General features: G+C 42.0%; 2 protein-coding genes across 2 annotated transcripts; one reads left to right on the forward strand and one right to left on the reverse strand.

Moving 5' to 3' along the window:
* The first annotated feature begins 32,635 nt into the window (after positions 1-32,635).
* Positions 32,636-77,712, forward strand: cfap46 (cilia and flagella associated protein 46). Its single transcript, XM_084561200.1, has 59 exons — positions 32,636-33,009; positions 33,086-33,210; positions 34,555-34,686; positions 35,025-35,089; positions 35,924-36,124; positions 36,671-36,794; positions 37,188-37,282; positions 38,140-38,295; positions 38,482-38,581; positions 38,898-38,996; positions 39,457-39,647; positions 40,337-40,562; positions 40,841-40,958; positions 42,782-42,911; positions 43,443-43,567; positions 43,892-44,004; positions 45,419-45,531; positions 46,844-47,056; positions 47,693-47,894; positions 49,993-50,145; positions 51,689-51,793; positions 52,576-52,757; positions 53,060-53,191; positions 53,341-53,503; positions 54,389-54,452; positions 54,656-54,791; positions 54,927-55,110; positions 55,481-55,634; positions 56,236-56,405; positions 56,527-56,649; positions 56,791-56,952; positions 57,372-57,520; positions 58,290-58,388; positions 58,464-58,524; positions 59,356-59,505; positions 59,717-59,917; positions 60,014-60,120; positions 60,941-61,123; positions 61,359-61,497; positions 62,433-62,630; positions 63,861-64,049; positions 64,440-64,550; positions 65,639-65,875; positions 66,111-66,284; positions 67,047-67,144; positions 67,477-67,553; positions 68,084-68,250; positions 68,499-68,605; positions 69,105-69,175; positions 69,648-69,806; positions 72,107-72,186; positions 72,644-72,704; positions 72,809-72,841; positions 73,589-73,691; positions 73,825-73,937; positions 76,600-76,681; positions 76,905-77,041; positions 77,170-77,268; positions 77,531-77,712. Exons 1-59 carry the CDS (start codon positions 32,961-32,963, stop codon positions 77,644-77,646), a joined length of 7,806 nt encoding a protein of 2,601 aa, XP_084417326.1. The 5' UTR covers positions 32,636-32,960; the 3' UTR covers positions 77,647-77,712.
* A 51,148-nt stretch (positions 77,713-128,860) lies between these two features.
* On the reverse strand, positions 128,861-142,626 carry valopa (vertebrate ancient long opsin a; the record flags this gene model as incomplete). Its single annotated transcript, XM_084562514.1, has 5 exons — positions 128,861-129,460; positions 133,932-134,165; positions 135,043-135,160; positions 139,807-140,017; positions 142,263-142,626. The coding sequence occupies 5 exons, from the start codon at positions 142,624-142,626 to the stop codon at positions 129,224-129,226; spliced, it is 1,164 nt and encodes a 387-aa protein (XP_084418640.1). The 3' UTR covers positions 128,861-129,223.
* Positions 142,627-144,179: the final 1,553 nt, after the last annotated feature.

Here is a 144,179-nt window from a genome sequence, read left to right on the forward strand (position 1 = left end):
TAACATTATGACATTTAGAGGCACAGGGAGACCTACATTGTGTAGGTCTCCCTGTGCCTCCAAAACAGTTCATCAGAGAATGGACATGGGCCTTCTGAAGGTGTCCTGTGGTGTCTGGCAACAGAATGTTGTTAGTGGGGGGGCTTTGAGGGGAGGGGCCTCTGTGGATCATCCCACAGATACTTGATCAGTTTAGGATTTAGTGAATTTAGAGGCCAGGTCAACACCTTGTGCTGTTCTTCAATGTCATTGCTATGGGGTGGGGGTGCCTGGTCTGGTGTAGGTGGGTGCTACATGTCTAAGTAACAAAGGTTTTTGTCACATCCATAAATGGTCTACAGAAAAGTGGACAGTACAGTAATTATACTTGTTTATAAATGTGGACAAATCCTTGCAGTTTAATACAGAGCAATCATGTGTAAAAAGTGCTCACAGCAGCCTTTATTTACAATTAAATGCTTACAGTAGTGTTGTGTGATGTAATGTATCATAATAATACAATTTATAAAATTAATTTTCACTGGTTTCAAAGCCTTCATAGTTAATAATAAAAAAATAGACTACATTTAAACGTAAAAGGAACATTTATAACCTGGGAGAAGAAATATTGTGCACCAACTAGAAACAAATATTTGACATGCATTTTATTTTATTTTTTTAAATATATATATAAAACAAAGTTATTTTCACAGTTTATTCTCTTCATGTGGTTTTTGCCTTTTTTCAAGAAAGGGTTGACGAGCTCAGTGGGAGATGAAAAACCTTTTCCAACAAAGTTCTGTTTCAACTTCTGGCTTCAATAATAAGAGGACGCACTCCCATTTATCCAAAGGTTCTCACATATATCAGTGTCCTCATGCACACGCTCTCATTGTTGTTGCTCGCAGGCAACTCAAATCATTTGCATGGCCCTAAAACTTTATTATGACTACTTGTACTCAGATCCTGAGCACAGACTGTATATTAAAGATGGACGAAGGGCCAAAACAAGTAGAGCTCCCCCTTGTGGCTGGCTGCAGTACAGATCATAAGCTCCACCCCCTCCATGTTAGTGGACGGGACTTGGGCCAAACTAACACTCAAGTACACGCAAAATAATTTTTCTTTTTTCAAAGATGGTTTCTGTCATTTTAGGTAGTTAATAAAATGCTGATGCATTTTCAAGTGTCCACTTTTCTTATAAGTTCTGTGTTAGTTAGTTATTTGAGAAACGTGTCATGACATCATGATGACTACCAGTTGCCATGACAACTGATCTGTGAAGCGGCCCCTCTAGGACTGTGAGAGTAGGAAAGAAACAGATAAAAATATAAGTACAGTGAATAATCCAACATTTCCTTGTAACTGGTGGAGGTAGAGCAGAGTGTAGTATTAATTAAACATGAAACGTGAGTGAGTCTAGAAGAAGTGTGGTCCCACTCTCGGACAGTACTGATCAGACCCTGGCTCCAAACTCTCAAGACGACGCTGCCTGTATCCCTGGAATTCTAGCATCAGTTTGACCAATGGAAGGAAGCGGGGTCGTGTTGTCCATATTCTGTACAGTCTATGCTGGTGAGTGATCTGATCACAGGTGGGCAGCTAAGTACAGATGTGAACACAAAATGCATTAAGATGCACTGATGCACAATCACTCAGACCCCATTTGGAGGTGGTCTAGGCCGTATTTGACCACATTCTTTCACAGTGTCGACACACAATGCATTCTAACGGACCGCCTACTCAGCTGACATCCTCTGCATCCATCTTACATACATACACACAAGAAACAACACTGTTTACCAGTGGTTCTACAACAGAGGTAGCCATTATGATGGATGGTTTTAAGACTGTGTGTCTGGAGACGCATGTTGAGGGGCATTTTAATGACACATACTATGAGCAGACCACTTTTGATTGGATCAAGACACACGTTAATGGGTCAACCACATCTGAAAAGGGTCCATGGAACAGAACCTATCAACACATGGCGGAATTTCAATCCATCTGTCAATGCAACCTTGCAGTCCTCAAGGGTCGTGTGCCCATTGGTTCTCTGCAGGCAGGGAGGCCAGTTAAAGCTGAATGAATCGGCTAAGTAACTCAGCAGCCTTCAAAATGTAAGGACGGGGTGGTGTTCCATCTTAATATCCAAAATCCACCTGTACATTAAGGCAGAGTTGGACTGGACAGTTTCATCTTATATTTGCTAGCCACTCCCACTGAAAAATAAAGAATAATACATACACTTTGGCATCTTAAAAATATTAATGTTGTCCGCCATGGCTTTGTAACCGTGTCTGATGTGTCTGGTTGCTCAAGGTGGCTAGTGTTCACATGCTAATGTTAACTTTAGGTAAGTACTACAGGTTACGCAGAAGGTTTGCTTACTTTAATAAGTAATGATTTCTCATTATCCCATAAATGTCACTTTAAGCCAGTGTGATTAATAAAATTAGGTCTTTACCCATGAGTCGAGCGAGGCGAAGACTAAATTTTCATGAATGCTAATATAAGTGATCGTCTATCTACATTAGCACTGCAATGGACCAATGAGGTCTCCAGGGCTCCCGGAGAAGTTCTGGGACTGGGGAACCTTAAAGGAAATAAGTCACTAAAGAGAAAAAGTAGATGACTCAGACGCTGAGAAAATTAAAGAGCTTAATAGTATTGATACAAGAGCAATTAAAAGGACCGGAGTGTAACGGATGAGTACTTTGGCATTGACTGATGGGTGATAGATAATGATGGATGATGTTGCCGCTAAACTAGAAGTATTTACACGGCTCTCCGCAGTCTGCTTCATCCGCGTTAGGGGACTTTCTGCTCCATATTTTTCATGGCCCGTAATTAGGGCATGCTTTTGCATAAAGTGTCACCATGAGGGAGAATCCATCATACTGTCTATGTCGCTGCTGTCAACACAAACACATCATGTCACGGACGGGAAAGCTGAGAAACACACAAACTGTACTGTTTATAGTGCTGTCGCTGTCATATTCACATGCAGATAAAGCCATGTACTGTACTGAGGTGTACACATATGTCATATTTACTAAATATAGTCCAGTAATGCGTCTTAAACATAGATTTTGATCTGTGAATTGCATATGGGCTGACGCATATGTCAATAATGACTCACAAGCTTGCCTAGCACACGACGACAAATAAATAGCTGATAACCTCAAGGCTATCAGAATGTACTCCTTCTCCATAGTGCACCAAATAAAGCCTATTTGTAGTTGCCTTTCAAAGCGGCTAAAAATGTTCAAAGTTACCTAAAAATAGGTTGTGAAAAAGATAAATATGCTCAAAGCAAATGTGAACAATTAAAGTCTCGTCGAGCCTCTTGGCTTTAATAAGGGAGGCGTCAACTCCGTGCATGTATGTGTGTCTCTCTGTGTAGGCGAGGAAAGGAAGGGAAGATTTACAGGGACACGATTCTAGGAAGGCAATTGTCTATATGTCTGTGAAGGATGATTAATAGCCCACAGGTTTATGGAATGAGCGGAAGAGAGTCTTTGTCGAGCGTATCTCTGTGGCCTCGGAGGTAATTACGGAACACGTACAACAGGCATCAATAGACTCCCCGTCAGCTCCTCATAATATAAAACAATATAGTATTTTATTTGCAAATGAGAATTCCACACTAGACCGGGAATCAGTTATATGTAGATTAAAGTGATCCATGACCACTGACAATTACAGACTTTTATTTCTTGCAGACAATAGCCGTTCAGTGTAGGTTTATATATAAAGACTTCAGCCCATTGTCTTAAAATAATGCCTGTCGGACTTCTCAGCTAAACACGTAAAGACTCCTAAAATGTGAAGAAGATAAATGAATCAGTTTCGCAGCAAAGCCTACTCAGTGGATTTCCCACCTTTTGTCTCCTTTTTATACGACAGTTCCAATTACGAAGATGATGAATTTAACTAACTGCTTATTTACGTTGTCGTAATGATTTTTAAGTCAGCAGATTTACGAGAAAACTGAAAAACTCAGTCAAGTGATTTGAAAAATTCCAGTTCTGTATCTGCTTAGAGAGACAAACATATTGTTTTTCTAAATTTGACAGACATAGCCTCTGCAGCACCTTTCCCTGTAATACAATGGGAAGGGATTAAGGAGGTGATCCTGTTTAGAGCACTGCAAACTCAACAGCTCATCCCAAATTGTAAGCCTGGAGACAGAGTAGTAGTAGTGTATTTGCAGAGCAACAAAAGAAATATAAAAAATAAAAGCAATAAAAAGGAAGTCAAATGCTGGCTGCATGCATGCCCTCAGTTGCATGGGTGTAGACCCATAAACCTAGGTTCTTAGGTAACCCTAGGGTTACGAGTCTACAACCATACTACCAAAGAACCGTAGACCCGTAACCCTAGGGTTACCTAAGAACCTAGGATTACAGGTCTACAGGGGAGCTTGGGGGAGCTGTGGAGTAGAGGTTAGTGTCCATGGCTGCGGTGCCTTGAGCAAGCACTTGGGCCTTGGGCGCAGTCTGCCTAGAGGCTGCAGCCCACTGCTCCAACTGTACACACTACTGTGTGAACGAATGGATGGGTCAAACAGCAGGAACATAATTTCCCCTTGGGTATCAATACAGTATAAATTATATATTATTATTTTTATTATACTACTGTGGACCTAGGTTAACCCTAGGGTTACAGGTCTGCAGCCATACTACCAAAGAACCGTAGACCCGTAACCCTAGGGTTACCTAAGAACCTAGGGTTACAAGTCTACAGGGGAGCTTGGGGGAGCTGTGGAGTAGAGGTTAGTGTCCATGGCTGCGGTGCCTTGAGCAAGCACCTAACCCCCAACTTTCTCCCCGGGCGCAGTCTGCCTAGAGGCTGCAGCCCACTGCTCCAACTGTACACACTACTGTGTGAACGAATGGATGGGTCAAACAACAGGAACATAATTTCCCCTTGGGTATCAATACAGTATAAATTATTATTATTATTATACTACTGTGGACCTAGGTTAACCCTAGGGTTACAGATCTACAGCCATACTACCAAAGAACCGTAGATCCATAACCCTCTGTACAAGCCATTTTCTCACTGTCCCAGTTCTAGCTTGTTTAAAATTTTAGGTCACACAGTAGCTTCTTGCTTTGACTTCAGACCTTACCACCCTTCTATGGATACCAAAGGTACCAGGTAAGCTAAGCAGAATACAAGTCACAGCAGGCCATAGATATATTTGTGTATACTTAAACTAGCACCTTTTACCTAATCAGTTATCCGAATAGCAAAATTTGTGACTCATTCAGAGGTGAAGGCTATGCTGATTGATAGTCAGCTTTCCTTAACATCACATTGAAATTTTATCATCAAGAAACCCAAGAGCTCACGAACAAAAGAGAACAAAACCTACAGCTGACTACAATCAAACACTGTGTAGATCTAGTGAGCAGCGCTCTTATCGCCTAGGGTCATCTACAAGGGTCTTCTGAGATGAAGAAACACTCTGTATTCTATACCGCCAGCTTCAGAGACTGTCTTTATGAACCAAAGAGCATGCAATAGGCAAAAAGATCTGTAAGCAAGTGAATTCTAAAGGAGGTTGGAGCCGTACGTGGCCTCATGCTGACCTACGCTATATTATGCACCTCGAGCGCGTTTAATAACAGCCTGCACGCTGCGCATAACATCTTAATCGGAGAAAGCAGAGCAAACCAGCAAATAGGCAGATTTGTAAAACAGCTTACCATAGCAGTATAGTATTAATGTATCAAGTACGGTATTTTCATACTTCAAAAACCATTTTGTCCTCTAAATTTACCTCTTAATTACACGTTCAGGGGATTCAAGGCCAAGTTTAGAAACATGCTTAAGGATAGGGTAAATTATCATCAGATCATCCGAGTGCTACGATGTCAGGTGGTAATTTTGTGTTGGGTGACAGTACTTTCTGCGTCCGTACCGCTGCTGAGCGAGTACCGTTTGCTGCAGGATTACAGCTAATGTTAAGCTGAGTGACAGAGTAACTAATTAGTTCTTTGCCCCGTGGCTTCACGAGGGATTTTTTTTTGCCTGTCTGCTGTCCAGAAATAAATAATTTCATCAAACCTGAAACTTGCTGCTCACATTTCAGTAGCAATGATAATCAATGTGATATAAATATAACTAACTCCTAGGCTGGTAAAATAACTTCCAGTTGATTTAACTATTTCCTGACCAGTAAAGATTGAGCAAAATCTGCTAAAATGAAGGCTGTAACTAAAATGACGTCAGGCTTGTCCGGAGTGTCTTCATAATATAAGCCACATGAATCCTCCGTTGACGCACTGAATGGAAACCTTGATCAGCATTTGCTATGGCTGTGTTCAATGCTGCCTTCAAGTCCTTCCAAGTCCATATTCGGACCCTCTTGTTCTATTCACAATCTCACAATTTTTGTTAAGGTCCACATTCACGAGTTGTGATGCTTTTACTGACTTTTTGTCAAATGGCAAAAAATAAACAAACTGGAGCGTTTAGTTACGTAGACTTTTCTTTGTAATTTGATCATGTGTCTGAGAAAAATGTTGTTATCCCCAACTGCCTCCTTCTCTAATTCTACTGTTGCATTTCCTACCTACATTAAGTTTCTCAGTCATTAGCTTGCTAAACGTTAGCCTTGGTGGCTTCTAGACACCAACACTTGCTTAACAGAGGTGTTCTGATAGCTTAAGACTGATACCACTTAAATGCCAATTTGTGTACATGACTTCCCATGTTCTAACCACAACCTCACGATCCCATTTGAAGGCAGCACAAGACAGCTAAGGCTATGAGCCATGTAGCCATGATTACTGTGTTTTTGCAGACATGCAGGTGTAGTGAACTGACAATACTTGGGTTGGCTGGGCACTGTGCTCAAGTTATTCCACATATAAGTCCTGTGTTATGAAGAGAAGTCCCAGTCACTGCTACAGACTTATGGTGCTTTCACACTATGAGCGACAAAAGGTACAACTCGGTCAGCGCTGCCAGCGACAGAATCGCCATTGAGTGTCACTCAAGAACTCATCAACGAAGGTGGTCTGGGATGGGCATTGACTGTCCATACAACATGGGAACAGGTGAAGCAAACGCAAATGATTGGTTGTCCCGTAACTTTGGAGTGGCAAAAGGAGTTGAAGCCAGCTCACCTGTCAAGTCACGGGTCTCGCACAACACTTAGTGTCAGACTAGTGTCGGACATCAGCTAGCTTCCACTGAAAACGTGCTACAGCTTGTCGCTCACTTGCTGCTAGTGTGACATAACATTAGGCGCAGCAATATTAATCTAAACAGCCAAACTACCACCACAAGCAACAGTTGCTACAGCCAAAATCACAACCCTTATTGTCGCAGCCATAGCTACAACCACAGCTGAGGCCATGGGTCCATTCTTTCAGCAGCCATCCCAGCATCCAAGCCAGGCCAGGTGTGACTCACAGCTGTGGTCACACCTGTCACTACTTGGCTTTCCGGAAAATATGGATCAGAAAGATGGACTACGTAGGAGAAATGTAAGGTGCACTCAACACAAAAGCAAAGCTTGGAAAAAGAAACAAAACAATGAGCTGTCAGGGAAACTAACAGAGAACTCAACAGTGAGGTTTTCAGTTTTTTGAGGAACAAATACAATTTTGATGCATCACTATTTGTAGCTATTGTGATCGATCCTGCATCCCGGAGACAGGTCGGAACTTGACTTTGTCTACTGTAGGGTGCATCATTTCATAGCTCCTGTGTATAAAGTTTAGGAGGTTTTGTAACTGGAGTTAAACACATGGATTACCACTCCAAATGCAATGGGTGAGTTTAAGTCTGTGTAAGCCTGCACCGAGTGCAAAATTCATTGCCTAGCATCCCTCATCTATCATGCATGCACCATCTGTGTGGGGATTCATTCCATTTTTTTTTTTTCGCACTCCCCCTGCAAGTGCATTGTCTCTCTCTTTTGCCGTCTGTCTCCCTCACGACGGGGTGCTGTCTTTTTAATATCAGGGCTCTGCTAGTGATCAGGTGACAGGGGTGTACACCATGTCAGATTAGCAAGTCTGCCATATTATCCAGAAATGTGTGGGAGACTACAAAGCCATGTCAAGTGCCAGAGAGGCGCACTGTATAATCTCTCAGTACAAACTCTGCCGCAGGACACAGCAGCTGTTTTTTCTTTTTCTCATTTTTTTGTAACGTCACAAAAAGGAGAATAGCCCCAGTCAAGTTTATCTGCTTTCATACATGTAAAGGACTATATGCAACTGCAATCGTGAGCCGAGTGATAACAAAGGATTTGTCATTAGAAGGAAAAGGGAACATCGTGAGGAGGCGACAAACACTAGAGTCAGATGTCTCTCAGCATCATCTAGCTGGTGCAGCTGCTTAGACAAATCCTTCCTGTGGGAGGAGAGGACAGATTTAGTTTAAACTGCTGCAGCATTGCATAATTTTTTTTTTTCCCAGCCAGACATGTCGGCAAATTGTTGCTGCTAATGGACTACTCCGCGCTAAAGACGGCAACACCGTCTCCTCACAACATTTTTAAAGCATGCATGCACCCTTCTTGCTGGGAGTCCATTTCCAGAGAGATTTCTGCACTTGATGTTTCTTCAACGCCGTGAACGCCACTGAACACTTTCTCCTTTCAAATCATGGCCCCATCAAAGCCAAAGAGGCAACGGGAGAACATATAGAAAGTTCACGTTGAAGAGACTCACACAGCTCCAAAAAGCACCATAAATTGACTCTTCATAGCTCAATGGGTGACCTAGTTTTGTGCAGCCAATTATATTATGTCTCCCTCTTGCATCTTTTTTAAAGTGGGTCAAGAAATACGAGAAATCTGAAAATAACCGAACAGAGTTTGGGCGTTTGTACGCAGAAGGTGCGGTATTTGTTCTTCTTTTCTGACGGATGATTAATAAAAGTCTTTGGTTGTTAGCATGAATTAAACATTCGACGAGCAGAAAGCCTTTGAGATAAATGGAAAATGAGAAAATAAAGACGTCCCGATAACTTTGACGCTTTTGTGATACACAGGGCTTACTTTTGTGCGTCGCTGCTTGTCTGCAAAATCAGATATCCACTTTTAATTACTTACTTACTAAGCAGCATTAGTAGTGTGAGCACGTTAGACAGAAAGACTGTGACTGATTACCTCTCTGGATCATGAACGTGCATGATAGCAGGAAAACTGGCAACCCTCGGGAAAATCTGCTACTAAACAGTTGCCTGGACTTGATGGCGAGCAGCTGACAACAGTCGACCATCTCATTTCGTCCTGAGTCATGATGTCAGAAACATCAAATCTGGCTTTCTTTTGGTGAAGTTTGAGTTTTAAGTTAAAACTACTTTACATGATAACATTTTCTCTTTTAAATGAGATATACCGATAATCAATCACACACTGTAGATCTTGTGACAATTCAGTGTTCTGCTGGGAAACTTTTGGACCTGGCATTTGTGTGGATGTTACTAAGGGCCCGTCCACACGTACGAAAACGATCTTTTCCCTCTCCGTTTTCGATCATCGTTTCAAGAAATATCCGCGTCCACACAGGTCCGTTTCAGCACGACCGAAAACGCTACTTCCTATTCCAGGCCTATAAGTGGCGCTGTTTCGGTTTCAGAAATTCACCAAAAATGGAGAGGAAGATGCGGAGCATGCGCATAAAGCTTGAGCGCTGTTTACAAATCACCTTTTTTGCTCAGCGTGGTGGCACAGGAGCATGATATTTTGCCATAGTAACCCTAATAGGCTCAATATCTTCTCCAGCATGAAAACTAGCATGTAGTCCGCCATTGTTGTTGATGTTGTTACGAGACGTCTCGCGGGAGGTGGAAGGCTGCTCGGGAGTGTGGCGATGACGTCATCGTTTTCCCTGTATTCGCCGTCCACATGAAAACGCAAGAGCTGCGTTTGCGAATTTCTCCACCCTGGGACCCGTTTTCAGAAAAGTGCGTTTTAGGGCAATGCGTTTACAGGATACGTGTGGACGATCGGCCAAAACGATGAAAAACTTTTGCGTTTCGGCGTTTTTGCGTTTCCGTGTGGACGGGCCCTAAGACATGTAGCACCCACCTAGACCAGACCAGGCAGCCCCACCCCATTGCAATGACACTCCACTGCAAGATGCATGACACGACTGCTATAAATACACAAAAACTGAAAAACAACTCGAAAAAACATGAAGAACAGCACAAGGTGTTGACCTGGGCTCCAAATTCACTAGATCCCAAACTGATCAAGTATCTGTGGGATGACCCACAGAGGCCCCTGCCCTCAACCAGTAAGACCCAAAGCCCCCCCACTAACAACATCCTGTTGTTAGAGTCACAACTGTTTTGGAGATCTACACAATATTAGGAAGGTGGTCATAATGTTATGCCTGATGGGTGTATATGAAACAGTGCAGATGTCCAAATCATATACACACAATTTCTTCTGTTTTAATCTTTTATTCAGTTCAACAAACTAGGCGTGAAAAGTTTTGCCTCCCAATTTATTGCACAATTACAGCCGTGGAATTAGAGAGTGACTATTAAGCTCCAGACTAACTGTGTCTCTTCTTATTACTATTAATTGCCACATGCATCACCAAGACGGAGAGGTGTGTCTGTATTACACAAGTGGTATAAGTGTCTTTCTAGCACACGCACAACACAACACAGTACTGCCAATTTCTCCGTCTTGCTGTCTTTCTCAGTCTAATTACACATTAGGATTTAACACAGAACTCCTGAGTCCAAATCCACTGAAAAAGAAAAAAGATAAAAGCCTGACAGCAGAGCACTCAAGTTATTTTGAAAACTCAATTACTGTCCAGGGCCTCAGCAAGACACAAACAAAGGTCTGAGAGGAATTTCAAATGCTGAGGTGAGGTGTTAACAGGAGTTAAAGCTGCTTAACAGCATGTTTGGGTTTCCTTTTTTGAAAGGAATCCAAAAAACTTACACCTCCACCACAACAAACGGGCTCTCCGAGATAACAAGGCATGAAGTCTCCGTTTCAGCAGATATTTTACCTTCCACCCTGTGATCTCTGTCCTCTCTGACCGGATTTCCAACTTTGCTCTTCTGAGACACCGTACTGGGTTGAAGGATAATGGGTTTTAAAGGCTGAACGTTTCTCGACCGAAGCTGCAGAGAGCCATTTCATGCCGACATTTTTTTTTTTTAAAAAAAGGGAGAAAAAACCCGCAAGAAATCACCTTTATCCATTTACGTGTTTCCTGAAAAAATAGAGAAAAAAAAAAAGAGGTGTGTGTGTTTGTGAATCATATTTGAGACAGCACTTCATTGGATGCAAGTTTAGTGCACGCCCCCAAGTGCAGGGTGAGTCGTCAACATTTTTAACATGTTTTTCGAGACAAGAAAAACTGTCAAAATGCCACAAAATTTTGATAGGACTTTATTTATCCCTGTGGAGAAATTAAGGTGCTTGACGCCATAGCTACAGCGACGGCTCCGGATCCAGGCCGACTGGTGCCTTTCTGTGTAGAGTTTGCATGTTCTCCATGGGTTCTCTCCAGGTACTCCAGCTTCCTCCCACCATCCAAAGACATGCTGGTTAGGTTCATCTGTGATTCTAATTTGGCCGTAGGTGTGAGTGTGAATGGTTGTCTGTCTCTCTGTGTTAGCCCTGTGATAGACTGGAGACCTCTCCAGGGTGTACCCCACCTCTCGCCCAATGACAGCTGGGATAGGCTCCAGCCCACGCGCGTCCCTTCACAGGACAAGCGGTTACAGAAGATGAATGAATAAATGTATCAGGTTTAAAGTAGCTACCCAACTATTACTACTAATACTAATAACTATAGTTGGTGAAAAAACAATTAATGTAAATGGAAGTGGTAAGAAGGCTGAATATACATAATGGTATTTATGAATATCTTGAAAAAAGACCATATCCAATAGGAGGAATTGCTCTTGAGAACCAAGTCTTCCACCAACATAACATGAGTGTGGGTATCGCACTTGCAAAAGAAAAAAAAAACAAGACAGAATTAGGATTATTATATTAATTCTAATATAATTTATTATAATAAAACATATAAATGTCAAGTTTAATTTAACAGGGACTTTAACACTGATTCGTCATTAAATCCAACATGGTAAAAATAATAATGATAATCATCATATTATAGGACTATTTTATTTTTTTTTTTTAAAGAAATGTAAACCAATGTTTCAGCCAAGCCCTAGACTAGTGTTGATGTTAACATGTTAAGAGAATCAGTCTGGAGTGTGGATTTGTGTGTGTGTGTGTGTGTGTAACACAAAAGCATGCCCATAAGTGCAGATTGCCTCCAGCATTAAACAGGCAGTGCGAGCCATTTGGCAAGCAGGACTGCAGTCTCTGTCACCAGGAGGAATACACAGCGGAGCCCCGAGGAGGGGAAAGAAGTGGAGGAAGGCAAAACGCCAGCGGACACTCAGAAATAATCACTCTCTCCCCCGTCACCCACACGCTGAGTTCTGTCAGCACGAATACAGCCACCCACATTTGCTCCGTGTCGAGTTCCTGCAAACACAGTCGAGCCGAACTGACACGGTTCAGCAGGTTTTTTTGGAGAAAGCATATGCCTCGTAATCACAGTCAGATCCAGACAATAGCCAAGTTCTGTGTAGCCCCAACGTGGCACAGATTTCTTTCTGAAAGAGTGAACAGCTCCTGCTCTCAAATGTTTAATGAGAATGCAAAAGTTACAGCCCGGAGAAATGGCAGTTGCAGAGCTTATTTATTAATGAAGATTTTTTTTTTTTTAAAGTTTGTTATGAATACACATATAAAACTCTGGTAACCTCAAGTTTCTTGTGCAAACATTCTTTTTTTTTGTGAGCAAATAATAAAATTCTCATTAAAAAGGAAAACATAGTTATACATTTGAAGTTGTCTCTCTGGCAAAAAAGTAAAACCCAACAACTCTCATCCAGTTTGGAATTTGGTACTGCAAAATTGCTGGTAAGAAAATATTGTGTGCTATCTGCTTTTTCCAGTAATCACCTTGAACTATACAATCACATAAGGATGTCGGGTAAACTTGACTATTTAAGGTTGACCTTTCTCCAATATCTATATGTATCTATGCCAGATCATTCATTCATTCATTTTCTGTAACCGTTTGTCCTCTGGAGGGTGGCGGGGGGGCAGAGGCCTATCCCAGCTGTCACTGGGCGAGAGGTGGGGTACACCCTGGACAGGTCTCCAGTCTATCTCAGGGCTGACACAGAGAGACAGACAACCATTCACACGCACACCTACGGCCAATTTAGAATCACCAATGAACCTAACCAGCATGTCTTTGGACGGTGGGAGGAAGCTGGAGTACCTGGAGAGAACCCACACAGACACAGGGAGGACATGCAAACTCCACACAGAAAGGAACCAGGTGCAATCAAACCCAGAACCTCGTTGCTGTGAGGCATCATAAATGCAGCAGTGTGTTTATGGCCAAAATAAAGAAGCAAAAAGACTAAGGCAAAACTCAACCATGTGGCGAGGCAGTGGCACATCATCTGTAAATTAGCTAAACATCCAAGACTCCAGGAAGTCAATAACCTTGCATAGCCAGACTCATTTCAAATCAAAATATGAGTCTGGACTTCATTGTTTGCAATTCCATCTTTGCACAGCCATGTTCAGGCATGAAAATGAACAGTTTTTTTTATTTGAGCAAGGGAGAACAGTATTTGTTTGCAACTCAGTTTTGAACAATTTTATGTCTGAACACTGAAAAACAATGTTTATTTGCAATTCTGCTTTTGCACAGACACGTTCAGGCATGAAAATGAACAGTTTTATATGTAAGCAAGAGAGAATAGCGTTTGTTTGCAATTCTGTTTTTGCACAGCAATGTTCAGGTGTGTTAAAATAATAATGTTAAAATAAACAGTTTTACATTTTGTTACACTCTGGTGACTTTATTGTAATATACAGTGAAAAAATCCCCATGTCCACATATGAGGACAACGTTTTTTCAAAAACTACTTCCTGTTCAGAGATGATGCTTAGCTTTTATACGTCTTAGGTCCTACTAATCCCAAATACCTTGGAGAAATTAAAAATGCATACCAAACAAAAGTTCAGGTCTCATGAGGTTAAGGCATTTATAGAGAAGGTAAACTCTAAACAGCTCGGTTATGTAATGGCAGCCATTTTTATCTCCATGGTGCTCAGAGGGCTTGTATGACAAGGTCAATTTTACTCTTCTGTCCATCACAGATCAGTCCAGTTCTTTGGCAGAGCATCATCATATCCCATTGGAGCAGTTCAGCCACAATAAATGTGCGGGTAGGAAAGTTGGTCTGACCTTCTGCACCCAGCCAAAGAATATAAATTGTAAAGCCACATTTTGCGATTAATATTTTCTGAAATTAAGCAAACAAGATAAAACTATTTAATATAAAGGAGCTGGTATATACCATGGAGTGAGTATAGCTTTTTCTTTTGTTTCAAGCACAAGGATCAGTGCTATTTTTCAAAAGGTGCAGTGCAACAATTTTGGTTCATAGAAAAATAAAAACAAAGATGGTTAGAGTTTTTAACACTTTGGCAACAATTAGTATGACTTAGGGTAGGGTTCATTCAATGGCACGATTCAGTAAGAGTTATGTTCTATCATATATTCTCTAACATTCAGTTTAGCACAAAGATAACTCGTTAATATTTCCATAGTTATCAGATATGGTATTTCTGTGGCTGTAATGGCCTAACAATGAATTGTCATACACTCTCACATCATTCTCGCTCATTGTTGAGCTTTCCCTGCTAAAAGCAACCGATTCAGTCAGTGACAATGGTGAGTCAGTGGAGTCATTTCAGTTTAATGATTAGTTAGTGAAGATTTGCCAGTGCGTGTGCCGCTGCACAGTCACATTCACCATACAGGTTTGACAGTGGAGTTAAACTTCTCACGTAACTGTCAGCTATGAGGCATTTCCAATTTTCCCCGTAATAAAAAACCTGAAGTTGCAAGCATATAGCTGAGCACAAAGTTTGATGAGCTCCATTCCGTCCGTCACTTATATGCAGTAAAGAGCATGCTGTTTCCTCCTATAGTGAGATTAAATGTTGGCAAAGGATGTCAGTCTTTTCCAGGAATACTGACAGTGATTTATGTGGGGGAAAAAAATAAGTGCCGGTACTCTCCATATTCACCTGTTGGCTGGTGCATCGGGCTGTCGGTATCGGAAAATAATTACATATCACATTCTGAATTGCCACAGTGATTAGAATATACTAAAAGACAATGCGGATTTTCACAACAACGCAAATTATGAAGATGGGTAAAGTGGTTTAAATCCAAAAAAGCGTTTAAAAAAAGCAACTGGACTTGTAGAGCTTTTTTGAGAAGACATTTCGCCACTCATCCGAGACGTTTCTTCAGTTCTATGGCACTGGAAGGTGAGGCTAAATAGGAACATCTGTGGGTATAACCACTCAGAAACTTGCTTTCCTTGTTTCTGTTAACGACCAGAAACTGGCACAACTAGTGTCCATTAACCAGTCTCAAGGTGTGAATGGGGTTGAACCTTGTTGGGGACAGAAGTTAGGACTGCATTGTAAATTGATGGCAGATTATATCTCAGTCCACCTGTCCATCTGTTTAGAGAAGGTTTTCCCAATCCCACATAGATGGCTTCCTTTACTCCTTTTTCCAACCATGTGTCTTCTCTGGCTAACATTTGGACATTGTTATCTTCAAAAGAGCGTCCTCGTTCTACGGCACTTACACCCTAAAGTAGTTTAAGTGCCATAATGAATCCACTGGAGAGAGTACAGACTGCTTACGAGAACTCCCGGTACAACGGGAAAGGTCCTGGTACGCCGGAAGTTGGAATTACAAGTGGTGGCCCACTGAAAGCTGTGTGTGTTAAAAGGACACACGAGTGAAATTTCCTATACCACCTAAGATAAAATATGTTTTTAACATCTTAAAAATGCAAAAGGCAACTTTTTTTAAGCAGCGCTTTGCAGTGCACTTGGTCCAAAATGCTTCAAAGCGATGGCACCAACAGAACAAAATGCCCAAAAATCACTGAGTGAAGTCTTCCTTGAAATTACATGCCACCCCTCGTAGGGGAAATGTTCCAATTAAAACAGTGACAGGGTCTGATATGCAATATTTTTTTGAAGGACTGTTTTATTTTCCATCTCCTCCAGTGCGGTTCGGGTGATTGACAGAAAAACAGAGCGCAGAGTACTGTTGTGCAGATATGAGAACGCTCAACTGAGGGACGCTGAAATGAGATCATAACAGGAAAGCTGACCAAATCAAATAAAAAGTTGATTTTAGGGTTGGAATCTTGCCGTTGTCAGATTGCAGGAGGAAAACAGGACCACAGAGGAAGGAGAAACAAGAAGTTGCAATATCTGTTTTGGTTTGATTTAATGGCTAAATTTAATTTGTAAAAATGCATCGAATGCACGAGTAGAAAATAATCTCGCACTACAAACTGCCCAATACCAGTTCATATTAATAACATCCAGCCTACTGCTTTCTCACTTCTTAATAAGCATACAACCACTGTGTTATGGAGTAGCATTGTGTGTGTTGTTTTTGTGTGTGTGTGTGTGTGTGTGTGTGTGTGAAGGGCAACACAGATTCACTAATCATTTAGGGAAGCATGCGGTGGGAGGACAGAGGGTGTGGGTGGAGAGAAGTGTAGAGACCGAGAGCGAGAAATTCTAATTTGCTCAGGGTTGCATACAGGATGGTACAGAATACTTGTGCATCCTAAATGTACAATGTGTCACAGTTCAAAATGCTGCAATAGTTACTATGGGTTAGGCAATCTTTCAGTCATCAACACACAATTATATCCAAAAAAACATTGAGTTTTGAGCAATGTTAATTTGCTTTTTCCTTTGTTTCTAGCTGGCGGTTGACACTGGAGAGGGGCGCAGAACGTCTCACTGTTTGTCCCTTCGTAGCTACGTAACTTTGGCACGAGAGCTGATGCATCACTTGTGTTGAGGTTTATGTCAGACATCATCATCATGTCCCACTATGCTGTGAATGACTCAAAGAAGTGCAGCACTTTAGGAGCAACACTCATTTGTGCCAGTGCATCACGGCAGATGCTACCAAGACGGAGAGAGAGAGAGAAAAAGAGGTGAAGGGGCATGTTAGTGGAGTGTCATCCTCTGGAAAATGAGGACAATGAAGTGCAGAAAAATCACAGGAGGACCACTTGAGGCTGGCTCTGAAAGCGGATCAGTCAGTCCCCTTAGTCACCCATGTTAAAATCCTCAACTTTACACAAGAAATACACCGATCAGCCACAACATTATAACCACTGAAAGGAGAAGTAAATAACATTGGCCATCTTGAGACAATTCAGCGTTCTTCTGGGAAACTCTTGGATTCATTCGTGTGGAAGTTACTTAGACATGTACAATGCCTATAAAACAGTATCCACCTCCTTGGAAGGTTTCCCCATTTGTTGCTTTTATAAATGAAATCATGGTCAACTGGCTTTTTTGACAAATATTTGCAAAAAAGCCTTCACTCATGTCAAAGTGAAAACATTTTTTTTTTTTACAAACTAATGTAAATTAATTAAAAATATATAGTGTAAAATATGTGTTTACATGATTATTCACATCCTTTAATGTGACTGACCTAATTCAACAAAATGGCAACCAGTGGATGCCAGGAGTGTGTCAGTATTGTGTAGGTCTCCCTTAAGGGAGTGGTCATAATGTTATTCCTGATCGGTGTATACTTCATTTACAAGATAACAGCACACTACAGAAGTTGCATATTTTCACCATATTTTGGCAGAAAAAAAAGAAAAGAATATATGACTGTTTGGAGCACACTGTGCAAATAGATGGACAGTGGAGCAGTAATTATGCTGCAGACACATTGCCACCACAAAATCTTGACACTGTCGGAGTATATTGTGACTGAATTCAGCTGTGAAACCTTAAAAGACACTTACGAGAAAGATGCCAGCGTATCATAGAATTTGAATTAGGATTCTAGTCTTACTGAACATCTGGCTGCACATGGTCATAGGGATTGGAGTGATGGAGGTGGCTACATCTACAGGTCGCCGACATGACAATATCCATCCATCTATCCATTGATCTTTATGCTCCCTAACAAACTGAAGCCTTTTTTTTCTGTATCCAACAAAGGTTCAAAAAAGGAAACTGGACTTGTAGAGTTTTAGAGAAGAGTAGAGTTTTTTTTTTTTTTCTGGTTAGCCTCACTGCTTAGTGGTTTTCTTAAGTCTACACAGCTGTTCAGTCCCAATCTCTTGAGTTCCCTTCACACTGTATGTGTGGAAATGCTCTTACTTTCACTATTAAACAAAGCCCTGAGTTCTACTGTTGTTTTTCTTCCATTTGATTTCACCAAACGTTAAAGTGAACGCCGATCACGATCAATCAGGATTTTTGTCCGACCACATTTCTGCCTCAAAGACGATGGTTCCCCACTATCCTTCCAGTTTCTAATAAAGCGTTGGACAGTTCTTAACCCAGTTTTAGTAGTTTCTACAATCTCCTTAGATGTTTTCTCTGCTTGATGCATGCCAGTGATTTGACCCTTCTCAAACAGACTAACATCTTCTCCATGACCACAGGATGTGTCTTTAGACATGGTTGTTTAAGAAATGAGAAGCTACTCATTGCATCAGTTGGGATTAAATAACTTGTTGCCAGCTGAATGATAATCACCCATGCAGTAATTATCCAATAGGAGGCTCCTACCTATTTGCTTAGTTAAATCCAGGTGGCGACTTTTTTTTTGGCAGTGTCTAAACCGAATTTTATTATGAAATACTCACAGCAAATGCAATATGTTCTTTAGCACTTATAGCTATCGTCTACAAAACAAGACAACAGCCAAATCTGGCTATTTTTTGACAATGGATGGGTTTAAACTGCAGTCAGCGGTGGTCGAACTGTTAGGTGAAGAGCTGCAGATGACACTGCCAGCACCAACTTCTCAGAGGTAACTGACTCCTTTCACTGTTCCCTGATGTTCACTGACCCATGCAGCATAAAATCACATCACGGTTGGTCACAGAAATATGGAAAAAGGTCAGTCATAGCCTGGGTATATTAAATCAACAGCAGCTTGTTTTGCTGCTTGCAAAATTTTGTTAGCTGAGGGATTAAACCCACCAAATAAACCGGAGAGAGAAATCTTCTTCAACCTTGTTCCTGATTTGTGTTAAACTACACTGTATGCACCACGGCGTTTAGATTCAAATAACAACAAGCTTCCCGACAATCTTCCACAACAACTCTGTCATCTGCGTAGAGTCATGCTTGCAGAGGGCAACAAACACATTGTTATTCCAGATAGTACTGCAAATGTTCGCGGAAGCGACAAAGTTCTTACGTTTATTGATGTAAACGCAAGGTGATGGTTGTCCTTGGTTGTCTGCTTGAAGTGCTGGATCATATCTGATAAAACGTCGACATCTACATCAGGCATCCAAGGACAAACACTGACTGTGGACACGGTTTAACTGAATGTTTAGGAAGTGCACATACATATACAGAGCCATTTTAAAACTGGTTCACTTTAACTACATATTGGTTGCTCCTCTATTTTGTGCACAAAAGCATCCCTTTCCCGGTGTTTGAAATTGAGAACATCTGTGATGGCAGAGAGTACACAATGTAAGTTTATTAGACTATAGCCAGCAGTGTTTTCAGTTTGATGTCTTTGGATCTGCTATAAGCAGCAGAGAGGCTGTCTGTACACAGGAGGTGTCTGCAATAGCTTTCAACAACATCATACGTGTCAAGCTGGGCTCTTAGCCCCGGGATCTGTGGGGTTTCGATGCATGTTTCACATTCTGGAAGGGATGTGAACCAAATCTTAACAGGAAGGAAAAAGACTTAATCAGTCTAAATAGGTTCTCAGCAATGTCTCATGTCAGCATAATTTATTCAAAACACAAACTAGACAATTCTTCTATACTCTGGGTTACGTTCTTTATATGAGCCTTACTTTGAGCCTTACTGTGCGTATGTCAGGCTGTCAACCCTGTGTGTGCTCTGTCTAAAGACTGAAAAGACACAGTTGGAAGCCAGACTCATGACTGGACTCCCCTGGCTGCGTGACAGGACCCTGACAGCGCGGCTAGGGTAACACTGACCCAAGCAAGCACCGAAATGAAGAAGCAACGGAGTGACAGCACGACCTTTAAGACGCAGAACGGGTTGAGGGTTACTGGATGAAGCAGGAGTCAGCGCTCGGCGAGCAAGGTCAGTGTGTCGCAGGGTGAGGACGGACAGGGTGCGAGGCAGCAGTCAGCCGCGCAAAGCTCAGAATTCTCACACCCCGCGGGCCCGACGGAATTACGAAGGATGTGGACGTGAAAGTGATAGCCTGGACAGGGTTGAACTTGATGTCTTGGCTCACAGGGGATGAATAACAGCCCATCTGTGCTCTTACATAAAGTGTTTCCCTGTTGAGTGTTGAGAGGGAAATGCCCTAATCTGGGCCACTCACTCTGGTGAAAGACAAGTCATTCTCAACTGGAATGGAACCATCCCAAAGGCTACATGATGACAGAGAGGCATTAGGCCTCCCTGCTTCCCACTGTACCGTTCTCTTTTTGATCTCACACCGTTTCATACAGCACTGACTGAACTGACAATTTCCTAAATCCCTCCCCTGAACAGTACTCGCCTATTCACGCAGTAGGTCAATCAATTCTTGCATTTCTTGTGTTGGAGTTGCATGCATTGCGTCTGCGGCCCAGAACACATTAAAGCGAGACTTAGGCACTAGAGTTAGGTAGTGTGTTGAAATGATCCGGTTTATTTGGCCTTTTCAACCATTGACAGTGGAGCATTGTTATTCTCTGTTCATCAGTCTTTATTTAGACCAACGGCTTGCTGCTTACAACTATTTAATCTGCTTGAATAGATTTACGTTGAACTTCTGACATCTACAGTCTTGACTAATGTGAAAATCTAATCTTACTGACACATTATAGGCTACTCTTTTTCAATTAAACGTAGTGAATTACCCAGAGATCTTTGATAAGCAGCAAGCTGTAAAGACGGGCTGAACAGTTGCCCAACGCTACTTGAAAAGGAGTGCGATGGCGTCAGCTTGCAGCCTCTAAGGTGTTCATTTAGAGCCTGCATGCTGCTAAATGATCAGTGTGCACAACCGCACATACAGTTTTTGGTCTAGTTTCCATATACGATCTATGGATTGCTTTTAGCATCAATCAGCTCTTTTAAGTCTTAGAGAAGTGAGTGTATTGAACGCAATATGGAAATTAGTGAAACAAAAACACGCCTAATATGGTCCAACACCTGCTGCTAGTTCCTCCCGGGGCACACTTACTCTGATCAGGCATAACATTATGACCACCTTCCTAATATTGTGAAGGTCTTGCTTGTGCCCCCCTTCTGAGGGTTTCCTGGCAACAGAATGTTGTTAGTGGGGGGCCTTTGAGGGGAGAGGCCTCTGTGGATCATCCCACAGACACTTGATCAGTTTGGAATCTAGTGAATTTGGAGGCCAGGTCAACACCTTGTGCTGTTCTTCATGTTTTTTTTTTTTTTAGTTGTTCCTAAATCGTTTTTGTGTGTGTGCCTGTGTCAGGCTGCATCCTGCTGGGGATGGCTGCTGCCATCAAGGAGTGTCATTGCTATGGGGTGGGGGTGCCTGGTCTGGTCTAGGTGGGTGCTACATGTCTAAGTAACATCCACACCAATGAATGCCAGGTCCAAAAGTTTCCCAGCAGAACACTGAACTGTCACAAGATGGTCAATGTTATTTACTTCTCTTGTCAGTGGTCATAGTGTTATGCCTGGTGCTTCGGTGTACTAGTGTACAATTGCTCTTTACAGGTTAATTATCAAGTTGAATTCTCAGAAATGGCTGGTAAAAAACATCCGGAGATGGGCAATACATTCATTTATCTGTCTAGTTTCCCAACCCTCTTGTGTACAGTGTTTTTTCCTCTCCAGAACAGAGAGTTAAACTGTAAATGGCTCAATTAAATAGTGTGTTTTGCTCAAACACACACATTGCATGTGAAAGCAGCAACCTATTGTGCATTGCCTTTCAAAAAGAAAGCAGTCTACCACGTGCATAGTGTGGTACTTGTCCAATATGCCATTATCTCTCTTGTTATTTAAGTTACTTTTTGGGACATAGTGCATACTGATCTTGTCAGGTCGAGCTTAATCCATTTTAGAGACAGTGCACAATAGTTAGAGACAAATATTTAAAAATAACTACAATGTATTGGATTGGCCCAATGGTATCTGGCACGGATCCGCAGCGAAAGTTTTGCCAGCATTGTTTTGCCAGAGCCCGCTGTGCCTGGAAGCGTCTCCAGAAGTCATTATAGAGACCTCACGAAGCCAATGGTAGGTAGATCAGCGTTTCCAAGACATTGTGTTCTCTTCCTTTTAAGAATAAAAAGGCAATTTGAAAAACAGTGGGACGGAGGAGGCTTAAGTTTATTAGGATTTACTTCGCCTTATTACATTTTGAGTTGCTCCATTCCGAATGATCCATGTAGCGAAGGCCAGTGGGAGGCTTTTATTTTGGCGCGTGTCCTGGGGCCAGAACCAATCTGTTGGGCAAGCAGCCAAGGAGCAACTGAGAAAAGACAGAGCTCCAGGCTGTATTACGAAACATAATACCCGTAAAAATACCCCCAAAGACTTTATCAAAACATTGGTTTTGTTTCTGACCCAATTTAGCTTTGATTAAAGGCATTTTTTGACACTTTAAGTTCGTTTCTGTTGTCAAACCTGTCCTGACAGCACATCATTATATATTTCTATTGGCGCTTTAACTTATCATCAAAGAAAAAGGGAGAAAGAGTGACGAGTGAGAGAGGGAGGGGGAGAACTGCTTCCTCACAAATTGCTTTCATAATGTGACCGTGGTGTGAACTTTGTCATCAGTATAGCATGTCAGCAGCTCCCTGGCAAATATGTGTGTTGTAAAAATCAACCCGATACAGAATGATGACCAGTCGCTCACTGCTAGACCGCTGATATCTTTCTTCAGACTGCTTTAAAGTGCAGGAAAAGGAAAAAATTAGGTAAGGGAGATAAACGGGGAACGAGAAGGGAAGGAGAATCTGGCTGGTTACCATGGTACCTCAGCTCGGCGATGTTGCAGAAGTATTAAATATCACTGAGGGTCCTTTTGCTTTTGATCCAGCTCTTCCAGACGCAGTCTGCTCCTCCTCCACAGTCTGGCATGAAGGCACCTGGCTGGAGAGACACACCAGCCGCATGAGAGGAGAGATGCATCTGTATACGCAGTAACATATACACGCATTCACAAATGGATGCAGCCGCTGATGTACAGCATGATGAAATATGCACTCTTATTAGCCAGGTGCACACCTCTGTGGATGACAAGTTCCTCCTGAAATATTCATAAACTGTCAGATTTTTTTGTCAGGGTTCAAAAAGTCAAGGCGGATATCTATAGATTTGGGAAATGTCGTTTTCATGACACTGTATAGAAAACCATATTTTTGTTGGCGCTGCTTACAATTTTTAGAACATTACCTTCCCTAGTTCTAAAAAAAAAAAGGCCAAGAATTGCGTCTGACGTTTCCAGCTGTGAGGGAATTTGCATGCAAGAGGAACCCGCTGTTCTCAGCGCGCCGGGATAAATGACGCCAGTGGATGTAGAAAGGTGACATGAAAAGCATCCGATTCGCTCCTGTCGTCATCTTGCGTATTTTCCCGTTTGGAAGTACAGTTCTCATACCTGCGTGTCAGGCAGAAGTCAGTGAGCCAGGGGAAACGACACACTGACATGAAACAACGTGATCTATAATTTCATGTATTGTTCGGGTAGCCATTGATAACAATGGTCCTTTTTTTTAATTAACTGGGCTACGGCACAAGCAAGTAATGTTTCTGTGGATATTGGATAAGAGCAAAGTCATCAAACCATATATTTTGATTAGTCCACCTGCATAAATCACAAGCAGCCATGCATGGGGACGTTCTATTAGCGGGCAACAAATATAACTGGTACAATGAGCAAGCCATTTCCTCAGTGTACTAGCATGTCAAACTACAATTGAATATGGATATAGAGTGTGTCTGCAAACACGTTACACGTAATCGCTGAAAAGCCAATTCTGTAAGGTACTAGACCTGGGGTGTCAAACATACGGCCCGGGGGCCAAAACCGGCCCGCCAGAGGGTCCAATCTGGCCCTACGGGATGAATTTGCAAGTAAAATTGAAGAGATAAGCTGCAATTTTTTAACTACTGTTAACTACTGTCCACTAGGATGAACTGTTCTAGTAAAAGTTGTGGACATAACACGACGCTGAGACCCAAAACTAAACTAAATTGCAGGTTGCAATTGCATTTGTAGGTTATTATGTACTCATGTCACTGGACCGGCCCCCTTAAGATCAAATTGGGCTGTATGTGGCCTAGAGTTTAGACATAGCCCTCATCACCAGTTTGTCCATCTGTATAGTCCTGGTGGGGGTGACTAACTATGTCTTAAGGTCAGTCCTCAGTACCTTACAAGGGTTAATGTACATCCTATTAGCTGCATGTACAGCTTCATGTACAGTTTGGGGTCAAGACCTTTTACCTTATTCATTTACAGTTACAGCACTATTTAATATTGAGATCAAATACTACCAATCAAGTGTCTTCAACAGGTCTTACCCCACCATCGAGAAGGCATTAGGTTGAGAAGCAAAACTCCTGAGAAATACCAAATCGTGATGAGGAGCGGCCCTTTTCCAAGCGATTCATAAAATGTATGTGAATAATAATCCTCTGTGGGAACTGACTCAAGGTGAGGTTCTGCATATGATTATGAGATATGCTCAGTTCAAGCTTTCTTGAAGTACTCTCAGGCAGCAGACCATGAGACGTAGGAGTGCTGCCAGTTCGTGTCCTCAATTGCTTTATTGATGCATGTCAACGGGGAGCCAGACTGTGGCTAAGCACGGCTTAAAACCCTTCCTATGGTTGAACGATGTCTATAAGATGAAGGTGTTGGAACTCATTAACAAGGATCAATCTAGCCGGTCTACCCCCAGACTCGAAATGTATAGGCATGCTGCAGCCCTGTCAGGCTACGGTGATCGATACAAGCATCAGAAAAACTGTATGGACAAAAATGCCACGCCAGATGGAAGTTGGAGATCTTGCTTTGATATTTTTAGTTTGTTAGAGGAGGGGAAAAAAGTTAAAAATCAAAAGGTTTTACTTGTTTCCATGGATACCAGCAGCTCCAAAATATCTCCATAGCTAATTTTAACCAACATTTCCAAGAAAATCAATGAAAGAAAAATCCAGATGAGGGCATGTGTCCAAACAGTAGAGGCAGTGACTTCAGAGTTTAGTTAACAAAAATTAAAATGAGGTATACTGTGCCTCAGGTGTCGCCATTTCCCACCACTTGTTGATGGAGCCGCCTTGTAGCATGAAAACAAGCCCAGTGAAACGGTACGGTAAGAAATTTCTGATCCCTGCTGTACCTTGTTCCGTCCACATTGGTGCAGTTTATCCGTCTATCCATTTTCCTGGCTCTGATTGCCTTCATCAAGACTGTTGATGATTGGGTTTGGAAAGGGCTTGAGTGTGATGGACATTGATTTATAATTAAAAAGTCTCACACTCTGGCTTTAATGCCGAAAAACTTAACACCCGCTTCTGAATGGCTCTGGTTCTGATGAGTAAGGTGGCAGGATTATAGCTCAGTAATACAAGCAGCATTCTCAATTTCAAACAATCCTCACTCTCATGTTGGAGAACATTAACATCTACTGTCTGATTTACAGAATTAGCCTAAACTGGAGACCGTGTTGTCATTAATGTCACTACACGTAGAAATGTGCAGATTCAACACTTTTCGTGGCAACGTTCTGTCTTTTTACTCTGGTTTGACCACATACAGTTGACATCCTCCTTTCAGTCCTACCTACAAAGTTGTCCCAGTCTTTTCAACTAGAGAATCAGATGTCAACGGGGCAGCAGTCTTCAAGTGTGGACGTATGGACTTTTAGGTTTAGCTCTACAGCGACAGACTTGACTCAGCTGTCATGATAGTAGGCTTAACACCGTCCATGGGCTCGTCTGTCTTGAATATAGTATCATAGAGGTGCTTGACCCTTTGCAAGGTGCTAAATATACCAAATTTAATAGCAGTTCACTCCATAACTTTTATAGATTACTAATTCATTGAGCTGGCTGACAGACAGACCAAATAAATTTGCAATCCTAAGAGTCACATCTGTACTAAAAATACATCTGATGCACGAACAGTACAATTTATCTTCCGTGCACTTCCGACTGATTAATCGCTTCTCAACAGATCTTCAGCCCATGTCAGATACATTAGTGCTTTTTAATCAGTCCGTTGAGCAATTGCAGTAAAATTAAACACTTAACCTGCCCGGGGATGATTTAAGAGTTTGAGGGGAAGACCATGTCAAAGACGACAGATTCATTTTTGCACCGGCTACTATTTAATCACGCAATCAACAACAAGATAACCACCCATAATTCTTATATGGGACTTGATGTGGTGATGTGCATGGGAAATATGGGATGCAGTGATCTCATGCATATTAGTGGGGTTTATAAATGCAGGTACTTCATGATTCATGATTCCATACATTCAGTCTGCTTTAAGATACAACTTACAGCATACAGTACATGTAAAATATATGCAGCGGGGTAATGCCTTGCATCCGTTCAGCTTGATAAAATGACTAATCTCTATGGAGTGCAACCAAATCAGCAAATACACGCCGTGAAGGATTGGGCATCGTGTCAGTTATTGCTAAGCATGCATCCGGGGTGCCACAAAATCCAATCCCCACGCTGGTGATGTTTAGACAAATCAGTGACATCCGTCATCTCCAAAGAGAGTGCGGACAGTGAGTCAATACCCTCATTAGCCGTTTGAACACATGGTTGTGCAGATAAGGAACTGTATGCGTGACGGTCCAGCTCTGAAAGGCTAGATTATTTTCAAATGTCAAACTGTTTAAAGTAACAGATTGGGAAACCGAGCCTTCCTAAAAGTGCTCATGCCTGTTATGCAGAAAGTAGGACACTTTAGGAAGTACAAATTAACTGCTGGCTATACAATTAGAAATGGATGATCAACGCTTTCACTGTAACAGTTTAGAGCAATCTTGAGATTATCAAGTGTCCAAACAAAGAACCCTTAAATGATTTATTTCTAATTATAAATGATTCATTTTTAGGGTAGGCTGGTAGTCTAAGCCAAAACTCTCATGAGGAGTAACAAATGCGTGAAAATTCTCCCATGGCATGATTCACACCACTAATTAGCCCTGTCTAATAGAATACCTCTTTTCAAAAGGGAAATTAACATAAATACACACTGACGTATGAGAGAACAGAGACATCACGAGAACATTATAGTTAATTTTTGTTTGGAAAGTCACTTGATTTCACACTAATAACCAATTCATTTACTGCCTGAGAGGATTGGAAATGGGCTCTTGGGAAGGGGCTTAGCATTTAGCCAGGGGCTTATTATCCAATCAATGATTGTTCTTACTGTATGTCTTCTTTTTTTTTTCTAAAATAAGAGGGCTTAGGTTCATAAGAAAGTAATTATACCCAGCTGAGTGTGGGCCTTCTCAGCAAATTCACAGTGAATTTCTGAGGCATTTATTTAAACGACACCTACGGCTGTTTAAAATTCTTTGCTGACTGAGTTATATCTCACATGTAGGTGGTCTTGGTGATTATTTGCAGAAAACACATGTTACCACTCTGTGGATATCTGCGTGTGGTGCGTAGGCGTGTGCTGTTAGTGATGCTAGCAGCATAGCTGGGGCAGCAATCTTGGTGTACTGATTATGTCTGTGAAGGTTCTCAGCCATCCAGGACATGGTATATGCAAAAAAAAGCATTTAAAAAAAAAAAAGTCACCATTTCCCACCATCACCTATTAAATATATTGTCATTGAATTTGGTTCAGATGGTCGTTGACTCTAGAGGATTAAGACTGCTGAATTTGAATTCTCCGACTTTACCTGCAGTACCGTCCTAGTTGAAGACGTCTACTGGTTCTCCATCGTCACAAACATGTAATGTGAATAAAAAACAACTAGTTGGGAGAATCAGCACAGATTACCTGACCAATGACCTTCCATCACCCTCTCATTTTGACTTTTATCTGTACTAATAATCGGTACTAATCGGTATACAAATAATTGCTCGCGGCCATTCATTGCTGCAAAGTGGCTTCTAATGCCAGAATATCTATGAAGAGAAGAGGTCTACACAACTATAACCTGCAGAATTATCAACTAATTTTACAACTGTTTGGTTTGAAAATAAAAAAAGTCAAAATCTGCTGTAGACAGTAACAGTAAAATTCATGTTATGCATGAGACGCACTTACACTTCACAATTAATTTCTAGACACAAGCTTCGTCATGCTTTGCAAACTGACTGTGATTACATAATTTACTTTATATGTTAAAAAATACAGGCTATTTTAATTCATAATCATTTAATAATGGAAAAGACCCAATTAGCAAACACTAAGGTTCAGTGATCACATGCCCCCGTGTCCAAATTCAAGTGTTTACATGTAATTAAATTTTTGTTTCTCACTCTCAGTTCAAGAAACACATTATTCACAAAACTAAATTTAAATATACGACCGACTGACCCACGGTATTAGCAGGAGAGCTGAAAGTATAAGCGCCAGGCAAATGAAATGGTATGTTAATGAATAAATGCGCTTTGTTCCACCTACATCTTTTCGATCAAACTCAACAAATTCAGAAGTGTAAAACATTTTTAGATCATTTCTGTGATACTATTGCATAGCACAAAACTCTGGCTTTTTCAGCTTTCCAGAACACTACACCACTGTGGCAGAGATGTATCTCACAAGCCTCATAATCTATGAACCCGTATATATATCTATGGCTGTTAAATAGTAAATGTTTGCATGCTGATAAACATTGCACCTGCACCAGCATGTCAGCATGAGCATGGGAGTTGCATTTAGGTCAAATCACTGCAAGAATTATTTTAATTCAGGCTAATGTAGACCTTTGCCCAAGCTGCAGATACTTTTAATGAGTATTTTAACGAGTTAAACGCACAGCCCACCTAACCAATAAAAAAATGTGCTTATATTTGAATAAAAGCCTATTTTATAAGTATTGCTCTCCATTGCAGGACTCTCTGCTAGACTGAGGTGTTTCTTTAACACACACAAATAGAAATCCATCTTCTCAACCGCAGATGAGCCGTTCGGACTGACTCCAAGACATTTTGTACTTCTCTGCTGCATGCATCCAAACAGTACGGCGCATTAAGACTTGCGTGTATGCAGAGAAACAACAAGTCTGTACAATTTGGACTGATGTAATTGCTGTTTAGCTGCTACCACCCTCGTGTACGCGGGTTTCACATGTGCAAAGCGTTCAATTATTGATGACAGTTTGAGAGCCGATTCATTTTTTATGGAGCCTGTTGATTTAACATTGCGCTGATATGCCGGCGCTGTGGGGATTTTCAGATATGTTCGGAGTTGCCCCATCAGGAGGCCAGATAATGCAAAGAGTTTACAGCGCATAGTGGCTTTGATTCATTATGAATGAGGCGTGCACTGATGCAAACAAACATGTTTATGGAAGATTTGACAAGTAAATGCTTCTTACCCAGACCACACCCACACACAGCGGGTACACATTTAATTAACTGCAGTGCAATATATCGTAACCTCAGCGTGCATAGCTTTTCAGATGTTTGCCAGGTCATATTCTCTTAAAACTATATATATTTTTCTTTCTATGCATGTCAATTCAACACAATGTGAGATAACAGCTAGCTGCTGTAAACCTAGGCTTGTTAGGGATTACTTATTTTTTTTAAAATGACATTTTAAATGCCATTTTTCTCATTATAACTTCTAAGCAGTCGAAATAAAAATCATTTCACCATAAAATCGGTTCTGACTCGTCTTGTTTATCTGTTTGTGCATGTTAACAATGAGCCTCCCAGCGCGATACACGGGAGATGGAGCCTTTTGGGGTTTTGTGTCCATTCATCTCCGGAGAACGCTGGTGATTAATGTAATTTCACTGCTGGTGGTGCTTTGTTTATCTCTGTTCCCCACCTTGGTGTGCATCGGCGCTGCTGACAAGATCGCGTCGCGCGGCTGTATCCTCATTAAGCGATGCCAAACTTGTGTGCGCTGGTCCTCAGATATCTCGCAGACACAGCTCGTGGATCATCACTTAACAGCATTTCTTATTTCCTTTCTCAGTTTACTAGAGGCCCCGACCTAAACATGCCACTTTTCAGGAAAATACAATTTATTGTGAGCTGAATGGAACTCAAATCTGCTACTGAGCCCTAGCTGGAGCTTAGCACTTATTCATTGGATTGAACTTCAACTCACTCTTCCGTTCCTTAAATTAAATTCTGAAAAGAGGCCAGGCTTGTTGTTCATGTAATCTAAGTCAGTTAAGTCTTTCTTTGTGCATATGAGACATTCATGGAGCAGCTCCAGTGACAGTAAATTCATTCATTCATTCAATCATCTTCTGTAACCGCTTGTCCTATGAAGGGTTGCGGGAGGAGGGCTGGAGCCTATCACAGGGCTAACACAGAGAGACAGGCAACCATTCACACTCACACCTACGGCCAATTTAGAATCACCGATGAACCTAACCAGCATGTCTTTGGACGGTGGGAGGAAGCCGGAGTACCTGGAGAGAGTAACATTAAGACTAAATTAAAGTCAGATATTTTGTAAACGAAAATCCCCTCGTTGTTTTTTCCCCATCTGGAATATTGGCCCTATTTCTTTTATTTGCTTTAAATACTCTTGTGGGTATTCATTTCCACTGCCTGCCTTGACATTAAACACTGAAGCTTTCTTCAAACTTTCTAGTATCTTATTAATATCAACAGATATTGGTTGAATTTAATGAGATTACAGCAATGCAATATATCGTATCCACGAATTAAACAGTAGTAAATATGTGCATGTGTGCAACAGGGCAGTTGTATGGCGACAGCTTACTGGATGACAGTCTGCACAAACACATATTGCGCTGCGGGAGCCTGTTCATCATCATATCGCACCGTCTGTGTTGGCCAGATTGCCTGGCTACTGCCTTTGTGAAAACCAGCCACACCATCTTGAGCAAGGGATAAATCGTAACACAACATTTACTGGAGTCAGTTCACGAAGTTACGCGAGCACTTCCAGCATAGATGCCACGAGGAAACGGTCACCCATATTTGGAATTGGTGCATACGAAGATCTTAAACCTGAACACCGAATAACTTTTAGTGGCCCAGTCGCAGAGATTTTGTTCATACCTCCTCTGCAATGTCCAATGTTCTGCATGTAGATGCTTCTCTCCCAGGAGCACAACAACTGAGCGTACAGTAAAAACCCAATCGTAAGCAAAACAACTGTATGCCATGACAATTGTGAAATTTACACATAAAAGCACCAACTCAAACCATTAAGTGGGTCAAGCGACACATCTCTGCCAGAAAATAATCAAATAATTCACGCTTCAAATTCTTAAGGCAAAATGTTCTCTTTGTGTATAATTCTAGACAGATCCCACGATGAACTGCTTTAATAATATTTGCTTGAGGGCCACCCAGGAGCTGGGAGCGCAGCTTTGAAAATACAGACAGGAGGTAACACATGATTCTGTCAAACCTCAAACTAAGAATCCCAAGTTTGTTAAAAGGAGAGCGGAAGCAGGTTGGCTCGCTTCTCTACTTTGTCCCCTGTCACATCAGCTGCAGCATTTGGCTTGACCAAGGAAATTATATTTGCACACTGAGTGGCCTGATTTCTAATGATGCACTTTGAAGTTAAGAAGCGTTGGGACCACAAGCTTGAAGAGGTGCTTTCGGTAGGGGTGTGTGTGTGTGAGTGGAGAGAGAGAAAAGAAACAGAGAGATTCATCGTGTTTTCATGTTGTATTCATATGTTTTTGAAATAAAAAAAAAAGAGAATTGCGAAAGAATAGCTCCTCCAACATCAACTTTTTCATATAATTTTTTTTTTTTTAGGAGGTTACGGTGTGTCCTTGAACTCACTGAAACTGGACCGATCATAAACAACAGACACACTCACTCACTCACAGCCACATATTATCATAACCTATACTCATAACCTGTCAGCCCACGCATCTTTGCATCCCTTGCACACAGCAGCTTATTAGTCTGCTTTCTTTTCTCTCCTTTCTATGTAAAGTCTTTTTATGGTTGCATTGTCTCCCAAGTCTTATCCAGCACTGTCTGCATTGTATTGTTTGTCTTTGCACTGTTTCTCTGCACTATTTGCACTGTTTTGTATTGTCTGCATAAATTTGCACAAGCGTCCACTTTATGCTCAGTCCCTTGTATTAGATTAGATTAGATGCTTTATTTATCCCGTGGGAAATTCGGTGTCCAGTTGCTTTATCACATAGAAACAGATATAAAGACATTTAAGTAATATAATAATAATATGACTATATAATGCTGTGTAAAAAATATGGCTTCATGTAGCTCCATGGTCCTGGAGGAACGCCCCGTCACTAAAAACCTCATTGACTTTCTTTGACTTATTTAACTAGCAGTTTTCTGACTTTAAACCTTTTTGTCCAATTCGCTTACCGTAGTTCCAAACTCGACTCCCGGTCGCTTAGCAACGCTCCCTAACTACAGACTAACGAATAGTTTGATATTTCAGGTCTGGCTAGTGTTTTCATTGACAGTTTGTTCGTTGTTTGTTAAAGAAATTAATCGTTAAATGGGCTAATATTAACACCAATTTAACGAACGGCATTACTGTGTTGCACATGTTATTATTAATTTATGTAGAACAGCCGGTTACACGCACCTGGTCGGTTTTAACGGGGTAGCACTAGCATTAGCATTAAAAAGAACGTTGTTAGTTTGACGCTAGCATGCTAACGTTTGCCAGCAGACACGAATACTAACCGTAAAAAAAGTCAGTTCACCTCAAGCAGACATGGAGCTGGATATTCGTCAGTATCTAGCCAAGGCAAAGGAGCACCAAGGTTGGTTATGTAACCAGCTAGAGATGTGAAGAGTTGTGAAACTGTGCTCACCGTGTTTATTTCATACGCTCCGCAGACTGTGGGGCTCTGCAGTCAGCCTACCAGTTAATGAAGCACACTGGTACAGCAGCTGGAACCAGCGGACGAACTCAACGCATTGCCTCAGAGTTGTACGTTGTTTGTGCGGAAACAGCTCTACAGGTGAGTCATTGGACCCCTGGATGAAAGGTTCAGGATCTGTTAAGGGGGCAGCAGTGTCAACTTTAAGATGAAACTCTTAATCACAAAACTGTCAGTTTACTTCATAAAAGCAAGCAGGTGTCTTCTCACCGACCTACAGTATATAGTTTTACAGTACAGTTAAGAGAAATCAAATCACTGTACTGTACATCATACAGCATAAATAAAAAAAAAAAAAAAAATCATGTGAATGTGTGTAGACATACACTCTGGACGGCCAGTGTGCTAGGTTTTAATACACAGTGGCCTACAGCCAGAATTAGACTCTGATGCTGAAATCTTTTTGAAGTGAGGAAACAGCACATGCTCTGAATGTGCCTGCAACCTCCTTCCTCCAAGTGCTATGAGGAGTGTTGTTGTGTTGCAAGGAGCTGATAACTGCTGAGATGTCACATAAGACATGGTGCTTCAAGCGTCCTCCGAGAATGAAAGATTTGCATCCGATTGTGAAAGATGCGGAGCTCATTTCTGTAAGCAAATGTCTGCTTCTGTGATGATACATGTCTTTTTTTCCGTGGGAGTTCCTGCAAGATTACAGACTCGCTTGCTTTTACTAAATAAAGGAGGACATACAGTACATCCTTTTGGGTTTGTTAGTTGATTAACTCCAACACTGTTTCTGATCTGATCTGTAGGTACTTAGATAGAGAGTCATTGGAATAAAAACCTGTGCCAGGCTTCTCTTTATATAAATTTCCTAATGTCACTGTTTTCTTTTACTTAGTTGCTTGTCTAACTATTCTCTGGGTATGGATATAGTGATGAATATTTACTGATGTTGACTGAACTGTCCTATGGCAAGGGAAACATATTTGAATAATGAAACACAGGGATATTCAGTAATGTGATTTGCTCTCTCTTCTTTAAATCACATGGCAAATTTCTCTGAAAATGCAGCTTGTCTTGAAGTCTCAGGCTAATGGGAACACTAAACTAGTTCTTATCCACAGCATAAAGGCATTGTGGTGTACTTCAATAATCGAGAGAAGCATGAATAGTCCTATAAGACACATACATTTTCCCTAACACACTGATCTGTTCTTAATTATTGTCAATGTTCACTTATTTTGTCATTAACTTGCATGAAAAAATAAATATTTGATCACAACACGAGCATTACAGTATGGTCGTTACATGACTATTTCTCTTCATTTGAGAATTAACAGGATATGTAACACAACATTGAAGGGGTTGAATGTGTGTCTTGCATACATTTGTCCATTTCAGACTCAAAAAATGCAGGTCACATGATCTGACTGCTGTTTAAATGTTTATTTGCCCTTGTGCCTTTCTCTGTGTTTTCAGCTGGGTTGTTTGGAGATAAGCACAGCGTGTCTAAAGATGTACTTTGAAGGGAATCCGCCGGCTAATCAATTTTTGTGTCGAGCTTACCTCTGCCAGGGCCAGCTGAAGTCTCTGCCGGCCACTGGGAGTGTGGTGAGGACAGTAAATTGGACACATTTCCTCAAGGGTGTTTTGTGTGTTTGTGTTTCTGCGCAGCGAGGTGCATACACACAATTACTGTAGAGATTCAGTATATGTGCACTAAAAATGCAGCACGTCTCCTAGCTTTGTAAACAAGCACTAGTCGTTTTACCATTTTAATCCAGTGTCAAAGAAATACTGTCTTTTAACACTTTATTGCATTTAAAATTTACATTAAAAAGTAAATTGAATTCAAACTGTGGCTTACATTGGATAATCTTTCTGTCTGCTCCTTGTTTTTTTGACGTGACACATTTTTATTTCTCCTTTTGCATTATTTTCTACTTTAGGAAGACTTTGAAGAGGCTGCGACGTATTTTCTGAAAGCAATTGAAATTTCAAAGCACGACCCAAGGTACACAACCCCTAAGAAATGTGCTTGGCTTTGTTGTTACAGTGTCAAGAAAGTTGATCGATTTATGTTGTGTACAGTTGATCTTCTCTTGATACTTTTTGGCAGTTGTCGCTACAGTGCAAAGGTGTCCCTGTAAAACACGTTTCTCAACAGGGAATGTGTCTTTTAGATGTGATAGTTACGTAGAAGCATTCAAAGAAGTGAAAGTTTGATTTGTAAACAACATTTGACATACTGTTCAACAGTATTCTCCCTGACCCCTTATTCACAGGCCAGTCATATTTAGCATGTATTCCCAAATTTACCAACTCACGGAGAGTATCTGAGAGCAGGATGAAAGAAGTGAAAGATAGACACCTAATAATAGACGCTATAAAAGGCGTTATTTTCCTTGAGAGATGTGCTTGGAGATAATGGCTTAGCCTTTGTGTACAATCAGCACTGGATTTCTTTGCTAATGAACTCATAACCTGTCAATAAAGGGCTGAATAAGCAATCCCAATTAACACCAAAGGGACTACATATCTAACACATCCAGCCCAGACTAATGCCCAACACACTCTCTGGTGAATAAATTAGCAGCGCTCAGTCTGTTCACGCTGTTTTCACTGAAGCAGCACCATGAATTCATAAATTTCACTAATTTCACATAGAAAACCTTGTACAGGCTGCTCTCTCCCATGGCTCACTGTACAATGGTTAATTCTCTCACATTTGTAATTCACAGGACGTCTGCATACTGAGTTGACACTTTTCTGAACTGACTTGCTTGCATGTGTATCACATAAATAATTCAGTGTTCTGTGTTTACTTTTTTTCCTGCATGTCTTACAGATACCACTTTATGGTGTTTAATGCCTCAGTACTGTACTTCCAGACAGTACATCCTCTCCTCCAGCCAGGGCGGTGCCTCCACCTCATCCCCTCCCTCAAACAGGTGCTGCGAAGTCTGGAGGAGGTGGAGGACGAAGACCACAGCTGGAGGGCTGAACTCATGATGCAAGTGATCCTGCAGGGCTCTCTTACTAACCTCTTGTGTTCAGTTCTGATTCTGTCCATTCTTTATGATGAACTCATAATGATAACACACAGAGCCAATTAACTGGCACTTCATTTATGCCTGTATGTTTGCAGCTCCCCAGTTAACTGGTTGCCCTTTTCCCTCCTATAGAGCGATACTGTTGCAATGCAATGTTTAATCATGTTCTCCCTTGACACCTCAGGTCAAGATGTTGGTTTTATCTGTGCTCGGAAGACAAAATGTAACATTTATGATCTCGTTATCAGTAGGAGGATTGATTAAGCTTCATCTGAATACGATATTCACTCTGCTCCTCCAATACTGCAGTCCACGTCCTGGGATGAACAAAACATGAGAAACATCATTCAGTCTGTAGCTCTGCAACACAAACAGTGTCAGCAAAATTGAACATTACACGCTTCATAAAGAAATGGCTGTTATATATGAATGTATTGGCATATTGATTTCTGGCAGCTCGGTGCATGTACAGTAACAGACTTGGAAGTTGACTTATTATCATACCATGATCAATGCCATGTGATTGCTCTTTTTCTATTCAGGCACCTGGTGAAATGCTTTGTGGACTCTGGGAAGGCTGAGGATGCTGAAAGTTTTGCCAAAGTTGCTGAGGACTTCATCAAGTCGCACACTCCACATCTTTATCCAACACTCTATACCCTACTGGTAAACAACATGTTTTATGCATTGCAGTTATTTTAGTAGTTTGTCTTAAGTATTTAAAATATCAAAAAATGAAATATGGATATACACCATTTCCACGGTTCATTGTAAATATAATTATAACAGCCTTTGGGAAAGTTGGCCAAAAGTGATACTTAATGGCCAGGTTACAGAAAAAAGAAAAAAGTGAGGATATTTCACTAACTTCACTAACATTTTACTCTAGTTTTACTGATCCCAAATCTGATCCTATTGATAGAACTCCTGTCCTATACTGAACTTGACACTAGTCTGCGCACTGCTGTCCATGCCTTTAATTTAAATCAAATATGAAATACAGTAAAACGTTTAGTGAAACATTTCCAGCTGGGTAATTTCTATCTGTTCTTCCCTTAGGTACGACACAAGCTGTCAGAGAGTGATGTCCTCCTTGAAACAAGCAGACAGTGTGCTGCCTTGGCAGTCATTTACAAAACACAGGAATTTAAAAAGTAAGGAAAGTTGCTGTGTGATGGGGTATTTGTTCGTGGGTTTATTTGTTTCTGCTTTGACATGCTGCATCATTTATTTGGCAAAAGGTATTGTTTTTAGTGCTGTCATGATAAAAGATCTTTCCATTTATCTGCAGTACAGACAAACAACTTACACTGTAGCAGGAGCTCGCTGTGAAAAACACAGCCCTTGATCTGCTTTAATAATGTTTGATTTTTTTGTGGAGGCAAGAAAGTGTCTGAAAGTGTTTTTGTTTTAAATGCACAGTCCCTGTTTTTAGAACGCTTTGCTAACAATAGAGGCATAAACAATCTTATTAAAACTTACACCGAGGTCATGGTTTGTGCCATTTTGTGACATCTGCTCTTTTGCGTGTAACCTGCCGAAGATTACATTTTAGATTTTCCATGTCTTCTTACTCTTAGGTGTAAGTTTTTGAGCATAAACCTTTCGTTCCTTCAGCTCACTTGGAACTGCAAACGGTAATCTAGGTTAGTGGTGGCTGCTCAGCCTGTGGCATCCCTTAGTCGGCAGGTTTATCCGGCTGCCCTCATACATTGATACTATACTGTAGTACCGTGTCTTCTAATGTGGCATACTGTAGCACAAACCCGAGCCCTTTCTGCAGGCATGTGCTCGCCATGTCAGATCTCCTTATGGCTCTTCATTTCAGCTATAAACATTGACAGCATGACTCAGTCTGACCCAGCAATCGTCAGCAAACATATAGGTTATTTTGCCTAAGGTTTATGCACTGTTTGGTGTGACTTTATTATAGAGGGATGAAAATACATATGCATGTGTGGTCTTGGATGTGCTTGCATGTGCTTACGTTAATGTACACGGATTTTTGTAGCAGGTTGGAAGAAATAAATGAGAACAAGCTGACAGAAGAGGATTCTGCCAAGCTTGAGGAGATTTTCAATCTGCTTGTGGATTGTACCAAATCACGCACTACCCCAGTGAACTCTAGCCCTCTACAGAGCCCAGCGCCCATCCAGCCTTCTGACAGGTCCGTGACTCAAAATGTCCTGATCAAATCTCCTATGAGATTACCTTCTTTAACTCCCTGTCCTCTTCCTAAACCTTCCACTACCATAAACCCGCATATGGTTTTCCCGAGGGCAGTGCATAGCTCAGATTACTATACTGTAAGTGTTGTGAATTGTATAAATTATGTTTTATCTGGGATTTGCAGAGTTGCCTTCCTCCTGGAGTTGGCTCTGCTGGCCTTGCAAGTGAAGCATCAGAAAATAGCTGCGGACTGTTTGAAAGAGCTAAAGTCGTCAGGAGAGGCTGTGAGTGTCCGATATTCTCTTAAAACCTCAGGCAGTAGAGGCAGTAGCTGTAACTATATTATAGAAACATGCAAATTTATTCATGGTATTTGACATTCTCCCTTAAGTAGACACTTAACAATAGAGAAGATTAATTAGGTTAGCCCGTGATCAAGAGCTAAAGCCTTTTTTTCTTGAGTGATAACATAATTAGCAACAGTGCATGTGCAATATAAAAAAAGAAAGAATTTGGTCATAGTAATTTTGTAGATTTGTCCTTCGACCTTGGACTGCCGAAAGCTGACTCTAGATGTCACATGCGTATTTGTCTTTTCAGAGTATGGGGCAACGGATAATAATGGAATGTGTCAACTGTGAAATTAACCTCCTGAAGAAAGAGGCCAAGATGAATGACTACTCCAAAGCCACTGTGGAGGTGCTTGATCATATGCGTGAAGTATCAGCCATGATTTTCCACCACACATCAGTAACACAAGCAGTGGATCCATTGGCAGGAACTTAGTTATCTGTTCACCAATATCAATCTGTGATGATGTTCTCTATTTATAGGCAGTAAATCCAGAAAAAATGGGTGTCTCTGTGTTTAGGAAGTCCATTTAGAAGCACTACATCAGTGAGAGTATTAGTGAAGAATTGTAATTATAATATAATCAACCTAATTCATTTTCTGGAGTTTTTCCCTCTCTAACAAGAAATTCATTGTCATGTAATCCTATTTCCTACCGTAAAGTGGAAACTGTCGCATTTGAGAATTGGCACGTTTCACACGCTCGGCCCATTTTAATCCAAGTAGACTTGCCAAGTGTTAGAGGTGTTGTGCTGTTACTGCTACATGCTACAGGAGAAATCCTCAGTTTGTCGCTGATATCCCACAGGCCCGCCTGAAGGAGATAAGCAGGTTAGATCAGTGGCTGCAAACAGCGGTGAAAGAAGGGGGGCCCCAGGCTGTGCAGGCAGTGTGTGCCACCCTGTGGAGCGTCTGCCTGCCCCTCTTGCAACACAACTTGAGGAAACGCATCAGGACACCTCTTCTCAGGATGGCCCAAGTACTGGAAGACATGCGAAGGTTATCAGCTTCTTCAAACTCATTATGGTTTACAGCTCAATTTTGTGCTATTGCATAGAAAAATTGTTTTTGCGTGGATTGCATATAGGCTTATCTCACCATGAAAATATATTCTTAGTATTCCTTCCTTCGGGTAACATACAGAGTGGGGTCCAAAAATGTGAGACCACTGATAAATATTAAGTCAGGACTTCTGGCTTGGGTTGTCTTAAATGTTTAATGGGGTTGAGGTGGATCACTATAGAGAAATGTCCCAAACAGTCCACACTCCTTGGTCTTTTTTCAGGCTTCCAGTACCCCATGCAAAGAATGTTTTTTGGTGTGTTTGTGTTATCTCTGCTACAGCTCAAATCTCACAACCGTTATTACAGGTCAATAATAGCTACGAGTCTTACCTGAACATAGTAGAATTAAACCTTGAGCCAGTAGCTTCAGTTTGATTGTTGATATAGAAATACTGCATCATTTTACATTTCAGAACCTCTTAAATTTTTAAATGTATATCCTCAAACTTTAATTCCAAGCTGTCAGATATTATAGATTTGTACATTTCATAATGATTACTTCCAAACTTTGAAGAAAATACTTTTTAAAACGGCACTTGTAGTTTCTGTACAGTATGCATTTTAAACCTGGGTCAAGCTGCCAATTATGATTACAAACTGTGTGAACCACATGTACTTTTACAGTATGTTCCTAGAGATGCGCTGTCATATCCACTCAGAACTGGCAGCGATTGAAGAAGAGGAGGGTCACCTTGAGGCTTCTTTGACTCATCTTCAGAAAGCCATGCAGCTGGATAACGGGATGCAAAGAGAACGTCTGTCGTCAGCTTTCCACCTGCTGCAGCTCAGACGAGCCCGCTACCAAGTGCCTTCCCGGAACGAGGATAAAGCTGCCGTGCTTATGCAGAAGGTTTTCTGTCCATCGATGTCAGACTGTCTAAAATTATACAAAAACTCTTGGCTTATCAATAGCAATGACAGACAGGAACAGTGAATGAAAGGGGGGCTTTATCTCCCAAAATGGAATCATGGCACGGTTTGGGGGAGTTAATTTAATTACAGTGTGGAGATTTAATGGGGACAGGAATAAATGTAAATTATAATGCCGTGCTTTACATAGCTGCTTTGAGGAGAACTCACTAACTATAAGTAAATGCTGACATCAGTTCTTTTCTTTGTCTTTCACAGGCCAGGGACATGCAGCCCCAGGAGAAGACGGACAGCCGTCCCATTCTGGTTACTGTGGGTCTACTTTTGGGTCCCGATGACTTTCAGATGGTACTGGATGCAGACGACACCTCGAAAAGTACAGATTTCTCTTCCCTGCTTTTTACTAATACACATTGACTGACAGTGTCTGATTATCTTAAGGTATTCTCTTGAAAGATACAACCAGATTATTTGAGGAATCAGGAATCATGCGTCTCTTTAAACCTTCATCAGTAGACAGTTTACTGATCTTGAAGGCTGGTATAGCGCACGTTTCTTATTTATTTATTACACACATAACGGAGGAACAAGAAAACAATATAAGGATATGACTATTTTGAAGAATCAAACAATGCAGGGACAAAGACTGGTGGTTTTGTAGGCATTGTACTCAAAGTTGAATTTAATGTTGTGTCCTTCTGGTTTGTAGTTTTGATGTTTTGATATGGCATTTACAGTGATGTAAACATCTACTTTTGTACACATTTATTTGTACTGTGGCATGCATAATGTTTTAATACAGCATGACTGTCATGAGTTTGGTGATGTCGGACAAAACCCAGTGATCTGTGCTGACTGGGCCCTCATTCACTTATAGAATGCACCAATCCCATGCAGTAATTGCACAACTTGGTGATGCCTCAGTAAAGCAGATCCTCATTATAAACAGATTAAGTGCCACGTTGCAGAAAAAATAAATTGGTGTGCACTGTGTTGTATGTAAATGTATCCATCCATCTTCAGATTTGGACAGAAAGACCTTTTTGTGGCAGCATTAAACTTTGTTGCTAGCTGTCTGCAATTTCCCGCACGAAGTGTGTTTGAGTGTGCTTCAAGTTGTCGCGTTTTAGTGCCCAACATATTCCAGTTTTTGCCGTAGACAGTATTTCTGCCTAACTGTTAACATGTCTAATGAGAGGAAATATTCCCCTCATATTCTTATTGACATGCAGTAACGTCCATTACTTCACGTCTTAGTGCAGATTTGTATTGGAATATAAGCATATTATCCAAAAAGCTGTTGATTCTTGACTCAACATTCAGTGAATGTTCCTAAACCGGACTTATATTGGTATTCCAAAAGGTCTTTAGCAGCAAATCCTACACTCAACATTTAGCCTAATTTGGAATCTAAATTTGTTTACGTGATCTTCAGCAATTTTGGATTATTGTTATATTCTGAATTATACTGGTACATTTGCATGAGTGCTGCTCACGGTGAAGTTCCATTCACTGTGTGCAGTGTCCCGTGGAGCAGAGGGCCTGAGCTTGGGGAGCTCCATTGATCTCTGACTTATTCCAGGCTCCTTCTTCCACAGCATCAAATGAGACTTCAGCAGTCCTAATGATCCAGGGAAGAACTTGCTTCTGACAGCAAGGAAAAAGGTTCCTGCCGAAGGCATGGGTTAAAAGCTTTCCTCCCTAGAGTCACCTCTTGTTTCTGTCCGTGAACCCCTACTTCCCTAGACAAAGACTCTTAATCATTGTGATGTGAGCTTCAAAGCCTGCACACAAAACAACCCGGGAGTTTCGAAGATTTAATTAATTGCAGCATGTAATGTTACCACAATTGGCAGTTGTGCCTCAGATGTTCATCAAGGAGAGGTGTGTAGGTGAGTGTGTGGATTTTGTCACTCCTCTCACAGTCACAGCCTTCATAATTCAGGTCCATGCAATGTCTGCCACTGCAGATGGTCCTCAATAAGAACTGCAATACTCTCTCTCTTCCGTGTCCCATTAGTTGTGTTTCATTTGGATACATGGATATAGCATAATGAGGATGATTGTGTATCCTCTTCAAAAACTACACTGCTATAACTAGGCATTTTTTCAAACTTTATTTAGTATTTATAGAAAAGGAAAAGCTTTCAGTATTAATTATATTTAACTTGTCCATACAATACTTCAACAATTGTCTAGTTCCCGTAGGCAGTCTTGGACCTGGACCAGCGGCACAGCTTGCTGCTAAGGCGCATCATCACTCTACATCTGTACAGAGGGTGGACGAACACCTGGCTAGACAAAGCAGTGACACAGACAGCATAGAGAGGTGTGTGTTTCCACATTTGCATGTATTGATTATTACTGTGCACGTATATCCAGTACGTATGTGTATCAATGTGCATAAATGCCTTTGTTCTCTATATTCTTGCCAGTTTCTGCCAGGACTTCCCAGCAACCCAGCTGGAAAATTGCCCATATAATCAGACTTTTATGGCTTGTTGAATTTATCACCCCTTGCTTTTACTGAACATTAGATACTGATGAATGTTTGATCTATTGTTCCTCTCTGCAGTTAAAGTTGTGTGACTGCAGGAGTAGGCATCCTCCCGTTACATCTGCTTATTCACAACATGGGGTTGATATCCCCATGTGTGCCCCTATCATTACTGTTACAACTGTGCACATCAGAATGGCAGGCTAGGTAGTTAGGAGAGTTCAGCACCACCAGGACCCGAGAGCAATTATTTATTATTCACAACCCTGCAACAATTTTAGATCACATACAATGTGCGACTGTGGCCTTTTTCTGACCCCGGCTTTCTGAACATCAATCTTTCCTTATTTTTGGCTGCTTCAGGATGAAGTTGTGGGCAACACTAGCAAAGACAGCCAGGAAACGGGAAGTTTGGGATGTGTGCCGAGCTGCATGTCGATTTTGTTTGCTTTATGATGATGGGAGATGGAAGATTTCCAAGACTGACAGTAAGATGATGAATAATCCTAAAACGGACAGTAAAATAACAGAAATATTCATAACAGAGTTATAAATCAGGTTAAACAACTTTTAGGAGAAGCCACAGTCTTAAATATATAAATGTTATGATTATGAAATAAAAATGAAAGTAATATGATTTAATCATGAGGTCTAATCTGGTTATAATTATTGATAATTAGAGAAAAATGGTTGACAGGTAGCAGCATAAGAATAGATGTAGTAATCGTAGTTGTCACACTGCTAAATACAAAGAAGGAAGATTGCAGTGACTGATACAATTCACATCACTGATTGTTTTCAATTCTCTCCAGAATGTAGCTGCTCGGAGGAAGAAAGCTGTGCAGAGTGTCGTGGTTGCCCTGGAGGACAAACCCATGCCCACCTGCTCCGCCTTTTAGCTGAAATTCACTTCATCAATGCTGAGGTGTGTTCACACACGCCCACTTTCCAACTGGTTTTACAGTTCTGTATTTTTAAATATTGCTAGTTTTGATTATTTTTTGCATACTAAAATAGTAACGCTGTAAGAATATGGAGCAAAGACTCTGGTTTCCAATCTAATGGCATCTTGAGAGAGCTGGCTGCTGGCGTTGGCAGTGTGAGCTGGTGCTACAGCCAATAGGGCACTGAAGAGCTGCACAGTGGCTGATAGAGTGTGAGCAAGAAAGGCATAAATGCAAGAGTTGTTCTCTTCAGTATGTCTATATATATTTTTTACTTTGTGCATATTTAGATACTGCTGCAATCAGTAGTTGGTTCAGTCAGTAGTGGTCCATCAGCAGCTAAGTGTTTGTGTTCAACATTATTCAAAAGTAATTGATGTTCACACTAGATGACACAGGTCAACTTTATACAGTGAGGGATCTTTTGTTTAGTGTCTGACTTTCTTTTTTTGTGCTGCCAAATATTAAAGCTTTTTTTCTCCAGTTAATTTAAGTTAAATTATATCATGTCCATGTGATTATTACAAGGAGCTCTCAGTATTTGTCAGTGAACACGTGGCTTTCAGCGTAATATCTGTGATTACATTACTAAACTCATGTCTATACACCCTCATAGCTAAATGCAACTTTTTTAATCCTAGTTCTGTCCTTTTGTTTACGTCACACACAGACAGTACTGCTTTGAAACGCAGTTCTAGCAGCATCTGCCCCTGAAAGTACTTTTGGATTCCCTATATTAAAAGTTTTATATTCTTGATGTGCATACACTGTAATGACTGGTTGTTGCAGTTGGCACTGTCTGCCTTTCGTTGTGACACCTCCATTATTGATAGATTTAGTGTACATCATTTACCAAGCACAGCAGAAAGCCTACCAGGTTTTTACACGAGTAGATGTTAATTGGTTGGAGTCAGAGATTGTTGTACTGGTCTTATGAGCTTGTCTTATTGTGTAATTTCACTTTCCATCAAGCCTGCAGCTCCCCATCTTCATTAAGTCTGTACAGATGTTAACTTGACAGCACTTTGAAGAAAATGGAGACAACTATCCATAGCAACGACACGACCTTGCCAAAACCTCTGCTGTTGTTCCTTTCATGTGTCTCTCTCTTTGTTCTATGACACCAAGATATATGTATGTTTGAGAATCGGGTTATAATTCATTAATTTAAAAGATACATTTCTTTCAATCTGATGATGAAAACCAGTTCCTGCTCACCGGCCACTTATTTTACCTTTGATCTGCACGGTTGAGGTTTAATTACCACAGAGAAGCTGCCATACCCAAAAGATGGAGGTCTTCTCTTCTGCTTTAATTATGAAGTCGTCAAAACAAGAAGTCACCTGTGATATTATCCTTTGAGGGTGATAAATGAATGTATTCTGTCTTGCTCAGGCCACCGTCCAAAAGCTGTTAACAGAAGGATTGCAGCTCAACAGCCCTGCTGTTCCCCCACAGGAGAGAAGGGTTTGTGTGTCTGAAGACGATCCACACTGGGTTGTTTACAGGTGAAAAGACAATATGCAAACGCACATTCCAGCATGTTGAAACTAAAATAACTTTGCCCTGTATATTTCTTCTTCTTGTACATATTTTGCATATACAGTGTTATACATTTCTATTCATTTTAAGTAAAACGTTTTTCATTTTACATTACTATAGTTAACAACTGGGTGTTTCAATTGCATATTTATAATTACCAATATTATAAGAGGGGTAGGCCTTCTGCATTGAGAATAAATATGCGTAACTGTTCAGAGATTATGATGGGCAGTGGGAATGACACTAGAAACACTGTTAGCTAAATAGGATTTAGTTTCCTTGTCTTTTAAATCAGAAGTAACCCTAGTTTCAAACATTGGCTATGATATGATTAAAGATTTAGATGCTGTAGATAATATGCACCAGACACAACTTGAATCTTGTTGTTTTCCCACCTCCTAATTTCTTTCACAATGGAATTAGATTCATGGTGTTTGTCACAGCGTTCCTCTTTCATGTTTATTACAGGATTCAAAAAATGTGAGGGGTTCTTATCACGCCTTCCTGCACTGCAGTCATGGTTGTTTCAGGCGAAATGGCATTAGTCAAGAAACTTTTTTTTTTATTATTATTCAGCAGTGGAACGACTGTGCTACTTCCCTTACTTAATTTGCCTGAATTAAAAGTGCAGTGTGTGTGGGTGGAATCTGTATTCTGGGAACAGTTCGCTTTTAATTCAAATTCCTTTTGTGGCCTTTATTGTTATTATGGTCATCTTTATAATTGTCATTTATCCAAGGTCAGTGATGCTTTCAAGGGCTGCTCTTGGCCACATCTCATGCAACTACATTCCCCACACCTCATTAAACGCATCTTGCATAAAATACCTGCCTCTTTTATTCAGCAAATGAAACAAGTAATGAGAACTTTTTTTAATTTATTAACTTTTTTGTCTGGTATGTGATCTTTTTAGCACTGATGTCTCACAGCAAGAAGGTTGTGGGTTTTAATCCTTTGGCCGACTGGGGCCTTTCTGTGTGGAGTTTGCATGTTCTCCCTGTGTCTGCGTGGGTTCTCTCTGGGTTATTAGTTGGTGATGCTAAATAGGTGTAGGTGTGAGTGTGAATGGATGTCTGTCTCTCTGTGTTAGCCCTGCGATAGACTGGAGACCTGTCCAGGGTGTACAACCCCGTCTCTCACCCAGTGACAGCTGGGTTAGGCTCCAGCCCCCCCCCCTGCTGTCACGGCCACTACTGTCTCTCTCTCTGTCACACAGAATTACTGCCTTCTCGATCACTTTCCCACTCTCTACTCTATCCTTATACTTCTCTTACCCAGAGACTGGATCCAAGCGCTGTCTACCTACGCCACCTCCAGCTTCTTGCGGGCAGGGGAGCTTGGAGCAGAGATCAAGGAGCCGTGGGTGGTAGCGAATGCAGCCATTTACCTGTGGAACCATAATAGCCACTTGCTGGCAGCGGGAGAATACCAGTGCTTGCTTCCCACTTTCCAGAAGCTGGTTGACATGTTCCAAAAGACTGAGTACACTGGGTAGGCTGAGTGTCCAAATTTCTGTTATGTATGTCTGTATATTTGTTTTTAGCTTGGAGAACCAGGCTGCTCCAACAGTAGCGAAATTCAACCCTGATTTTCTGAAGTTGCTGTTGATGTCAACTTTCATCATAAAATAAGTTGTTACACGCAAAATGTCAGCATTTCAACATGAAAAAAAGCAGTTTGAAATTATTCAGTGGCTTTTGAATGAAATGAATTAACCCCTGGGAACTACTGTGTTTACAACATCCGTGAAACTTGCAAATGGGTACTTTTTTAGTTAATAGCAACTGGTGAATTTGTCCTCAGAAAATAATTTTAGGCACAGCTGTGTAAAATATTTATAAATTTGTTTTCAGAATTTAAGATGGTTTCAACTCTGCTTTTATTTTTAGCCTTGGAAAGAAGCAGCATACGCTTATGAAAACAGCCCAAACTGTCCTTGGGCTAAGCAGTAATTGTGAGAATTTTGGGATGCAGTGACATTCTCATCTATAAATCCGTTGTAAGGGTTTCTCATTTCAGGAAGACCTAGAACAAAAACGCTTGGCCTCTAAGTCCAGCTTTCATTCAGCTCTTATTCTCCCAGATCTGATAGTCAGTTTGGAACATTCTTTGCATTTTATGTCTCAGGAACCGTTCTCTGTTAGTGCTCCTGTGTGATGCCGTGGCCCGGGGGTTAATCCAGCCTCTGTCGGGACCAGACGGTGTTGAGCCTGCCCCATCGGGAGACAAGGAGAAAAAGAGAGCTGAGAAGGGGATGGAGAAAGCTGGAAGTGTTCATGGGGTTTTCTTAGACCCAGCTGCCCTGCAAGATGTCCGCAAAGCATTAGAGGTGTGTCACCTAAGTCACTGTGTGGATGTGGGGAGCGAGATGGGGGTAATGGGCCACTGTGTGTGGCTGTATGTTTTAATACATGTCTTAACGAGTCAGTACCATAGAATTAGTGAAGTTTCAGTTACATTTTCGGATCTTATGAACCAGCCTTTTAAACAAATGTTGGTGTAGGTGGTGGTATGCAATTTGCCCTGTCAATCATTATTTTTGTCTGTCGAGTTTCTAGTTAGAATTAATTTTACCAGACAAATCTGAAACTTACTGGTCACGTTTTCGTCACATTTTACATTACAAACAATAATGTATACCTGGGTGCTAACTATCTCAAAATCATTTCAGTGTTTAATGAACAATTAACTAAAACCTCAACATCAGCCACTACTACGAAACATCTGTAACATATGTAGACAGTTTAAAAACAGCTAAGCCTACCATGTCAGGCTAGGGAATATCAGGTAACATTTAATTTACTGCTTTTTTATTATAGTAAGGTCCTGTGCTGCCAATTTGAAATCAAACATGTCTAATTTGTCTTCACAGCACACATAAACCAGTCACTCTCTCCTCTTCCAGACAACAACTTAATTCAGTTCTGCAAAGAGAAGAAGTTTACATTATATACATATACTAGTAGTAGATTATGTAACATGTAACTCAAACAAGGAGGCTCTACATATATGACACATTACAAAAACAAAGCACGTTTGGTTGCATATCTGTTTTTTTTGGATGGATCTTGTTGGAGCACACATGACGGGCCCTCTGTTAGTCCCCCCTCAGATTGACTGACATGTTTTGAGCTGTTTTTTCTTTCAGTTTATGAACTTTCCACTGACAATAATGTGTGAAATCTCTACTGCGGAAGCCTAAGAACTTATTGGAATCTCAGAAAACTGTTACAAAGAGCGTGTTTTTAATCTCTGAATGCAGTTTTGCTGAATCGCGTCCAGATAGTAAAATTTTCATCTTTTGTGAAGGCATCACGTGGATGAAAACCATTTACACGCTGTCAGTCATGTAGACGTTTGACTTTCAAATCTATATTTATACCGACGTAGCTTGCTTTTAATCTTTCGGTTTATCCGGTTATGGATGATGCGATTCCACTTATGAACCTTTTGCTTTTATTTGACAGTGACGGTAACAGCAGACAGAAAATGTGACGAAATAGAGTAGAAATGAAAGTGGGAACTCATGCGGCATGTGTCCTTTCTGCTTTTGACAACTGGACCTGCGTTGTTCGATGCAGTGCTTTATATGTTAAGAAGGCAATGGTTACACCACTGCATATAAGGTCGCAAATAAAGAAAACCACTTTGCATACAGTATTTTAAGACTTCTCTCTCAACACAAAAGGAGGATAATAGTCAAAGATAAACTTAATTATGTGTCTGTTTTTAAGAAATGCATGGCCTTTAGATAGCACAGATTCCTCCTCAACAAGATATTATGACATAAAGTGCACCGAAGCATCACAGCACTCTCGGGATTCATTTTGTTATTTTGTACATCCCTTGATACGTCCAACCATGGTTGCGCACACATGCAAACACACTCACATGTAGCTTTCATGACTGGGTTCCTTTGTGCTATTGAAGTCACATTTCTCTGTTCTCTTTGCTGCCAATTAAACTCTGTTTCTTTTCTGCCTTTCTCTTCCAAGGGTCCGCCATGAATATGAGCTCTAAGTTCAGATGAAAAGCATATTATCAGTGAATTATTAACCATATTTCACGGCGTCTGTTTCCTTTTGAAGGAAAGATGAAAATGATCCTTTGCAGTTCATGTTTTATAAATAGTCTACCGTATAGCGGGGTCAGATACAGTGTCTAACTGGAACAAAGTCTTACTGGAATCTGAATTCAGTGAGACATTGTGTACGTTGTGTCTGAAAGAGAGTCTAGGGTGTGTCGGGAGTCTTTCAAATATGCATCATGATGTGTTCTATTTGAAATAAACTTTTGACAGGCTACATCTTCATCATCTATTCTCGTGCAGTTTCTTGACTAGAGTAATATTCTACTTATTGAGGTTCTCAGGCACCATAACCTAGGGAGAATGCAAGCTCATTATTGTTGTCTACACTCTCCCCTAGCTGTGTGACTACGCTCTTCACATATCCAGTTGCCACATCCCAGGGGAGACCATCCCCATCGCAGCAATAAAACAGTTGTTGGCCACATGGGGGCACATCAAGAGACTCTTGCAACAGCAGACTGGCTCAAAGATGGAGACGCTCAAAGACGAGGTACCATTCTTTTCAGTCCAGAACTTTTTTTGTGCTGCTTGCTAAGCTTAACTGGCAATGATGCAATCGGCTCCAGGGGTTAGGATTCTTTTCTCAGCCTACGACTGTCAGTTTATAAAGATGACTGGTGGACTTGTGGCATTTGTTAATTTCATGCATGAAATTCATTTTCAGTTTATACACTTAGTTACACTATTACTGGGAATCCATGCTAATAATAACAGATGTATCAGCCGCCTTCTTCTTCATGCAAGTGTACCCAACATGTCACAATGGGTGCTCCTTGGCAGCATATTTAAGAGCTTTAAGACGCTCTGTTTATTTCGATTTTCCAAGCTTTTAAACTGATGTAAAACAGCAAGGTTAATTTTAGAATCGTAATGGAATAAGATATGAGTAGGACGTCTTGTTTTGTCTTAGTGTCTTATCCTAATTTACAAGTAACTATCAAAAGCCCAGTTTTGGTCCTGTCTGCACTCTGCACGGAGTGTTAATGTTCTACACACCAGAGTTTTGTGAAAAGTAAAAACATTTTTATAACTTTGACTCTTTTTAAGTTGTGATCACTGTATTCCTGCATAGATTTTAGTTGGGAGGTGGCAGATATATAAACTCTATGAACTGTTGATGCAACAAAGATGATTAAGAAGTACAGTGAAGCTATTTCCATATCCTCCTGTGCAATTACTTTCATTTTCACTTCAAGGGGCTGTCATGTTTTTATATATATATATATATATAAACTAAGGTAGAAATGGCTAATTAGAGAGCTTTTTACTGCACAACAAAATACTTGGAATGAAAGAGACACTGAGTTCTTGCCAAGACAACTGTATGACTCAGTGTCATAACATCACCATGTCCCATTCATAATGTATCCTGTATTATGGTCTACTTGCAGTTCCTCTACACAGTGCTTTTGTGTCTATATCTGTATGATTACTGACAAGTTTATTAGTCTTGTTGATGTTGTAGGTGTTATCTCCAGCCTGTCCATATTACACCACCGTTTCCGCTGGCCTGTGATCATTTCTGCATGACATATTTGCCAATTGTACCGGTTTACAGTGGGACAAGATTGCGGGGAAAACGTTTATACAATTTGTCAGTTAAATGGACTGTTTGATTAGTCACCATAATCCCACAGCCATTTGTCAGCCAAGAATTTCCTGCCCTACATTAGTCCCTTCAGCCTGGTGTGCTTTGCTTTGCAGCCAGATGAGGTTTTTTTTTTTTTTGCCATGCAAATTAAGAAATGCAGTGTTATTATAAATGGGGTTCATATTTAATTGCAATCAATTAATCATTTATCAACTTGTTTTCCACACACTGGGAAGTCATACATTATCAACAAGGCCGTCTCTGCAGTATTTGGAACACATACAATAATCATACTGCAAGTCCATGTATAATATATAAGCAAATAGCAATGCATGTATATATATATATCTTCTCTATAATTAAACTTAAGGGTTTGGTATATATTAAGAAGGGGACTACACTGTAGCGCTCAGCGTATCATTGCTCTCTCCCTCATCTGCAGTGTGAGGAAGTGTCGGTGATGACGCGTGTGCTGGTTGGAGTGGAGATGCTCCAGTGCAATAGGAACCCGAGGCATATGGAGTTCACTGTTCCCAACCTCTCCACAGTATGTACTCCTCTGTTTTCCTACAGTAGCTGATGCTCAGATGGCAACAACAGATGCCAAGCTGACCCATGTGCCCTGCGTACATCTCATCATGTGTCAGTATGTATATATATATATATATATATATATATATATATAAAAAAAGACTTAATCATCGTGCTTTGGTTAGATAATACTTATCAGAGATTTCTTTGACATGAGTTGTGCTGCATTTTTTTTTTTTCCCGTAGAGAATTTCTCTTGGTGACAGTTTGACCCTTTTTTCAATGCTATCTTCTCTCTCTGTCATTCACTCCCCCCCAACGGTCCCCTGTTTTCACCTCTTCTGTTTCACTTTTCAATCACCCCCTCCTCTCTTACACGCTTTACTAATCTTCTCTCCGTTTGAATTCTATCAACTCATCCCCTTTTTCAATCACTTCCCACCCTCCCTCTATTACATTTTCTCCCTGCATGCGTCCTTCATTCCCTCCATGCCCTCTGCTTTATTTGCTTTATTCTCTTCTTTTCAATTCTGCCCATTTTCTCCTCCTTGCTGTTGCATCACTCTCTTTGTCTTTTCTACCTTTCTCTTATTTCTGTTTCCATGACTTAACCCCTCTCCTCTATAATTTCCCTGCCTTTATGTCACTGCCTCTCCGATGTTCCACCGTACCTCTTCTCACATATTTTATCTCATTCTCTCCTCCCTTCTTTTCTCACAACCCCTCCTCTCTTCCTTTCCTTTCCTGTCACCACTTCTACATTTCCATCTCTCCCCTCTTTTCACTCCTCACCTAAAGCTGGTGAGCATGGCATCTGAATGCAGCTGGTGCGATGCTGTGGTGGAGTTGCAGGTGTGGTGCCAGCTGGCTGCCTTCTGCCACCATGTCAAGGACCACAGCTTGGTGTTGAGCTGCACTGAGCGTGCTCTGCAGCTGGAAGAAGCGGCGGCAAAGTGTCTCAACTCCATGCCCTGTGTTTTGTAAGTGTAGTTGACTGTTTACAATTAAAAGATGAGTTCAAGAAACACCTAGATAGATCTATCTTTTTGTTTAATTCATATAAATAGCCAAGGAAGACTACACTTAGTAGGAATGTGTTTGCCTTGTTATGGAAAGCACTACGACATCTTGTGCATACTAAAAAGGATTGCAGTTAATGTAAATAGGCAGGCATTGCTTTGCATTTTTTCATGAACCTTGAATTAAGCAAGTCCGGTTTACAATTTTGATGATTGACTGATGGATTCTGATTGACAGCTAATACATTTCCTCACATCTGCAGGTATGGCCCGACTGCAGTGAATGAGATGCTGAGCAGCGCAGCCTGTCTGAGAGGTTTGAGTTTAATCGATGAGTCCTGTGGAGATCTAAATGCTTACAAAGAGGCTATGAAGGTGCTTCTGTCCAGTGTCAGGTAATGTTTAGAAAAAATCTATAATAATATATTGACTAATGCCTCAGGCTGCTTAATCTCTCCCTTAATCTGCTTATTCAACATTGGCTTGACATTTATAATTTCTTAGCATTTATCAGACTGCTTTGTTCTTTCTTTCTTGTCCTTAGCTTCTCAGAGAAAGCTGTCAGTCCAGCATTGTGTGTTACAGCTGCCAGACATTACTGGAACACTTGTCTACCCCTGACACAGAGCCTTCAGGAAAGATGGCAACTCCAGGGGCACCTGGAGAAGATCCTTTATGCCCTGGATCATACCACTAAACACCAAAATGTATGAATCCCACTTTAGAAAAAAGTACTTACAACAAAAAGAACAGCAAGCGTGCAAAACAAGAACTGAATGACAGTCAGAAATAACCTTTTACATCTTATTAGCTTTTCGCTATTACCTTGAATTATTTAATCTTACTGACACATTAGAGTTGCTCCATTATCTATAGCTGATGATAAAACTGATGAAAAGGAAAATCTTCAGGGGAACGAGGAAAAGTTGTGGGTGTACTCAGCTGTGAAAAAAACAAACAAAAAAAACATCTCCCACTCTCTGCCTCTGGACAGAGATCCAGCCAGGGTGGAAAAATATTTGCTCAACTGTGAAATAACTCGAACTCTCTGATATATAATTCAAGGCAGTTTACAGGAGGATGAAAGTGTGTCCTCAATCCCATATTGTCATGTGTTGTCATTGAATATATTCTGGTTGTAGAAGGCCGATGGGGGCGGTGTGATATACAGAAGAAAGTCAGATAGCAATTTAGCGTATATTTTATTCGTGATCTTTCACCATGACCAATTACCTACCACTACTACCAACATACCCTTTCAGTCTTGTGGGCACTGTGTCAGTGCCTGCTTCATCTACGCTGTGGGAATGAGCATTATCGCAGGTCTTTCCATCCTGCTTTCCAGCCTACAGTCAAGCCTGCTCCCAGCAGATCAAACACGTTGAGCTCACAAACCTCAACGTCATGACCATGACTTATTATAATATTTCCATATCCTTTACTCCCTCATGTGTACAAACACATGTGCGATTTCCACTGTATTTAATTTAAAATGTTTGTACTTATTTCATGTTTTTATTACTTTCATTAATCTATTAATTCTAACTACTATTAATTATAAAAGTATTCATCTTTTTCCTTTTCTTTTTCAGAAACAGGGCAAAGTGAAAGGATTGACAGCACTGCCTCTTGGGAGCTCTAAACACGGAGCAACAAGTAGGTGCTAAATGAACCCTAAAATTCTTCCAGCCATGATATATTTTTCTTTTGCCGATGGACTCATGGTAGTTTTTGTTTACTGTAAGGATTTTATTTGGTTAGCTCTTCAAGTTATGAAGTTATGATATGTTTTGTTTGGATTATATTTCAAAATTTCAACTAAATATTCATGTTTTTTGCATATGCGCCCCTTTGAGCAGATGAAGAGGACCTAACCGTCAGAGCAGCCATTTACATTTTGTTGCTCCACATCCACGTTGATAAAGCAGACTTTGGAAGTGCTCTGCAGGTGCTTGACAAAGCTATGAGAGACATGCCTCGCTCCAGACACCGACTGTGAGTAAAAAAAAAAAAAAAAAAAATGATCACAGTGAGGAATGGGGGAAAGAGATGAGAGAGGAAATGAGATGAGATGAGACTGGAAAGGTACATATACAGACAGACATCTTATTATCCTCTGTGTTTTCCCAGACCTCTGCTCAAATATGGTATACCGGTAAAAGCACGTCTGGGAGAAAGTGTGCTGCTGGACATGCAGAAATTACAAGATGAAGGAGAGGAGTGCTGTTCCTGGATGTGGCACAGAGTGGCACTGTGTGCTGGCACCATAACCGAACAGCTAACATGCTACCAGAAAGCCATCAGCTCTCTCACGGTAAAACCTGTGCACTGACACCATTTTAACATTGTCACTAAAAGCTGGTCCATCATCACATTTATGCAGGTGACTTTGAAATGTAATCTTGAAGATAATTTACTATCATTGTTTCGCACTGAGGGAAGACAATATTTAATATTTTTTAGCAATGGCTCTAGCACCATCATGTGGAGAATGCATGTTACTACATGTTCCTCTTCATGTACCTCTTATGAATCCTCTTTTCTCAGTTGTGCCTTGGTTAATTTTAGGGTAAGAGGTAGGCTTTGAGTGAGTAACAACATTTTCAGAGGTCTCTGTGAGAAGACTTTTTCTTGTCATCCCTATAATAAAGTGATCGACTATTTTAAATCCCATCTGCGAGCAGAGCGCAGAGACTCTGTGGCAGAAAGTCAGCATCCTGCTTGAATTTGGAGCGTGGCTGTACTGTCACAACTTCCCAAAAGGAGATGCCCAACACCAGGTTCAATGGGCAATCGACATCCTTTTACACTTGGAACCTGGACGGGCAGGCGGAGGAGGTAGGATTCACTGGCTCAGACACAGCTGTGTGACTGGGTGGTTTTGCTAATTATGTTACTGTGCACTCTAAAATCTGTAGGGAAGGAAACAGATTCTGAGTTACACATGTGGGAATGGGATGCAGATATCTCAGGGGTCCTTTGTCACATGGGTTCAGTTTGAACGGTTGTGACGGTATAGTTTTATTTCAGGGAATCTCCTGATGTTTCACACTGTTAACACAGAAAATAACATCTGATCTGTCTGATCCGGAGAAGAGCCGTGACACATCTGTCTCTTAGTTATATCATCATTAGAATCGAGTGTTTGTACTTTGAAAGAAACTGAATGATATCTCACTATTTAAAAGACTGATGTATTTTTAATATCTGGCATTTAGCCCCATTAAATTAAACACTGAACACTTTATCTCTTTATCTCTGTAGTATTTAACTCTATTCATCGTTAAGAATAATGTTTTAATTGATGTTATTCAGCTATGTTGTGTGAGTGTTGTGTATATCTGACTTGTCTCATGTTAAATTGTTCCTTACAGTCAATGTTATATGTAAATATTTCCTCTAGCGGATGAGTCTATGGAGAGATGCGAGTCCCAGGTAGAAGTCCATGGCTTGTTATTCGCACAAAATGTGTCCAGTCTGAAGGATGTGCGTAGCCTTGACTACTTAATACAAGCACACACTCTTCTCGCTGTCATGGCTGAAAAGACTTCACCCGAGCACCAGCTCAACCTGCTCAGAGCCTACACCTTTGTGCTCCAAATATGGCAGGTACTGCTTCGTACCCACTACTCCTCGACTTTGACCATGTGGAAAAAGTTTCTGATGCAAATTATTCCTGAGTTGAGGGAAGACTTTCCATGAACAGTATGTGCACAATGTTCTACTGCAGGTTTCGGTGGCAGTGGCTTGTGAAATTTCCAGTGACATGTCAAAGACTCAGTCACTACAGTCTCCTCTCTCTGCCGGATCCAAAAAAGGCAAAGAAAAGGGGAAGAGCAAAAAAGGGAAAGATGTAAGTCCTACGGCTCATATTTGAGTTTATAACCTACTATAATTTAGTCTGTCTGTGTGACAGAAAAACAATAATATCTTGTTTAATAAGTAATTATTCTCATCCTGAGTTTTCAATCCTGTGTCTCGTCTGTTTGACCAGCCTACCCCTGCAGAAGAAAGACCTAAACCTGTCGTCTTGGATCAGACACTTCCTTCCACCCTGAGGGACTGGGCGCGCTACACCTGTCCTGACCTGGCCAGGGACATATTCAGAACCAACAGCAATCCCCACTGTATCAATACACACAGCATTACAAAGCAGGCACGAATCTCACCTCTGTCACACGTTTCTCTCGGTGTTGTAACAATCTATTATTTGTGGCATTGTCTGAGATTCTCAACATAGCAGGCGTATCTGCTGGCTTTATAGTATCAAATACTCAGCAGCAAAAAGAAGTTGCTGTTTGCTGGTCGTGAGAAAATACACTCATTGATTTTTGGAGATCAGTTTTAAATGGCTGAAACCCTTGTATTCTAAACAACATGTATTAGAACCAGTGTATTGAGCTACCACCTCAATCAGTTCGAAATACGTGATGAGACTGGATGTCATTAGTCAGGGAATGGACCAAACAGATGGGATCATTGGCCCGTTTATGTTCCAGCTAATACACTGGGTTGTACTGAGGCTTTCTTGGGAGATTACATGACTTTTATTTCATTTTCTTTGTTTGGTTGCAGACACAAAGCCTGTTTTATCTCAACCTACTGGAAAAAGAACTACTATCGCTGTCACTTGACCACCTGACCCTGCCCGTTATGCACTTAGCCGAGACCATTGCTCATGACCTTTTGGACAGGAGGAGCCTCTCTGACCTCTACCGACTTAGGTAAAAACACTAATGCTTTCAAAGAAAATGACACACATCAAGGTATTTTAACTGAGCTTGAGGCATACAGCTGAGAAGAACCATCTGAGCAATACTGGCGCCAGAAGGGGTTGTGAAAATCTGTTCAGCTGTCTGCCCCATTCCCTTGAACTCCTTCAAATTTGGCACAAATATTCACTTCAACTTAAAGATGAAGCGTTTGGAATTTGGTAGTGAAAGGTGGTCACTGTTATCTCTCAAAACACATTTTTGGCCATAACCCTGTACCCTTTAATCCTCATCCCAAGGCAGGCCTGTCTGGTGCACCTGAGACTGACACCAAAACATTATGGAGAAAAATTAGAAAAAATGTGGTGGTGTGTGGAAAATATCAAATACAAATATGGAAAAACATTTGCACATTCACATTTTGACAGATGTGACGCAGACCTTGTCTCATCATTCTTGCGTGAAGCTAGAGTACTGAGGTAACAGCAGCACATAACATACCCGAATCACCAGTCAAACGTGTAGAGGTGCCATTTGCATTGTGGGTAATGTTGATGATTTGTTTAGCTTTCTGAAAATCTTATAGAAAAGCACTGTGAAATGTGAGAAGTTTCATTTCATTATTTTACATGAATATCCAGTCTGTTTTGTGACAAGATGTAAAGACAATGACTTCTTTAGCTATTCAACACCTGGAAATGCACGGCAACCAACTCGTGACACAGTTTGTTGCTCTGCAATACAGCCAAATTTTCTTGTTGCTCTTCATTTGCCTGAATAGAATTGTGAGGACGTGTGTTCAGCTGGGTTTGGAGACACATTCACCATATCAGGAGAAGCTTCTGACTCTGAGCAGAATCAAAGAAGAAGAACAAATGAGGTACGTGAAGTCGGCTGTAAAAATTTAATGTTTGTACATCTTTTATAACCTGTACTATCGTATTCATGACTTCAGGTGCCGCCAAGCCATAGCTCGTTCACAGGACAGGAGAACGCTTCAGAAAGCTTATAACCAGGTCAGCTCGTGCTCACAAAATCGATCCATCTATGTTTGATTTTTTTTTCTGTGTATTTGTAACAGCTTACAAGTTAAAGAAATTATCATTAAGAATAACAACTTTAAATTTACTCAGATTTTCTTAGTTCTCTGAGGATCATTGGCAAGCACCCCCAACTGAGTTACACTGGGGAAAGAAATCTACTTTGTGCTGTAATTAGTACTTTTATAATGTAGCTCTGACTTATGGCAGATAATATATGAGCCTCATGACAGTCAAATTACTTGTCTCATAAACCTGTGATGCGTGTTAACTTAGAAGTCAATCATGCTGGATGAAGATGGTGATTTTTTTTATGATAATTATAAATGGCTGTCACTTTTCTCTCCTTCTGCCTTTCTCCATAACTTTTGCCTGTTAATGGGGTGAATGTCATATTGAAAGCTACAAAGCCCATAAACTTTAACAATATATTATCCGAGGAGGGCAATTATTCTTACAGTCATGTGGAGTTAGGTCCACTGGAACAATTTTGGCTATTTTAACTGTTATTAAGGGCGACACAGTGGTGTGGTGGTTAGCACTGATGCCTCACAGAAAGAAGGGTTCTGGGTGCTCGTTGATTGGTTGGATTCTAAATTGGCCGTAGGTGTGAGTGTGGTTGTCTGTCTCTCTGTGTAACCTGTGATGGACTGGCAAATGATAGCTGTTAAAATAGCTAAAATCGTGTCTTAACTGTATGCTCTTTCTCTCGGATGTGCATTTATTAACTCTTGTGTGTATCCAGCAGATCTGAAAGACATATGAATCATAAAAAGTTAATTGTCTTTCATCTTGGTGACTTTTCAGCAAGCAGAGATAATTGAAAATGCATCTTGGCGACAGAGTGTTGACGTGTGTGCCCAGGACATTTGGCTGGACAAAGCAGAGGTTTGTCTCAGCGTGGGGCTCTATCAGTCAGCCAGGCAGCTCGTGGCAGAGGCACATTTAGTTGCTACGGTGAGTCGGAAGAAAAGAAAATCACAGGGGGGCCGCTGTATTAAAAAAATAAAAGAGCAAATAATTGTTTCACAAGTGCTAGCCCATCACTTTTTACACCTGCACAATATTTTCTGTAGCTGTATGAAAGAAAATTGCAGACTACAGTTTACTGTTGACCCTGAAGATTTACTGTTAATATGCTCAATTATAACAGATTTTCTCTGTTTAGGAGCTTGGAGATCAGAATGCAGTAGCGAGAAGTTTGCTCAGTCTGGCCACTCTGGCTTGTAAGGAGCAGAACCATGCTCAGGCTCTGATCCTGCTGGACAAAGCCCAAACCCTGGGTGGTGATGAGGAGTTCTGGTACCAGCTCACCCTTACCAGAGTCACAGCTGTTGTAGGCCAGAGAGACAAAGATTCTCAAACCAAGGTATGGTATACATTTGCCAGCTTCTAGCAACGTTGTACAGTGCAATGTGTTTATAGTAGATGTATTCCCCCCATCATGTTCTCCTTTCTTTTACAGGTTGATCAGATTATAAAACAAGGGTGTGGGGCTCTGAAAGTGGTTCTGGAGCAGCGGGTAAATCGAGTCCCAGAGCTCACTTTCTTCATCACCTCATTAGAGAAGAGGTAAGGACAGACTTTGTCTTGTCAAAGTGTTTGGTTTTTAAGCTTTTTGTGACCCTGTTTTTTACATTTAGGTTCTGTTGTGTGTGATTTTTTTCATTCATACAGCTGTAAAGTTTCTGTAAATGAAAAGAACAAACTCATCTTCAGTAAATGTTTTACACTAGTTTTAGATTACACCACAAAAACAGCCCAAAACAGATTACATTATTGATGTTCTCAAACCTCAATAGGTTAGTGAGGAGGTCAAAACTGCATATAACTGGATATTACTCAGTGGGTACCGTGTATTGAAATGTCTGAAAGCAAACAAATGCAAAATGTAAAACTCAAATGCTGTTGCTGGTATTAATGTCTTAATGGCATGGGTGATTAAACCGATGTGGTGGTTTTTATGTGTCTTCCTGCGACAATATTGTGCTGATAGCATCACAGTAGTGTCGTAACTGTGCAGGATGCATTCGCAAAACGTGTAGCTGAGATCAAAATGAAAACTGAATCTGAGGCTGAATGTGGGCCAGGCACTTGTTGGTGTCGCAGCTGGTCGCAAGATGGTCTCTTGCTTATTTTGTAATATTACTTACAGTATGTCAAGATGACTCATTTGTTTCTGACAGGGCTAAAACGTTAACAAGTACTTTTCATGTAGATATAACATCTGCTCCGCTTACTGTATGCGATGTACACTGAGTGTAATCAGCTCCAACTATCTGTTAAATGTCATATTTAAAAAGTTTATCCAGTTAAACTGTAATAAGGAGTGACTACACTCATGTGATTTATGCAGTCTTGATCTAATGTTGCGTGTTGTGCTGTGTTTCAGAGGTGCTTCAGAATGCATACGTGCTGTTGGTGGTGGTGAACCTGGAGAAAAGCTCAGCACCGAGGCTTTGGAGAGGCTAATGGCTGCTTGTGATAAACTCACAGAGTGTGCCAGTGCTTTCGCTAAATTCGGCTCCTGGAAACAGGCGGCTGAGGCACATAGAGAGTGCGCACGTGGTCTAAGGTTAGTCAGTCAGCAGTTAGGCCAGACCTGAGTTGAATGTAACGGACCTCTGATGAATTGTGTTTTCTGTTGATGACAGTTACATTTCTGAAATTCTGAAAATTAACACAGAAGTGTAGTAACACCTACACCAGACTCGGCTATAACATGTTCTCAGATACTGTTTTTCCGTTAGGCTCCTTTGCTGCCTTACACAGCCACACTATGTGTTCCCCTTACTGTTATCAATCTGCAGAATCCTAGCGAGCCATATTACTGACCGAGAGGAGAAACAGCGCTTCCTGCTTGATGGCCTCTCCCAGATGCAGCTAGCTGTCACATTGCAGGAACACGTGGTGTTAAATGCTCAGAGTCTGCTCCCCCCACAGGAGAAGGTAAATAAAGTTAAAGCATGTTCCTTGAAAGTCCTTCTTTCATTCTAATGTCTTATTAAAAACGGTCCTTTCATCTCTCACATGTTCTGTAATCTGTAATCTGTAATTATGCAGATTTGGCTGCACTTTTAACCAGTCACTAACCATCTGCTAACTTTTGTTTTTGAGGATACTGATCAGCAGACAGTGTGGCTGAACAGCTGTGGAAGTACATTTGCTTGGTTGTTGCAGCCAAGCACTGAGATTGTTGGCAGATTAAGGATAGATGCAGATGGCAAAATTTTTGATTCTATTTAGAGAAGTCGCTGAGCATGTTTTTCAGTCATGACTGAGGACTGATTTTATTGAAGCCTTAGTTTGTGCCGTTTCCCTTTTAAACTAACAAGTCAAATAGGTAGAATCATTCATCTGCTGTTTGTGTGACACTGCCATATTATCACTGTCTTGGCTTAATTATATTATGTGTGTGTGTTTAACAATGCTCTGACACAAAGAGATAAAGCATCTATTACTGTTACAACAACGACATCAGATCAGAATCATCATTTTATTCAGTCACTTTACACACGGATTAGGTTATCTGGCGGCCTCAGTGGCAGGGATGGACTGGCACAACACTGGCTGCAGCTTTGAATTACATGTTGATAGAATCATGAAAGAAAGATTGATTGAACAAACCTCACACCTGCTGCAAATCCTTGTCCAATTGAGTTTTTGATTAAATCTTCTCTGGGTGTTTGGAGGCTGGGGGCCAGCTTGTAGCACTGTGCTTTCAGCAGATGGTGCTGCTGCCCAGCAGAGTACATAGTCTGACATCCAGCCGGCACCGATACAAAAAACTGCAGCTGAAATCACTGTCGTCGTGTTTGTTTATTCATCTTAATGAGCTGGGTCAACCCATCTTGTTTTTTCTTGGGGGCTTTTACCCTTGCCAGAATTATGGACTGTCACTGGCAGCCGTGCGGAGGCTGCTTTCCCTGCGACTGGCCCTGGCAGAACTGTGTGTGGCCATGCTGGAGGAGCACTGTGCGAAGGAGACGCGCCAAGCTCTAGCACGGCAGACAAAGACCTCTGCCGAAATAGCGCTGGAGGAGTTTACACGCTGCACGCCCGAGCCCAACTCTACAGAACAGGTTAGGTGGCGGACAAAAACTTAAAACCTGTTTAAAAACATGCAAACACAACTTGGTATAGTCATGTTTTACTGCAGGCTTTGCATTAACAGCAATTAATATTTATATGTAATGCCAATAAACAAGTTGCATCTATCTTATAAATAGACCATGAGTTTATGCTTCACTTCACAATGATTTAAGGAGACTGCTGTAGTAGCTGTAGTAGGTGTTGCCCAGTTTCTACATTAAACTGAACATATCCAGTGGAGTGCAGCACATATACACCTGCAATAGGAATCTATTAGTGTGCAAGCTGTGCATCTTACAGTATATACCCTAACTCCCATTTTCCCTGTTTGCCTGTACAAATCTAAGATGTCAGACAGGTTTTAGGACAAACCCACAACAATAATATTACACAGCGCTATGTATGCCAGACAAGTGTGTATCATTGCCACTTGAGGGTGCTAACATGCAAAGAGAGAACAGACAGTTTTGCACTCTGTAGCCGTTATCTGTGAATACTGTTGAGGGCAAGTCTCCTGTGGATCACCAGCAAGTGAAGTGTTATCCCTGGGTTTAGGAGACATAGTTATAGTGATTTGTGTGCATAAACAATTTGAAGAGTTGTCAGGGTTCATTGGCTAGCTAAATAACGGGGAGTAATGAGTTTCAACACGTGTTTGGAAAGCCCAATAAGATGTTAGGATTGCATCAGCTAGACTTCCAAATTGGAAATTGCTTATTTAACATTGATCATTTATGTTAGGCGGCTAAGAAGGGCTTACAGAGCTGTGGGCATGATAAGTCCAGCAGTCTTTCCACTGGTCTTATACAATACTTTTTGTATATTTCCATTCCAGGTCTTCTGTCTTTTCTTTCCGTCATTGTCTTTGTCTTCACTCTTTTTTCATAGGTCAGGAGTCACTTTATGTTGTGATAAAATCTATAACTACAGTGCCTCATGTTTTCTTCACAGACGGCAATCATTCTTCTTTTGAAAAAGTTTTGTAACAGCTTTTCCGAGAGAAAAATAAGATCCCGGCCGAAATAGGTTAATCCCGGTTTAGCATTTGCTTCTAAAGTGATTTTCTCTTCAGCAAAGGCCTGAACATTGATGAGTTAATCTAATCAAATTTAGGAAAGTTTGTGTATGTAAATAGTTATTTGTCAGATGTTGGTTCAAGTAAGTACTTTGCTTGCGATCCAGCTCCTCATTTGACCTTAATTTCCGTGTGTCTTGTCCAGGAATGGCTGAGTGTGGGCAGAACCTTGGGGCAGATGGCTCTCAGCCAGCTGGATGCAGTCAGCGCTCACTCGCTGGACAACACGGAGACCAGAGCTCGCTGCATGAGCCTAATGGGAAAGTACCTGAGACTTGTAGCTGTTCTGGAGGAGCCCATTTATCAGTGTGCTCTCTGGAACAGACATAAGCAGGTAGATAACACAGAGTAATGCTCTGAGAGGGGGCAAACCTATGAGCTATAGAAACCTGTTAGATTTCAAAAGCGTTGTGACCTCTAAATACAGCAGAAAGTAATTACAGAAGTCATGGAATCAGTTAATTACTGGAAGAAGTTCATAGAAATCTTTAGGAACAAGCAGGCCTTTTGGGGAAAGACCCACCTACACACATAGATGCACCGGTGAGCAAACGACCTGGAGAAAGTTGGAACACAGGGTTACAAGTTCATAGTGATTAGAGAGATGGATGTACGGTTACATAACTTAAGACAGAAAAGCTTAGGTCTTCATGGTTTATGATCATGGAGGGATTTTATTCTAATCACGATCATTGTTCTGTGATCTTGAAATAACTTTGTGCAGAAGGAAGCCTGGTCTGACCCTGAAGCTGTTTTCACGGAGGATGGATATTCTGAGAAAGACGGTGAATCAAGCCGAAAAGAGCCGCGGATGACCTCTGCCAAAAGTGCTGAGGTACATACCTCCTGACAAGTGACCCCATCATTCCTGACTTGTCTCTAATCTGAGGCCTTTATGCCGTTGTTCTCCTCACATCTTAAATCCCTCAGAGGGAAATCTTGGGGCATTCTGCATAGTTCTCATATTGAAAGTGAGCACAGAGAGATCAGCTGTCGACTTCAAACTCTGTGCAGAATGAAATGGGGCCGATGCAGTATTTATGTGGCAATATTTTGGAATATTAAGTAATACGAGATTGAATTTTGACACGGACGCCGGCACGTTGAGATTAACCATAATGATACGAAACTGTATTATCTAGGTGCCATTTCAATTTGCTCAGAATGAGATAATCGGCTCCACAGACGGCTTTCATCAGTCCTTCTGTTGTGCCTTTGTCAGCGGGGGAACATTAAAAGATTGTTGCCAAAGAAAATGACTGTCAAGTAAATAGCATAGAACCAAACTATTTGGAATATCATCTGTACACGTGTAAACCAAGCTCTCAGTAAGACATGGCTGTAATTGACACTGCTGCTAGTGGAAGTTACAGTTGTTTTAACATTTATTTAATTGAAACAGATCTATGCATCACAGTAATGCCATAGTTCAAAGCGTTTAAAGATCTCGAAACTCTCTCCTACCCTCTTGTATGCACAGAAGAAGAAGAAGAAAGTTTCAGCACTGATTTCACTGATTACATGATGTCCAGGTCTGTTTCTGAGGTCACAACAGTGAAGAAATAGCGTTCCCTAAATCAGACTTAAAGGGAACAATCACTGTAGTCAATAACATTGGCATACTTTGTCCACACTGGTCCCCTCCAAATGCAATTCTTAAGTAAGTGATCCGAGATCAAATTCATTCTACAACTCAGTTGAAGCCAATACAGGCTGCAGTAGTTTTGTTTCAGTGCACATTTAAACATGTAATTACTGTTTTCAACTAGAAAACTTTAAAATGTAAACTTTCTCAAAATAGAGACATGGTCAAGTATATTTGCAGCCTTGATGTTGATACGTTTTAAATCTCATGTCGTCTCCTGAAGCAGACACATGCGTTGTTGTCATTTTAATTTGGGGATGTTTTATAATCCATGGTAATATTTATCCGCCTACATGGTTGTGTGTGTGTCTGTTTGTGTCATTTCTGTTCAGCAGAGGAAGTCTAAAGTCCAGCAGCTGTTGTCACAGGCCAGCAAAGCACTGGCAGAAGCTGTTGGCCTGTGTCTCCAACACAGCCTGAACCCCTCCATCCTGGCTGAGGCCTCGCTAAACATGTTGGAGTGCCACGGCCAGTCTGACCCTGCAGTGGCAGGTCAATATCTTGCCCTGTATCAGGTACAGCACTGAATCAGGTCACATGTGCAGTCTTTCCTACAAGGCCAGAGTATTCAGGCATTCCACAGGCATCATCATGAGTATGCGGTGTCTGTAGAATGCGTGTGCACCACATAGCCACTTGCATCTGTGCTCACATCTTTGTTTACTTACAGTATACTTCAAGATATCATTAACTACTATTGTTCCTGCTTTTACCAACAACTCTTCCATCCATCTTCTGCATCATTCCCAGAGCTGCTGCACAGTTTCTGTTATGGCTGAGGTCCTAAGTTGTGCCTGTTCTGACACTGGTGTGTCCCAGCTCTCGGCGCTGCTCAGCACCCGCAGGAATCTGCTCGTCTCTCAGGAGGAGAGGCCCAGCAGCATGCTGACGGGAGTGGAGGACTACCTCAACAACTTCTGCAAGGTGCCGGGTCATCAAACACCATATATGATATATATGGATGCTGTCACACCCAGCTCTGTAATTTCCCTTGATATAAGGAATGGTATTGGTTGGCTGTTATGGTCTTTGCTCTGTTATGGCCTTTGCTCCAAGTGTACTATAAAATTCCAAAATCACACAGAGCAGTGGTGCTGCAAACATATTTGGACTTAAATATGTCACACTACTGTGTTTGGCAGCCTGGTAGTGGAATATCTTGGTACAATCTTCAGTTCTCTGGACATAATACTTTGAGAAGTTACATGAAGGCTGCTGTATATAAAGCACATATGTATTTTGAAATGTTATCATGTTAATATTAGCAATAAAACAAAAATAAATATTTGCTAATTATAATTTATCTTGATAGCGCAATTGATTACTTCTAATATTATAGAGTCCTTAGCTAAACTTAAGATAAGCTGATGAATTATTTATTTTAAGTGTGTTTCAGTTTAATTGTAACATTTTCTGACAAATAATGACTTTTTTAATCATTTTAATGCAATCAATAGTACACCATTTAATGCATTACAATTGAAACATTAAGAATTATGCCTCAGGTCCTCTTAGTATGTCTTTCAAAGAACACTGTCATATTCTAAAATCAAACATATAGAAAAGATTTAAACTTTGTGCTTTCAAAAATTGTTTTATTCACATAAAGAGTTAACTACTATCAGTGTGTAGCATGTACTGTATATTGCCAGATTTGTTATCTCGAAATTGCTTTCTGATTTGCAGGCCTTCAGCCACCTGACCATCAATCCCAACCACCTAGGCATCCTTGCAGAAACCCCATCCAACCTGAAGATCTTGCTCCTTCAGCACTCTCAAGATGGGTAATTTCTTTTTTGTCCTTGATCGTTTTCTCTCCCCGTTTCCCCAAGCTTTGCTGTGCTGTGCTGTAAATTCTACGCTTTATCTGGCTCTCACAGTATCAGGGTACAAGAGTAAATGAATGCAGGTCACACAAGTCACATTAGGTTTCAGCTGCAGTCACGTCTGGAGAAGAAGGAGCCTGCTGCGTGATGCAGCTGCCACCACACAGCTGATACTGCATCAGTGCTTGTGAATGGAGATGGGGGGCATTTCTGTTGCCTTAAATGAATTTAATGCATTGAATAAACAATGCAGTTGAACGCTAAACCAATTTTTTTTGCTTTGTTTTTAGGTCAGAGCTTTACGGGGCCTTCTATGAGACAACCAAAGCTCCAGAAAATCAAAAAGGAAAGACTACGCAAGTTACAGGTTCAATACTTAAACATACGTTAAATTGACCTCCTACTTATACGCAGGATGGAGGCTATTTAAAACATAACATTTATTTAATTTAAGGGAGGAATTTTGTATTCCCATGTAACATTTATCTGTGAGAGAAATTAAAAGTTCTGATTTAATGAAGGCAAGAAGGGGAGGAAAACATCACATGCCTCTCCCTTTGACCTACTGGCCTGGCATGAAACCCCAGCTTTCATAAGTCGTCACAGGGTATTAGCATAAAGCATTACCTATTCACATGACCCGTGCTGCGGCTAGTCTGACATAATCAGTCGTAAGAGTAGAGGAAAAGGGAATATATTGGCGCCTAGGTTCATTGACTGAGAATGAGAACAAATTCATTAAACAGAAAACTGAAGAAAGAAAGATGAAGACAGAGGGAGATCTTAGAACGGGAGCATGGGGAGGACGTGTCGGATGTGCTCACGGGGACCAATTACGAAGCCTGCATGTGTGCGCGAGCATTCATGTACGATTGTGTGTCGGTTCTGTTGTTGCAGGTGCCCTGACATGCTCTCGGGTGGCCAAGGTTTCAGTCTGCCCGCAGGCTCTCCTAGCGCTGAAGGAGCAGACTCGGGCCTTTGGCCAAGAGACTAGACGTTCCCTCCTCAAGGAAGACTCCTGGCACAGTGTTGAGGGCAGGATGGAGGCCTCTGTGAAGCATCAGGTTTTTTTCCACGTCTGTCTTATTGAGACCTCTGCTTATCTTTTACTCTGTCAACACTACCCACTGCCAGCCTCATAAATAAGCTCCCTCCACTGCAATTATTACCATCTGAAGTCTCTTCTCGCTGACCTGGGGGACCTGGGACGTCTGCTTTTTACATTCAAGCAGCTGAAAGAAATGTGTGTAATGAATATTGAAAAACAGCTACTGAAACTCCCTTTGCTTTCTTTCTTTCTTGTCATACACAGAAAACGGCAGGAGAGGAAAATCTAGCATCTCGCTTCAGTGAAATTGTACAAAGAATGGAAGACTATTTGAATCCCCTTCTCTCACAGTTTAACTTCTCTTGCTTAAGGTGAACTATATGTCATCAGATTCTCCATTTTGTCCACGACAAAGGCTTGACAAATTTCATTTAGAAACATTGCCTATTTGAAGTCAGGATTTATGATGTTTAGAAGTCTACAGTTACTCATCAACTTCTGCATCGTAGTGGAGTGTGTGGTTTGAATAATGTACAGTTCCCGTGTCTGTGAGTCTACTGTATATACCCTTATCAAATGTTGCAGGTTTTCCAGTTCCAGAATCTGGCCTGTTTCCTAACTCACAGACCTAAATGGTTGAAAGCCAGTGTTATACAGCATATTTTTTACTGGGGTGGTTGATAACGTTCGATGCCCCGGTTTGTACTTGTGCAAAAGTCATCTTGCACAAAGCAATAGCCGCAGATCATGTCAGTATTTTCTTCAGCTCAATGCACTGTGCTGTTGATGTGTCCCCTATTATGTGCCCCTTTCAGACACAAAATACTGTAGTCCTTCTGATCTTCACCTGTTCTTATCTCCAACCATCAGGCCACGGACCGCATCGCTGCCAGTCCCTGAACTGACCAAAAGCAAAGATAAAGAAGAGAAAGGGAGCTCAGGTAAAGGTAGAGTCTCTTGGGTGTGGGCTTACTTGCATCTCTTGACACCCTAAGGGAACTGTGGTTATCTTTACAATGTATCATATGAACCACTATTGCGATGTCTTCTGTGATTCGCGTGTGTTCTTGGAGCTGGCAGCCCATCCGTGAGTTTCTTTTCAAATAGGCTACAGCTCTCATCCCCCTCAGGCCAATGTTGTTGCTGCACATTCAGTTTAATGTGATACACTATGTCTCACATGATACGATAACCGAGAGCTTGCAGACGGAGCATGGAGTGCAATGCAATTAAACTCTATTTGAAAGGATTCACAGTCCACTTTGTTGGAACGGTCATAAAAATTATGGACTTATTAAGTAGAGCAATAGTTCGTTTCATGTTTCAAGGGTTTACACTTTCATAAAACAGATAGCACTTGTGAAAATCATTGAATGTTTATGTGTGTGGTATAAACAGTTAAATTTCCACCAGAACCAGGGGAATACGTGGTGGTACTGGCGGACAGGAAGTTACTGGAGTTGCCATTGGAGTCCTTGTCCATCCTGGAAGAGGAGGGCTTGAGTTCCGTGTCACGGGACTTCTCCTTGCAGCTTTTCCACAGTCGCCTCAATAGAGAAGAACCACAGAAAGGTACTAAAGACACAAGTATGTTTGCACAAATACATCTACAAAGAGATTCCCCAAGCATTCCACGAAACCTACAAGTTGAAGACCAGTAGATAGCTAATGTAAAGGATTAGTAGTAGTAGTAGAATGCAGTCCATTAAACTTTAAATTCAAATTTGATTTTAATACGTTTATGCTAGAGCTTCACATATATGTAATATATACGAGGAAAGGACTGTGGTTGTAGATGTTGGTTATCTGTGAGTGTGAAGAAATATCTTTTTAAATGCAGGTTTGGCTTTATGGTGACATTTACAGTAGATCTACTCTTCAACTTCTCTATAGCACAGGTGTAATATGGAAGTGTAAATGAACTTGACTGAGTGACAATCGGGTTCTCAGTAGCTGGGCCTCCCCAGTTTCTCCAGTGATGCAGTCTGTATGTCGCATGAGAAGTCTGTCACAAAACAAGATATGACTTAGTATGAAAGAAGTCCTCAGACCTGTGCTAGAGCAAAAATTCCAATTCCACCCCAGAGTCTAATACACTGTAGGATGGGAGAATAAGAAAACGCAGCGTGTTTGTTTTGTCATATAGAGAGTTGGGTTTAATATACGATGGAAGTTTTGCTTCACATAAATCCTCATATTACAGTAAATAATGTCTTGCATTTGCAAAAGCATCTTGACATCAGCGATTTAGACTGCAGGAAAGCCATTCATAGGAGCGGAATTTGTTCAGGAGAGAAAGGTCATTCCACATCCTGCTGGCATGCACAGCTTCATGCAGACATCTGTGAACACCACAACCTGCTTTTCTAAACTGGGTGTCCACTGACTGTGACTATTCCAATGTGCCTGCTGGAACAATTTAGAATCAGGACCACGAGTTTGATTGTCCAGAGGTAGATGCAAGGCACGCAAGCTTAATTCACAGCATTTGTTAAAAAAAAACAAAACAGAATATTACAGATGGGCCACATCACCCTGTTCCCCTTTCTTTATTAGAGGGTTTATTTGGAGGTCCGCTATGAGTGAAGGAAAAAAAAGTCGAGTTGTTTTTGGCAATGATGTTACAATCCTCGGGGGTATAGTGCGCATTAATACTTTGGAAAGAGAAGAAAGGGGGTGGAAAGAGCACTGAATCTGATCCTGCAGACGTCTCTACCTTTTTAAAGGTTGAATCATTTGCATCACTTAAGACAATGCTAAAAGGTTACTGTTACGCTACACATGTGTGTGTGTTACATGACACTAATATATGACATGCCGCAGAAACAAGAACAGACTTTTCTTTATACATCTGATGTCTGGCTCAAATACATGGGTGATGATGAGACCTCAAAAAAATAAAAAAAGATTTATTTCTGGACCCTCATTAGCATAATTTTGACATCTACAGTTTACCATTGTGTCAAGAAGATATAGTGCCCGAAACACTTTTTGAAAGGGCTATTTGTTATTCTGTGTAGCGCTTTGCATGAAGTATACACAGGACAAATTAGCACAAACTATAAAAAGATCACCTGCTTGCTTTTGTATAAACGTCTGGTCTTTCTGAGAGTGCAATGATTGATGTGACATAACATGGGAATTAAGGCTTTATGGTGTCAAGTTGGACTTTCTATGAAATGGCACTTTAATACAGAGTAACTTCAACTGGAATTTTTTAATACCAGAAAGTTTTAAATTTGTAAAATGAACAGTGAAAATCCTTGAAAATCTATTGTAGAAGTGGAGACCGACAATAGACATGAAGGTTGTGTAGCCGAAAACTGAGTAGACACGTTAACTTTATTTCAAACTACACATATTTGAAGAAACTGGGGAATTTCTGATCTTCGTTTGTTGTTTTGGGTCACTGCCAATTACAAGTAGTATCAGAAAACACTGGTATTTTTGCTTTCCCGATTTGCAGGTACGTTAAAGTATGGAGATGGAGCGTGAGGAATACTGCGTAATCAATGTGCAATGAATTTAAAGTCGTTAACAGAGTTCACCATTTTTAAACTGAGCAAAAACATCCTTGAAAAAAACGAAACTTTTCTAATTTCTTACGTAATTCTGTCTGTGCTAAACCCACTTTCAATCCAGTGAATGTGGTGATTAAATGTAGAATTGATTGTTAATCAATAGTCAGTGCTTTCATTTGCAGAGGGTGACGGGTATTGCAGCCAGGAGGAAACTTTCAATAAATGTCATCGACTTTGCAGATACCGAGAACGTTTATTTATTTATTTATTTTTTCATTTACCAGTCCCAAAGCTGTGTAATCTACTCCGCAGACAAGTGTACGTATTAATTCTGCTTCCTGTTTGTGGCAGTTGAAAGTGACAACAAAAAGGAGACCAAAGGTGGCAAAGGAACTAAGGGGAAGGCAGATCAAAGCCAAGCCATCAAAGCTGTGAGTTCAGTAAATTAATCTGGGTCTGCCAGATAGAGACAGCAACATTACTTTCACTTTTACCTGCTGTCAGCACTGGCAATTATTTAAGTTCCTCCCGCCTCTCTTTTAAGTGTGCTTTTTCAATCAATTACATAATGTGTTTTCATAAAAGAGTCTATTTCTAGCGTCGGATCATTTATCCTCCGTCATGCACCACTTCTGTTATTTTCCACCAAACCCTCCGTTTGTGCTTCGATTTCTTTTGCTCTGTCTCCTCTGCCTTAAATCCGCCAGCAAATTCTCTCTTGTAACTGGTATATTATGCAGATTTATGTGCGCTTTATGTGCGACAATATGTGTGTTTAAATCATATGCTATATATTATTAATTTACTTCTACTTTGTGTGCTTAATGTTCGTAGCTGTGCTCGCTTTTATGCTGTAATAACTAAAACTGTTTAATATCGTTTACCCAGATACCTGCCAATCATGCGCTGCCTTCTAACACCTTCCCAGTGGACAGGCGTAACTTCAGATGTATCTTTTTTGAGGACGTCCTGTCAAAATTTAAAAGTATGCAGTGGATGTTTTCATTTGGGATTCTCAGTTTCACTGTTATTATTCTAAACTTGTCTTTAAAGACATTGTCGACCCTTACAATGAAGGCCATTTCGGTGAGTAAACTGAACTTACTTACACCAATTATATTTTTCTGCAGAGAGTATGGTTAAGTATGTACCTAATATACACCGATCAGCCAATACATTGTGACCACTGACGGAAGAAGATCTTGTGACAATTGAATGCTCTGCTGGGAAACTTTTGGACCTGGCATTCATTGGTGTGGATGTTACTTAGACATGTAGCACCCCGAGGCCCCTCCCCTAAACCCATAGGACCCAAAACCTCCCACTAACAACATCCTGACACCACAGGACACCCTCTGAAGGCCCATGTCTATTCTCTGATGAGTCACAACTGTTTTGGAGGCACAAGTGAGACCTACACAATATTATGCAGGTGGTCATAATGTTATGCCTCATCGGTGTATATGTGTGTGGAAATATTACCAGATCATGGCAAATCCAATTCTCTTTTCTATGCTCAGTGACATTATAGTTCTAACTGCTCTTATCTTATGTTCTGTATGGGCGAGGCGAACTGCCAGAGGAATATGTTGAAAGTTTTAAGGCTCAAGAGACCGAGTCCTGCAGTGATTAATGATCTCTTTACCATATTACAGCCAAGCATTCAGGCTTTAAGGCATCAAGAAAGGCATTGAGAAAAGGACATATGTAGAACTAGCTGCTGCTCTACATATGTCCTTTTCTCAATGCTTATTTAAACAAAAAAAATCTTTCAGCGCCTTTTATGAATCTAGATACAAGGGTTTATACTCATATGCTGTCTTCACGCCACAGGAGGGACCAGTCTGAGCAAGAGGATGAATGAGATTTTGGAAACCCACAGCCGGCATGGCACCCATTTGTGGGATGGCTTCATGGGCAGCAAACAAACTCCCAGGTTTGAACCTTAAAGTAGATTATGTCGACACAATGCGGCGTTTCCTTTCATGGCTTCTGCACTTTGCATTCGGGCAGCCTACATATCACGACAATCAATTCACCCCTTTTAACACATCCTCGTATCTGTCAAGTCTGTCTGAGGTGGAGCAGGTGCTGTGCCAGTGCGGTGCTTTTATTTACCTGGGGATGGAGCGCTTCATGGCAAACATACCACCTGCCAAACTGGCAGCCCTCAATCTGTCTGGTACTGTACACATTTTTCCTCTAGGGACTGTAGCACCAACTGAATGAACTGCATGTTAATTACGTGAAAAGACAATAGACTCAGCATTTTCCACATGAATAGTGCTGTGTATTGAAATTAAATGAGTGTAAACTTTCTAAGGTTCAGAAGAGCAACTAAATAGCCAAATAAGTCATCATGTCTAGAGCACTTGATGTCCTCACTTATGTACTGTGCTAGATTTTATGAAACCACACTACATCTTGAGTACTCTAAAGCATTTTAAATGGTAAATTAGTTTAGGAAATTGGTGGCAAAATACTGTAATGGATGAATGATTGAAATTTGCAGCAGAGCTGTTATGCGGATTATGTAAGCAGTAAATGGAGCAGTAGGCTTAATCTTTTTAAACTCATCAATCTTTCATTCCCCGAGTGGATATATATAGAAATAGCCCCGCTTCTGAAGTCGGAAATCAATGAGGTTTTACTATCGAATACTTCCCAATACATTTCCATAACATCACTGAGTGCCTGTAAAAATAATGAGGATTAATGATTCTGAATTTTAGCAGCGGATCGTGCTCCTCAAAAAGGCTGCTGTAAATTGATTGGTTTACTTGTTAAATAAATTTAACAAGGGTCATTGATGATGTGAACTTGCAGTAGAAATGTAGAGTAATTCAAGCTGCCATGTAAATCTGTTTCTCTTTCTTTTGGGAATTTGCTTTCGTATATTTTATATATTTTTAATGACTTACTACATATTGTGTTATTGTCACACAAGATAACATTTGGTATTTTTAGACATATTATCCAAATTATTTCAACCTAAAGTCTGTGACTAGGGAAATAAATCAAGCTTTACTATTTTTTCACTGCTTTCTTTGATCAATCATAAACCAGTAGTCTTGAAAGAACTCCCCGGCCAGTTTAATTTATTTACAGTTATGGGACGAGAAGTCTCCAAACTTGTCTTCTCCCTTGCAGTTATTATCAAAAACCTGTTCCCCCCCTTAATAGTTTTAAATAAATAAAAGGCTGCCTCCAAATTGCCTTTCAACTCTTCGCACCTTTAAAAAGATATTTCAGAAACAGCCGTGGTATCATCTTTGCGGCCTCAGAAGTCTAAGGATGGTTGGATTTATCTTCCATCTTGTCATTGGCCGAATGTCAGGTTTGGCCTTACACGTTGCCCCAGGCCACACATATGTGGCACCCACTAGCCTGGCGTTAGTGCTGCTAACTATAGTGTGACTGACACCATGGTCTGAATTCCAGCTGTTACTTCACAACACACCGGATTGTCCACACTTAATTAGCCGTCAGGATTTGATTAGGAGATGAAAAAGAAAGGTGTCATGCAGAACACGCGGCACCATCTGCACTCATATTTTATTGTGTTATTTTATCAGTGCATCGTTATCGTGTTAAAAATAATAAAAGGCTCTTATATGACTCTCTACGGTACAAAGCACAGTGGCTTTAACGTTGCTTTGACAATTTATGCAAAAGGAGGGAGCAGCATCTTGCTTCTCATGGTTGTCACTGTACAGGAAATCAACCAGAATATTTCTATATTTGTTTCTTCTAGTTGTGTAAAGTACATTTAGAACTTCTAATCTGCTGATGGGCCATGACTAAAATCTCATGTTGTGTATATATGTGATCATGCATAACATAATGACCACTGACAGTGGAGAAGGAAATAACATTGACCATCTTGTGACAGTTCAGTGTTCTGCTAGAAACTTTTGGACCTGGCATTCATTGGTGTGGATGTTACTTAGACATGTAGCACCCACCTAGACCAGACCAGGCACCCCCACCCCATAGCAATGTTCCTAAAAATGCTTTAGGAACAAATAAAACAAAAAAACATGAAGAACAGCACAAGCTGTTGACCTGGCCTCCAAATTCACTAGATCCCAAACTGATCAAGTGTCTGTGGGATGATCCATTGAGGCCCCTCTCCTCAACCCATAGGACCCAAATGCCCCAGACTAATAAAGTCCTGTTGCCAGACACCACATAACACCCTCAGAAGGCCCGTGTCCATTCTCTGATGAGTCAAAACTGTTTTGGAGGCACAAGGGAGACCTAGACAATATTAGGAAGGTGGTCATAATATCATGCCCGATTGGTGTAAACTCTTGTAGTGGACATTTGGTCTTGAATCGCATCGTTTGGAAGTGATTATGGCCAATCAAATTGTTTGTGCATCATCTCATAAAGACCACCCAAACCAGAGGATTAACGGCAACAGGGATATATGACATCTGAGCTCCATGGAGTTGAATTTGTTTACAACAAAATGGCTCTGATTGGTTGGAGGACTATCCACTTGTTACCAGACACAAGTATCTATATATATATATTTTTATACAAAGCAAGCTTAAAGTCTGTTTCCTCTGCCTTAGTGACTCCAGGACAATGGTGGACAATGCTTAATACCAGAACTAGCAGTAAATACTCGCCCTGTTTCGTAATAATTCAATCATTTATCCTCATATCCGAGTATAGGTCACAGACAGTTCAGCTTTATTTCTAGCACAATACAATTGATGCATAACGCTTGACAGTGCAGAGAAAAGAAGCATAAAATAAAGAAAAATATACCGTACCATTGACAATACTGGTTTGTTATTCTGTTGCCAGTTAACAATGAAGTTTATTGTTCTCAGATTGCCGCATGGCACTGCTCTTTGACCGGGTTCAGAGCAACGCTCGTGTTCTCCGCCGGTCGAACCTTGACATACGTAAGAGGTGAGAAAACAGCTTTATTGAATGATGCTCTAACTAGATTTGCGCCCATCTTCCTTCCTACTCCATTTCTACTCCATTTCTGTCTTCCTTCTGCCATCTTAATTCATTTTCGTGGCCTTACTTAAAGTATTTGCCGCAGCACCTTTCGCTTGGTAGTTGCTAGCAGTTTACAGGCACAGCTTCACGTCTTTCTGTCTTTAACAATCTTTTCTGTTTCATTCAGTGCAGGGCAGTTTGACCCGGGCAACCCTTTACAGACTCCGCTGTTGCTGAGTTTGTGTGGTGTTGGTTGTATCGTCCTCAACCAGTGGGAGAGCAGCCTTCAACAGAACACACATAATATGGCCACTGTTCTCAACAGTAGGTTTTGGACATTTTCTATATTTATTATTTATTAATATATATATATTACTTTAAACCTGCAGACAACATTAAAAGTTACAGTAATAAATTCTGTGTGTGTGTGTGTGTGTCACCATGTATTGCAGATATCCTAAGGGTCGGACAGACCTCTGGCCAAAGCATCTATGCCTTGAGGAAAAAGGCCAGCTCAGAGATACCATATCACAAGGTCACAGGATCAGCTGGTACTGTATAGCCTGCTCGCGGCCTCTTTCATCCTCCGATTTGCTATTCTGTTTACTTACAATACATGCAATTTGCATAATCACAAACACCCATACATCATTCTGTGCGAGGCTTGGGTTCCTTTGCAAAGAGAAAAAATAAACCGCAAGCAGAATCATTGAAATTAGGGACTCAGCTGAACTGAAATGACTGTATATATTTATAAAGAGAGAGCACGATTCAATACAACTGTCACATGCCATCACTACTTTCTCTCTGCAGATCAAGTGCTCCTCACTACTGACTCAAAGGAAGACGACGATCACCACAAAACAGCTTTCACGCCGTCAGCCTTCAACTGCGTCCTGTATGGACTTCCTAACATCGTTGTCACATAATATACTATATACCCTCAATATTCCCCACTTACAGGTCACAGTTCAAGATGATTACAAGCAGAGATATTACTATATAAAAAAAATAAATAAACTGAAGCATTTAATTAAAGGTATTGATTGATTATTTACTTACACACCACTGAGGATTCAGGTTATTTTAAGCTTCCACATAGCAAACTTGAAACACAATACGCAACATGCCTGACTCCATACTATAAAAGAAATCTTGAGCTCTTGGTGCTTGGAGAGATGGATTTGACCCAAACGTCCCTTGTATTATTAAATAATGAATGCTGAACAATGGGCTGACAAGCTGTACGTCTGGGATTCCTGCCCAGCAGATAACCCTCAATATATCGATTGTTGAGAGTGTGCTGTTGACATTTGTTATCATGATTACCAGTGTTTCATTGGAGTGTCCGCCGGACTTAAATTGATTGCGAGAAACTATTTTGTACCAAGTAACCACTTATTATCGAGCCAGAAAACATTGGCTAAAAGTCGGTGAGCTTTAAGTGTAGTGGTGGCGGTGCAACTTAATCTTTTAGCTGTAACCTAAGTTCTGTTTTGTCTTTGTTTTATGTTTTGTTTTCTCAGGTTAAGTTGCTGAATATGTGTTAATTATATTACTCATAATTTTTACTAATGATTTAGTCTGTTGTGGGACAGGGTTGATTATGATTACATGGATACTAGTATTCAGCTGATAATGGAAATAATAGCCCATTCAGAACAAAAGTGCCTCATGTAACCAGCTCAGCCTGAACAGACTGACCCTATCCCAACCAAATTTAAATCTGATTATGTTAAGAAGGGTATAATAATCCACTGAATTAGTAAAATACACTGAACAGGCATAACATTATGACCTGATATTGTCTAGGTCTCCCTTGTGCCTCCAAAACAGTTGTGACTCATCAGAGAATGGACATGGGCCTTCTGAGGGTGTCCTGTGGTGTAAGTGGGGGCTTTTGAAGGGAGGGGCATCTGTGGATCATCCCACAGACACTTGATCAGTTTGGGATCTAGTTAATTTGGAGGCGAGGTCAACACCTTGTGCTGTTCTTCATGTTTTTTTTTTGTTTTTTTTTAGTTGTTCCTAAAGCGTTTTTGTGTGTGTGTCTGTGTCAGGCTGCATCTTGCTGGGGATGGCTGCTGCCATCAAGGAGTGTCATTGCTATGGGGTGGGGGTGGGACTGGTCTGGCCTACGTGGGTGCTACATGTCTAATTAACATCCACACCAATGAATACCAGGTCCAGAAGTTTCCCAGCAGAACACTGAATTGTCACAAGATGGTTTAAATGTTATTCACTTCTCCTGTCGGTGGTCATAATCTTATGCCTGATCGGTGTATATCAGAATGATTTCAACCAATCAGAAATTATTATGCCATGCTACATGTTACTGTCTGTGTAAAAGTAGACACTAACTACTGTTCTGTTTTCCTCATATCACATTAAATAACTCTGAGCTGAACCATTTCAAATCTTGACCCACAGTGAGGGTGCCCTCATTGTTCCAACATGCTGTGCCAAACAGTCAACATGAAAGCCACTCTCTCTTTTAACCCAGAATCCCTCTTTCATGAAAACGAGGCTTAACATGCAATTTTGTTTACACGTTTTAATTTAGAGAAAGCCTTTATCAGACGTGGCTGCGCACCAAATATTAATGCTCTAATTTCCTCAGCGGTTAATATACCCCTGGAAGGGAAGAAGGTTGACACTGTAACAACTTCACGCCCGCAGTATTAAATGTTGCCCTGTTTATTATAATTTACTGTACTGAGCTCCAATTAATATTAAGTCATCATTTCCATTTTGATGCTTAATTCCTCCATACATCTGAATGTGTACGCCACCGGTGTAGGGATCTCAGTAGAATTAAAGGAGCAGATCAACTTGGGGACATAAACTTAATTACTTTCTTGCCTACAGTTAGATGAAAAGATCAATACAAGTATTTAACTAGCGAATAAGAAATGACTGCCAGCGACGGGTTAGCTTGGCTGAGGATGTAGACGGGGTAAAGGGGCGAACAGCTAACCTGGGTGTAATAACATTCAGTTTTATGTTCGAGTAAGATAAAGGAAAAAATGTTAATTATTCAGGTTTAGGGGCGGTAGATGGATTTTGTTGCTTTTGAAAGAGCTCGGCAGGCTGTTTGGGGTCTTAAATGAGCATTTGGATTATCTCTCTTAACCCTGTAACCGTCAGCTGCCTGCGTGTGTGGAAGTAAACTCCTCAAAAATGCACAGAAACTCAACTTGAATCACAGTGGACAGAGCGTGATGCTCCTGGATCCACGTTCCTTATTTTGTAACCGTCTTTGAGTGTTAGAAACAGAAGACCTGTGTCAAACTACTCGCATCCACACCTACAGCCAATTTTGAATCACCAGTTAACGTAATGAGCGTCTTTGGACGGTGGGAGGAAGCTGGAGAAAATCCACACAGGCACATGAAGAAATGATTCACACAGAAAGGTCCATTGGGCAGGCCCGTTCAAACCAGGAACCTTCTTGCTATGATGCGACAGCGCTAACACATATTAGCCCGATCAACATGCACACTTTTCACCGTCACCAGCTGGTCATTTACCGCCTAGAAATTAAACATTCTCTGAAACATTACAAGTTTGTATTTAAAGTTGTTGCCTAGCAACCGATTGAGTCTCAACTTTTCCTTGCTGCCAGTGGGCGGAGCCTAAGTTGACCCAGTTGCTGGGCAACATCTTCAAAGCCAAACCTGTGACGTCATCAATCCTTTTGAAGAGTGTTTATGTAAAAGCGTTCAAACACAAATCACTTCTGGACATTTCTACGTGTCGAGTAGTAGACATTTCGCGTTTCGAGGTAGATTTACGTCAAAGGCGAGTACACGGGAAGGATCTACGGCAGATCATACGATTTATTCACATTTAATTCGTTTGCGCATTTAATTCTGTCAGAACAATGAACGGTTTAGAGACAAACGTGGCGACAGCTAGCCAAGATCAGGGAACCAAGATTGACTTTCCAAGAATGAAGGAAATTTCTGTCCATGCAGTAGTTGAAAAGCTGATTTATGTGACGGTTGATGTGACTGGTAGAGCGAGTCAGTGTGACAAAACAGAACTAAAGGCTTTAGTGGAGCACAAATCGCGGAAAATATGGGCCAAGGTAAAGCATATCGACTTTGACATTTCAACGGAAACATTCGAGAACGTGGAAGGAGTTCTTTTGAAGGAACTGGCGCGAAAATTCGGCACTAAAGACTTGGTGCTGGCTTACTTAATAAACGACTCACCCGCAGAGGATGAGATAATCATCAATACTATCAAGAGTTACCTGCTTAATCCGAAACCCAGCAAATTAATGGGTAGTGTGAAGCAATGTTTATCGAATAAGTGGCTCTGGATCACAGTGGGCACAGTTTTCACAGTTTTGGATAAGCTTTGCGTACTCAGATAATCCATAACCTCTTAAGGGTTCTGGGTTTATGATGGTTTCCTTTGTCACTTCGCTATTTTATAACCCTGATCTTGTTTGTTGAGTGTGTGTTTCATAGTGTTGGTTGGTTGTTTGTTGGTTGATTGTTTTGTTGTAAGTTTGTAAATATTCTGTTGAAAACCTGTGCGAGGCAGTAGGTGTGAACTGCCATTTTCTTTCGGCCACTGTTTCCTCTCGTTTTTTTGCTAGTTTACGAAGTTAGGCTGTTTTTTGGTTTCTTTTGTTGCACATAGGGTTTAGTTAGTGGTTGGGAACAAGGTAGGTGGTGCCTCACAGCAAGAAGGTCCTCAGTTTCCTCCGGGCACTACCGTTTCCTCCCACCGTCATCTGTATGAAGTGTGCGTGGGTTTCCTCCGGGTACTCCGGTTTCCCCCTGCTATCGTCCAAAAAAAATTATGCTAGGCACCAGTTCAGGTTGGCCCGAAGTGACGGGTCAGTCGGAGCGGATCAGGAGTAACTCTCCATTCGACCATGCAGTTTGGTTGTACAATGTTCTGTTCGTTGTACAATAATCTGAGTTACAAATAAAGCATCAGTAAAATCTATATATTAGATTGACTTTTGTAAACGTTTGGTATTTTTTATAGCTTATTATAAATAAAGACTAATAATTAATACATCATTATGAAGACAAGCCTGTCGTTTTTGTATTCTTGTGTTCTAAGAACAAGTAACACCTCGCTTTAATAATTCCCAGTGACAGCGAGTCATATAATCTCTCTCCTTCAGCTCCAGCATCAAGTCAAACCCTCTCCCAAGTGGTTAAACCTCCAGTGATGTTCTCAAAGTGGCTCCATCTCTCACAATGTGTGCATGTGTGAGCCGTGTTTTGATTCTTCATGAAGGTATAGCTGACTAATCGCAACCTATCCAGCCCAGATAAGAGAAAATAAGGTAGGCAATTCCACAGTATATCTGTATTATTTAGGGAGGCGTCGACATCAACTGCACAAATACAGTACAATGATCAAGCCAGTGTGTGTGCAAATCTCTTACCAGACAGGAGCATTTTAAGCATTCTAGGTAAAATAAATTTGCGGTAAGACTCATAACGTGGATCATAAACAGAAAAAATCAAGTCCTCACTTCAATCCAGGGCTGCCAGCTAACGTCATTAGCCTACAGACTGTTTGACAATGTTGTATTACACAGTACAATGTAATTTCCCTGCGGGAACCTCCCAAAGGGATCAATAAAGTTGTCCATTTATCTATCTATTGAAAATGTTAGTTTCTTATAATGAAGTTACCAAAGTTGCCAGTTGCTACCTGACTACCTCAGTTTATCCCTACAAGAAACTGTGCTTTTTCTTTTCCTCTGTATGAACAAAGTGAATGAATGGTAAGAGAACCCTCCTAATGCATTTGTTTTATGTTTTACTCTATTTTTTATTTTTATAACCGGAGGTGGTTTTTATTTATTTATTTATTTATTTTCAGTCAATTGGTGTCTGTTCAAAATAAATGGAAAAAAAAAATTATCTTCTAAATGTTTGAGTTTTTGTTGCATTTTTTCACCATTGTACCGAACCGAGACTTCTGCTGCTGTAAGACGCAACCGGCTCACATCTGGGGCCAGGGACCAAGAGGTGGACGCGACCATCATCATCATCTGGCGCCCGACAGAGAAGGTGGCAGACCCGAAAGGATGAGGAAAAAGCGGGGGAATGGACAGCAGCAATAAGTTAGAGATATTGTTATTTACATGAGTGCTTTTCCTATTTGGTCTGAATTTTAATGAAATAAGTAAAAGTTCCCTTTGATATTACTAATAATGAATGAGAAGAAACACCATTTTCATTAGTTCAATATTTATTACCCCAAAAATTTAGACAATAACAAGGATAGCCCCAAATAACAAAAATTGACAATGTCAGTAGCGGGTGTTTCCACCATTTGCCGCAATGACAGTGACGTCTCATGCTCCTCACTAGCCTCATGATGTTGTTCTGAGGCAATGCGTTCCACTCTTCCACAAGTGCTACACGCAGTTCTGCCAGGTCACGTGGGGGTGGGGTACGATCATCCAGTCTCTGCTTCAGCTGGTCCCAGACGTGCTCTATGGGGTTCAGGTCAGGGGACATTGCTGGCCATACCATATGAGGCACTCCAACTTCCTGAAGTCAAGCTGTGACAATTCTGGCACGATGTGGTGGAGCATTATCATCCATGAACAGAAAGTTTGGGGTGTGCTGGCGGAATTGGGGGATGATGATGGGTTCTATGATGTCTCTGAGGTAAGAATGTGCAGTGACTGAGCCATCTACAATAACCAAATCTGTTTTGCGCTGACTGGTGATGCCTGCCCAGAGTGTTGCTACTCCACCACCAAAGCGAACCCTGGGGACCACGTTGGCCTCGGCGTATCGCTCACCTCGCCTTCTCCAGCAACGCTGACGACCATCATTTCTGTGCAAGGTGACCCGACACTCATCAGTGAACAGGACGGTAGACCACCGCTGCATTGTCCAGGGCACACGATCTTGAGCCCACTGCAAACGTTCACGGCTGTGTCTTGGTGTCAGTGGAATCACCTGCAACGGTCGTCTGGCATTCAAGCCAAAGCGGTGGAGTCGGTTGCGAACGGTTTGTCTGGAAACCCTAGTACCCCTCACATCTCGTAAACGGGCCTACAGCTGTGTGGCAGTTGCATAACGATGTCTGAGTGCATAGGTCCTTAGGTACTGGTCATCGTTGCGGTCTGTCACTCGTGGGGCTCCACTCCTGGGTCTGTCACAAACTCTGCCAGTAGTTCTGTGTCTTGATGCAAGTCTGCTGATGACACTTTGAGACACATCAAGTTCACGAGCAACATCTGACTGCCTGCCACCGACCCGAAGGCGCGCTATGGCCAGGTGGCGCTGCTCGTCCGTTAAGTGACGTCGTGTGTTCATGTCTGTTTGAATGATGAACTTGGAATGACTTACTGACAATACCAGCTGTTTATACCCACAGAATGTTGAAATTGATGCCACATTGAAAAGGTCTTTTAGTATTTTTTGGTATTGGCCCCAATATGTAAGGCACACTGTACACAGTGAGACCATTACTTGGAAAACACAAAATGAGGTGTGTCTATCACCCCAATACAATTGCCTGCCTATCCCAGAAATCTCTGAAGTGAAACAAACACCATATGTATGACATCCACTGAGTCTCTAACAATATCCCTAACTTATTGTGAGTAGTGTATACATGAATAATTATGGCACATAAATTAAGTGGCTGAGTTAAGGTGGAATTAAGGCCGACATCAGGAACCACTTCTGAAAATGGTTTGGCCCATCATAGGGCCAGATTAGTGCTAGATTAGGGCCAGAGTTGTGGGCCTTATGTAGCACACATGTTGGATGCCGGATGCCAGATGCGGGCCACATAAGGGCCGCAATTCATGCATGCATGTGGGCCAACTGCAAGTGGGTTGTGTGGCCCATCACTGGGCCAGACCAGTTTTGCTATGGCGGTTGTGTGTACCGTTACATCCCATTTCTTACATTTTAAAGTTAATCTGATTATGGGGTGGAGTCTCCTGGTCTGGTCTAGGTGGGTGCTACATGTCTAAGTAACATTCATACCAATGAATGCCAGGTCATAAAGTTTCCCAGCAGAACACTGTATTGTCACAAGATGTTATTCACTTCTCCTGGCAGTGGTTTTAATGTTGTGACTGATCAGTGTATGGTGTAAAATGAAATGATGATCATCAAATAACATTCAAGCAATTGTTGTTTTGAGCGTGGCGGATGTCTGGACAGCTTGTTGTTTAGCTGATGACATTCAGATTAATGTTGGATAAGACTTTTCTCGTTACCCTCATTCTGACAAACAACTGTTGCTCACCGTCTGTCTCCGATATTTTTTTCTCCTTTCACCCGGGGACAAGTTGACTTTGGGCTAACCCTGACCCTATGATGCAACAGCGCTAACACATATTAGCCCAATCAACATGCACACGTTTCACTCATTCAAGGTATTGCTGCTCCACCAGGTATCCTACCAAGGAGTATTTCTGGCCTGAGATCACTGGTGCATTGCCCAGCACCACGTCTTGTTTTATCTGCATCACTGTGACTTGCTTGCTAGAGGATCTATTGCTCACAGATCCTAAATCTTGCTCTAACTCAGAGTAGCCTGTGTTTAAAGTGCTGTTCAGAAGTGAGTTAAGTAGAAATTAAACATTCTCTGAAACATCACGTTTGTATTTAAAGTTGTTGCCTAGCAACCGATTGAGTCTCAACTTTTCCTTGCTGCCAGTGGGCGGAGCCCAAGTTGACCCAGTTGCTGGGCAACATCTTCAAAGCCAAACCTGTGATGTCACCAGTCCTTTGAAGAGCGTTTATGTAAAAGCGTTCAAACACAAATCACTTCTGGACATTTCTACACATCGAGTAGTAGACATTTCGCGTTTCGAGGTAGATTTACGTCACAGGCGAGTACACGGGAAGGATCTACGGCAGATCATACGATTTATTCACATTTAATTCGTTTGCGCATTTAATTCTGTCAGAACAATGAACGGTTTAAAGACAAACGTGGCGACAGCTAGCCAAGATCAGGGAACCAAGATTGACTTTCCAAGAATGAAGGAAATTTCTGTCCGTTCAGTAGTTGAAAAGCTGATTTATGTGACGGTTGATGTGACTGGTAAAGAGAGTCTGTGTAAGAAAACAGCACTAAAGGCTTTAGTGGAGCACAAATCGCGGAGAATATGGGCCAAGGTAAAGCATATCGACTTTGACATTTCAACGGAAACATTCGAGAACGTGGAAGGAGTTCTTTTGAAGGAACTGGCGCGAAAATTCGGCACTAACGACTTGGTGCTGGCTTACTTAATAAACGACTCACCCGCAGAGGATGAGATAATCATCAATACTATCAAGAGTTACCTGCTTAATCCGAAACCCAGAACATTAATGGATAGTGTGAAGCAATGTTTATCGAATAAGTGGCTCTGGATCACAGCGGGCTCAGTTTGCGCAGTTTCGGGTTTGCTTTATGTACTCAAATAATCCATAACCACTTAAGGGTTCTGGGTTTATGATGGTTTCCTTTGTCACTTCGCTATTTTATAACCCTGATCTTGTTTGTTGAGTGTGTGTTTCATAGTGTTGGTTGTTTGTTGGTTGATTGTTTTGTTGTAAGTTTGTAAATATTTTGTTGAAAACCTGTGCGAGGCAGTAGGTGTGAACTGCCATTTTCTTTCGGCCACTGTTTCCTCTCGTTTTTTTGCTAGTTTACGAAGTAAGGCTTTTTGTTTCTTTTGTTGCACATAGGGTTTAGTTAGTGTTTTGGGAACAAGGTAGGTGGTGCCTCACAGCAAGAAGGTCCTCGGTTTCCTCCGGGCACTACCGTTTCCTCCCGCCGTCATCAAAAACATGGGCCTTTCTTGAGGCCTTTCTGTGTGAAGTGTGCGTGAGTTTCCTCCGGGTACTCCGGTTTCCTCCCTCCAACATCGAAAACATGGGCCTTTCTCAGGGCCTTTCTGTGGGGTGTTTGCATGGGCTTCCTCCCCGGGTTTGCGTGGGTTTCCTCCGGGCGCTCCGGTTTTCCCCTACTATCGTCAAAATAATTTATGCTAGGCACCAGTTCAGGTTGGCCCACAGTGACGGGTCAGTCGGAGCGGATCTGGAGTAACTCTCCATCCGACCATGCAGTTTGGTTGTACAATGTTCTGTTCGTTGTACAATAATCTGAGTTACAAATAAAGCACTAGTAAAATCTATATATTAGACGGACTTTTGTAAACGTTTGGTATTTTTTATAGCTTATTATAAATAAAGACTAATAATTAATACATCATTATGAAGACAAGCCTGTCGTTTTTGTATTCTTGTGTTCTAAGAACAAGTAACACCTCGCTTTAATAATTCCCAGTGACAGCGAGTCATATAATCTACTCTCTCCTTCAGCTCCAGCATCAAGTCAAACCCTCTCCCAAGCGGTTAAACCTCCAGTGATGTTCTCAAAGTGGCTCCATCTCTCACAATGTGTGCATGTGTGAGCCGTGTTTTGATTCTTCATGAAGGTATAGCTGACTAATCGCAACCTATCCAGCCCAGATAAGAGAAAATAAGGTAGGCAATTCCACAGTATATCTGTATTATTTAGCGAGGCGTCGACATCTACTGCACAAATACAGTACAATGATCAAGCCAGTCTGTGTGCAAATCTCTTACCAGACAGGAGCATTTTAAGCATTCTAGGTAAAATAAGTTTGCATAACGTGGATCATAAACAGAAAACAAAATCAAGTCCTCACTTCAATCCAGGGCTGCCAGCTAACGTCATTAGCCTACAGACGAAGAAGAAAAGTAACTGACAAAAATAACATAATAACATTTGCTCATGATACTGTACTTGTGTATATATATATATATATATATACGATGTGTATGTAAAGTTTATTATGTATATAGATTATACTTTTGTAAATAGAGTATATTTTTGTAAAGAGTATATTTTTCTATATAAGTGAATTGTTGTTGGTTGATATGGGTAATGACCTAAATTAAAATTTATTGTACTTTTTAACATACAGCATAATTTTGATACAAATGTGCTGAAATGACATAGATTGGGTATATGTACATGCAAGCTATAATATGCAAGACATGGATTTGATGATATTTATTGTATTCTCTGGTGTGTTAGTGTGTGGAGTATTCTCACTGGGTCTGGTGTGGTCATGTGATGTTGCTACCATCTACTTCACATGCGGATGTCAGATTGACTGTGAACGTGAACCTGATGAAGCAAATTGCGAAACGCGTTGTTCACGTCAAATAAAGTCAGCAAAATACTCTCCAGTGTGCGATGTATACTACTTTTTGATTTTTTATATATATATATATATATCTGCTAGATTAGGGCCAGAGTTGTGAATGAATGAATGAATGTTGTGAATGAATGAATGTCAATGAATGCCAGGTCATAAAGTTTCCCAGGAGATGTTGAATTGTCACAAGATGGTCAATGTTATTCACTTCTCCTGGCAATTGTTTTAATGTTGTGACTGATCAGTGTATGGTGTAAATGAAATGATGATCATCAAATAACATTCAAGCAATTGTTATTTTTAGCGTGGCGGATGTCTGGACAGCTTGTTGTTTAGCTGATGACATTCAGATTAATGTTGGATAAGGCTTGTCTTGTTACCCTCATTCTGACAAACAACTGCTGCTCACCGCCTGTCTCCACCGATATTTTTTTCTCCTTTCACCCGGGGACAAGTTGACTTTTCACGCCTCTGGGTAGCCAACAGATGCAGCAAACACACACATAGGAAAGGGTTGGACATCCAGGAAATTATTCATACACACTACAGGTACTACACAAGACAAACCCTACCACCACTATGATTCTAGACAGAGTTTCCGCCGCATTAAATCCAAAGCATCAGGGTTAATTAAGAGGGAGAGTTCCTATTCTTACCTCCTGAAGGTAATGGAGTGCTAGTGTTGCATTTAGTTTATGCAGGTGGCAGTGTAATCCAGGTAATGTGTCGTGAAAGGCATTTCAGTAAAGAAGAGGGAGAGATTAATTTGCTTCTAGGTGCAAATAGATCTCATTTCATTCCATTCACACGGAGGTCAATCTGGATTAACGTGGCCTGCTGAAAACCACCACTGGCCTGCCAACTTGAGACAAATTGTCTCTCTCGGGAAAAATAGATAGTTGATGTTTAAGTCTGTTTGTACGCTCACCTCATGTTCTTTTTATTATCTCCTCCATCATCCGTCCCTGAATTGAGTTTGTCTTCCTAACCACGTCATGGTTCCGCACAGGAGAGGGAGAAGAGAGGAAGCTCGCGTGAAGAGGGTTCATGACAAATGGGCAAAATTAAGGGAAACGCATCTGTTCATTGGAAATCAATCTGAGCGCCGCTGTTGATGAAATGGTTTACAGTGGCGCTGCATCGCCACAGCCTGTTAGCTTAGAGCTTACTTAAGATGGAGAGCGGAGGAAAACGACTAGCACGGCTCTGTCCATGTCTTACCAAACCTAGCCTTACCTAACCTCTGAATCTGAATCTGAATCTGCAGATGAAACGTTAATCTTAGTCCTCGTTATGTAAAACAGAGAGATCAGCGTTAATTAGTGAGGGGAAGTTCGGCTCTTTTCTGAGAGTCGGCTCTTTTGCCACAGCTCCCGAAGAAGACCCCCAAACGGCTCTTTATTTAGTATCGTTTATAGCCTAATATTTTAGCCGCAACACAACAAATATATATCGCATTCAATGTTTCAAATGAACAAAACGCTTGTGTGGATTTAATTGCAAACTCCGTAAACAAACGGTACAAATGTCCTTGTGCAGGTCTGTGGTGGAACCTACTCTCAGTGAAGACACTCTGTTCTGCCATCCCCAATGTCTTTAAATTTCAGCCAGATGCTGCTTCCTTTACAGGTCTCACTCATAACTACATGCGCTCGTAAGCCACAGCGTCTATCCCCCCTCTCTGATTTCGCATAATGGTATGATCCTAAGTCCTCACCTGTTATTGAAGTTCCACTCCTGTCCAAAAAAAGTGGAGAGCCGGCTGTCACTCGACGGGAATCAGCTCTTCTGATTCACTACCAAACATCGGCTCTTTTGCGCATGACACATCACTAGCGTTAATGTACAGTTGCAGGTTTATAACATATAGGTATTCAGCACTAAACACGTCTGTGAAGGTTCTCAGTCATCCAGGTCATGGTATATCCAACAAAGGTTCAAAAAAGGCAACTGGACTTGTAGAGTTTTTTGAGAAGACGTTTCACCACTCATCCGAGTAGCTTCTTCAGTTCTAGGGGACTGGTGGGAAGTCTGAGGTTTAAAAGGAGGAGTTCCTATTTAAACACTAAACAAAACATACGTTGAGAGGTGGGAATGGCTTTGCAGGTTTTTGGGTGCATTTTAACCTAGCATGAGGCTAGATGACAAGTTGGACTCATTTACTGTACATCATGAATATGACATGCTTCTTGCCCCTTCGTCTATGTGAGGAAAGCGCATGTTTAGACGGCACATGTCTGGCAGTTGGTGCTTCGGCTCCAACGAGAGCCACTCACTTGAGTTTTAAAAGATGCGTTGTTCTCAAAATGTCATGGTAGCCATTACAGTCAATTCTTGCAATTCTTTGCTCTCGTTATTTGTTTTTTTGTTGCCAAGTGAACCACTCTGACAGGCAAGGTTGATTGATGCATCCCTGCAAAGTATCCAAGGAACCTCTGCTTCTTTATTCAAGGCCCGTGAAGTCCGCCTGCTAACCGGCGTGCCCAGACAGTGCTCTGATTTATGGTGAGGTTTGATTTGACAGCCACCTTCCCTTGGCAAAGTTTTCTTATTTTGCATAGAGACATCATAAAAGTGATTGTGTTTCGGCTCATGCTTTAGATCCTATGCTACATGTATGATTCTCTACAACTAAAGCAGTGTCTCCTGCACCAAAACCATTTGCATATTTGATTTGATTTGATTTTTTAAGATTTTTACCATGGCTGAAAGGGGAGCTTTCGTACAGCACCTTGTAACAACCTAAATACTTCAACCAGAAGACATGAGATTTGAGGTTCATAGATTAGAAGCATTTCAGATGAAACTTTAAAGGGCTTCAAAAACAAATAATGAAATTTTAACAATTCAAACAGAAGCAGACAGCTATCCGGCGTAATAACTTTCACTCTAACATGTTCTTTCTTTCTGGGCAGCCCGTGGGAAATTAAAGTTTCAATCAGTTGTCAGTTGAATCAACTGATTTACAGTTGCCAGGCTCAAACCATGCAATAGTCTTCACATACCGGTTCTGGTTTTGAGATAAAAAGCAGATTTGGTGACCTACCCTGCATGAGCTTTCAAGTTGTATTCCGAGATAAAAACAAGTTTTCTTGAGTGCTGGATAACGGGAAGCCCTAGAGAATTTAAAACATAGCGGTCCGTTCCTCTCCCTGATCCTTAGAACATGATATAACAAAAAGTGTCCACCCTGGTTGATCTGTAACGTGTTTTATAGAAGCCAGCCACTGTTGAAATCTGAACTGCATCCAAAAAGGAGCAGCGTTAGATCCATTGCTTCTTTGCTTTTAAGTGGGAGGGAAAACACAGCCGGTAATCATGGGGAACAGTTGGTAATAAAATGATGCCTGTCGTTTTACAGCATGGCAAGGCTTCGGCTTCTCACATTTGGTCACCATAGACATAATCATATTATCCTCGCTTTAGAAAAAAAAGAAAAAGAAATGGGAATTAGATGGTATAATGATATCAGGACAGCAAGGGTCATGTCTTGTCCTCCAAGCACACATGCCTGGTATTGATTTTCTCATTTTAATGTGTTGAGAGACTTGGTTCACAGTAAGTGTGTGTCCTGGTGTGGCTGAAGAAGCTTCTTTTTTTGTCCAAGAACACATTTTGAGGACATGATGTTTGTGCTTCCTTAGCTCAACTCTGCGCACAACGTATTGTTTTGATTGATTCCTCAGTTTTCAGGTAAAGCAGCAAGGTACAGTATGACTGCAGTGCGTTGTAACATTCAGTCACAGTGCACTGGTCACAATCATTATGGAACTCATCATGTTGATGGTCACTGTTTTTCTAAGTTAAAGGACAGTGGAAGACGACTGACATTCTCCGACTTTCTCCGCTTGGCTGCAGCTCTCAGACATTTCAGTGGAAGATCTGTTCAAAGGGAAGTTTGGCAAGATGCAGAAAAAGGTCAGATTCCAAAGAGCTGATGAGGGTGGATGCTTATTGCAGTACTGTCCATGTACGATTTGATGGTTTTGTTTACCGACCCACCGCTCATTAAGATTTAAAAGCATTCTTTCAGCTTTTTCATCCCGTCTCTCCTTTTATGTTCCTCTCAACAGCATTTCTCTGTCTGTCTGAGCTCTCTTTGCATTGTTCCACTTGTTTTATGAAACCAATTTGCATCTAATTTACATCGCCCATAACAACTTAATACATTTCATCTTCTAAAGACTCTGCTGCTGTTGGAGCAGTGCTGGGTTTGCAGATGTGGCACAGTAGTGTGGTGGTTAGCTCTGATGCCTAACAGCAAGAAGGTTCTGGGTTCGGATGCATCTGCCGACTGGGCCTTTCTGTGTTGCATGTTCTCCCTGTGTCTGCGTGGGTTCTCGCCTGGTACTCCAGCTTCCTCCCACCGTCCAAAGACATGCTGGTTAGGTTCATTGGTGATTCTAAACTGGTCGTAGGTGTGAGTGTCTCTCTGTGTTAGCCCTGTGATAGACTGGAGACCTGTCCAGGGTGTACCTCGCCTCATGACAGCTGGGATAGGCTCTAGCTAGTGGCATTGTGGGGCAGTGTTTGAGGTAAATGCTAACACTTGTAGTATTACAATGTTAAGGTGCCATTGCTATGGTGGTTACATCAAAATGCTTTGATATTAACATCAGATAACAAGAATGGCGACCACAAAAGTCATTGGTATGCATCATGGAGTCAATCCATGCAGTAGAAGTAGACCCTAGAGGCCTTGAATACCTCCAGCCAACTTAACGGTTCAGTACATATTGAAATATTTCTATTGACTGTACCGACCGATCGACACCGACATCCACTGACGTCACTCACATACAACAGCTCCAGTGTCAGTATTTACATACAAAATATAAAGGAACAGAAAGTTCCAAGTAATTACAATTGACTCGCACTGCATGGCGAGTCAGTCCACGTAATCCTACTACAGAAAGAAACCGTGATCATTTCCATGAAGACTGTGCCTAATGCTCTCCTGCTGCTCTTTGACTATTCAAGGAAGCAACTAATGGCTGCGAGAGCCGTCTTTAATATTTTCAAAGCCAGACATCCTGTGTATTATCAGTACTGTCAGAGCTCACTTTGACCTCAAGGTTAAGTGCACATGCCACGATGGAATTCATGTTGGCCACGTTTCAAAAGTCAAAAAAAAAAATTTAAATAAAAGCAAGGACACTTATTCAACTCACTTTTATGAAAAGAAAGAATCAGCACTATTTTAAATTATTCCTATTTTGTGGCGGTACTAGCCCGGTGTCCTCAGCATGAAACACAGCAACATGCCGTTTGTGTTCATGTTTGAATTAAAGTGCACACAAGTGACTGCTAATTATTATTTTTTTTATCAGAGAAACAGAATGAACGACCCTCACACTCACCGGATCACAGCCAAACCATTCTCTAAGAAAATAGATTTAAGCTGCAAAGCCGTTGAGGTTTGCAGTGGTAGAAAATATACAAGGCCATGTAATGTGTCTGGTTTCAACATGAAGACAGTTTCACGTCCTCTTTAGTATGTTCATTCATTCATTCATTCATTTTCTGTAACCGCTTGTTCTCTGGAGCCTATCAAGAGGCGGTGTACACTCTGGACAGGTCTCCAGTCTATCACAGGGCTAACACAGAGAGACAGACAACGATTCACACTCACACCTACGGCCAATTTAGAATCACCAATGAACCTAACCAGCATGTCTTTGGACGGAGGGAGGAAGCTGGAGTACCTGGAGAGAACCCACGCAGACACAGGGAGAACATGCAAACTCCGTTAAGATCTTCTCATTCACCTCATTTAAAAATTCTTTACAGCCCATTTGAAAAATGCTGACATTAACTGGTCACCAACAACCACACAGTTGTTAGTTGTGCTACAGGTTAAGTTCAGGTCAGTCGTACTAAGTTCGGTTCATTTTTGAGCCCACTCAAAGTAAGGGTAAACTGCTATGAAGAATCATTTCCGTGTCTACTTGGCCCCAAAATAATGGGGAACAGGATAGCAAGACTGGGAGTGGAGAGAATATTCTGCAGGTATTGTACAATGCACTGCAACAGAGGGCAGTCTTTGCAAATGAACCTGTCTTTTTGAGTCAATACCCATATAGACGAAGACAAGGTAGATCTTGGTAGAAGCTACTCAGCGACTTTTTATTTTTTTTTAAACTTTCCGAGGCCATCAAACACTTATTTAGGACTAACGCGAGGTCTAATCTATAGCATCATTGTCCAAATAAAGCATAGGACTTCACTTTGCTGCTCCACCTTTTAGGCGTGCTTTGTATGCTACTCCACAAAGGCATGTCAAGAGCAGCTAACGCGCATTCGTCCTTGAAGCAAAGGCGTTCATGGCAGGAGTGCTCATCTTACCTGCCCTCTACTCATAGCATGAGGAGGGGAGGGGAGGGGGCTTCATACAATCCTGATAAATATGGGAGCGGAAGCCTGCAAATAAAATGGGAAAACTGGAACAAAAGCTGGACAATAACATAAAGGGTTTCTCAGATACTCCATCTGGCATTTTCGCCCTGGCTATGAAGCCGCAATGAATCAACGGCACATGGAAAGGTGACTCAATGGAATTCGTAACGTCAGCAAACGGACTATCCCCGTAGAATACATGAGGATGTAGCCTGCAGCGTAGTGCGCTAATTCGCATGAGGGAAACTTGCTTTGGTTCCCCTTGTAGACCCCATGCATGAGCACAGAGGCTATAATGTGTTATCGTCTCAGTCACTTCAGACAAAGTCATCCATCGCCTGATTGCTTCCATCAGAGACGTTTGGATTGCTCACCACTCCATTGTCTTATCAGGGTGGCTGTGTTTGGGATATTATGATTCTGATTGAGCTGAATACAATGGCCTGCCATTAGAGTTAAATAGCTTCTTAGTCAAGTAGAAGAGTTTTATTTACTGGCAGCAGAGCGGGCGAGAGAGTTTCTGTGCCCGGCGCGATGATTGCTTTCTCATTTTATTAACTGTTCCCCATTGGCTGTGCTCTGCTGCGGCTTCCTCTCCCTTTTATCCGTTTGATCACTTGATTGCTGGTGCAAGCCTGTGAATCCTAATGGCTGCAGGTATGTTATTGCTGATGCTGGACAGCCTTTGTGCCACGTGTGCCCCTTTGCTGCTTTCCATTCATTCAGACATCCGCTCTGCCCCATTTTATTGCTCTGTATTTGTTCTACAGATGCATACCGGCAGGATGCACACTAGACTGTTGAGTTGCACAAATTAGAAATTGCCAGGCAAGCTGTTTATCTGCACCACGTAGCACAGGTCCATTTATATAAGCTTCCAGTGGTGGAAACTAGAAAACCTCGACAAACACAGTGGTCTACGTATCGTACACCACATCAAGATGAAAGCTCTCTGGATTGAAGGAGTACTGTGTGAACACTATCATTCCAGGGCAGTGAAAGGTGTTCGGGCCTTTCCTTCCCACACAACAGGATCAAGGACACTTTGGCACGTGGTTCATGCACTGGGGATCAAACCTCTAACTCTCTGGTTTGTGGAAAACCTCCTTCACCCACTGAGACACGGCTGTCCCCAAAATGATGATCTGATTGAAGGGTTCGCCAAAGCAATCCAAAATCTGGTGTTACTTTGTCCAACTCGTCCTTCAAATTCTTTTCAACCTACCGTCCATTACACAAGCTGCTATCAGGGAAAAGAATACATGCACCTATCACATTTCTACTCAATTGTGGGGCATAAAGCAATGCACAGACGGGAGGATCTCACAGCATCTGCTTGGTGATGAGTCCCCTCAGGCAGTTCTGACTGACGGGCTGGGTCAGTCTGATTAGCCAGCAGCCAGCAGCATGTCAGTCACGGCTGTGGAGAAACACTGATGGATTGTGGTTGACACCGTTACGGATGCAGGAGTAGCCCTCGGGCAAGGAGCTGCACTTGTGGCACCCCTCTGGGGCTTTAGACTCCAGGTGCTGACAAGCAGACCAGATCCTTCTTACCCCCCACCGTCTCTACGTCCCCCGTCTCTCTACTCACACCTCTGTGCAAGGGCAGGGTGAGTCAGGGAAACAAACATTGTAACACTGGCTTTGTCCACTGTGAGAACATTGGAAGAGTGGCTGTAATGAGGGTTGTCCTCTCAATTTTAGACATTTTCTTTGTGCTGCTCTGAGTAATAGCATTCCTGTCTCCTTAGCTGTGAAGTGGCATGGCTTTGTATCACTGCTATCACGTCTTCATTTCTGAATATCATCCTGCTGTGTTCTCAAATGATCTGTTGTCTAATATCTTTGTGCCAAAGATGTATATGATCCCTCTCCAAGGCGAACAAACCCACCGTGTGCCTGTGCCTACTGTGTTTGACTGTCACAACTGCTTGTAGGTACTCAGAGAGGGATCATTCAGGACATGCATTTGTAATGGACCAAATGGACTTGCCAAAGTTTTGCTGCCAAAACACAGAATAACCCCCTGGATGTTTTATTTAAACATCACAGATAGCACTGGAAGGGAGGACCCAAGGGCAAGACACACAGTCAGGTGAGGCAGGATGAGCAACTCAAAGTCAGTTTAATGAAGGGCAAAAGCAGGGTTCCCACGCGTCCTGGAAAACCTGGAAAATGATTGACCAATTTTCCAGTCATGGAAAACATATGGAAAATGAGAAAAAAGGTCAAATGTCCTGGAAATTATTAAGTTATCCTGGAAAATTATTTATCCTGAATGCAAACGGGTTAAAAGTTATGCGCATGGATGTCTTCTGGGCAACCTAAGGCACGGAGCGTCTCTGCCTCTAGCCAGTGCAGCGCCCCACGTGACACTACCAGCAAATCAAATTTGATTTTGTCGCTAGCTTTAGCAGAGAGTTTCTGGCTTTAGTGACTTTTCAGACCCCGCGCTTAGAGACAAAACTCGGGACTACGGTAAATTGAAAAGTGCCAGTGTCAGTAGTATCATTCCAAAGAATGAGCGGGGAATGTATTGGTGTATGACATGATAACTTGTCTCTGTAGCAGCTGAAAATGTCCTGGAAAAGTCCTGGAAAATAATTTCAGGTCAGGAGTGGGAACCCTGAAAAGGCTCTGCAGAGACAAACAGGTAAAATCTAACACACAATCCACAAAAAGGGGAAATCCAATCCTATAAGGGACAGGGTAATCTAGGGAAAAACAAAAAAAGGTTAAAACTATCAGAAAACAGGATGGGACAACTGGAAAACGAGCAGGTTAGGCAACAGAAAACTTGACAAGGGGAAAGACCGGGCTATAAATACAGACACATAGGTTAACAAGACACAGGTGAAGCCAGTGAGGGGAGGAGCATGCAGACAAAAGACAGGTGAGTGTAACCACAGGAGCAGGGACAGGAAGTAGAAAAAAAAAAAAAAAAAAACTTATGTGAAAAAGAAAACTTGTTCCAAAAATAAAAGGAAACCAAACTGGATAATAAAATGGTATGTTGGTATTTTTCCCCAGATATATATATATTTTTTTTAAATCATCAATTTTTCTGTGCTCTTGATGTTATAAATACACAACTGATGTGTTTCAAACCAACCAAATGAGTCAGTCTTCAGTAAAGTGTAGTAGCAGTATGTAACGGGGTATGCATGCCCCGTCACATAATAGCTATTAGATGGCTAGCCTGCAGCTAGCATATACCACTTGTTACTCGTTTGTTTGTCCCCCCCAAATATAACAAGGTAAAAATCTGAATCTCTCTATCCAATTAAAAAGTCGGTGTGGTGGCACAGCTGTCGGCTCTGCGTCACTGACTGTACTGGCGGAGGTATTTTAAGACGAGGAGCAATTAAGATGCGAGTTGAAGTATTGAAAGTGTTCTGATGAGAAACGCTCAGAGAAAAGACTTGACGTGCCCAAAGTGAGATAGGCAACGTCACTGTAATCTGATTACTGGGCTATGACATTCTTTTATGACTATTTTTGTCAGCTCTGTGTGCGGCGGTCAAATGCTTATTGAGTAGGCCTAGCTCACAGACAGAGAGAAGAGAGTGAGAGGATGATGATAAAGAATATCTGTATGGCTAGTGTCAGTTTACATCATTCTCAAATAATAAAAGAAAAATCAAATGCAGAAATCACAATTGGCCATGTTTGAATAGCAGATTTTCACATTTATTCTTGGCCTTTGTGGAGGAACTCAAAAAGGCAGATGTCCTATACTTATGTGCTCTATTGCTAACATGTTGTGTGCATGTGCTAGCCGAGCTAAAGCATACAACATGTGAGCGAGCTAATCGATTAGGCTGTCTGCTAAGTTGTGATAGTCATGTTTAATTTCGACATTGAAGAAAATCTACATAAATACATAAGATAAGATTTTCAGATGCAGTGCAACTAGCTGGGTAGCTAGGCTACATCAAAAGTTCACAGAGGTGTGCCAGTGATTGAGTCGAGCAGAGTGTTAGCATTGCATCGATAGTGTGGCTCCTGGCTATCTCTGGATGCATCCTCAGTAAATCAGGTGGGGCACCTGTGGGCACAAGAACACATGTGGGTATTTGGACTGTGTTTGATCAGATGTGCACATTGAATTGGAAGAGTACTTGGACAGCGACTGACTAGAACACAGAGAGTACAGTACAGTACAGTACAGTACAGAGAGTAACACATATTGATAAATGCACCTCTGGCTCCATATAGTGATGGCCATATCCCTAGGATTGAGGCTTCACTTTGGGAGGAAACGGGGATGCATCATACATATTTATATACAGTCTATGGCTCCTCCAGGCATGGTCTGTGGCCATTGACTGGCTGTTGGAGCCACCCTGAAGTGCTCATTTAAAGAACTGAAGTTTTTTTTAGCATCGTTGTGCGTCATCTGTAGGTTACCTCTTGGTTAAATTTGCGCCTGTTTACTTCGCTTCACTTTTCCTGTCTCTTTCTTTCTTTCCATTTGCCCTCATCCCACTCACGGGAGTTGCTGTATTTTGACAGGACCTTTGGTTCGAGCAGCCGGCAGCACGAAGCAGCAGGGCTGAGTGGAGCCATGCAGAGCTCAGGGCGAACAGAAGGTGATCTTTCTCTGCTCAAGAACAACCTGACCCACAGAAATAGAGACCAAGACAGGAAAGCAGAGTTCCGAGATGACAGTTCAAACAGTAGGAGCGACTTGCCCATGAATTCTTCTGCAAAGTCAGAACGGAGAATAAGAAAGTTGTCAGTCAGTTCAATCACACAACAATAGCCTCTACTAACATTGCAGTTGCTCCATGAGAAAGGACTCAAATACAGAATGTCTAGAAAACGTAAACCAGTTAACTGTGGTCCCTCACCTGCTGCATGCTATAGACTGTGGCTTTATTACTCAGGCTCACAGCTCTGTCACAGATGTATAATCAGGATTACTGCACGTTTGTTTATCCAGTCATAACTAAATGCAAACACAGCATGTTGGGGGTGAAGATATTCCCTCCGGTGTCTGGTTTGATAAAAGGAGCTTTCATATGCAGTGTTGGATGATTACCATGAAAACGTGACGCCACATTGCAGATGTTCGTTGCCCGTATCCACGTTATTGGTAATGACTGGGATGATCAGAGCCACTTTAACATATTAATTAATGTAAAAGTTTGCAAATCGGAAAATGTCAGGTAATATAATGTGTTATGTTTCATAGATATGGGCTCACCATCAGGAGGTCTCTTCTATTAAAGGGGTTGGCTCAGTTTGAAGCCGTCATATCGTTCTCTTCACAGTCATTATGTTCCTATGACAAAAAAAAATTATTTTACTACCCTATCGTAGGGCTAACACAGAGAGACAGACAACCATTCACAATCACATGCACACCTACGGGCAATTTAGGTGTGCACCAATGAACCTAACAAGCATGGCTGGAGTACCTGGAGAGAACCCACGCAGACACAGGGAGAATATGCAAACTCCACACAGAAAGGAACCAGTCAGCCCATGGATTCGAACCTTCTTGCTGCGAGGCATCAGCGCTAACCATTTTCAAGCATTTTCTGGATTTGTGCACCCATTGACTGTAATCCTATACCCTATTATATAAGTCAATTGTGCAAATGTACACGCCAACAGAGCCTATTTGAGTCAAGGATGACGCATTGGTTTATTGAAGGTCACCGAATACCCCCGATTTCCTCTCGTCACAGCACCTCCGTTTCTGCTGAAAGCTTAGTATTGAATCCCAGCAGAAGGCAATTTCTGTTGGGATTGCAGCACAGCAGATTGATGATCTATCGACCGTGTCCTGAGGCCTTGGGAAAACTCCAGGCAGCTGTGGAAAATCATGCAAGAGACAAGAGACGTACATGACCATGTCTCTGTTACTCCTCTGTGCTTCATCTCATAAAGACCACCCAAACCAAACAACTTGATTGGCCAGGCAGATCTTTGCCAGGGCATAATCACTTCCCAACAATGCGATTCAAGACCAAATTTCCACTGCAAGAGTTTACACCAATCGGGCATAACATTATGACCACCTTCCTAATATTGTGTAGGTCTCCGTTGTGCCTCCAAAACAGTTGTGACTCATCAGAGAATGGACATGGGCCTTCTGAGGGTGTCCTGTGGTGTCCAGCAGAACACTGAATTGTCACAAGATGGTCAATGTTATTTACTTCTCCTGTCAGTGGTCATAATCTTATGCCTGATCAGTGTAATTGGCAGGGAAAGTTGGGTTGGTATCCAGGCTATAATACACCAGCATGCAAATTTATTGGGTATACTCGGCGAAAGTACTTAAGCTGACGACAGAAACCGAAAGCTAGGGCAACACATGCACTGTCCCAACTACTGCTCTGTCTGCTTTGCAATCAAAACTCCAGACTTCGTTGCATATCTGTAACCTAGTTTCTCCCAAACTGAAATAAAATTTACCTCATTCAAGGGCAATTCGGGAGTAGACGAAAAGAAAAGAATGACAATTTTGAGATTTTCCCAGTCAGTCAAGTTCAAGTTTTTCACCTTCTCATTATTACGTCCAGCTGTCTAACCTTCCTCCAGGCTGCAACTAGCCTATATTATGTTTGCACAAAAACTAGAAAGTAGGGTTGTTCATACCATTAGGGTTGGTTGTCATAGTGTGTGCATGTTTGAACGGATATATCGGTGCTGCCTAGGCTGCTGTCACAGAAATAACTCAAGGTACCTTGTAGTAATACGGTTCGTGGCCCATTCTCCTTACCAGCTCCGCACCGGCATGGAAACTGCTGTTTTTAAGTCCCTTTGTGTACAGTTCCATTCCATATTTGCAAAAGTAAATTCAGCCACCCCGCGGCATTATGCATTCTAGGACAGAGGCTGCACATGCAGCCACGCCGCCGTATGTAGCGAGACACTTGAGGATTGTACACCCAGATAATGAACCCAACAGATACAGCCCCCTGCGCACCCGACGCCCTCAATTTAATATAGACCCTCAGCAAGACGCTCCTTCCATCTGAGGACAAGGCGCAATGCTACCTGTTTGTATTAAAATTTCTACTTAGGTATTTATGGGGTCCCAGCCAACAGTGGGTCCTTTGGGATGCAATCGCTTCCAAAATGCTGCACACAATAATGAGGTCATGATTCACTCTGCAAAAATATGTCTTCCGCTTAGTGGCCAGAAAGATGTACGGTGCCAAATCAAATTAGCTTATTGTATTTGCTTGTCAATGATTTTTGGCCAGGGATTACTTATAGACTAAGTACGTAGCGCCCCCTCTTTATTCCCCATTATTGATTGTCAAATTAATTACCCGATACATTTCTTGGCTGCCCCGCGACCCTTAACGGGAATAAGCGGGTACAGAAGAGGAATGGATGAACAAATTTCTTCGCTGAGAAAAAAAATCACAGTCACATTGGCACAGAGGGAATTACACTAAACCGGTTTAATTGCATTTAGATGTATGCGGCCGGCCTACATTGTTCTGTGAACTTTTATTTCAATCCCCCTGCACTCGTGACATTTCTTCATGAAAATACAAAACTGAAAGCTGTTACCCAAACCTTGAAATCTGATTAGACACGACCATAATGCCTCTGGTCACAAGCTTGCTGTTATTCCACTTAGAATGTTTTCTGAAACCTTATCTGATGTAACGAACCACTGCAACAAACTGCACCAGCAGAATTATGTGTATGTGCGAACAGAACAGACGACGGTGGCTCCGTATGAGACTTTGATTTTAAAAGTTAATGAGAACAAGCAAAAACTTCTGTCCTTGTTTTGGACTTTTAGAACATTTGTCGAGGACATGTTTAGAGGCACCAATTTGAAGAGACCCCACTCTGACAAAAGCATTTCAGCATGTGTGTGTAGTTGGATGTTCACACAGACATAGTATGCATTTTTAGCTGTATTGATCCATGGGGGAAATTATTTTTCTGCATATGACTCATCCAGTGGACTGACACCTGTGCAGAGCCCAGGGAGCAGTTTGGGGGTTGGGTGGATGCAGTGGGAGGCTTCTCCAATCACTATTCCACATGCTTCTCAATATCTCAATGTCAGTTTTACTTATGCAAACAAAATCAAAATAGTCTCAATACAATTTGCCAAATTCAGAGTACATAAGCCCCAAAGCAAGCCGTGAGAATTCATTGGCAATAGAAATAAACTTGCAGCAGGAAAAAAACAGAAGATTTTGCCTTTACAACAAATAAATCACTTTGTGTGCAAATACTTGGCATGAACTAGACTGATGCTTTCAGGACATGTAGCAAGGAGATGGGGCAGGACAGAGGAAAGGGCAGGAAAAGGAAACTTTAATAAAATCACACTATAACAGAGAAAACACAGCACAGTCCATAAAAGATAATGCAGCAAAAGAAGCTCAAGCTAAAGAAATGCAAGGTATCACAGGAAAGCACAACAAGTCTTTACAGGGTAAGTGAACAGAAAACCTGACAAAGGGAAACAAGGTACTATATATATGCACATGTGGTGCTGATGGGGTAATGGGACACAGGTGAAACCAATGGGGGCGGAGCCAACAATCACACAGGTGGGAAAATGCAAAGGAATTTCATTGAATAAAAGTCCAGAACTCAAACTTGTGGCACAATAACGGAAAAATCCAAACTAGAGAAACAAAGAACAACCCATTATTCAGCACTTTGGTCAACATTTGTTGTTTTCAAATGTGCTTTATAACTAAATTGACAGTGACGTAAGTTGTACTCGAACTATTTCTCAAGCAAAGGACAAAAGATCCATTTAATGTTCTCTCTACTGTGTGTGTCTGCAACATATTAAACACATGGGTTAAGCAGAAACTTGTAAATTGGAACATGCTGTCTGGTGTTAAAAATTTTGGAAGCCCTGACAACATTAGATGATCTGGATAAAAGACTTCATGCCTAACATTCCTGCGCTGTTAACTTACTTTTTTTTTTTTTTTTTTTTTAAAGGTGCACCATTCAAAGTTGTAATGCAAACTATTCTTCTACTATATGTAATGTTAACAGTCTTCTTGCTGTTTGTTTCCTGCAGATATTTTTATGGTTAAAATTTTAAAATGAATCCATCGTTGTGAAGTTCTGAGAAAGGTGCTGCTTTAATGGTGGTGCTACTGTACCGCATCATGTGCCATTTAAAACATAAAAAGTCATCACAACTTGATTTTAAAAAAAATGAAATTTAATTATTTTCCTGTTTTTGCTTTTTTGACGACTCAGTCTTAAAATCGTCGGCTTCATATTTTTGACACGCTTTAAAAATGTCAATTCCTCGATTATTTCCGTCTCTCACACAGAACAACCGGAAAAATGTGGTAGACACTGAGGTAGACACTTTTTATAGCTTGGCAATTCTGCAGTTCTGCTGACCGGTTGGTGCACATGCATATAAGTTGGAAACCTGACAGTCTAAAAACAGACAGATATCAGAATTTCAATTCAATTCAATTTTATTTATATAACATCAAACACAATACAAATTGTTTGGAGATGCTTTACAATTCCCGGTCTGAAACCCCCACAGCAAGCACAAAGGCGACATGTAGAATCAGTCTGATCGCTGAAGGCTTTACCTCCTATTCCACTTTTTTAAACTCTAGGAGCCACAAGCAAGCCTGCACCTTGAGATCAAGGTAATCTACTGGGGTGATGTGGTACAATGAGGTCTGGATTTTAAAGGGAGCCGATGAAGAGAGAAGCCAACGCTGGAGTAATGTGATCTTTCTTGCTAATTCTCGTGAATGCTCTCGCTGTAGCGTTTTGAATCAAGTGGAGGCTTTCAGAAGAGACAGCCAGACAGTATTGAATTACAGTAATCCAGCCTGGAAGACACACAAATGCAAGGACTAGTTTTTCGGCAAAGCTCTGACACAGAATGATCCTAATTCTGACAATAACTCCTCGGTGAAAGGAGGATCCCTACGTCTCCTGATGTATAACAGCATTAAGTTTCAAAGGATCCTGCAGCCGATCAATGACATTAGGTAAAGTTTTCCAGTATGGAGCTGCAAGCAACTGTGTTACTGATTAAGTATTGGATTGGTTAATGTGGCCATGGCCCATAAGATTTCCACTTATTACAGGCATTTCTTTGGCGATGGGGAATGAACATCGCATTCTGGCAAGCTGGCAGACCAATTGGGCTCGTCTCGTGCCGTCTTCCCCCTCACTCGCCATCTGTCTGGGTTGTGTTCTCGCTCTCTAAACAGTATGACTCACTAATGGCTGTGTGTCAGTGATCCCCCCCCCCCCCCCCCCCCAGCTGCAGGTATCACTCAGGTAGTCAAGCAGCCGAACCGCTGCTGATCGTGCGTAGGACACGCTTGGTTTCTGCTTGTTCTGCTTTGTTTGGGTTTCATTCAATTATAGTACTGGTTCAAGACTTTAATATAATGCTGGTGTATGTCCAAGGATCCATTTGTCCGAGAAGTTTCGTTTCGTTTTGTTTCGCTAACTGCTCCGTGAAGCGATTCCCATAGGATTGTGAGAGTAGGAAAAAATAAGTACGGTGCATAATCCAACATTTCTTTGTAACTCGTATCCGCGGGATACTAGCGTCAGTGTGGCCAATGGGAGGAAGTGGAGACGTGTCGTCCATATTTTCTACAGTCTGTGGTCTAATTATGACCACCTTCCTAATATTGTGTAGGTCTACCTTGTGCCTCCAAAACAGTTGTGACTCATCAGAGAATGGACATGCACCTTCTGAGGGTGTCCTGTGGTGCCTGGTAACAGAATCTTGTTAGTGGGGGGGCCTTTGAGGGGAGGGGCCTCTGGGTCCTTTCTACCTTTTGGTACTGGGGGGTTCAGTGCCTTGGTCAAGGACACTTCAGCATGTGGCACATTCGGGGATCGAAAACCAGTAACCCTCTGGTTCATGGACAACCCGCTCTACCTACTGAGCCACAGCCACCCTGGACGGTGCTCAGGCTGGAGCCCACTGCTCCGAATGGACACACTACTGTGTTATTGAATGGATGAGATGTGGGATCCGTACAGTAATCAACAACATAAATGGTCTACAATGCCGAAATGCAGAATACTGTTAATTTACCTGTCTGTATTTTAGATTAATAAGACACAAAAGGAAGCACAAATGAATCAAAGCATTGCATCCTGAAAATCTCCCACGAGACGTCTCGGTCTCTGCTCATTGCAGGTGCGCGAAGCATAAATTAGAAAGTGTCTTCAGATCGAGCAGACGCGGCGACGGCACTGGGACGGAGCAGCTGTACACACACTGATGTGACAGCAAAGGAGCCGTTAAATGGTATTTCATCTCGTCCGCCTCGATTCGGGCGAGATTGCCGGATGACAGGAAGCCTGAGCAGATAAACCGGGATTCATTCAGAGGTGGTGATAATTGTGAACCGCAGAGACATAATGTGCACAGAGAGAGAGAGTGAGAGTGACAGAGTCAGAGAGGTTGTCTTCCAGCTTCAACTTACGTCAACTTTGCTGTAATCGCACACTGATAACAAACTCATTACTGGGTAGAATGTATTTGCTAAACTGTCATCTCTGTAAACTAATTAGATAATTCACAAGTGCACTTATAAAACAAAAAAAAAATACTGTGCCAAAGGGATTTCCATTTTCAAGGAAGGTGAGGGAGAGCGCTCATATAAGACTAATTATTTTAGAGCTCAATTTAGCAAGTATTTAAATTCATTACCTATTCCAGTCAAAATCTATCACTGACATTTTCGGGTTTATTTTTAGTCACCGAGTCTGAGTCACCCAATGGTGCCACCAACAACAGAGCGCCTTTTAATTCTGGTCCTTCTCATCAGAATTCACAATTTTCTGCCCTTTTTTTTTTTTTTTTCTTTCTCCCCAGGATAAAATATTAACGCTGGAGCCTTGACAAAATGATGACATCTTATCAATTAATGATGGGTTTAAAAGCGCACGGGGGAAATAGAAAGCCCTAATGTCCCATTTCATCTGGCGGAAAAAAGACTGATGCTGTGGAATATTTATACACCAGCAATTAGACCTAGCCTTTTAACGAGTATCGGCTCTGACAAATCACTCATTGTGGGGAAAGGGACAACATTCCTGGTGTTGTTTCGTACCGCTCTATTTTTTATTTTATTTTTTTCCTGGTCTTTTTATAATTATAGAATTTGCAGATAGAGATTCCCATGCATGTCTGTAAACTTCTCTTCTAGTCAGTTTTGCCCAAAGTGAAAAAAAATGTTCAATCAATGACATAATGCAGATGGAGACCAGGAAGTGGGGTGATTAGTGGTGCCAGGAGGGCTTGTTTGAGATTTCCCGCTGCAGCATTTTCTAGAGATTACTAAGGATGGCACAAAATCCAGCAGTGAGCAGTACTTCTGCTGACATGAACGCTTTGTTGACGAGAAAAGGCAAAGCAGAATGGCCGGACCGCTTCAACGTTGCCACGCTTTGCAACTGTGGCGTCAGAAAGGTGTCCAACCTCCAGCCAGATGGCCTCCAACGGCCAGAAGACCGAGATAGCTTCATCTCCCGTCAGCCGAAAACTCAAATGTGAGGCTGCAGCGGGAAATGGCTCACCAACACTGGGCAGCTGAAAAGTGGAAAAATACGTAGCCTGGTCTGACGAATCTATCTGGATTTCTGCTGAGGCTGCAGATGGGAGGCTCTGAATCTGGCATCTATACACTGAGTCCACGGACCCTTATTGCCTTGGACACCTTAGCAACAGTCAGTCATGGCTTGAATGTGACAGCTTGTATTTTTTGCTGACCACGTGCATCGCTTTAGAGCCTTACTTTACCTTCTAGTGATGTGTCACGCGCAAAAGAGCCGGCTCTAAGAACCAATGCTTGGTAGTGAATCAGAAGAACAGATTCCCATCGAGTGAGAGCCAGCTCCCCACTGTTTTTTGCCTTTTGCTCGGTGGAACTTTGTTATGATGGGCACGTCATGTGGCCAATAATATGTGAGGACTTAGGATCATACCATTATGTGAAATCAGAGAGAGGGGGATGGACGCTGACACCAGTGTAGGAAGCAGCATCTGCCTGAAATTTAAAGACACTGGGAATGGCAGAGCAGAGTGTCTTCACTGCAAAATGATAATATATTAGGAACAGGTTCCACCACAAACCTGCACAAGGACATTTGTACAGTTTGTTTACTGAGTTTTGTTCTGTTCTTGCTTGTGCGGATTTGATTGCAGTGTTTTGTTCATTTGAAACATTGAATACAATATGTATTTGCTGTGATGTGCTAAAATATTAGTCTATAAATGATACTAAATAAAGAGCTGTTTGGGAGCCGAAAGAGCCGGCTCTCAGAAAAGAGCAGAACTTCCCATCACTATTAACTTTCTCTACTTAAAACACAATAATGAAATTTGCGGCTTGAAAGAGAAGCCGACATGTGATGCAGTCATGTCAGCATGGGACAGAATCTCAAAGGACAGTTTAATGGATGGAACCTGAGTGACAGAACCAGTAGCATGGCGTTCCTAATAAAAACTAAGTATATGTCATTGTTGTGTTTCCCTAAATGTTACCACCATGTCTCCACAGGAGAGTTGCAGGCAGCTCATCGACGACATCGGAGGAGCCTCCCATCGTAGTCAAATAAGGTGATGAATAATTTGGTCTGTGTGTCACCGTGAGTTATGTAAGTCACGTTCTATTTTCTGTTCGCTGCGGATGCTTTAAGAAGAAGGCTGACGTGGAGCCGTGCCAGCTAATTTGACGGGTGTTATGTTTATTGTAGCGGGCTGACATGTGACTGCCGTCGACACGAGGCGCTGATCGGAAAATTTTTACCTGGGTGCAACATTCCTTTAATATCTTTAACCTCCTCTACCAGCCAGACTCATGGGGAACCAATCAGAAATCGACCACTGCGGTTAACAAAATAGAAGCAAAACTGCTCAGCATGTGCTATAATTAAATATAATTTTTGGTTTGAGTTGTCAGAGAAGGGCTGATTTAATAGCTGTACTTTGCAGTTGTTGAATCGTTCTTGATTGATGTAAGCTGCACACGGTTCCTGACAGACAGAGACAGAGAATATGTCTATTGCCAGCTGAACGCTTGGGAACACGCTGATCCTGTGAGAGAAGAAAAAGATATAATCACTGTGTGTCTCAAAACAGGGTGAAATAAATCCATATATATATATATATATATATGTTATACTCAGTATTTCAGCATTTATTCAACAAAGGAAGAAGGACGTCAGCAGATAACCAGATATACATTACAGGAGAGTGATAACCTTTAGCGGAGCGATGGCTGTCTGCGAATGCTACTCTAGATGATGACGATGGGGGAAAAAAAAACGTCTGCTTCTATTTTAGTTGCTTTCCCTTCTAACCCTGGACAAGTATAACGTCAGTGCAAGCTGTGATGGAAAAAAAAAATAAGGAGTGCATATGCTATGTTTTACTGAGTAAACCGATTCAGTAAATTTCCACTGGGAAGATTTTAGACTTACTCTTCATCTTTCCACTGTTTTTTCTCCAACACCTTTCCTCTTTTATTTATTTTTTCCGCTACTTATCATTTAGTGTTGAACACATAAGTATGTTTCTCAGCCCAGCAATTCCAGTTTGAACTGATTCACTTCCTCCCTGAGTTCTTCAAGTATCTCCTTTTTGATAAATAATCACAGAAAACCTTTGTCGCTCAGAGTGTTGATCCTTTCTGGCCCCCTTCTGCAAAGCGTTCGTTCTGTTTAACTACTGTATTCTACTTAGTGAAATGCACAAAGACCAGACTCTTGTGATTCTCTCAACACACGGTAGGTTCAGTGCTTTACGCCACCACAGACCGAGACGGGATCCGAAGTCTGATCTGGACTCCGCACTAAAGCTTAATTTTCCCTTAAACAGACGGGTGAGAGGCTGACCCTGAGCCCAATCAGTGCTCAGATCTCACTCAAGGACAAGAACCATATCACACACTATTAGAGATTAAAGTCCTGAATTAAACAGATCAAGGTAAAACCCACATTCTCTAACAGGTTAACAGTGGTGGGAGGAGTAGTCCAATGGATCTGTTGCGGTGATTCCAAGCTTGACCAATGCCGGGGAGAGTTGTGCAGTTGTGTCACGGTAACTTCAACCGGTCCGACTGATTCCAAGGTTTAAATGTGTTTAACAGCGTTAAATAGCAGGAAATCAAGAAGCCCACAAGCAGACTCCTGAGCAGTTCATTCACTGCATCATTTCCTCATCACTTCTACTACTGACTCCATCTGTAGCCTAAGGCACAGAGCAGTTTTTAAACTCAGATTTTAATCTTTTAGCTTTTACTTCAACAGATTTCTCTGTTGTTATGAAGGGAGACTTGCAAAGTAAGACTTGCACTGTATGGTCTAAACTGCTGTTTTTTTTACTGTGCATATGACAATAAACAGCTTGAATCTTGAATCTTGGTTGGTACGGCCAGGGATCATATTCAACAGGAGTTGATTAACTAAGGCCAGAGCTAAGACTAATAGCAAACCGCAAGAACCTAAAGCATTGCTGCCCCTACGCAAAGAAATGAGCAGCAAATGCCTAGTCATCTGTAACCAGACTGATGAGTGGGGGGTAAGACTGGGCTTCCCAGATGGAGGTAGGCGAGTGAAAAGACAGCTAACACAGAGATTAGAAGAGAAAGAAAAGAATGATGTGGAAAAGCATGAAGCTGTGCCAAAAAAAACAAACCAAAGACGACTCCACACTCCTGAAAGCAGATTGGAAGGATAACGGTATATGGAAAGATGAGTGTCGGAGAGATGAGAAAGGGAAAAAAATAGGTAGTTCAGCACAACACAGTACACTAATCAACTCCTCTTCTGTCCAAGCTAAGCCCTGGGATAGTGCACCATGATCTGGTCTGGGAAGAATCTCAGTCACCGAGGTCATGGTATGGCAAAAAAAAAAAAAAAAAACAAGCTGAAACAAGGACAACTGGAAATGAAGATGTTTCTTTAAGATGTTTCACCACTCATCCAAGTAGGTTCTTCAGCTCTAAAAGACTGGTGGGGAGTTGGGGTGCAATTACATCTACTGAAAATATACCTCTGGCCAAAACATGTTAATGTTGGCCTTATGAATAACATGACACCTAATTCTCATCCAAAATCAGAATGCAGGCCTGGTTTGAAGCCGTACTCTCTGAGGCGGTAAGCCATCTACGGCATAATGCATGTTTTCAATTCATTGCTTAAAGCTGGTATAGCCGATCTGTGCAATGACTCACCAGTACGCACCTCGTTATTTCCTGAAGAAAATCCGAGATGAGGGTCAACCAACAGGGTGACGTTTTGTCTGTATGCAGTAACATCTGCAGGCAGTCCTCACGTGTTTGAATATGCTAATCCACACACCATTCAGTGCCTCATTCCAGGCGCTGACAGCCACTACTGGTTCGCATTCATGTTCCAGGACCAAAATTACTCAAAGATTTGAAGTATAAAGCCAAAACTTGCAAGATTTAGTGTTTCCGTCTGGCTCCGTACTCCTCAGAGAATATTTTGATCAGATGCATGAATCCTCTGAGATGAGGTTAAATGAAGCTTTTCATTCCTCAAAAATTACCAACTCACCTCAAGCATAGTAACGTCAAATTTGAACATTAAACAGACGGAAGGATCTCCCTCTGCCTGGGACTACTCCATAACCGACACTAGAATTTACAACAGGATTTGAAGAGGATCACTTAAGGACCACGAGTGCCTGTTAATGTGCATGAACCCCAGGACAAGGAGGAGATAGGACCACCAGACTGTTTTAATGTCATGGCCTGAGGAGAACGTGTGTTATTCCCACATATTTCTCACTCCTCCTTTCTCTCTTTCCCTCCTCTCTGGAGTCTCAACTTAAGATGAGAGACCAGCCAGATGCCTATCATGAATTCGGCACACATCCCTGCAGAGACTTGACTCAGTTTCATCCGTTGTTTTCATGACTTCGGAATCAAAATCCTGTTTGTGTATCACATATGGTCACTGAGTAACCCAGTCAACCTAGTCCTAGTCAATGCATGCTCTACTCAACGTGTTCATTTGGCAATAGTTAGAATGTATACAGTGATTGTAAATTAGTCTCAGTCTGGCTTTTTTACCTTCACCATTTACACTTTAATATGTAACTGTTTAGGGCGGCACGGTGGTGTGGTGGTTAGCACTGATGCCTCACAGCAAGAAGGTTCTGGGTTCTAATCCATGGGCCGACTGGGCCTTTCTGTGTGGAGTTTGCATGTTCTCCCTGTGTCTGCGTGGGTTCTCTCCGGGTACTCCAGCTTCCTCCCACCATCCAAAGACATGCTCGTTATGTTCATTGGTGATTCTAAATTGGCCGTAGGTGTGAATGTCTGTCTCCCTGTGTTTGCCCTGAGATAGACTGGAGACCTGTCCAGGTTGTACCCAGCCTCTCGCACAATGACAGCTAACCCAGAAAGGCCCCAGTCGGCCGGCGGATTCAAACCAGACATATAAATATGGACGGCGGAACTGCTCCTCAAAAGTGAAGCCAAAAACAAGTAGAGCTCCCCCTGGTTGCTGCCTGCAGCATGTGTCATAAGCTCCACCCCCTCCATGTTAGTGGATTGAAAGTCGCAAGATATCCTGTATCTCTGGGAAAATAGCATCAGTTTAGCCAGTGCAATGAAGTGGCGACACATTGTCCATATTTATACAGTCTATGATTTAAACCCAGAACCTTCTTGCTGTGAGTCATCAGTGCTAGGGCAAATCCTTCTCTCCCAAAAACAGTGCAGCAGTGCCAAGTGTACCTTGACCTTTAACAAAGAGAAGAGTGAGCAAATATGAATGTCTTACAAATTAGGACATAATAAAGTCAGTGGATCCCTGAATACTCAAAGTGAGAAGGAGCTCTCCCAGCTTCAGACCATGGAAAATCAGCTCATGACATAGCTTTTATAGATCTGACAAATGCACTTGTTCAACACTTGATTTACCAAACCCACACAAGCCATCTCTACAGTCAGGAGAACAAAAGGGAAAATATGCAACTTCTGTCCTCTGTCGAAAACCATAGTGATAAAGCCGAATCCAGCAGCAGCATCTCTGCCTCAGATCTGAAACAGCAGCAGCAGAAAGCTTTCCTGAACTTCCACATGCAGTGACTCACATACTTCATACACACACACACAAGACATCATCGCATCTGCCTGAGCTGCACTCAGTGATACCTCAGTACAGTGAAGCAATGTTCAGCTCTTAACCCTGCGTCTCTTCTCCCCAAGAAGACAGGGATAATTCAGACTAGCATACGGTAACTGCAGGTTTTTGGGTGCTGAGTGCTTGCTATAGGCTAACCTGTGAAATGTACCTCTCTGGTTCTTCACGGATGCATTCGGAGACCAAAAGCCAAGTCAGACAGGTTTTGCTGTTGTCGCTTCACACACAATTGTAACATCTGGCAAATTTCCATTGTGGTATTCAGCACACGTTGCTGAGCTTCTGGCCGTCACCGAAGCCTGTAAATATGCTAAGAGGCCAAATGGTAAACACCTAACACAGACTCTCAATACACATTTGGCATGGTGCATGACATTGGTGCCCTCTGGCAACACAGAGGTCTCCTAGCTCCCGCTGGTAAACCTGTAGCTCATCACAAACTCCTTCTGGATGTCTTGGAAGCTATTCTACTGTATTCTAGCTGCTAAACTCTCAGTAATGAAATATGATCCTCGCACTAACAGTTCTGATCCTGTTTCTGTTGGCAATGCCTCAGAAGAAACAGCAAAAGCTGCAGCTGCAAATGGTGAAATGTTTCACATCCTGTTTTCCTCTCCACAACCTCCCACTGACAGCAACGCATGAGAAGGACAAGAATATCGTTTGCTGTAAGAAAGCTGTAAGAAATAACAATGGACCAACCTGTGGTCACCAAGCTATGATATAAATGTAGATAGATAGATAGATAGATAGACAGATAGATACTTTATTGATCCCGAAGGAAATTCAAGCATCCAGTAGCAGTAACATACATTGAACATACAATACAAAAACTATATAAAAAATAGAAAGTAACTCGAAATAAAATGTCTTATACAACTATAAACTATGTTAAAAATATAAAGTGACCTGTTAAAAATATAAAGTGTGTGGTTATCTTTGGTTTTGACGCATCGCTGTTCTTAGAATACAGAATATCTGTTTTCCTGAATCAGTTAGATCTGATTCACAAGGTCGTGATTCGATTTGATTAATTTAGAAATATTAGTTTGGACACAAATGTTTTCAGGGATTTCTCGTATTTCCGCAATATTTTATCTCCCGTTGGCATATCTTGCATATGGCTTTGTTTTTTTTGTCGTCATACATAGATCCCAAACTCATCAATTATCTGTGAGATGATCCACAGAGCCCCCTCCCCTCAACCCATAGGACCCAAAGACCCCACTAACAACATTCTGTTGCCCAACTGAGTCCCAACTGAGACCTACACAGTATTATGAAGGTGGTCATAATGTCATGCCTGATTGGTATAAACTCTTGCGGTGGAAATATGGTCTTGAGTCGCATCGCTGGGAAGTGATTAAGCCCTGGCAAAGATCTACCTGGCCAATCAAATTGTGTGGGTGGTCTTTATGAGATGATGCACAGAGGAGTAACAGTGACGGGGTCATATGTGACATCTGAGCTCCATCGAGTTGAATTTCTCTACAACAAAATGGCTCCAATTGGTTGGAGGACTATCCACTTGTCACCAGACCCGTATTCTGGTAAGAATATGAGTGGTTCGTTGTATTATGTATATATCCTGGAGCTATGTAGTGAAAGGAAAAGGCAGCCTTCAATCAACTGTAATGAAAAACATGAAGTTTTTAACACTTGGGGCCACATTGCCCAAATCCTCGGAGCACCCAGTGTGATGCGTTGCAGTCTTGAACACTTCAAGGATTGTCTCTTGCATGATTTTCCACAGCTGCCTGGAGTTTTCCCAAGATCTCAGCACAGGCGATCTATTGATTGACCTTGGGTCTTTCACTGTTTTCGAGGCACAAGGGAGACCTCCGCAATATTATGCAGGTGGCCGTAATGTTATGCCAGATCGGTGTACATTTTAAATCCAAAATGCTTCCACACGTGGGCTTTAAGGCCTGATGGACAACATTGTAGCTGTACCTCATATTTTTGATCTCACATGGATTCATCTTTTTGTGCGGTCCTGCAATACTAGTCATGCAAAACCAGTCTTGTGAGACCAAAGCAAGATTTCTAACAACGTATAAATAAAAAAAATAAATAAATAAGAAATCGATGCAAGGAATTTATGAATTGAAATTGGATCTTTCAAATGAAGATCTTTATTTGAATGATCCCCCAGTTCCCCAGTTCTTATCATCCATCATCAGTGGTGCTGTTGAGAAAGAGAAAAGCACCATAAACATGGATGGAAGGACTTCCTTTAGTGCTTTTCCACGTGAGCATTCAAATAAGAAATAAACATGGTTTGAATCCATTTGAGATTTATGGAAGCCTCAGTCCGGGAACCAGTACACTCAACTTTGATTTGTGTGGAGACGGCGTGTTGAAGACCAATTCCCTTTTCAGCCCTGCACTCACAGCTAAAAGCAATGTTGGCAAAGCCTGATGACTCATCACGCCACGGTCTCATCGAAGACTTCAGGAGGAAACTCTGGAAGCAGAGACACTACATAGGCCCTTTTCAGATCCTTCAGAACTTCCAACACTGCAGCAAAGGCCCTGGCACTTGGGTGCACCAGCCAACAGCAACTAAGCAACAACATACAATGAGGAATTCAACTCGAGTTCACGCCAAACCCTAACTTGAACCAACAACTGTGTTGGAACCAGTCTGGACCAGGAGGAGAGGCAGAATGTGTCACTTTTGAGCACGCTGCCTGAAGACCAGCATCGAGGAAGGGTTGAAGCAGTGGCCTCCTCCATCAGCAGCACGCCAAGCTGCAGCTAAGTGAAGCTCTTTGCAGCCGCCTCAGAATCCTGCCTTTTACTTTCTTTTCTTCCTCCTGCCACTCTAAGACATATGCAATTCAAACGCGGAGCAGAACATATCATTTAGCCATCACTCTCTTGATTTCTCTAACTGCCGCTCTTTGACACACGCTGCAGCTCCTAAAAACATGTTATGAAACACATTTGTACCCAGAACCTGCAGGAGCACTCCTTATCATGAAGCCCGCTCTGAATCTGGGGTGAATGACAGTGTGACATAAATATTGCAATGTTTTTCATTTTCTCCACTTCCTTGCAAAGGTGGGTAGCAACGAGCTCAGTTCACTCCTTACCCAAGTAGATTTTGAGGGAAATCTTGTTACTATACTTTTATTCTGGGAGCAATTTGGGAATTTGGTATCTCAACCTGCATCTCTGACCACTACTCCACAGCTCCCCCTGTTCCATTCTATTCTATTAGGAGTTCAAACTATTCCAGGTAAATTGCACCACACTTTCTTCTCCAGTCTTAAAGAATCCCGTCATACATATCTCTTGACTTTGACTTGACTGGAGAATATATTCATTCATAATGTTATTTTGCTTGCAGATCTGTGGAGCTTCAAATCAATACCTGAATTTGATGCAACCATTTCATCAGTAACTAAGAATGAATAATCCAGGGTATCAGGGAATAGCAGGCTTTGCAGAATCTGCAACAAGATGCATTGGCATCACCCCAAGCATCTCAGCCTCAAGGAGGTGTGTTCTAGAGGGATAGTCTAAGGGTTTGGCTATTTGTAGAAGAGTCATGTAGTGCCAGGTGCGTAATAGATAAATTTACACCTGATTTACGTCAGAAATATGTCACAGTGCAAAACATCGTTCAGGAAGACACTAGTTTTCCTTTAGTTTATTACCGCTTAGGGTCACTTTCACCCTGGACAGGACGCCAGTCTATCACAGGGCTAACACAGATTCAAAATGACCAATTAACCTGCATGTCTTTGGACTGCGGAGGAAGCCGGAGCACTTTGAGAACGTGCAAACTCTGCACAGAAAGGGCCGAGCCGACCCAGAACCTTTTAGCTGTGAGGCGTCAGTGCCAACCACTGAACCACTGGGACATGTGGTTAGGGTTTTAAAGCTTTTATAAAGCTATATCCATCTGATACCTTTTCTCATCTTTAGAGATTTGTGAGCCGAAGCTGATCCTGTTGTCACTGGGCGAGAAGTGGCCTGTGGCCTGTGAGTGAAAGTCAGTCTTTACGTGAAAGCAATAACAGAACACATTGATAACACACACTTACACAAAGGTTGGTCCTGCGAAAAACAATTCTGGGGCAAGTCCGGAGAGGAGTCGAGGAATGTGGAGTGATAATTAGGACGATGTTGTGCACAAACACAACACAACAGCGCAGGCCTTAATGTTGTAATCCTCTGTAATCTCACCAGATGTGAGGCTACGTGATGAGGCAGGACTCAAACACGGGGCACGAGGGGAGGCAGGAGCAGAAAACAAAAGAACTTAAATAAAAAATGTACTTAATGTGGAACGAGAAGCGCTCCAGGGCAGGCTGGTAAAATCTGAAAACTGGTGAAATCCAGTAAAAAACAGAAAGCAAAAACCCAAAGTACGTGGAACAAGGGAAACGGGCCTTGAACACTAGAAAACAAACAAGTTACTCAACAGACGACCGGACAAAGGGAAAGACAGGACTATATACATGTATATATACACACACACATGGGCTAAGGGGTTTGATGAGACACAGGTGGGACTGGTGAGGGAGGAACACACAAGGAGAAACCAATCCTACTCCTACACTAAGACGCTGACAAAATAAAAACAGGAAGCAGAAGAAAAACCAAACCAAAAGTCCAAATCACTTGACACTTGTAGTCAAGGCTTGAAAACACTTTTAATGCATGCCCTTTGACATGATGGACCGAACTTATTGTATTTTATTATATGCATGCATGGTATTGTATTTTATCAATATTGTAGGAAACGACGAGACAAGAATAATTAAAAATGTCTGACTATTGTGTTGTTATAACAGATGATCTGTTCCAGAGACGATGACATGGCATTTCATCACAGCCTGTTCATAGATACAGGTGTGTGTCTCCTGAAGTTTGTGAACAATGCCCCCCCCACCCCCCCCACCCCCCCCCCCACCCCGACACACACACACACACACACACACACACACACACACAAGCGGCTCTCTTTCATCGGCGAGATACGGCTTGGTTATGAAAGGAAGTGAAGGATCTGTGGCGCCCAGCTCAGTGGAGGCCATGTATATTACGCCTCTATATATTCCATATATACATATATATTCTACCAACAATGACCGAGAACGCTGAGAAAGAAAACCAAATTATTAATTTAAAAACATGAATAAAACACACCAATCAGGCATAACATTATGACCACCTCTGTGGGAGGAGGGGCCTCTGTGGATCATCCCACAGATACTTGATCAGTTTGGGATCTAGTGAATTTGGAGGCCAGGTCAACACCTTGTGCTGTTCTTCATGTTGTTCATAAAGTGTATTTATGTGTGTGAGTGTCATTGCTATGGGGTGGGGGTGGGGGTGCCTGGTCTGGTCTAGGTGGGTGCTACATGAATGCCAGGTCCAAAAATTTCCCAGCAGAACATTGAATTGTCACAAAATGATATTCACTTCTCTTGTCAGTGGTCTTAATGTTATGACTGATCGGTGTATTTCAGTCCGGTCTAATGGAGTGGTCTCATCAACAGACAGGATCAAGTTTTTTTAAAAAAAAGGTTAATGTATATCATCAAAAATATAAATGAGGTTTAAAAAGGCATCGTCAAATCATGTGAAACTAAATCACTGCTCTTGTTTACTGTAGCAGCTTTCATCGAACCAGATCAGCATTCTGTGATGAAATTCACTTCACCTGAAGATGTTTTGTGTCTGTTATTGAAGCCAGCAACCTGGAGAAATCTGGGAAATGAAACGAGATTACCACTGTATTTATCATTAGACTAGACTGCTGCAGGTTTCGCTGAGCGCTGTCAGTATTTACTTCATAATCCTGTCTTGATTTCTGTTTCCAGCGCTTTACTTCTCTTTTCATGCAACGTATGTAATTCAAAGATTAGACGAGGGTATATTGATTTGACGTAACCGTGTTGACGTCTGCCTCCCTCGCTCTTTCCCACTAAAGCTTCTAAAACGTGCTTTTATTAAACACATTTCTACACAGTACTTGACAGTAAATGTGGCGCTAGGTGGCTATTTCCATCTTAAACATTCTCCCCTTCTAGTTGGCGCTTCTTCATATGTGACGTCCCCTTTGACACGTGCGCAGAATTCCTGTAATCGGCAAGGGGCGCACTCGCGGTGAGGAAATATGTGGTGCCACGAGGTCACAAACACAGCACCACGCATTCACATGGCACCCAAACAGTGTGTGAGCTGGATCCTGACAAAATAACTCTTCCCTCTACCCTCTATAGTATTCCCCTTCGGCCACTTAGTGCCACGGTGGAGGAAAAAGAAAAAGAGCCGCCACAGCACAAGAAGAGCCCGTGCAATTTGTCTCTCGGAGTCTGTAGCGACATGGTGCAAAGGGACCCTAAATCACCTGTTAACTGCCGCCTTGCGAGAAAGGTGAGGCAGTTCAGGTCTCGAGTTCGGAGAGCATAATGATGCATGCAAAGTCTTAAATGCAGACATCAATCCATTATTGACAGACATTGTTGCCTCATCTGCTCAGCATATTTATTCCATTGACTCTTATCGATTAATTTTATTGACCAGCACCTATAGGCGTTGGATCATTGCATCTAAACAATAGCCTGGATCCATCTCATGAACACAGTTTCCTCCTTATCTTACGTCCAATCCAATTTGGCCCGGAGGCCAGCTTTGGTGGTTGATCAGTCACAAGGAAGGTAGAGACGTGTGTGCATTGACAGTTTTCCCTGAGGTGTCTGATTCTGTGCAACAAGAGCAAAGAAAGATGAAAGATTGAGATCTAATGAATTTGGAGGCCAGGTCAACACTTTGTGCTGTTCTTCATGTTTCTTTGAGTTGTTCCTAAAGTGTTTTTGTTTCTGTGCCTGTGTCAGGCTGCATCCTGCTGGGGATGGCTGCTGCCATCAAGGAGTGTCATTGCTATGGGGTGGGGTCCCATGGGTGCCTGGTCTGGTCTACGTGGGTGCTACATGTCTAAGTAACATCCACATGAATGAATGCCAGGTCCACAAGTTTCCCAGCAGAACACTGAATTGTCACAAGATGGTCGATGTCAGTGGTTGATCGGTGAATAACTCATTTAAAATAAGTGGTAGGAACCTAAGTCATGGTTCCTACCACTTATTTTAAATGAGTCAGGTTTGTTTTAGTTTAGTTTGGACCCAAACCCAACAGAATCCTCACATCAGGAGCTTGACACAGTCAAAGCACCAGGTTGTGCGCAGAGAGACCAGAAGACGCCTTCATCGTATCCCGTCCGTTTTACATGCTTGAACCAAGTTACGAGCCCGTCCGCGTATCAGCTCTGCACCTGCTACAGCTCAGCAGATTGCTGTTTTTCTAAGTCAATCTGATGTCTCACTCCCTTTAACGCAGAAGACAGATGGGTCCAGAGTGCTGTCCATAGCACTCACCTTCAGTCTACCCACTTCTTGTCACACGGATGACGGACTGCCCCTGCCAGTGCTTTGACTTGCTGGGAGTACGAGCTCTTATAGTGATTTATAAGAAGGTTAAAACAAGTTCTCTATAGGTGAATTATAATGTGAGAAGAGAAGACTCCTACGTTTGACTATAACTCACAAAGACGAGGATATTGATGATGTTGATATTTTCTTTACCTGTGCCGTTATTTACATGGGAACGACATGTCTAACATTTAGTTTTATGCCTCCGCTGCCTGCTGCTCTAAAGTTTACAGGCCACAGCGAGCTACTGATCGATTTATATCAACAGTGCAACACATGAGTAGCGTCTTTTAGCATCTTTCAGCTCATTGGTTTGGTTCTGCAGCCCAGGATTAAAACAATAAGCTGAAAGACGGGTGAGTAGAGTTGGAGATGCTCTCTTTTAATTTGTGCTTTTCATTATTTTGGGTCTGAATTTAACATATGCATCACCATATATGTAACATATGTGACATAATCAACCTTCAAATCACCAGCTAAGAACTGGAGAGCCTCTCACTCATTACTTTAGCCTTTACCTCTGGGACAGTAAACCCTGCATCGATGTTTTTGTGCCGCCCTCTTCTTTCTTCGTATTTGTCTTTGCCCGGGCTAACACTTTCATCTCAGCTGTCAGTGCGGTTTGAAAGCCTTTGTAAATATTTACTGCTTTTTCTGCATGATGGATACGGAGTCACTGGTGTCACTGTTGCTTCAAAGGATGGATTGAAATTTTCCAGCGGGTAGAGAAGAGAGGAAAAGACCGCTTGAGAGTGACCCTTGAGCAAGGCACTGCATCTCAAGTGACTCCCTCCAAACTCCTACACTGGTCTGGATTTCTTTTCTTACTTCTTCTTTGCTTTGTCCATATAATTATATACACCGATCAGCCACAACATTATGACCATTGACAGGAGAAGTAAATAACTTTGACCATCTTGTGACAATTAAGTGTTCTGCTGGGAAACTTTTGGACCTGGCATTCATGTGGATGTTACTTAGACATGTAGCACAAGGACACTCCCTGATGGCAGCAGCCATCCCCAGCAGGATGCAGCCTGACACAGGCGCACGCACAAAAATACCTTAGGAACAACTCAAAAAAACATGAAGAACAGCGCAAGGTGTTGACCTGGCCTCCAATTCACTTGATCCCATACTGATCAAGTATCTGTGGGATGATCCACAGAGGCCCCTCCCCTCAACCCACAGGACCCAAAGGCCCCCCACACTAACAACACTCTGTTGCCAGACACCACAGGACACCCTCAGAAGGCCCATGTCCATTCTCTGATGAGTCACAACTGTTTTGGAGGCACAAGGGAGACCTACACAATGCTAGGGAGGTGGTCATAATGTTATTCCTGATTGGTGTGTGTATTTTTTTTGCAGGATATTGACCTTGTAGCTTTAAGTGTGTTTCCATAATGTGTACAAGAGCACCTTTAAATAAATGTAATTCACTCAGTACTGTGTATGCGTTAGATAACCAAGTTAGCATTCGAAAACGAGTTAGCATTTACTTTTGTGTGACAGGAATGGGCATCCTCATCCTGGGAAACAGCCATAGTCTAGGTGTCAGTAAGTCAGTCACCGTAGACTGTGTACCTAGGGAGGGTGGACATCCCTGACGGCTCATCTGCTCTGGTTATCACGCCCTTTAATCTGCAACAATTTGATCCATGTGTTCAATTTGGAGACACAGCACCGAGGACATTTCCGACTAATATCCCCTTGATAGACCAGGTAATGAGCTCTGGGCACATTCCAGATGCTCCCCAGTAGCAGCTGTATGACAGGGTCATTTAATGCAGCTCACCGTGTGTTGGCTGTAGAACATGTGGTCTAACATCCTTCATCACATGTAGGTTACAAATATTGATTTCTCCAGCGTGAGTAGGAGAGGACCTTGAAAGCAGCCATTAAGGAGAAGAAGGATACTGAAAAAGATTGAAGGCAGAAAATATTTTTTCTTTTTTTTTAAGTACTGGAGAGACTTTTTGTTCGGAGCTGAACTACAGTACTTACTGTACAGATAAGAAGTAAGGACTGTGCTCACACACTTCCCTCTCCCCACCCAGCCTTGTAATGCATTTTGTAGAATGAAAAGTGTACAGTTAAGCTCAGTGGAATGGGAACAGGAGGGGGGGGGAAATCCCATAAAAATCCCCTGAATAGTTCTACAACTGTGATATCTCAACATTACACTTATTAGGCAATTTACTGTTTATCCAACTCCCCCCACTTTATCCCAAACTCATCCTCGAGCCATGAACTACTATCTTATCTCTACAACCTGCTGACCCTAAAGGAAGGGAAGAAAAATCTGCCAGTGGGAAATATTGCCAAAACTGACATTGTAAACCCATGACTTTCACTATCCAGCCCTGTTATGTCAAACTGAAGAAGATAACTTATGTTATTTAATGTCAAACTGTACTTTGCTTTAAAACTTGTGTGCTTTGTACAAGATGTGGCATACAATACAGATTTGTGTGGAAATATTATGACTGCAGTTCCACCAAAAGTCCTGAAGATGTTATTCTTAGATGCACAGCGTCTTTGAGTTTGACTTTGCTATTTCATTAATTTCCTTAAGCATAACAGAGACGGAACCAGAACAATTGTTCTTCAGAGACGTGTTTTATCATTATTTTGATAAATACAACCTGACTTTGTACCATCCTGGATTCTACATATTTGTGTTTTCCAGCAGCTGAATGTAAAAAAAGTAGGGTGTAAGTGCTACATCTGGCTTAGCTATATCCAACCTAGTGATAAACATTTACACGGGTTGCATCACCTAAAACTACAACTAGGCACAGTTATGCAATGACAGTTGCCCCAGATGTCACGTTCCTATGGTTACTAACCTTATCCGAACTTACACTTGTGCCAAGAAATATATCAAAAAATAACTGTTGAGTAGAGAAATAAAGTTCAAGATAATTTGTTGAACTCTACCGTAGATATATGCATTCTCCCAAGATGCGTGCACCATGGGCAGACCTATACAGCACTGCACCACTACATCAGTTAATTTAATGCCTACAATCTGAACTCTTGCTTTTCTTTTGTAGAGCTATGCCTAGATGGTGCATCAGGTATTAATTCTATGTGGGGCTTAGAGCACTTTTTATCCCCAGCCTACTCTTACGACCAGATATATGTCCAACCGGTGCAACTGTCCCCTGCTGTTTAATCCCCTAAACTACTAGTGCTATATCGAGTACGTTTTTGGCGAGGAGCGGGCATAGCTTATGAACATTGCTAGAGCCAGTCTTATTTGAGAGCTTAACCCTACCAAAGGTTGATACCGTCTCATGGAATTTTACATTGTGCATGTATTTGAGGACCTAGTCTATGTAGAGGGAGACAATGACACCTTTGTTGTGATGGCTCACAGCGTAGAAGTTACAAACTAGAATACTTTTGCACTTCTTCCTGTAGCATTAACTCTACAGAGTTTTTGTTTTTTTTCAGTTTTCTAAGAAGCTTCAGAATGTATCCTTTGACACACGGTTTAATATCCTGATCTGCCCCGCTGACAAAAGATTATTGCTCTCTTCAGAATGGACCTTCTGACTATGGGGGACAGTCTCTTTCGTCAGCCTCTCTTTCCAGGGCCATCTCCAATGAAGCAAGCCGGCTGAGACAAGCCTGGGAGTAATTCTCCTCTCTTCTGAACTGGAAACGTTTCTTGCTGTCTATCATGTAGTTTCAAGTGGACACGGCTTTGTCAGATTTCAGGCTCCCCACTCACCAGCTTTACCCATATTATCCAGATATCATTTTGCAGAGGCAAACATCCGTGCCAAGCTCCTACTGTATGTGCTGTACTATTACTACGATTTCCTGTGAGCTGGGACCCAAATACAAGACACGGAGGGATAAGGCAGGAGATGGCAATGAAAGGAATTTAATGACAACAAAAGAGTAATAAAAGGCACTGAAGGGATGGCAGGAAAATCCAAACACAAATAAAGACCAAAACCAAAATGAGACCTTCAGAACACAAAGAGAACAGAGCTATATATACATGTGGGCAGAGCGGTGACGAGACACAAGTGAAACTAATGAGGGTGGAGTACACAAGGAGAAACCAATCCAACAATCAAAGGGGGGAAAAACACAGGAAGTAACACAAGACAAGAAACACCAAGGAAGAACTTTACAGAATAAAACATGAAACACAAAGAAAACCAAACAGGGTCACAAGAAATACTCAATACAGAACTGTGACAAGGCAAAGCAAGGAACTCCAGACGTCCCTCTCCCCAGCAACACATTTCATCTCTTCCTGGGGGATCCCGGGACGTTCCCAGGCCAGACGGGATATATAATCCCTCCAGTGAGCTCCTAGTCTCCTCCCGGCTGGCTGTGCCTGGTAAACCTACAAAGGGAGGTGCTTAGGAGGCATCAGAACCAGATGCCTGAACCACCTCAGCTGGCTCCTTTAGATGCAAAGAAACAAGCAGCTCTACTCTACCTCTAAGGCAGAGTCCTTCCACCCTTCAGAGGAACCTCATTTCTTACACTTGTAACCACAATGTTATCCTATCAGTCACTACCCACAGTTCATGACCGTAGGTGAGGGTATGCCTTACAGCTCAGCTTAGTCTATACACCGATCAGTCACAACATTATGACCACTGACGGGAGAAGTAAGTAACACTGACCGTCTTGTGACAATTCAATGTTCTGCTGGGAAACTTTTGGACCTGGCATTCATTGGTGTGGATGTTACTTAGACATGTAGCACCCACCTAGACCAGACCAGGCACCCCCACCCCATAGCAATGACACTCCTTGATTGCAGGGTGCAGTCTGGCACAGGCACACACACAAAAACGCTTTAGGAACAACTCAAAAAAACATGAAAAACAGCACAAGGTGTTGACCTGGCCTCCAGCTTCACCAGATCCCAAACTGATCAAGTATCTGTGGAATGATCCATGGAGGCCCCTCCTCTCAACCCATAGGACCCAAAGGCCCCCACTAACTACATTCTGTTGCCAGACACCCTCAGAAGGCCAATGTCTATTCTCTGATAAGTCACAACTGTTTTGGAGGCACAAGGGAGACCTAGACAATATTAAGCAGGTGGTCATAATGTTATGCCTGATTGGTGTATATAAGTAGCAAACGTACTTGCATGTGTAAAGATTTGATGTGATCTATTGCATCTCAGATTCAATTAAGCTCTTGTACTGTTGGCAAATTGAGCAATGGAAATAACAGTATTCATTAAGTTAATTAAAGTTAAATTACTTGTATTTCATTAAATTCCATTGAGCCATTGGTTCATAAGCACTACACGAGTTCCAATTTCCATATTTTGCAATTTACACGCTTATTCAAACATCAGTTTGAAGCGCCTCCTTTGCTCGGTAATTAAAGTAATTCAATTCAATCAAGCCTCTTTAAAGAAATGAATGCTTTGCAGAAGAAGAGAAATTTCACCATGAGAGTTTCTTTATTCTTGTTTGGTCTTGATTGGTTTAGTCCTAATTTTTCAGACCAGCCGCTACACAGAGGAAGTTTTTGAAGTATTTCTTTGTAGTTGATGGACTTCTCCTGCCAACTTGGCGTGCATTGCATTGAAGCCTTACGACTAGTGTTTATGGAGGCCTTGCAAATCTGGTGAGTCCACAAGCACTTTCCAAATTTACAGAAATAGAACTGGGATCCTTCAGGGAGTCAGTACGGACGCATCGTCTGTGGAGACAAATATTTGGACAGCTCCTCAAACTGTACAATGTACAACGGATCCCACATTTACTCCGTCAGTCAAAGTAGCCTCCGTTGTCATGGTTATTTCTGCAGAAAATGCCAACAGAACTACACGGTGCATAATTGGTTTTCAAAAAATATATTTTTAATACAGACATTTTTATAACCAGCGTGCATCTATGAGCTGTAAAACCCATGTAAATCAGGACAATAGTACTTATGACACACAAAAAAAACATACAGCAGAACAAGTCTTGACATGCCTTTGTAAGTACAACACAACAAACAGGTGGAGCGACTTGATATTCAGGGTAGGGAGGCGAAAAATAGGAGCTTTAGCCCGTCTCTGCGTGTTGGAAGTGTTCCCTCGTCTTATCAGCATGCAGTGCAGTCTGTTATCCGTGCACCAAAATGTAACGCTGGCAGGTTTGTTTGATTTATATCCTGTCTGATCTTCAAGGTGAAGTCCCCACATACAAACCCCCTCCACACACACAAATACTGTATTTTCTCCTGCTGATGGGTACGTGCGTGTATGTGTGGAGGAGGCTTGGGTGATACTTAAAGGAAAAGTTTGGATTTTTTCGGAGTGATTCACTGACCAGCTGTTATATTGATTTGTTGTCACCCAGGCAGGTACGAGCAATCAGGCATTTCAAGCTGCAGCGTATGTAAAAACGCTGATTCAAACTGCGGCAGGCGGATTCTCAGACTTCTCGGAACAGTTTTGTTTGCCGAAGTAAACCAGCGGTTAACACCATCCACCGCAGCCTGAATCAATGCCTGTACTCATAGCTAGACCGCCACGTAGTGATGCGGCGCTCATAGCATTCACATCTTTTTGTTATCCTGCTGCGGGGCTGCATTCATTTTCGCATGAAGCTCTCGGCTCACTGGGAGATCTGTGAGCGTGCAACCGCTTTCCCCAATTTCATGCCCACACATACCAACTCGTGTCAAAAAGTCTGAAGTATTCCTGTACAATGCGACATATGGAACATGACACATAACCCTACAGCAGAGTGAAAACCTTTCGAACCACACTCTTTCTAAATCTGACTTAAAGCAGAGACATGTTTGAAGAACACTGTAGAAACATTTTGCTCTAAACGCAATGACACAAACGGTAAAAGCAGATGTACCTGAGGTATAGCTTGACCATTCTAACATGAATAAATAACAAGTGTAAAGAAATTGGTATAATAATATATATATATATATATATATTTATAAATTAAAAAAAAAGAATCTTTATTGGTGACTAAGCCACATTTGACATTGGCTTTTCTCTGACCAGACGTCCTGTGCCACAAAACAGCATTTTTCTAGATGTAGCAGAGGAAAACTTATATTTAAAATTCACCTAAAGTTGCGTTAAATAATTATTATCCTCTTAAGATGGGCTCAGAAAACAGGAGTTTAGGGTAAATTTATGTTCACCTTCACCCCTTCACCCCTTCCTGATGATCAGAGGAGAAGTCCTGTCTGGACACAGGTTTACATATCCAGGATTTAAAATCTGGACCACGTCTCCCCAACCTTTTTATCCACACTCGCTCAAGCTTCTGCTTCATTTTGTTTTTGTTTTTTTTCTCAGTGCAAAACAGCAAATTCTTCTTCTACTCTTGGTTTCATTGTTGCTTTGTAAACCGTTTCCCTGGTGTTTTACCGCCACCAAGCAGTCTGGAGTCTGGATCAGTAGATTTACAGCTACAAGTCGTTGTCTATTTCGTTTACACCGGCTGTCGTCTTGCGCTGTTGTTTCCAAATCCTGACCTTTTGTGCAGGTTTGAGATTAGATAAAAGAATATCAGTCAAGAGAGTGTGATGCAACCTGATTTTAAAATTAGACCGGACTTTAAAAACCCCTGTTGTGTGAGCCCAGCTTTAAGACCAAAGAAATGTCCAACACATGGTGGCAGATGAACAGCCAACCCAATTACCTGCTGCTTTTCACATGGTTTCTCTTAGATCTGTTTTGTTCTCTATCAAATTACCTCGGTCTTGCAGTTTCGCTAACTGGATAGTAACTTTGTGAACCATTTGCTGCTAGCATACAGGTGGTATACAGCTGGTTACTTGGTTGAAGTATGTTTTGTCGGCTGCATGTGGCTGTAAAACTAAAACTATGCAATGAAATTTAGTAAACAGCACAGGAAAAAAAAAAGGACATGAAAGTTCTTCTGAAAGCTAACTGGCCAATCATGCTGCTCTGCAGATCATATCGAGGTGTCACAAATCCTTTGGGACAGATGCAATGATGTTGATCGTTACTCCTACCAGTCCGGCCAAACATGATTGGAACACACACTCAGTACAATGCAAACGGACACCATACGCTGTACTATTATTATAATTTTTTTTTTGTTAACATAGTGAATCACTGTGCAGCATACAACAGTGTTTTGACAAATACCCACTAATAGTGAACAAACATGCACCACAAAGTCAAGAAAAGACATTTTAACACTCACTGCTACATCTACTGTAGCTAATGCTCAAGTGCTCAAATGCGTGACAGTATTTAGCTTTAATATTGCTGTTGACCTGTGCTTGTGATGGGAATACTCATTGCTTTTGTACATGGCTAGTTAGCAAAGCCACTCTTGTGCTAGTTATATTTATTGGTGCATTATTAGATTGTTTTCACAGTGCCTATAGAGAGCTTATTGTAAAACAGGCAGCGGACTGCATCTCTATGCGTGTGTGCTTGTGTTTGTGTGTTGATCCCCTGCTGGCACTTCATACATATGTTGTCCTCCTCCTTCGTCTGCATGCAGCAGAGGTAACAGGAGACTGGCATCTCCAAGTTCACTGACCATCTTTACTCGAGATGAAAGGTCTGACCCGAGCTAGTCTACGCGGGATTCTCTAAAGTGAAAATATCCAAAGTCAGACGACTGCTCAGTCCTTTTGACAAGCATAGATGAATAAAGCCTGCTGCCAAACCAAATACTGAAACAGCATAGAAAAGCAACGCTTTCTCTGCAGGCGCCATCACGGGGCTTCAAAAGGCAAGGCCAGGACAAGATGAAAGGCTGGATGCATTGTTGTATTTGAAAAACACTGGCTAGCCCTCAACTAACTGATGTCAAGGTTTGAGTTTTCTGCAGTCCTTTTTATTTATTTATGTTTTTTATTTATTTTTTTTCCCTCTCCATCGGGATGTGAAGGCAGATGTGATCAAGTTGAATCCGGCGCCCTCTAATTTGACACACTACCAGGCGTGCAACGATGGTCAAGAGAACATCCAAGGCATTCTCCAAGAACGGGACAAAGGTCCAGCAAGCAAATATTTACAAGATATATCTGGTAGGTGAAGCTCTGTGGATTTCTGTCTGCAAAGTTCTGTCTTTTCCCTGCTCAAAATTTTAACAAACTACTGAAACATACTGGGCTTCATGTTTTATGTCTGTCCTTAATTAATCTTGCAAGTGTCAGAACCTTGAACTATGAGTTTTGTTTTGTTTTTTTTGCACTGCGCCCTCTATCTCTCCAAGAACTTGACATTTAAACTTCCATTGACGTCCAAAGAGAAACACACGGTAGCTAGATTACAGAAGGTAAATACGCACTCTCGGGGGTTGAACGAGAACACCTATGGGGTCGAGGTTACATTGGACACACTTTGTTCTCCGGGATGGGAAGCTGAGCGAACGAGCCACAGTCAGTCGGAGAATCGTCAGATCGGGGCGACGCGGTGCCGCCGACGGGGATGCGCGCCGCGATGGCCGACATTTCCCCCGTTTGACTCTCGGTAGTAATCCCAGGTCGCTCTGAGGTCTGGTTCATGTTGCTCTCCGGGATGGTGCCCATGCCGGTGAAGTGCTGGATCAGGCACTTCCTGAACTGGGAAGAGAGCGAGAAAATGAAAATTTACTTTCAATCCCCTGTTTCTACGTTTATAGGCTATAAAAAAAAAGATGCTTAAATAAATGGTGCAACAATTTAGGAAATTGTTTTATCTATACATTCCGTTGTCTCCCTTTTTATAATCCGTCCACATGCTTTGTGTTTTAATCTTTTACAGCTGCACAACCAGCTGCTCATTTGTTGCTAAATTAAGTAATAAATTGAATTTGACTTTAGCTTAGCTTAACGCCTGAAAACAGCCACCTATCTTGACTGTGTCTAAAGCACTGGAACCTCTGAATCGTCTAACTTGCACATAAACAACAAAATAATTTTTATATCCTTGGACGGGCGAGGTCCCTTTCTGCGCCAAGTCTTTACGCTAAGCTATGCTAATTGTCTCCTGGCTCACAACTCTCAGCAAAACCGCCAAATAAACACGCTTCTACATTAAACCACTGTAAAAAAAACAACGTGCGATTGTGTCCGCGCTCCCTGCTCAGACAGCGGCAGTGACAGTGATGTATCCCATCAGCGGTTATTCTCGGAAATATGCAGCCATTTTCAACAGGACCTCACTAATAGCCCCCACAATCATTGGTCTCCACGTTACGTTAAATCTAAAAACACTAATTGACCTTTTTCGGTGTTTAAGCTCCCACTCTGTGAAGCCCTGGGGAGAAATATGGCAGCGTCGCACTCTATAGCTCTTCTGGGACCACATATGCTGCTGCTCCCTTTGTGTCTAATAGTTGCGCAACACTCCCTCCCCCCCAACAACACAGCAGCTTTTAAAGGACTCATGCGGAGAGAATAAGGTCATAAAATGCCATCTTAATGGCAATGAATAGCCTGAAACACATTACAGTAGTTCTCAACTTCAGTGCAACTTCCATCTGTGCAAAAAATAAGTAAAGGACTAGGCTATGCTACAATAGTGTAGGGAGTACTCTGATCACAAACTGGTAAAGGAGCTCGACAGGTTGTATACATGAAATCAAACTGATGGAAAAAAAAGCTGCCTGTTGTGGCTAGAAATTAAGCTAATTATCTGTTCCGATGAAATGGGAGCTAGTGCAGTCAAAATATTCTCAGGAAATTTCTAGTATTATATTGCATTTGGATAATAAATGCATGTTAGCCGCGAGCTAACCCTCGCTGCAGGCTAAATCGCGGAGGTAGCCGCGAGCTCACGGACTAAACCGCGGAGGTAGCCGCGAGCTAACGGACTAATCCACGGGAATCCAACATGGAGACTACCCGCGAGCTAACACGGAGGCTAGTGGGGCATCAAACTCACACCGATCCAGTCATTTTGTTGCCGGCCTAGAGCCGAGCAGACAGAATTAGGGCAGACACCACGCACACTTTAAACTGGACGGCAGCATCATCGGCACAGTCAAAATTTCCGCAGGAATTTTCTAGTATTATATTGCATTTGGATAATAAATTCATAGATAACCCTAACCCAACAATGGCCACATCAAAGCAACAGCGACAGCGGCGTCAGTATTTCATAACAGGGAGTCTGTTTTTTTGGTCTTTTATGCCTTTTCTTGGATAGTCGTCAGTGGAGAATGACCACGATGAGGGCCATAGCTTCAGTTTATAGACTGCGAGCCCCCCTCCCCCAACTGGTTACAGAAAATGAATGAATGAACCGATTCAAAAAATAATTGAAAAACTGCATTACATAGGCTTTTACAGCGATTCAGATACTAAATACAACAGACATTCTATAGAGCGGCTTTAAGATACTTCCGGCTCTACTAATTAAAGCCGACACAAAGGATTGTTGTTCATATTAGAAAAACTTTCTGGGTATGTTTTGTTCCACCCACCATGGAAATCATATGAACCATTTGCGTTTCTGTTTTCAGGGTCTTTGCTGCCGTTCCAGCCTTGAACGAGGCTGTGACGCAAGAAAAATAGATGACGTCTACCATCTATAGGCTGAATTTCCTTATGAATGCAGGGTTGCATCGCATTGCCTTCCGAACATAAATTAGGCATTTATGGATTCCATTACTGCACCTACTTACCGTGCAAATAGCGCGAAATTATTGAACTTTTCTTGAGAGAAATGTCCAAGGACATGGAGGCGGATGCGGTTAATGCTTTGAACCTAAAGCCGTGCACATATGTGCGTGCCCTGCTTTGAACACACACATTTTGAAATGCAGGTTTAGGATAAAATGGGAGCTCTTAAGCTCTTCAGCGGCATCACTCATCACAAAGCCGCCCTTGTAGCGCGAGATCAACAATAATCTTTTATGTGAAGCCGCGGCTCTGTTGAAAAGTGCATTTGTGAATCTAAAAGGACACTTGTTTGATTATTCACTTAAATTTTTCTTGGCTTCATGATCCACTTTTAAGGTGCTCTGGACTAAGGTACTCCCTGCTACATGAATGCACCATAAGTCGGTAAATCTTTAAAAAAAAATAACTCTGGTGGATCAGGTTTCATTGTTTTGTAATCCTTGGGGCTTTTATTAGCGCACGGCAGCAGGTGTGGGAAGGTGTAGGGACAGAGAAAGAAATGCATTGTCTCAACGTGGATTGCGATTTTCTTTCCGTTGCCATTAAGACCCTAGCAGAGAAAACGTAACATACATTATATATTATCTCATTTTGTAGTCCAGGCTTTTAGTTTTCTTACTTGCTTTATTTTTCTCTGCTTTGCCTCTCCTATCGATCAAGCTACGTGACACAGGGAGACCAAAGCCTGTTTAGATCTTCATGTGAAATGGATTTTAAATAATACTGTTTGAAGTGATACATGGATATAGAGGAGACTCTCGCCAAAGGCCGTTTGACCTCACTCGAGGCAGTCTCCCTCTAAAACTACATGAGGCGGTAGACAGGCCTCATGGAGATCCACTGACACTCTGTTTCACCTCAACCTGTTATCCACACACAGAGAGAGAAAGGGAAAGAGAAAGAGAGGGATATCTTGACCAAGCACTGAATTTCAACTGACTGATATTAGCAGAAGCAGTTTGGCTGGAGCAGCGGGAGCTCTGTTCAAACCTGAATCTGCCTTCTAACTGTTATTTACATCAAGTGGAGCCCTTAGTGGAGACACTGGCTGACCCATTTTATACACCAAATACAGATTACAGAATTGGGCCAATCAGATGGACATGCAGACTGCATGCAGCTCCCTGGCGAGGGTCAGCCTGATTTAGGCATTGTGCCAAGCACATATGCAGTATGTATAGTACGACTTTTTCCTCCCCACTTTCCAAAAATAGACTGCTCTTGCGTGCTGTAACTGAACTTGACAGTTTGAATGTTCGCTATACTGGCAGAACTGTGAGGTATTGTATTGAAAAATAAAAACCTGTCAAAAGGAGTCAGAGACAATGGCGCGAAGTGCAAATGGGGAGGCACGCATGTTAACATGAAAAGCTTGTTAAAAGGCTTCGGCGTGTACCGCATGAAGTGTAATTAGAGATTCACAGAACACTCTCCTATAGTGGTCACTCCAAAATTCAGAGTTAAAATAAAAATGAATAAAATAAAAAAGTTGGCGATTCCAGGAGCAGTCAGCCCCCGAAGGGTGACAGCGTTTTGCTTGAGGGCTCTGTGTCTGCACACACAGACAGGCTCTGCTTTGTTTGAAGAGCAGGGTACAAGTGCCCAGCCATCATCTGCACTGTGACACATGCATCACATACGCACACACACGTTATGATGATTTTCACCTTAATTTTGCATCAAGATGTTGGAGCACGGTGAAGTAGGCAGTGAAACGCATGCAGTTGCCAGTGCAGCATGTGAAAGCTGATGAGAATGACAGCTGACAGTGCAACCACCTACAAGACTACACACACCTGGCATGCATGCTTCCTTCCAAGAGCACAACGGTTGACAATTAACAGTCCCTAAACTCCATTTTCCAAATTTCGTTGGCTGGATATGTGAGCTACTGCTATTAAAAACAAACTATTAGTCTAAGTTAATCATCTTCTAAAGCAAACTGATTTTTCCGTGGTTTACGCCAATAAACTCAAAAACACACAAACACATGCACAGCCAGAGTAATAAAAAGTTCATCTTTCCTTTCCAATGGCAGCAGTTAGTTGTGCAGTCACTATTGATTACCCAAAGAGTGTATGTCTCACTTACGGTGGGAAAACAAGACAGCGCGATGTAAAATTAAACAAAGCGAATGTCGTGGAAAAAAATGTCAGCACTGGCCATCTCATCTGCAAGAATAACATAGGTGGCTAATGCATATTTTAACAGAGCCACGCATGGGCAATTGTACGGCCAGGATTTTACATTTCATTTATTCATTCACCATGCATTATTAAGAGACGGGCTACCACCCAACAAAAACAGGAAAAACATCTCGCTATTCTACAGCCACATGTGTTCAATTCAGCTGCTGACTGAAAATTAAGTTGTCTTTCACACGTAAGAGTAAGAAATGTGATCCTTTGGCTCTAAAGTCGAGAGTTACCTGTTTATTCATGAAGACGTAGATGACTGGATTGTAGACAGCAGCTGTCTTGGAAAAGAAGGCGGGGATGGAGGCCAGCCTTGGATCCAGGTCAATGGTTGGATGAGCCGTGACCAGTATGGAGAAGACGGCGTACGGCGTCCAGCCCACCATGAACGCCACGATCATCACCACCACCATACGGGTCACCTGCCGCTCGGGCTTTCTGGCCGTGGCCAGGCGACCGTGAGACACCTGCAGGAAACAGAAACGCCAAATTAGGTACGTCTGCGCCATGATTACAACACAGTCATGATTGGGCCATTTTCCAGCTATGTGTCTATCAGCTAAAAAGCACTGTCTCATCACTTTCATGCAGGTGGAGGGACTCAATTTTTATAAAAGCTACTGCAAGCCTTCTCTGCTGGCCTAAACTTAAAACTGCAAGCGGCTGAAGCTTGAAACACATCATAATGATGCTGTTCCTTTAACCAATCACATTTCAAGTTCATATTCTTAGGCTTTCTCTGTGGCCTACGGTAGCATTTCCGTGTCCTCAAATTGGACGGTCAGAGAGCCGCTCTATCTAAGCCAAGCTAGCGGTTCATGTTCATCTGTTGCGAGCTGCACAACCAAATTGTCCCCGTTAATGTTTTGATAGCATCTTCTGCCATCGTGAGTTAAAAAAATGCCTATCGCTATTGGCTATTGGTTGCAGATCTTCTTAGAAAGCCATTTTCACGGAGGACTTCGAAGGATATTGTGGATATTGTGAGGAAAGGCCGCCCAACCCTGGAGCTAGCTAGCCTGACCAAGCTGGGGAAAGGTTCTGTCCGCCAGTTTCAGCAACTATGAGCGCCATGAGGAGGACTCTAAATTGTTTCTTAAGTTCTGGTGAGTAAAATGAATTATATTGATCTTTTATGTACATTTTTGCCATTTTATTGGGTCGACATTGATGCTTCTGCTGGATTTGACGCTTGTGGCAAGAGGTGTTTTGAATAAGGTCGGAGGGCTTTGAAGGCCTAGGTGGAAAATGCACGTTTTTCAACGACAGCACATTGTATACTCATGTCTTACGAAGCAAATGTCATAAATTAAAGCTCTCTGTATTTGTTGGGTGAGAACCGACCTTCCTGAGCTTCCGGAGGAGTTTCCCGTAGCAGAAGAAGATCACCCCGAGAGGCAAAATGAAACAGGTGGCGAAGAAAGTGAGGATGTAGGTGTGATCTGTGATGTTGGTTGAGTACCTGTTAACATACGGACAAAAAAAAAGGGTTAACACTGGCTTTCAAACATGCAGCTACTCGATCCTTACGATCCAGATTTTGATTGAATTCAATAATGGACGCATCTATATATTGCAAGACTGAGCCAGATTGATTGTTTGAGTGCAGCTGGGTGTCCCTTTAACAACAAAACGGTGAACGATCCCGTCGTTTCACATCCATGTGCTTTCAGTGAAATGTCATTTTGCCATTCGACTCGAGAGAAAGGCAACACCTCATCTGAGCCTCAGTTAAAAGGTAATATTTTACAGCGGAGACAAACATCTGTGACTTAATGTATAGCCCAGGGGCCAGTAATTTAGTCTAATTATGTCGTCCCCATAAGAACACCTACCATGCTCAGATGAAACAAGCTCTAAATTAATGACTAGGGATCTCCCCAGCAGATGGAGTGGTGTCTGTGTGTGCATGTTTGCATGCATACATCTTAATCACCGCTGGACAAGGAAACAGCGGCAGAGGTCACATTTTGATCGCATTTCACATCTCATTAGGTATTCATTTGTCGGCAACGAGACCAAAAATTCAGTTCAGGATGTAAATATTTGCCCAGTTTGTTCAAGTAGGAGTGTACGGTTAAATAAATGATGATGTATATGGGCAGTGCGCCAAATCACTCTGAAATGGAGCTGCAAGAAATCATTTGAAGGCCCGGAAATGTAAATATCTGTAATGTTCTAAGGTGCAGCCATTTGCAGCCGACTTTCTCCCTCCATTCAGTGTCCCTTAAGGCAACACGTAGGCATGCTCATTTTTCTCTTAATATCACCCTTAAAGACAGTCGTGCACATGGGCTTTTACCGCGCTTACGGCCTGTAGCCCTAATGTTGATATCCCCAAAGGCATGAAGCCTTTGGGGATATCCTCTTACGTATTATTTAAAAAAGAAAAAGAAAACTCTACACGCCTAAATTTCAATATATTAACTTCCACCTTCGACATTTCTGAAAATGTCAGCAAACATGTCGTGACTTGTGGTCTCAAACCAAATGTTCCCTAATGAAATTTAATATTTTCTCAAGTTCTGGCATTAAAAGCCAAACCACAAGTTTTTAGTGTGGGAATTTTGGTCTGGAGTCTGTAATGCTGTAATGTAATTATTGTGCTCTGGCAAAGATGTGCCGGGCCAGTCAGGTCGTTTTGGTTGGGTTTTGATGGATTAGCCTATGTGATTATGTGGCGATGTCCCGTCTGTGGTAAAAGACTGACATCAAAATAACTTTAACCCTTTATAGGACACTCATTGAAAGACTTGGAAATTCTAAATTTCAACCCTAGAGCATTAATGCATGGCGTACGTAGACTTTATAATTTGGTGATTTCATTTTCATGTAGAAAATCAAGATCAATGAAATTACCACACATGGTTCCTTGCCTCTAAACATTTTTGACCATTAGAACATAAGTGCTGATTCAGGCACTTGTCAACATACACACATCACGTTAGACAACATTAGGCCACTTCTCCTTCCTGGTACCTAATAAAGCAGTTACACTCAGCGTTCATGCAGAGGTGGACCTTGCAGACCACATTTGACCTGAGAACGTTGCCTTGATCTTCTCTGATTGGCTGAGTGAACACCACATTCTTCTACACCTCAGGGACGCAGTTTAAAATGTGCGAGGAAGCTACCGAATATGGTTTCTCGCCCCATAAAGAGTTAAAGGACAAACTATCTAGAAGCATAAATCACATAATGGCTCTGACTGGTTGTGGGATTATCCTGTTGACTTATATTATGATAACAGTTGAGGTAAAGATCAAGGCTATTGAGATGAATTATAAACTATGGTTCATTTAATACATTTCCAAAATATGCACAATAATAAAACCATTTCACACAAGGCCTTATTGCTTGTATTATCTAAACTACTTAGACGTATTCCATTATTTTAAGTTCCGTTAATTTCAAATAATGCTTCTCTTCCTTTCCACCCCCCCCCCCCCCCCCCCAGCTCTCATCCTTCATCTCGTCTTCCTCGCCTCTCTCAACCTTCTCTCTCCTCCTCTCACTCTTCCTGTATCTCCTCAGCCCCCCACACCCCCTCCCAAGCATCGGAGGACATCTGCTCTCCTTCGCTTCCTCACACGAGCATATTCATCCTCCTCCTCCTTTCCCCTCGGCAACAAGGACGAGAGGTGTTACGGATGGCCTGCTTACTCAGAAATAATACTAAAAAGAAAAGAAAATAAGTATAAAGAATATTTTCTAGTAGTAAGAATTATGTCGGACCTTGACCTGTCATTCATCACTACTGTACTGCACCGTAGGATATTTATGGCTGCCTATTTTTTATAGTGTGCACTTCACATACTACGGTTTTGTACAGAAAATGTCACACTGTACTATATTAGTGCAGAACGTTAGCTTGGAACTGAGGGTGCAGAGATAGTGACTCTACGTATAGCTTAGTGGCTATAAAGCATAATAATTTAAAATGCACAAAGTGGATTACATGACCTGTGCCAGTGTTAACGGGAAAACTGAGGAGAGGGTCCCAAAAAGCAGTAATGATATTTTAATGAGACACAGGTTAGTCATATGCTGCACATGCATGCACAAGATTTGTTTCCAGCAGAAGGCACAACACCTGAGCTCTAGGAGACTAAATGTCATGGCACTTATTTATATTTATAATGAGTTAGTGGGTGTGTGCACGGGTGAGGCAGGGAGTGTGGATGTGGGATCTATATATGGACTTGGGGAAAGTGGGTGGGGTGTATTTTATGCTATTGTTACCATTTGTTGAGTTTCCTATGGAGAGCCATCGTAATTTCGTTGCACATCGACATGCAACGACAATAAAAGCATTCAGATTCTAGGGATTTGAAACAAAGGCTGTGTGATCTAGACGGTAGCTTGCACCCAAACCCGTCACAAGGGCGCGGCCACCTACGGGGAATTGACCGACACCGGCCGCTCCTGCGCAGTCCTTCCAAATATTGCATTTATGCTTTTTCACGGAACCGCCTTGTATACAGAGACAAAAAGATGCACGCAAATGAAGCTTTTAAAATGCGTCAGGCTGTGCATGTGGCAACACTCAGGACCTCGCACACCTGTGCTGCTGGAGTTCCTGCTGCTGACCAAATGTTTTCTGACAGAGCTCATGCAGCCAGAGGTGGGTCGGATCTCCATAAAGTGAGCTCTTAATTGCATTGTCTGAACCATTCGTTCTCCCCGCGCTTCATCTAAGCAATGCTTCTGCTGCAGGGCATGAGGCGAACACTCGGCCCCATATCTAAGATCAAAGCAGCTAAACAGCATTACCCAGATGGCACCCCGAGGGCCAAGGTTACAGCGGGCCTGTGTCTCGACTCTTTTTCGGCGAGACGCGTCAGCGTGGCGTGAGCTAATGCGGCTGCTGAAGCAGCGATGTAGATGTGAGCCACGGGGCTGAGCGTAGGACGATCTGTTTGTGTGCAAGGTGTCTGGTAAGAAGAACACGGAACACGGGGTTATTTCTGGGTTGAGGTTTAGGTCGGGCCACTGGGGTTAGCCAAAGGGCAAAACCTGATAGAAAGGCAAGGGTTCAGAGTTGGTTTAAAGTGGCTGCAATAGACATTTTTATAGGAGCGGCGGTTACAGTATAATGGTTAGAGGCTGTGATGTCTTAGAGCAGTGGTTTGCTGGTAAAAAAAAACAACAACAAAAAAACAGATGCAAACGTCTAAGTCCTGCCCCCACTTCTGAGAACCAGTGTCCCAAACCGCAGTGGGGATAAGTGCATTATCTAATTAAATGTATTATCTGATTTCTGCCGTTTCCCATAGTAATCAGATTATTTAAGTGTGTGTATGCAAACGCAGGAGTAGGTAAAAAAAGAAAAAAAGAAAGAAAGAAACCCACAGAGGCCCACTCACTCGGCTGCACTTTTCCGCTTTCGGCTCATTTTATCTCCACTGTTTTGGCTCCCACCAACACCAGAGCATTTACCAGGTGAAGACCCATCCACGCTTCCCTCGGGATCAAAACAGAGCTAAAAGGAGGATTAATTTTGGGCAGAGAAGCGCACTAATGTGCTAATGTTGCTCTGAATCCGAGGGGCCTCTTGACGTAATCCTTTTGTTCAACTCAAATACAACCACAACTGATCATTAGAAAATAAAAAGGTTACAGTATCTTGAGTATTAGAGGGTCACTCTGCCCAGAATCACACCAAAAGGTCTGTTGCTGATTTTTGACCAAGTATATTGAGATATTATTCTCTGAAAGTTATGCTGCGTCTTCAATACGGAGAGAATGAATTAGTGAATAGGACTTAAATAGCGCTGATTGAGTCACCAGAAGAGGTTCTGGGTTCGAATCCAGGCCGACTGGGGCCTTCCTGTTCTCCCTGTGTCTGCGTGGGTTCTCTCCAGGTACTCCAGCTTCCTCCCACCGTCCAAAGACATGCTGGTTAGGTTCATTGGTGATTCTAAATTGGCCGTAGGTGTGAGTGTGAATGGTTGTCTGTCTCTCTGTGTTAGCCCTGTGTACCCCTCCTCTCGCCCAGTGACAGCTGGGATAGGCTACAGTGACCCTTCACAGGACAAGCGATTATAGAAGATGAAGATGAATGAATGAATGAATGAATGAATGAGTTAAACTGCTTGAACTCCTCACCAGTCGGGCTCGCAGGTGGTTCCGATCTTGCTTACGGTGTACCTATTCCAGCCCAGGACTGGGGGGAAGGTGCAGATGAAGGAGAAGGTCCAAACAAACAGCAGGCCCAGCATGGCGTGCTTCGACTGCAGCCGGATGTTCCCCAGCGGCCGGCAGATGACGAAGAACCGCTCGAAGGACAGAACGGCCAGGGACCAGAGGGCCACGATCCCTGAATAAAAACAGCAGGGAGGTCAGAGTGGAGGGAGGTCAGTGTGTTTTTCATTTGCCATCCAACACGGTGAGGTTAAGACCGCCACCTGTACTGTAACCACATTGTTAAATGTTTAAACATCCCGGTCCTGCAGTGTGCAGAGGTAAAAGTGTCTGGGCTGTTGCTAGAAATAGTTTAATGATCTCGAGTGGGGGCCATAAGGCTGCCTCCTGATGGGCTAAAAAAAAGGTAGACTTTAATTGTGGTAATAAGTCACCCCTCAGAGACCAGTTAATTACAAGTCTCTCCAGTCAGGTGGTCTCTGTGTGTACCTGCTACACTCGCTGGAGACGACAAAAGAGAGACGTGGAAACCGGGCATTCAGCCTTTTGGCATATGGGCTCATAAATTAAATGACCACCATCGCCTTTGGTGGTGGTTTTGCAGATGTAACATTTTAAAACCAACCATTAAAGCAAAAAGTTTAAGTGTACTTATCTGTAATGCAGCAGTGTCTAACTAAAATTAGACACAGAAATCATCCTCACCCTGAGCAGAGTGGTAACTGAAGCATCTATCCTGCTCAAGAAGAACAGCGAGCGCAACCTAATGGGTTTCTAATTTACTCACACATAACCCCTACACACACACACACACACATAGGCAGAGGCGAGAGGAACATCACAGCTGTCAAGTCAGGAACTTGAGTGGCTTTCCACCACGAAGCCGTTTCCTCGAAGCTGTTCACTGCTGTTCATTATGCGTCAGCACACTTCCTTAGGTGTAATGTAATACGTCAGATGCGTCTCTTTCAGGGTCAGCTTTGCATTTCAACACTTTGTGCACCGGGAGGAATTAGTTTCCAAGCACTTCTTAGTCAGTAATAGCGCCATTCTTCAGGCTGGGCGCGGTAATTCGGCGCATCTCGACACCCCGCCACTGGAGGATGCACGGTGCGATACATATTTATCCTTCTGATGAGCAGTTTGTCCACACGCCGCGTTGCGATGACGGCGTACTCCCCTGCATTACTCAATTAATTCACATGACATTCCCTTTATAATTATCATTAATGTACAAAGTCTATTTCCTGGGGGTGACATTCATCAGCTAATACACAGCGTGATGTTGTTCTGGTGGAGACGCATGTGGGATATTACCACACACAGCCCACGCATACGCCCCCCAACCCCAATGTTAAACTATTTCAAGTGACATTAATTTGACGACGTTCTAATTAAATTTCAAGAAACTCATCATATTTTCCCGGGAAAATGATTATGAATTCATGTTTTCAGTTCAGTCTGACATCCTGTAATAGACATCCTCCCACTTTCTACTACTCCTCTATGACGTGCCTCCAACAGGCTGGAATAAGATCACACAAACCTCCGAATCCATCAAGGAACTTCTGCACAAACTGATCTAAAGTATTCTCTTTTCTCTGGATGTCACGCACCACAGGTTACTCACTGGGTGCCTGTGGCAGCCACTTAGGAAAACTCAATACTCTGTGGCTTCGCTGGTGACCAGGAAACTAACCCACTGATTTAGTTAAGAGGGTCACCATGATGGTGGTGACTGTAACCTACTTAAGGCAAGTCATGCACTGCAGCATATGAGAAGTCCGCTGCACATCACCGCTGCTGCTGCTGCTGCTGCTGCTAACATCTGCTGCGCGCGTGGCTTTGAATTCTGCTTCACAGGCTCTCCATGAATTGCTGCGATTGATCCTCCTGGCTGGTTTTTAGGCGCGCGCAAAAAGCAGCAGCAAAGCATGCACGGCAGAGGTGCAGTTTTAAAGACAGACGGCCAAGCGTGCACCTCAGGCTCATGAAAACGTCTTGGTGGCCGTTTCCTTCACGGGTTAGAATGCAATTTTTGCTTTGCACACGAATCTGCGCTTGAGATTTTCTAAATCAAAATGTAAAAATGCTGCAAAATCACACCTTATGCAGGTAAAGTCTTCTTAGAGTGTCAATGAATGTGCTTTAATACACTTATAATGACATAATACTTATAGTCAGTGAGTTGTATTTTACATTTTCAACATATAAAGTCTGAAACTGTACAAAACACCTGTTCTCCTGAATATATATTAAAGCCACATGGAGCCGTTTAACAGTCATGATCAATCTTTTATCCATCCATCCATCTTCATATATTTATATATAAATATATAGACCTACACTGACACCTACTGCTTCGGATGTTGCAGTATGCATCCGTGCAATAAAAGTAAAACACAACAGGCTTGACCTACCGAAAAAAGTAACAGCAAACCCCTCCAAGACGCAAGCCCACTTCCCGAGGAAGAAGTAACCTCTGGCGTTTGTCAGGAAACTTATTAGTCCACCGGTGAGGGAGACGAGAAAGTCAGCGATGGCCAGGTTGACTATGATGTAATTGAGGGGCTGTCTGAGTTGCTTGTACTTGAAAGTGATGAACATGACGAGGAAGTTTTCGGTGAGAGACAGCGAGGTGACCACGAACATGAGCACGGCCAGGATGGTGAAGTTCCACGGCGCGATGTTCTTGATAGGTCCATTGAACGCATCATCTGGACTGGAGATTTCCGCCGCCACGGTGTAGGACACGGCGTTCACTGACAGACTTAGAGTATCCATTGTCCATGCCCCAGAGTGTCGGCTACTTGCTTAGCGACTCTAACCCAGAGAAAATCCCGTTTGGTTTCTTTTTCTCATACTCACAACTTCACGCGGAGTGAATCCCGGGCAAGGCGCGCTTTCTACTCAGCGTTAAACACACTGCCTGCGCTCTGGAGCATCCCGTGCGCTCTGGGACTCTTCTTTGGCAAAGTTCACGCGGTGAATTCCGCCTTGGCTGAGGAGCATGGCGAAGCACCGGCGAGCCGGAGAAAGCTACATGTGCTTGGTTTTGATTTGCGAGTCGCCGCTGGGAAGCGTCCGTCTACTTGTGAGAGCGCAGCGGTGAAGGAGCAGAAGTTGTTGCGCTGTGAGAGGCGGAGGCGACGTCCTGAAAAGCGCCAAGCGCACTAATGACCGACCACGGGCATCTTGGAAGCTCTTATATAGGCGGCTCCGGCATCGCTGCAGCCTTTCAGGAAACAAGACAGGACGTCCTCTTCGTGCGCGCTTCTCTCCAGCCTGCGGACGTTGGTGACAGTGGCGCACTCCATGTGAACCTTCCAGTATAGAGCCGCTATCGATCCTTCTCTAGCCTTGCACCGCAGACCAATACTCACTACCATTCATGATTAATACGCCAAGTAAGGCTCTATTTTTAGACTCGAGTGACACTGATATCTTTTTTTAATGGCCAATTTAATAGCCGAGCGTAATTAGTCGTCCCTGCAAGATGATTGGTCGCAGTTTTAATCTGCAACGCCTGCAACTCCTGTAGAATTCAAGTATGAATACGTATAGATGTCCACGCCTCGAAAAGTCTTTAATCAACTTTCCACAATTGGATTCTGTCTTCAGGGTCACTCCTATTGATTGCATTCAGCTAAATGTGCCCTCAAAAGATCAACCCACGCTGCACAAATTATGTTAGCGCTAAAACAGACTCTAGTGAGCAGGTGGTGAGGGTCAGTCGAAGAGAAATAAAGTGCACCATCAGCATTGTGTTCCTTTTTAAAGCGGCTATTGTATGCAGCTTTCCTGTTGCGGCTGCACAGCACAGAAACGCACCAAGTGAACACATCAGAGTTAACACTTCCATTTAGGTACAAACACCTTTTTTTTATTTCACTGTGCTTATTCAAAGTCTGACTGATGCCTGTCTACTCCTTAAACTACAAAATCATTTGTGAACAAAACGGTAGGTGTACTTTAAAAGGTGTCATTTCACTAAAGTTCGCTGAGGAGACATGATTTGGGGATTTTATTGAGAAGAAGGAGGAGGATTTCTTTCTTAGAAGTCTGCCGGTGTTGCTTGTCCATCTAACTTCTTATCTGCACCTGAACAAAACACCATCTCTCTGGAACAGAAAGGAAAATATCTAGAGCTGCTGGAAAGTGTATCATTCTCAGGATCTGCCTCTGTATAAGAGGTTGTGACACTGTTCTTGGCACAAAGGTTGAAGAGCACCACTCTTATCCGGTTCACTTCACAAGAATGGCGTACGGAACAGCTGAACTAAAACTCTTCTGACATTAAGTTGCTGTAATCCAATAGCTTTCACTTTGAGGCGCAG

The sequence above is a fragment of the Chelon labrosus genome, assembly GCF_963514085.1.
Source record: "Chelon labrosus genome assembly, chromosome: 15".
Lineage (NCBI taxonomy): Eukaryota > Metazoa > Chordata > Actinopteri > Mugiliformes > Mugilidae > Chelon > Chelon labrosus.

What these genes read in the sequence shown, in the direction of transcription:
- cfap46 (XM_084561200.1), top strand. Translation starts at nt 32,961, where the DNA reads ATGGAGCTGGATATTCGTCAGTATCTAGCCAAGGCAAAGGAGCACCAA. An exon ending in AACTCCATGCCCTGTGTTTT is followed by an intron (nt 52,758 to 53,059) that starts GTAAGTGTAGTT and finishes TCACATCTGCAG; the next exon opens with GTATGGCCCGACTGCAGTGA. An exon ending in TGGACGGGCAGGCGGAGGAG is followed by an intron (nt 55,635 to 56,235) that starts GTAGGATTCACT and finishes AGTCCCAGGTAG; the next exon opens with AAGTCCATGGCTTGTTATTC.